This window comes from Copidosoma floridanum, unplaced genomic scaffold, assembly GCF_036245765.1.
Source record: "Copidosoma floridanum isolate Cflo_tuat_1 unplaced genomic scaffold, Cflo_Japanese_pri ptg000001l, whole genome shotgun sequence".
NCBI lineage: Eukaryota > Metazoa > Arthropoda > Insecta > Hymenoptera > Encyrtidae > Copidosoma > Copidosoma floridanum.
This window is the reverse complement of record NW_028321878.1, coordinates 14,848,063-14,992,241: the sequence shown is the minus strand read 5'-3', so window position 1 is coordinate 14,992,241 and position 144,179 is coordinate 14,848,063. Positions and strand designations below refer to the sequence as shown.

The 144,179-nt window shown below is 33.5% G+C and overlaps 10 protein-coding genes and 1 long non-coding RNA gene across 14 annotated transcripts in view; 4 read left to right on the top strand and 7 right to left on the bottom strand.

Annotated features, from left to right (window-relative positions):
- The window catches only part of LOC106642879 (succinate dehydrogenase assembly factor 4, mitochondrial), a 2,490-nt gene extending 458 nt beyond the window's left edge, over positions 1 to 2,032 (bottom strand). The window contains exons 1-4 of one of the 2 annotated variants that reach the window (XM_089591756.1): positions 1,939 to 2,032; positions 1,648 to 1,714; positions 1,456 to 1,557; positions 1,296 to 1,367 (exon numbers count right to left, since the gene is read on the bottom strand). In XM_089591756.1, the coding sequence (XP_089447882.1) occupies positions 1,296 to 1,367; positions 1,456 to 1,557; positions 1,648 to 1,684 (211 nt within the window). In that variant the 5' untranslated portion in view covers positions 1,685 to 1,714; positions 1,939 to 2,032. Of the gene's footprint in view, positions 1 to 1,295; positions 1,368 to 1,455; positions 1,558 to 1,641; positions 1,715 to 1,938 lie in introns of both variants that reach the window. The other variant, XM_014357789.3, reaches the window with a different exon arrangement.
- A 767-nt stretch (positions 2,033 to 2,799) lies between these two features.
- On the bottom strand, positions 2,800 to 15,594 carry polybromo (protein). Of its 2 annotated transcripts, none has more exons than XM_089594738.1 (25): positions 15,471 to 15,594; positions 15,034 to 15,279; positions 14,640 to 14,930; positions 14,117 to 14,558; positions 13,896 to 14,008; positions 13,726 to 13,824; positions 13,591 to 13,650; positions 13,369 to 13,512; positions 13,117 to 13,284; positions 12,885 to 13,045; positions 12,489 to 12,798; positions 9,060 to 9,265; positions 8,204 to 8,540; positions 7,564 to 8,136; positions 7,330 to 7,484; positions 7,090 to 7,262; positions 6,821 to 6,993; positions 6,657 to 6,725; positions 5,546 to 5,704; positions 4,952 to 5,074; positions 4,333 to 4,558; positions 4,105 to 4,255; positions 3,977 to 4,026; positions 3,782 to 3,899; positions 2,800 to 3,678 (listed from the first exon to the last, which is right to left on the bottom strand). In XM_089594738.1, exons 1-25 carry the CDS (start codon positions 15,579 to 15,581, stop codon positions 3,462 to 3,464), a joined length of 4,875 nt encoding a protein of 1,624 aa, XP_089450864.1. In that variant the 5' UTR covers positions 15,582 to 15,594; the 3' UTR covers positions 2,800 to 3,461. The 2 variants fall into 2 exon arrangements, with proteins under 2 accessions (XP_089450864.1, XP_089450860.1); XM_089594734.1 differs by having other exon boundaries at positions 12,489 to 12,783.
- A 3,356-nt stretch (positions 15,595 to 18,950) lies between these two features.
- On the top strand, positions 18,951 to 20,065 carry LOC111642744 (UPF0389 protein CG9231). The gene is made up of 3 exons (XM_023389946.2): positions 18,951 to 19,202; positions 19,275 to 19,365; positions 19,678 to 20,065. Exons 1-3 carry the CDS (start codon positions 19,058 to 19,060, stop codon positions 19,886 to 19,888), a joined length of 447 nt encoding a protein of 148 aa, XP_023245714.2. The 5' UTR covers positions 18,951 to 19,057; the 3' UTR covers positions 19,889 to 20,065.
- On the bottom strand, positions 20,038 to 21,147 carry Ccdc58 (Coiled-coil domain-containing 58). Its single transcript, XM_014357788.3, has 2 exons — positions 21,088 to 21,147; positions 20,038 to 20,775 (listed from the first exon to the last, which is right to left on the bottom strand). The coding sequence occupies exons 1-2, from the start codon at positions 21,133 to 21,135 to the stop codon at positions 20,392 to 20,394; spliced, it is 432 nt and encodes a 143-aa protein (XP_014213274.1). The 5' UTR covers positions 21,136 to 21,147; the 3' UTR covers positions 20,038 to 20,391.
- An 18,091-nt stretch (positions 21,148 to 39,238) lies between these two features.
- Positions 39,239 to 64,249, top strand: LOC106642881 (ATP-binding cassette sub-family G member 4). The gene is made up of 12 exons (XM_023389951.2): positions 39,239 to 39,325; positions 41,333 to 41,610; positions 51,798 to 51,915; positions 56,721 to 56,910; positions 57,537 to 57,682; positions 61,088 to 61,326; positions 61,590 to 61,880; positions 62,214 to 62,380; positions 62,461 to 62,629; positions 62,708 to 62,808; positions 62,890 to 63,231; positions 63,357 to 64,249. The coding sequence occupies exons 2-12, from the start codon at positions 41,418 to 41,420 to the stop codon at positions 63,513 to 63,515; spliced, it is 2,115 nt and encodes a 704-aa protein (XP_023245719.2). The 5' UTR covers positions 39,239 to 39,325; positions 41,333 to 41,417; the 3' UTR covers positions 63,516 to 64,249.
- Positions 64,250 to 69,923: 5,674 nt separating this feature from the next.
- On the bottom strand, positions 69,924 to 70,778 carry LOC149376056 (uncharacterized). The gene is made up of 2 exons (XM_089592278.1): positions 70,316 to 70,778; positions 69,924 to 70,159 (listed from the first exon to the last, which is right to left on the bottom strand). Exons 1-2 carry the CDS (start codon positions 70,748 to 70,750, stop codon positions 69,986 to 69,988), a joined length of 609 nt encoding a protein of 202 aa, XP_089448404.1. The 5' UTR covers positions 70,751 to 70,778; the 3' UTR covers positions 69,924 to 69,985.
- Positions 70,779 to 79,583: 8,805 nt separating this feature from the next.
- On the top strand, positions 79,584 to 123,565 carry LOC106642883 (ATP-binding cassette sub-family G member 1). The gene is made up of 12 exons (XM_089598576.1): positions 79,584 to 79,651; positions 86,292 to 86,690; positions 107,046 to 107,163; positions 110,937 to 111,126; positions 115,938 to 116,083; positions 116,266 to 116,504; positions 117,776 to 118,002; positions 118,289 to 118,457; positions 119,062 to 119,162; positions 121,400 to 121,555; positions 122,729 to 122,975; positions 123,044 to 123,565. Exons 2-12 carry the CDS (start codon positions 86,498 to 86,500, stop codon positions 123,205 to 123,207), a joined length of 1,950 nt encoding a protein of 649 aa, XP_089454702.1. The 5' UTR covers positions 79,584 to 79,651; positions 86,292 to 86,497; the 3' UTR covers positions 123,208 to 123,565.
- Positions 94,361 to 95,889, bottom strand: LOC149376055 (uncharacterized). The gene is made up of 3 exons (XR_016293070.1): positions 95,795 to 95,889; positions 95,135 to 95,237; positions 94,361 to 94,834 (listed from the first exon to the last, which is right to left on the bottom strand). It is a non-coding gene; the product is annotated as an uncharacterized LOC149376055 (long non-coding RNA).
- Positions 123,566 to 126,206: 2,641 nt separating the features above from the next.
- Positions 126,207 to 128,140, bottom strand: LOC106642867 (uncharacterized). Its single transcript, XM_014357770.2, has 5 exons — positions 127,633 to 128,140; positions 127,113 to 127,536; positions 126,858 to 127,028; positions 126,596 to 126,789; positions 126,207 to 126,533 (listed from the first exon to the last, which is right to left on the bottom strand). The coding sequence occupies exons 1-5, from the start codon at positions 127,706 to 127,708 to the stop codon at positions 126,208 to 126,210; spliced, it is 1,191 nt and encodes a 396-aa protein (XP_014213256.2). The 5' UTR covers positions 127,709 to 128,140; the 3' UTR covers position 126,207.
- A 1,040-nt stretch (positions 128,141 to 129,180) lies between these two features.
- LOC106642872 (ATPase family gene 2 protein homolog A) lies at positions 129,181 to 132,625 on the bottom strand. Of its 2 annotated transcripts, none has more exons than XM_014357780.2 (6): positions 132,523 to 132,625; positions 131,900 to 132,087; positions 131,649 to 131,834; positions 130,180 to 131,561; positions 129,838 to 130,104; positions 129,181 to 129,759 (listed from the first exon to the last, which is right to left on the bottom strand). In XM_014357780.2, the coding sequence occupies exons 2-6, from the start codon at positions 132,084 to 132,086 to the stop codon at positions 129,427 to 129,429; spliced, it is 2,355 nt and encodes a 784-aa protein (XP_014213266.2). In that variant the 5' UTR covers position 132,087; positions 132,523 to 132,625; the 3' UTR covers positions 129,181 to 129,426. The 2 variants fall into 2 exon arrangements, with proteins under 2 accessions (XP_014213266.2, XP_089454484.1); XM_089598358.1 differs by having other exon boundaries at positions 131,939 to 132,087.
- Positions 132,626 to 136,090: 3,465 nt separating this feature from the next.
- On the top strand, positions 136,091 to 143,540 carry LOC106642873 (uncharacterized). The gene is made up of 8 exons (XM_089591662.1): positions 136,091 to 136,205; positions 136,281 to 136,509; positions 136,768 to 136,881; positions 139,931 to 140,034; positions 141,761 to 141,971; positions 142,067 to 142,120; positions 142,281 to 142,423; positions 143,272 to 143,540. Exons 2-8 carry the CDS (start codon positions 136,356 to 136,358, stop codon positions 143,473 to 143,475), a joined length of 984 nt encoding a protein of 327 aa, XP_089447788.1. The 5' UTR covers positions 136,091 to 136,205; positions 136,281 to 136,355; the 3' UTR covers positions 143,476 to 143,540.
- Positions 143,541 to 144,179: the final 639 nt, after the last annotated feature.

Genomic DNA, 144,179 nt, shown 5'->3' with positions numbered 1-144,179 from the left:
AAGGCTCACAATACGATAAGGGATAATAACAGATAATAAGAATTGAAAATGTCCAATTTAAGACTGAAAATAAAATTTAACAATTGTTATCATGAGATATTATCAGCAGTTATTTTTTTTTGTCTTGAATAACATTTTTGAAAGTAAATAAAAAATTTAATAATAACAAAATTTTTTGATAACTAGTAATCATTTTAAAAAATTGTAAATGATTGTCAATAAAAATTATCAATTGATGTTATGACGGAATCAAACCATATTTTTCAATTGAGATAAGATTTCACAATTAAAAAAAAATATAACTAATGATAACTAAGTATTGATAAAATTAATAATAATTAAATGAATAAGATTATATGTGCTAAGAATGTTAGACATTATACCTAGGGGATCTCTAGTATTACTACAGTCATAAAAAATAACTCTGCTATGAAAAAATTATTGCATTTGAGTCTACCACATTTTTGTAACTACTTCTGGTTACACTTTAATTTAAGAGCTGAAATGCCGAAAAATATACTCTTACAGCTTTTTAGTACTAGTACCGAGGAAATCTGTGTAGAACCGAATCTTGATCTTAACTGTAAATAAATTTAAGGATGAAAGTATTATTTACTCAAAGAAACTGTCCTCAGGGCAAAAGATATTTAATAAAATATTATGAAAATTATAAGAGTTCATGTACAACCATAAATCTTTAAGACCTAATTTCTTGAAATCTATAAGAATAGGCTTTTTGAAATTTGAAATGTTATAAAATTTGTGTTTGTATTATTTAAATTAATATCTTGGGTACACAAAAAATATTTTCTACTGATAAAGAAGATTACACACTAAACTGTGTGAGGTTCAAAATATTTAATTGTATACGTGTATGTACATACCCTATAGAATAAAATCAAAGCTTGCTATAAAATACACAATTTTTAAAATTATCTCACCTCCAAAAATATTATTGTTTTTCAATTATTTGAGTAAAAAATGTAGAAAAAAGTTTATTATCAAATCATAAAATCGACTATGACCAAAAATAATATTATCAAGTTAGTATAAGTGCTATGTTGAGGTGTTCCTCAATACTATAATCTCACAGTAAAAATTTTATTTCTAACTATCTTGTTTCATATTTTTAACTGGGATTTCGACACAGTAGAACTGAAATTACTTGACCAAAACTTTGTCTCAAAATATGTACATTAACTACAATACATAAACAAATGGATGTTTTTGAAACTCTTTTTTGGGGAATAGAAAAATAAAACAAGGGTTAACTATGAAAATAAATGCTTTATTACCTAGTGGTGCTTTAGCTCTGAGCTTTTTTGGCTCCAGAGGTTCTACTTTCACAGCTTTTGGTATAGTGGCTCCTGAAATGTATTAAAGTATTGTACTTATTTAAAGTAAACTGTAAAGCTCTCTTAACAGGAAAATACATTATGATTAGTAATAAATTACCTATTGGAGGAGTTTCATGAAGTTTTTTCCTGAATTGCTTCAATCTTTCACTTTCCTTTGCCTCACTACCTTCCTCTGTTGTTGAAATACATCTGAACTTACCTAATGGTAAATTCGAGTATCAACAATAAACAAAAAATTGATTTAAATTAATTTTTAACAATGTTAATGAACGCCATTGTATACCTTTACCAGCATTTCTGCATACAGATAAAGTTGTTCTCAACATTCTCAGCAAAAAAGTTACGTTACAATTTATCTAAAAATAAAAATATGAGGTTATGTAATAAATGTCTACAAAATAACTACGATGTAAGCATTATTTTTTAAAATAAAGGAATTCTATCATTATTTATAGTGACAGCTATTATAACCAAATCTCACTAATTGACGCAATTCACCAAAAACTAAGTAAAACAAAAAGAAAACTTTCAATATCGTAGAACTTACCTAGCAATTTTTTAAAACAATAGCTATACGTACCTATTAATACTTCAAAGTAATACTTCAAGAAAGTTTATTCATTTACTTTTATTCATAGTTGATTAGTGAGTGTTTACATAAATGTCACCTGCAGCAACACATTGCAATATCGAAGCGCTGATTGCACTAGCGATCGATTTGTGAACTAAAAAGTCACTGAAAAGGTGACAATCTGATAATACGTAATATGGTGATATGTCATTGACAACAGTGATGATAACATCGTATGTATATGCTATTATAACATTGATATCTGATAACACACACGTGACACACACCGGTGACGTGTGATAGGTGAAGGTGATACCGTGAATCACGATCTGTGATACCATGATACGTAAAATATATACATTTAAGCATGTACAGTCAGTGGAACTGTGGAACTTTGTTATGTCCCGGACCCTACTATTGAACAGTGTACTTCACGCAATAGTTCCGAAATAGAGTCCGGGACAGATCAGAGTTCCACTGAGTGTACAAGCTGATTTTTCAACCTTATTTTGTTTAGATAATAGTTAAAATTTACCGTACTTATCAAAAAGGATTAGGGTATTATCTATTAATTCATGGTCTTCTAGGTTTATTTTCGCCCCCTCATAGTTTAAAAATTAATCGAATTTCTCAAAAAACTAAAGCGCTAAAATGTTTTCGGCCACACAACTTTAGCTACAAAATTAACAAACAAAAGACTATAGATACCATATGCAACTACCATGACACTGATTTGAATAGCAAGCTTGAACCAAATAGCGACAAAAATTAAATAAAATGAGGATATGGGAAGCCCAACAGACGGATTAGTGATTTTTAATATCTGATGAATATCTGATGGATAGAACACAAGAATAGAAAATACAGTAATTGTATCGAAAAATTTATTTTCAAAATGTTAGAGAATTATTTAGGTCACTATTAACAAAACATACCATTCATATTCACTTAAATGTACATGACTAAAAGTAGCACTTTTTCATCCTTTGCATGTTTCTTAAAGATTATGGAAATCTGGATTAAATCCAGATAATACAGCTGATTGGTTAACTATAAAATGCGCGTGTGATCAATTATCTAGTCGACTATCAACAATATTTCACGGTAATAAACCACATAAGAGCAGTACAACTTAAGAAGAATTTACAAAAAATATACCAATCATGCATATTTATATACGAACTTTGCTTCTTTATGTACTAAGTCACACTTTATCGCATCTCTTTATAAATATTCACAGGATTGAAAAGATGATAGCAGTTATTTGTACAAGTATACAATCTCCCAAATATACAATCCTCTTACTTTAAAATCGCAAACTTGACGTGTAAAACCACAACATTCAATAACGAATGAAAAACGAGATTTTTATTTGCTTATAATATCCCGATAAAAACTTGATTACATCAGTCTTTTTGAGTCACTTGAACTCAATAAGTTTGCGATGCGTTTTAATTACAATGATCTGAATTTGGTTACTTAAAAAAATACTTATATCGAAACATAAAAGTACTTATATAATTTACAAATCACTACAGAGTCTTATTGATGGCAAGGACGTCACGCATCATCATGTTTCTCAGAGTCCATAAGGCATTAACTACATTCCCGTGATTACCAACCCCATTACCCAGCCATTCGGCAGGTAATTTTGTGACGTCGGGAACTTGTGTGTTTTCGGGAGTAGCAATCAATTGTCTGTCCCAATTACTTATATACCTATTTTCAGTGTTTAACCCTTCAATATACCTGAAAAAAAATTAAAATTTTTAAACCATGTATTTAATGTATTTATAATTATAACATTTAAAATTCCATTCAAGTTTTTTTTAATATCTAAAATATTATTTACCTCAAGTACGCATCAGAGTGCAATACGCGACTTGGACGAGGTGGAACTGCAATAAACAACGGTTCTGCCTGTTTCACGGCTCCGACGTTATTTGTTTGCGTAGCAGCTGCTGAAGTTTCTAAAATGAGACACAAAACTCAATTTTTTTGAGACCATAGCAAAAAATTTATTTGGACGGAAATTTGAAAAACATACCTGTTTCCATAGGAGCCAGCGTTGTAGATCCTTTTGCAGGCACATAATTTCTGAGAAATTTATAAATGCGATTAGACAAAATCATTTTACACGAACATTTAAAATCAAGACAATAGAACAACACTAACTTGCTCCTATCACTGGGTGGGATTGCTCGTCCAGTTGACTTCAGTATGTGTACTTCCTTCACGTGTCTAGCCAGCCTTTGTACACTTGGGAATGGAGGCTGAGATTTTTTCATCCTACCGCAACCTCGCCATTGACATTTGTATTCGACATCTGAAACGACAGTAAATTACTATCTTACGTATCATTCGTCCACATTATTGAAAATTATTCATCAGTGAAGTAATCACCGTTGCTAGCGTTGGCGAAATAAGTTTGAACATGGCCAGTTGGTTCAACAACGCTGTGTTCTATACAATCGGCCATATCTTCGAATTGCCAATCGCACGTATCCCAACAGCACTCATAAACTAAATCCCGCATTGAAATGGCACCTCTCAATCCTTCGTTTTCTTCGTTCAGTTTGTTCGCGCGCTCCTCCCACACCGACTTTTCTGCTGGGGCTAATTTGCGCCACTGAAAATAAAATGATTCTTCTAACTCACTAGGATAGTGGGAAAATAGGGTTCAAATAACTTTAGACAATATATATTATGCTGTCGTACTTTAACTTGAAGTTCAAAGTTACATCTTCAAAATAATTAAAAGTAATCTTTAATATGCAAAAAAAAATAAATGTCTAATATACTATAAAACAAAAATTGACTTTCATATCATCACTGAACAAATTACAGTACATTTACTTTGATTCACACAAACTGATATCTAAATAATAAACAAAATCACGCATAATGCATGTCGATCTACGACAGAAAAAAATAAGACAAGTCGCTACGAAAGTGAAAATTTTAATAATAGGCAAGAAAAAAAAAGGAAAATTTAAAGAAAGGAGCTAAAGTAAATAAATACCTCGTTGCCGACCATTCTGCTAATGTCTCCAAAGGTTGAATCGGGATTGTTTTGCGTAACTGTCGTGCGCACTTTACTTGCATACAAAATATAGCCCGTAACTAATTTCTTACCCGGCGCTTTCTAAAATTAAACAAATATACGAGAGAAATAATAAACCAAAATTGCAATGCTACTGTCTGCTTTCGACGACAAAAGATCAGACATATAAGGAAGAAAAAGCAAAAGGACAGGAGAAGTGCTGAGAAAAAATAAAAAAAAAAAAATAAAAAAAAAAAAAAGCAATAACATAGAGTTGTAGGCACGTATCATTTGCAGCTGATAACTTGCATTGAACAATACATACACAACAAAAATTTGTGCTGGAAACAAAATGTATGCTGGCATATTTCAATGAACCACAATAAATAAGCTGTATGAAAAAAGCAAGTATAAAAATAAAAATGTTAAGCTGAGGACAATGATGGAATTGGAACGTGATATAGGATTATTATTGGATATTAGCTCAAGTTACATGAATAAAAAAAATTTTGAAAAGCATGAACTAAAAAAATAAAAAATTAACTGCGTGGTCACGATGAGTTAGGGGCCTACCTTTTTGGATGATACGGGTGTTTGATGGTTGGTGAGCACCGGTTGAGCTTCCACAGAGCCAACTGATGGTGGAGCATCCAAGCTGTCCTCACCACCTACTCCTACTCCCAATCCCACTCCCACGCCTAGCTCATCAGACTCCGGGTACGGCGATGTATCCTAATACCATTTTATACATTTGCTTTTGGTATGCGAACTTTTTTTTCTGTAAGCTGTTACGCCCAAATACAAGAGAATAAGAGAAATAATGACTCTTTATCTCTCGGCGCCTAGCTCATTTCCACAATTTTTAAGTGGCTCGTACAATTTTTTAAGAACTTACTTTTTACAGTTATGTATTTACTTTTATTTTTAAAGACAAAAATTGTTTGAACTCGTCCTTAATAAGTCAAAAATTTATGTTTTCAAGGGAAAAACGAAAATAAGGTAAGATAAGACAGTAATTTTTTTTTAAGGTTAATTTTAAGGCCGAATTCACGTTTTAATAGTTATTACTGTAGCATGTTCATTGAAAACAATATACTTTGATACTTCAAAAGAGTGAAATTATTCTCTATTTTTAGGGGGATTTTTTTATCAGGATTTGCTGGTAAATGTTAGCTACATTTTGAAGCATAAAAGTAAAATCGTATTATTTTCAACTGAATTTTCAACTTTCTGTTACGATAACTAGGGCGATGCTATCAGGCTTACAGATACTATTGCTTTCCTTAAAATTTTTTTCTAAGTATATCGAAAAAAAAAACCCAACAGGTGCTCTTAAACTTGTTACTCGTTTTTGTCCTTACAAACAGTAAATGGGATGTATGACAACTTGATATTGAAAAAAATAAATAAAAATAAGTTCAAGTTTTTTAACTGACAATGAAAAAAATAAAATAACAAAACGTGAATATGCCGGCATATAGTACGATTCATGCAAAATTGAAATTAATACAGCCGTACGTAAATGCGAGTTTTTTAATGAAAACTCCAATTTAACTTAAAAAATTCTTTAAGTACTCAGAAAAATACGACTCTATTAAAATCAACACCAAATGAATAAAAAGCATGCAATAGCAACGTGTTAGTCACATGTGATGATATAAAAGTAATTTGATTTTACAATTACCGTTTCATACTGGTTTGTTGACGATACAATAGATTTGACTGAATTTTGTATTTGCGTATCACTAGGCACCTATAACAAGCGTTTCATGCATTGAATTTGTATAAACTATACGCAAGCTTGAAAATAATAATGAGAAAAAGGCATTTAAATGGTTTCATATTTACCTTGGCAGGATTAATAGGTTTTCTGAAAAAATATATTTCATCTTCTGTCACTTCGCTAGAATGATTAAACTTTTTAAGACCATCTGCACCGAGTTTTTTTATAACGTTCTTATTTTCGTCGTACAAAGATTCACAAATGTAAACATCGTCTTCTGGAATTTCTGTAGGCCGACCTGAAAAATTTAAATTTAAATGATCGAACAATCTATTTAACAAGAGTTGTATATATAAGCTCATGTGTAGCCAAACTAGTGAAATTTTGAACATACTGCAAATGTATTCTGAATAATCGAGAACAGCACATTTCCCAACAATAGCAACTATAGGATGTGTAGCTTCAACAGTAGATAAAAACATTTCTTGCTTATAAAATAATTTAGTAGGCGCATGCGTAATTTCGGCTGGAGTCAACATCCATGGTCCTTTGAAATAACACTTTCCACTAAAAGCAGTATTGAAAATAGAATGAAGTGGAAACGAATAATGACACCATGAGAATTGATACTCACTCTTTAGTTGACCAAATAGAATCAATCTGTGCGAGTTGCTGTTTACCACCACTAGTTGCTACAATAACAAAGTCTCCCAATTTTACAGGCCCTACGCATGAATTGTATTGTTCATAATGGGTATTTTCATTATCTGCAGTAAAAAGTATCACATTCTGCAAAGAAAAAAAATTATTTTTAATAGCACGTACAAGGCTCGTAGATAAAATTTAAGAATATTCGCTACAAGCTTACTGGTTTTTCCTTCTCGGCTGGCTTCTCACTTTCTTCGAGCTCGGCTATCTCTTCCTTATGTTTCTCCAACCTCTCTTTATACACGGAAATTATTCTTTTGGGCTCAAGCAGCTTTTCTCTTGGTGTCAGCTTCAAATGATCAGGATCGAAGTTCCAGACTTTGATCTTTTTAAACGCACGCGCCCTTGTCGAATACCTCGATTCACACACATACACGTCTTTCTCGGGAAAGCCCTCAGGTACCATTCTGAAGTAATCCTTAACACTCAATACGCAACACCTACCCACCACCTTGGACAATGTGACAGCTACGTGGGCGTCGCTTTTAAACAGTTCCTTGTCTAGGAATTTTCGCGATGCTACGTGATACGTTTCGCTCGGGCGATAAAAGAGATTGCCGTAGAGCATCTGCTGACCCTCGGAGTTAGTCCATAATCGTTCGATCAGGACAACATTAGTTTCCATACCGCGCTCACTTGGTTCGACATACACGAAATCACCAGCTCTATAAGTTTCCTGGTTGAAACTCATGGAACTGCCGTTCTCACCACTACCAGCTGACCCGTCAACCATCTGCAACAGGATAAATAATTGTCAGAATTGTCGTATAATAGTACGACAATGAGGATAAAATGATTACTTTTTCATTGCCGTCACAACTCTCGTCTTCGTTCGACAAAAGTGCCTCTTGCTGCGATTTCTCTCTCTTCAATTCGGCAACCTGGTTACCCAGATCTACGAGAGAGTAGTTAAGGGCAGGCGAGTGCAACAGGTCACCGTTTTTCGTCACTTCGTCTCTAGTACGCAGAAAGAAGGCTTGCAGCTCAACGCTGTCTTCGAATACTTGCGAGTCCGTGCGAGACAATTTTCTTGCTCGCTCCAAACAATTGAACACGTCTTCTTGAAAACTATCGAGCCTTTTGTACACTTCCTTGTCCAGACGACGCTTGATCAGGTCGAGCGACAGACCTCTAATTCTGTTGAATGAATCAATCGATTATTCTAAAATAATTTAGGCTGTTTGATTCATAAATGAATTTGACATTCGTTGAAAAAAAAAACATGATAAAAAACTTTTTATTTTTCGAATCAACAGACAAGTTTCAAGTAAATTCTATCGTTTCAAGTTTAAGAATGAAACTACAAGCTAGTATGTAGTCATATTTATAGATGATATCAACTGTGTTATCCAACTGTATGACCTTGAGACATTGAAATGTTTTTTTTTTAAACTACAATCGTTGCACAAGCTTTGAAACACTATGTGCTTAAAAAGAATTTGAAGTATTCAAAATAAATAATACTACTTCTGTTAAGGGTGAGAAAAAATATTCAAACCATAGTATGGATCAATTGTAAAACGTAAAAGCATATAGATTACATAGCTAAGGTCAAAAAGTGATTGGTTAACTCGTAAAGAATTAAACAACAAAAAAAGCCATCAAGTATTATCCAACAAATTTTTGTCTAAACATATACGGAGAAAAAAAAATTACTTTTTCCCATCAACGATGTCATGTTCGGGCAGCTCAGACATGGAATCCGAGTAACAACGCCCTTCCTCATCTTGATGATTGTAAACTGCAGTAAATATAGTGGCCAGAATTTCCTGTACTGCAGCTGGAACATCGGGAACGCTCTCTTCGTTCTCGCTCAACTGCATCTTGGTCTGCATGACAAGCCTCTGCAGTATCATGGCATCCTGAAACACGGAATACAAAACACTTTTAATGACCAACCTTGCATCCTATTTAGTGGCGCACATTATAACCATAACCATCACTCAATCTAATCTCATGAACGAAGTAATTGGAAAAAGGAGAGAGGGAATGAATGCTAAAAATGGCTGCAACATTAGAGTCTTCATGTTTAGAGCACACGAATAACATAATGTGCGGCAATTTGGAAACATGGAAACATGTGATTGAAAAGAGAGAAGAAAGAACAAAAAAAAAAAAAAACCATGAAACTCTCGTGCCTCGCTTTTCTTGCACTTTTTCCTAATACGCTGATCGATGTCACGGTCCCTGGTGATTCTGATCGAACAGGCCTTCAGTGGCTCCTTCTTCACCAGGACGACGTTTTGATTCAACTGGGAACCGGTTGTTGTAACTACGTTACCAGTGACCGTCGTCATCGTCGACACCATGTTGTTATTCCTAGCGCCTGCAGCAACGGCGTTTGTAAAAGTCGACGCCGCGATCACGTTGGGGATCGCAGTGGTCGTCATTATGCCCCCAGTGCGATTTCCTACGACAACGACATTCGAACGATTGCGATAAAGCTGCTGCTGATTAAATACACCCACGGCTGCACGGCTGTTACTGGTGCCAGGTATTGTCACGTTGTTGTTGTTACTGATACAGTAGACGACATTGTTGTTGTTGCTGCTAGAAACTGTGCTAGTGATCGTGGTGGTGTTGCCGCCCCCGTCGTCGCACACCATTTCGGTGTCCGTGCTCGCGAACATCATCGCAACGAAGAACGAGACTTGGCATCAACACTTTACGTGAAAGTGCGTTACCACACACACACAGAGAGACTCTCACGTCCTTACGAGATCGTGCCCTCGAAGCAACTCCTTTCTTCTCGATTGTGTGTCCGTGACGAAGTATATGTCGTGGAGATATCTATTTTTTTTAATTTATACGTACAAACATCACCACCTTCCACAACAAATGGGTGAGGTATCTAATCGACTGGGGGCTATGTAGGTAGAAAGGTATGTGCTTCCACAAGTATCGGGACCTGCATGTGTATACACCTCTCTCTGGATCTTTTGATTACTGCGTTTTTGACGAATCGAGCAAATGAATGCTGATTGATATCAACACTTATTACAAACGAGAAATGCAGCAACACTTATTAAGAAGAGTCAAGCCGTTTTTATAGCAACACAAGCTACAAGTCGTCGTGTACAGGTCCAACTAACGAATGCACAATGCACATTGCACACAAAACTACACGAAAACACGACTAAGTATCACACACCACTACTCGAACGTCTCGAACTCGATCAAGTTACTCTCGTGCGTGTGCGCATCGAGCGTAAAAGTACACGATCTCGATGAAAATGAAACGCGAATGAAGTAAGTAACTTTTATCGTACTTAAGTACTCACAACAAGAGGAGTCCACAGAAATTGAGAGTAAGTACTTTCAAGGCACCTTGACTTGACTACTTTCCGATTGCAGTAGCGTGTTACCGTGGAAAGTTTTTGTAACAGATACAGGTACTTAGTACAGGTACGAAAAATTGTCACGGAGCAGTAGGTAAGTACCTATTTTCAAAAGGCCTGCCCTATGCCCTGCAGGATCCAGAGAGCACACCTACACCAAACACCAACTGCTGGGAGAGAGAGAGCGGGTCGAGTGTTGAGATGCGTGACACAAGTGGTGGCCAATGGGATGGCTGCCTTAGCCGATTCCCCCCTTATTGGTCAGAATGTAATTTTAGAGAATATCCCATATTCCCATGGGGCCACGGAAGAGAGGACAATATGGAGAGAAATTCAAGTTATACAAATTTTAGTTTTTCTCGGGCTGAGAAAGTGATGAGTAAGATATAACTACAAAATTTTTGGAGTGCCTGCAGTGTCAGCAAGACACGAGACACGAGACACGACGTTTTTGCGTGTGAGTGTGTGCGCACACATTTTTTACTTTACCCGCTAATATTCGAATGAACTGTGTGTGTCGTGTTGATCAATAATTATTAACTTTTGATGTTTTCATCACAAACTTGCACGAACTTGTGAGTTAATATACAGACTTTGGAGAGCCAACATTTGTCACATTAGATGCCCAGTTGAAAGGGAGTTTCTACTTTATAAACTAATTTATTTTGGCAAATTTCCATTATTTACCGTTTTAATGTGGAACAAACTGACATCTTAGGTAATTAATCGAGCCTAATTTACGGATAACCACATGAAAATCGAAAAAGAGATGAAAGTTTCACTGCAGATTTAAAAAAAAACCACTTGCAACTACACAAATACCAAGATCATAGAACAACTTTTGATCTCGCTTTGAAACAATATGTCTAATAGTCTGGAATTCACGATAGCTCCATGAAAATAAAAAATATATGTTCATTTTCTATCATTTTTAGGATGAAACTTAAGCTTTTAGTTGGTATTATATGCATGTATCCTAATTTTATAAAATTCATATACTATACACGTATAACTTAATCATTTTTGGTTGATTTCTGGGGCAAACTTACAAATAAAAAACGTATGTTTTTTCATAACAACTTCCAAATAAAAAACACATTTTTTATAGCAAACTCCTATGAAATTCATTCATTTTTTTAATACAAAGTGATTTCATGAGGCCTTGGTTATTATATACATTTACATGTAATTTACTAATGTAAATGCCTGTAGCATAAAATCTTGGCTAAAAATATGAGCAGAACAAAAGGAGGAATAAATTTTTTTTAATCTTGTGCTAGCCTTGGCGACATGAGCCACTAGGTACGAAAACTACCGCTATAGAAAGTCATCTGCCAAAAAAAAAGAAAATTATTTTTTATTTTAACAAATTTTTACCTATGCCATAAATGATAATTTAATGCATAACGCATAAAAAATGATAAAATAGAATCTTCTATAGGAGTCTATTATAATTTTTGCTCTGTTTAATAATACAGCAATAATATCTATAAACTCAGGTTTTTGTATGAATGAAACCACTTGTTTCAGTTTCAAAAAAATCATTTAACAGTTTTTTAGCTTTCTGTTACTTATACTTCTAAATTATACATACGTCAATCTTTGGAAGGTTTATTATCTTAGCTTCACTAAACCAAACTGTTAATTGAAGTGCTTTCTTGGTACTTACCTTACTAATTAAAATTTCTTTGTACATCATCATTTCTCATCTATTCTAATTAATTTAACATGTATAAAATGTACAAACCTTGTATATTTGTGAATCTGGCTCGTTGTACTTGCAGGCGTTATCAAACATAAGAAGTATATCAGAGACCAATTCTTCAAGAGATTCATAACCATTATTCTTTAAAATAGACGCAATTCTCTCCATATGTATAGGCTGCTTAATGACTTCATAGTAATCAGGATATTCCCTGACATTCGGCAACTTCATGAATACTGATGATAGTTGCCTACCTTTGGCATCCGTATAATCTTTGATTGTTTCATACATGGTACGCATTTTTTGTACATGCAAAGGCACCGGTTTTCTGGGTCTTCTGTAATTATATAGGTCAATAATATTGTATAATTTCAAAGCTAGGTAGAGACAATTTTGTTAAATAAACAAACTAAAGCTGTCTACGGTAGTATTTCTTACCCAACGTTTCTCGTAGGCGTAGAACCTGTAGACTTTGGCTTTTGTTCTGGAAGAGGTCCTAACTCTTGTACCTTATCTAATAAAACCTTTTCCAAGGTTGTAGCATCATCATGAATCGACGATCCATCTTCGTTGTATGTCCGACAATTCCGAAACATTAACTGTAAATAATTACTTTGATTGTAAAATTTTCTTTTCACTTGAAATAAGTATGAATTAACTGATATTGTACCTTAAAATCTTGAATAAGTTCATTTTCAGTACGATATTTTTCGGCTTTAATGTTGGCTTCAATCGTTAACATATCAATCGGTTCGGATATCACTTGATAATAGTCGGGATATGATTTTTTCGGAGGCTTTTCCATAAATTGCAAAATAGGTTGACGCCCATCATCAGTCTAGGTAAACATACAAATTTTAGTATAAATTGAAAATGAGACCTGATTTACTTTAATCGAGTTTAAAGAAATCACTCTACTCACGATATATTCTATTACACACTTAACAAGTTTGTGTAATCTTTTTTTCAATGGTATATTGTCTTTATATTTTCCACGCGTCAATATATTTGAAGCTCTTTTGATAAGCTTTGGATGCGCATCACTTTCATCTTCCGATTCGGATTCCTTACATAAAACAGAAGTATAATTAGTAAAAATTGTACTTCCTTCACTTGTATTTATTAAATACTTTATCAAGAATACCTGATCATAGTCCAATTCTGACACTTTTTCTTGCATGACTTTTTGCAGCTTTACTGCAAACTGAAATTAGAAATGTGAAATTATTTGTTGTTTTTTTTTTTAGTCTCATGTGAGTCAATATTTTGTCTAGTTTACCTTGTACAATCGTGTAGTGTGTACATTATACTTTTTGGCATTTTCAAATACAAGATTCATATCTGTAACAACTTCATGAATTGATCTATATTCTCCTCTCTTAAATGTCAAAAAATAAATTTGTTAAAACAAATTTGATATTTTTTAACAGAAAACTACAAAACAAATACCTTAATTTTTTTACGGATCTGTAGTAAAGATATAGGACGTTTGATCATTTTATAGTAATCAGCATACAACTGTCGAGAAGGAAGCGTCCAAAAAAATTCACTCATTCTTAAACCTAAGGCAGGTAAAAATCAGAAATTGTAGACCATAATTAACGACGTAAAAAAAAAAAAAAAAACCAACAAAAAAAAAAAAAAACATACAATGTAAAATAGTTCAATACCTGTGCTATTTGGTGCTGTTCTAATAGTTTGAAACAATTGCCACTGAGGATTATCACTTTCTTCGGTATCTAATGGATCTTCTTCCTCGTCATCAGACTCCTCATCCTCATCTTTCAACGATGCTGCTTGAGATAAAAGAGCATGTGCTGATTTATTTCCCCGTTTACTTCTAGTGGATAACGCAGCAGACATAGATTTCAGTACTGGACCGCTAACGTCTGCTGTATGTTTTTTGGCTGCTGCTGTGATTATTTTCTTTAGTAATTTGGCATCTTTGTAAATCCACGATCCTGGCTCATTGAAATTACATGCATTGCGACACATGAGCAACAAGTCCCGCTCCAAGTACGCAAGGTGAGTATATACATTTTCTTGAATTTTAATTGCTATCGTTTTGAGATCGATTGGTTGGTCAATGACTTCATAATATTCTGGATACAGCTAAAAGTAGGGAGAGAAATTAATATAATTTAAAATAATCTAGGTTAATAAAAATAAGTGCATATTATCTAAAAAATTTACTTTTTTTGAAGGTTTGAGAAGAAATGGTATGTGAAGAGCTCTCGTACTATCCATAGGATCGGTAGCTAACATAACTGCAGCAAAAAGGTCTTCGTAAGCTTGCGAATCTTCATCTGGATTAGTAGAACTTTCGGAAGTATCTTCAGCATCTTCTTGCCGAATTACAGTTCTTCTTGTGTTCAACCTTCTTCCTTTAACAGGTTCATCTTCCCAATCTTCCATTATCCTATTTTTTGTGCTATTGCAAAGATCCCAAAAATCAATAGCATCTTTATATTCCGAAGAATTACGCTGCAAGATAAAATAATGTTTTACATTCTCGCAAGTAGTAATCAATAATTTGCATCCATAAATATTATTTCATGTTCATGTGCATTAAATTTAGCTTAATTACCTTATAGAAGGCTTTAGCATTGTTGACTATCAACTGAATATCAGCAGCCAGTTCGTCCATGTCATGATATTCATCGGTTTTTAATTTTTGTTGGACCTTTAATAGATCCATTGGATTAGTAACTACTTCGTAATAAGTTGGCTCCTGTCTTCTCTTTGGAACACGTATAAAAGCATCACACAACAAGGTACCATCATCCTTCTTGTGATTTCGCAGTACATCATATAACTGATGGCACAAGTCACTCTGATGCAAAAAAAAAAAAAAAAATAATAATAATAATAAGTACTTCATTGATGTTTAAAAATATTTTGTAAAGTAAAAACTATGTGAAATTACTTTAAAGCCAAGCAAAATCGGAAAATGAGTGCAAATGCGCTAATGCAACTTATCACATAGTTTTCAAGAGAAAGACGATATTTTAGGGACAGACTTACTGGATCGAGTTTTTTCCTTCTTTTGGCTTCTCTGGGTTCCGGTGCTACGTCGTCCGGATCATCCTCTGTACCTCGACTGGCCACAGACGAGGTCCTCCGGCGTTTATGCATCTTATTCCTGAACCTATGCACAAAACACAGTGAGCCAAATGAGAAAATATAACATGTCCAAGCTACACGAGTTGAAATTTGCAAAAACCCTCTGCTGTATAGAGCAACAATAAACAAACAAACAGGCGACAGATAATAGAGTCAAATAGTAAACACTTGTGACTTGAAAATGTAACCACCAATCCCAATCAAGTGTGATTGAGCCGAAAAACCACCCACACGGAGGGTGAAGGCATGTGTGAAGTTAGGGAAGGGGATTGGTGGTGGTGGTCAATAAAAAAGAAGTCGAAGTCGTCGAAGAGAGTACAAGTATCAGCCAGAGAGGAGTATACACACTACGAAGCCGCTTTCTTGCACGCATAGAGGCAAAAGAGAGATTATTGTACGCGCCTTTGGTTATATATTATGAACTTATGAATGTCTTGTTAAGGTGATACTGTGATACTCGCCGCGGGAGCTGTAACAAAGCGCTCGAAGGCTTTCAAGTCACCGTAAAAAATATGCAACGCTTCACGACGAACGACAGCAACACGTCCCAGAAGCCTGGGCCATCAGCGAGCATTTACCTTCGAGCCGCCATCATAAAACTCCAGCAGCAGACTCTAGCAGAGATAGGTTTAGTACTACATATATTTATATATATATATATATAGTATACAACGCGAAACGCAGTAACGCAGTAACGCACTCGTAACTCGTACTCTCGTAGTGCACACACACGCACACACCACCACCACATTCTTTTTTTCTTTCTCTCCACGCAATCCACACTTCTTCCTTTTTCTTCTATATAATACAGTGCACAGTGCACACTACATATATATATATCGACTCCTTTTCTGTAGACCTAAGCATGTACTTATACAAGTATCATCAACGACTCCAGTCCTGATTTCGGCATCAGCAACAATTCTCATGGAGAATAAGAAACATCATCGGTTTTTGTATATCGTGCTGCTGCATTATTTTTCGACTTATAAGTACTTAGTAAATGTATCATCTATTCCAGTAAATAAGCAGGCATCATGCATGTGTGTTGTGTGATGCTTTGGGAATGTAAAATGTAACAAGTAACAATAACATATAACACATTCAATACGTGCATACGTAACACATATATGCATATATCTACATAAAACACCCACGCTATCCCTAGAGGATTTATAATTCTGATGTTCATGGGATATTGTATTAGTTTAAATATTGGTAACGAATTCGGCCTGCCACACATACGCATCTAGAATCAAACATTCTCGTGCCCGAAGCTAAACCATAGCTAAGAACTAAAAAAGTGTTAGATACAACTTTTTTTTCCCTGTTTCTGGTGGAGCGCAGAAGGGGCGATTTGGATTTGATTCCCGGACAAATTTCTACGGTTGTGACAAGTAATTAGTAATTATTCAATTAATATGCTCACAGGACTCCGAAAAATGCTTGGAGAACTAACCACATATTGAGGTTATTAAACAAAAGAGAGAGGCGGCAAGAGCCGCGAAAATTCAAATTAGCCGGGCTTCCACTAGTGTCAAGAGATAGTTGTCAACCGCGGCTTGAAAATAAAGTAAAAGATAGGGTACTTGGAGATGTTGTGCGGTACCTTGTTAACAATTTTTTTTATAACCTTTGCAACGGGAAAGAAAACACTGGCGCACACTATGTACGTAAGTGGTTACTTCCAGGTACCTACATCGACTATATCTCGTTTCATCAGCGGCACACGTAAACAATAAACATTATCGTGTCACAGAAGCATAACATTTATTTAATCCACTTGGTTCCCGCAGTTGAATTATACACGAATAAGGCTTACGAAATGCGAAATCGTGTCTCAATCACACGCGCGAACTGCAGCACACGGCAAGTTGTAGGTATGTATCGCAAATCGTTGTAGAAACACTTGGAATGACAGCTTTACCAATAACACTAAAAAATAAATTACGCCCCACGCAAAAGAGAGAAGGTAAACAAGAACGAATAGCTACATAAATGATAAAAGTAGCATGCACGACGTGCGTCGGCGGGTGTGTGTGTGTGTGTGTGTGTTCTATATATTATATATACTTTTACTTAGAGCCGTACACATAAGCAATGCAAGCGCCGCTGTTGTCTCGACTGTAGACTGCAGAGAGTGCAGTGGTATTCCCTACTCCTCACCTTCACGATGCTTTTTCGGGGTAAGTATATATTATGGGTATCGAGGACACGCTGGTGAGAAAAAAAACTCGGGCTGTTTTTTATAGCACCACCATCCCCTTTGATGCTGTGTGAGGCTGCAGCGCTGCACCTGCAGTAGTACTACTACCTCTAATAATTTGACTGCTGATGGTAGTGGTGGTATGAAGTTGAAGTAAAAAAAACTAGATGTAATAGTTCACGTCACTCCACGACCAAGACAACGAGATAACCGACAATGACGCTCCGTTTAGCCCGAAGGCCGTCCAATATAATCGTGGCATCAGCAAGGGACGACAACAATGACACACGCGCGTACACATACTGACGATGATGCGATTTCCCGGCCATGCTGCACCATTGCTTGCGAAAGCCGCCATACTGGATTTTTACGCCATGCAGTCCAATTTGATGTCACGAAGACTGTATTTGTGACGTTTTCGACGTCATTCATGTTGTGCATCGTGCAGCATTCGTTTTTTGGCCGAGAACTTTTCTATCTTACCGACTGAAAACTGTAAAGAAGTCGTCACTTACCTTCAATCGGTAATATCAAACTCTGCAAGTACCATCTCAGAAGGTAACAGTTTATTTTATTTACTATATATATATGTAATTATTTATAATTATAAAATATGATGGAAAAACTTGAATAAATAATGTTGTTGTAATGTTGTATAAGTGTATTAATTATATACTCAGTTACCCTACTGCTTCATTGGAACTGTCGATTTACACAATTTATATGTAATCCTTAAAAGATCTGAAAAAAAATACATATACACATTTTTTTATTACTGTTGCATAATAAAAAAGTGATAAAAAGAAAATGTATAAGATCCTTAAAAATTACACGATGTATGATTCTGTTTTTACTTAAGTACTTAAAATAAAACAAAGTGGCTGTAAGCTGCATCAATGAGCGATAAAAAACATTTTTTTAAAACACGCTGCAGACTGCTTACTTCGCATAGAGTTGCTCAGTTTCTCACCATACATACTTACTTTATTATATTTCTTTTCCAAATTAAACTTGTACTCAGTACTCGGTACTCATTAAGTAAAACTTTTTGTTTTTAATCGACGATCGTAAAAAACTTTATTTTTTCAATTACCTATATATTTACAAGTATACCTATCCGTAACCGTTAGAGGCGCTGTAGTATGTTCCATCCCAATTTGTCAATAAGATCATGACCTCACAAGTCAGTGAGTCAGTGTCATACGACCTTCTCATTAATGTTCCAAATATATGTGTTAATTTGATATTTTTTTGTTTTTTTTTTTATTTTTAACCAGCAAACATGTTGAGTAAAAAGTTGATTCAATATTTTGTGTCAGTGGGAAATCGCCGATTTATAAGTCAAAGTGTAAAAAATTTTGAGTCAAAAGCTACTGACTCCGCTACCAAAGCTAATGTCCAAACAGGTGCCTCTGAGGCAATGCCTGGTAAATATAAATAGTATTAACTAGATATTCATTTGTTGAATAATGTTTTACAATGTGCTGTTAAAAAAAAAGGAAGGTCAAAGTACAAAACCACTGGTTTTGACAAGTGGATACTCACTTGGGTGAAAAGATATCCCAAAGGACAAGTTCCAGAACTAATCTCGTGAGTTGCATTCATATCACATACTTTTTTTGTGCAAAAATGTAATTAACTTTACCAAAAGTTTGCTTATTGCGTTAAAATATTTTTTAATGCTGAGATGTTTTATGAAAAAAGTGCATTTTCTATCTTACGATTTTTTTTTAATTTTGGAAAAAATCACAGTAACAGTATAAAGTATTTGAGGACAAATCAAAGCAAACCATATTTTTCATATTTGAAGTATTTTGCCTTTTTTATAGTTTAAAAATGTTGATAAACAAGCTGTACAGTCAAAAGTGTCACTATGGTAATCATAATTTCTTTGAAATGTAGGGAAGACACTATATATCAAGCAAAGAGTAAAGCTAGAGTCAAGGCAGCAAACTACATGATGGCTGCAACAGTTTTAATGTGTCTCGGGACAGTTTTCTATGCCAAAGGTTTGGTAAAAAAAGGTGATTCAATCCAGAAAAGAAGAGAAGACTGGCATGGAAAAATCAAAGAGGAAGCCAGAATAGAAAGAGAGAATACTGCAAGCAAGTAAATTTTAACTGTTTGTTTAGAACAGTGAGTTGGTCGGTTTAGCAATATCACCTATGAATTTCGATATTATTGTAAATATATAATACTCATAAAAGCAAATGAAGAGGAATTATGTAAATACAAGTAAAGTTGACTTTCTTTTAAATGTTTTTTAATAAATCAAATCTATTTACAAGCATCAAAATTACCTTTCCTTGGAGGAAAAGTTTTCAATCTAGTTTGTTTATTCCTACACCCTTCAACACCATATTTACAAAACATTCCATATAAGAGACATTTGAGGTATATAAAATAAAGATAGTAGTAACTATCTTTTGAAAAAAATTCAAAATCAAACCATATAAATTAAAGTAAAGGCTGTAGCATTGAAAAAAAAAAAGTTAAAACTTTTAAACCAGATGATTAGTTTCATTCTTTAATGCTATATTTCTATATTTCACTGAGTAAACTTGGCAGATAATCCTTGTACACGTTATTAAACAACTCTTCAGTCACAGTCTTATTTCATGGGTTATTTTCGGGCTTGTAATATCCACGGCACCTTTCGTGGTAAACTTCTTTTGTTCTTTGTTTTATAACTTCCTCAACACCCAATTCCGATTCAAGAAGACGTAGTTTATTTTGTTCTTTCCTCAAAGTTTTCAAAAGATCGGGATCATTGCCATTAACATCTCTTTTCCCTTTCAAATCCTTCACTCTGTCTCTAACGAGGTTCAAGCACTTTTTAATGGTTATTTCACGTTGAGCATGGCCTGACTGAATTTGCTGAAACAGATCTTTGCACGTCACCGATGGATCAGTTTGACTCTTGAACGATTCCGTGGGCAGAGTGGTGTTGAGCATATAAATGATCTTGTCATCTATTTGTCTCATCTTCTGCAAAGTGTCCTGCAATGTTATGAAAAATATATGTATATATATATATTTAATGACATCAAAGATTTGAGAACCGACGTGGAAATATTGCCGTGACCGCACTGTTTTTGAAAATTAAAAGACAAACCGACGAATGCCATAATTTTGCAAATACCCGACACCGACAATAGTACAATTTTGAAAGGTTATGCCAGCCCTTTAAACGAGCTGTGAATTTACATTACGTAACATGGGGTGCATTACGTCCAACAGATGTTTGAAAAACAATGTTTTCAAGTTGATAAATTATACAGTTATGATAGCGTAGTTTTATTTTATTAGTACCTGAAACTCCAAAAAGTCTACACATTCCACGCTTGAGGTGGCCGCCATTTTTCATCCAGTTCATGGAGTCTGCTTACGAGCAGACAGTTCGATCCCCCCTCCCCTCCATGTAACCCTATATGTCTCTCTCACAGAGGGGTCTGCCAAAGATAAAATACAAAAAAAGGGACAGCTTAATTATCAAAATTTTTTAAATAATCAAACATGATTTGTTTTATAAGCGATGACTCCTCGCTTGTATCTGAAAAATCGATTTCAATTATTCAATGCAAAAATATAAGTATATGTATCGATGATAATAAAAAATAAACGATCGGGGAGCATATATAAATAATATTCAAAAACTTGAATTGAAGTTTGATTATCTGATATATCGCGAGATAATGACCTTTGCACCTTTGCGGGAATAAGCTTTTAATCGTTTGATGTGATGCATTACATGAAAGTCTCTGATGTATGTTAGAAAAACGCGTTACAAGAAGCACAGAAGGTTTTTTAACGGGAAATTCGAGTGCGCACGTGAAAGCTCGAAATATTGCGGCTTTTAACGGATAGTCCGAATTCAATTTCATGTCGTGCGGTGTAAAAAACATAAGCTGTTGTAAATGTAAAATTGTCGTATTAAAAACATATAATATGATGACCTACACAAAATTGTTGGACGTAGCGTGTATGTACTTGCAATAGTGTACTGTTGACTACACAGCAAAAAAATCAACACAGTAAATTAACAAAAAAAAATAGTAGTACATATTTGCTAAAGTGAGTAACGTATATGTATGAATTGTACAGCGAACGTTGTAAATTAAATTTATCAATTGCTATACGTAAAGCAATATTTAATACGACACTGCTAGTAAAATAGACTACATCTACAACCAAATTGTTTTGACAGAAATGCGATCCGTACATCCAATACAATGAAGTTACACGATTTGTAAGTATGTAGATTGTACTGATTTTTTCAAAGTATTACCAATAAGTAATTTGTACTTTTGCAATAACCCACATTGAAGAAAAAAGTTTGCGGCGTATCACGCTGTTTACCATGAAATTGATTGAAATTCCCGTGAAATGGAGAATTTTTTTCTTTTTCTTTCACTAAACATCACATCAAGTACACTCCTGTCACTTGTGTTGATCAATATAGACTTTATAAAGGGATGAAATGATGAATTGACATAAATTACAAATGCAACGAAACCTGAAGAATTTGTCATTCGTTTGTTATGAGATTCGCGTGTAATGTTTACCTTCGCAATTCAATTTGACAGCAAATTCCGCACTCGTGCGAAAATCAACTGTTTCGCGCACGCAATACACACGCGTACCATTTTGAGATGACCACGCCGTATTAATAACACACAAGCAGTTGATTAATCGACGCTGAAAGTTGGTAATAATACCGCCAATAAGTTAAGCGATTGGCAACTTACATTTTTATTGTTAGTTTATACTAAGACAGCGGTATGTTTGTGCATCGTCGGACGACGCAACTTTGCAAGCAGGTGAGTCAATACTATACGCTAATTAGCCATGTATGGGTCATTTTACAAAAACTGCGATATTTTTATGCCCTAGTTGGGATTTTTTTGAATTAAAAGTTTAGAATTTTTCAATTATTTTTTCCAAGTTATGTAAGGTCCAAACTAGTTGGAAACTTTTAGGCCCGACTCTACGATCATTTATTAAAAACCTACGTTAATTTAAATGCATTTTTTTTTTTTTTTTTCAATTTAAAAAGAGCGTTACGGTAATAATCGCTTATTTTACCGGAAAAAACGCTTTGTACCCGCGATGATACTACACTTAACCACATTAAAATTTGGTGCTGCAAAAAAATTGACAGTGTTCTCGTATACTCCGGAATACAAAACGATTAATTCCAAGTGTCTGAAAATCAATCACTTGGCCAAATTAAATCATTTGTGGTGCGCAATTCAAAAGTGGCAAAAGTAGGCTTCACAAATAAAACGTTCCGTGTTTGAAAATAAAATTTTGTTTTTTCCTTTCTAAACTATCAGACAAGGTGCTCAACACCTCAAATTTTTAGACACTACATCATAAAAAAAATCAAGAAATTTTTAAATGCTTCGCATTACGGTAATGCCCTTTTGGCCTGATTTTTCAACCGTACGGCCACGCAAAAATGATCTCAAAAATGCATCTAGGAAATATCGCATTTCCTATGAAATGTCCCATGTACGTAAAGTATAAATTATATTTTATAATTGTGCATTGTTTTTTTTCTGCTGTTCTGTTTTAAAAAATGAAGGATAAACTGTCAACTTTTGAAATTCAAATATTGCACACACAGAAGACAATTCGGTCTCATCCACCGGAACAAAAATTCTTTTTTTTTGTGAAATTTTTGCTACATGGCTCGAGAAATCTAAAAAAAAAAAAAAAACTAAAAAAATGCCGCGACAAAATCTTCATCGCTCGGATCGGAAAATATCAGCCTTAGCGTCCGCTGAACAGCACAGCTCGCTGCAGAGCCGACGCTTGCGCTACTTATGTACCCCACATGATTTTTTTTTTTTTTCTGCTTGTAGGAGAGAACGAGAGAGAACAAAAAAGTAAGGCTCTGCTCCGTTGACATTCGACCTCTCGTCAGCTGTCCCCGTATGGACCCACGCACTCTGAAAACGCGGGGCATTTACTCCGGTGATTTATATTTATTCACAAGATAAGCGACATCGCGGCTATATGATTGTTGTACGCCATATACAGCTACACCATATACACACACATAGTTGGTGTAAACCGAGCGAGAACGCGCTACAGTCGACGTCAGACATCAGTTTCAGTAGTTGAGGACAGTCCGTTGTACTTATTTTATCATACGTACCGCATCATCTACTATAAATTGATAATATACCACTTGTGTGTGGATGCAATACACGCGAGTATCGGTCAATAAACGTTAGCTGGGCTCGTGCGTGTAATGACAGCTTGGTTGTATACTTTGAGGTCTGCACAGCTACTCTGGTGTGACAAATATCTGATGCACGGGTCGTGCAGCAACGAGTGACACTTGTAACCCGTTGGATACATTTGCCAAGTAAGTAATATAGTTTGGCGACATTTAATTTTTCGCGACGCCCAAGCTTTGGTCGTGTGATTATAATAATGGTAACGATATAATATAAGCATAGCAGTGACGCTAGTAGTTTGACATTTCGGAGCGCAAAGTTGTATAAGCAGAGAGAACTTGCAATAATTGTACATAATGTATACCTATATACATTCAACGCGCGATGAGCATTTATATCATGTATCCTGTCAAAGTAATTGTACTTGATTTTTATCGTAATCAAAGGCCATTGTGTGCCTGCAGCGTGTGTACATCACTGCAGGAGTCTTGGTGGATTTCATTCCAGAAGTCAAGGGGGTGTGTCGTTTTGTAATGTTTTTTTTTTTTTTTTCCGTATACGAGTAAATAATAAATATCCAATCGGTTAAAAAAACTGCATAAACCACACTGCAATGAGATTCCCTATCTGATACGCATGTGTATATTTTTATAACCGCGGGTAAGCACATAGTATCGCGAACGCGATATTTTTTTATTTATTTACGTGCGTGTGTCAAGCATACCCCACCCCCTCTCTCGAGGCACTCGATCTAGAGGTATTAAAATTTACTTAATGACCGATGCGTTAATTGTCAAAATACAATTAATGCCCCGTTACACTGAGTGATTCCATTTATCGGACAATCGCGTGCAGACGCATTTAATTCGAGTTTTTTTTTTTTATCCACTTGTACGAGTACGTATACCCTACTTATCAATCAAGCGAGTATGGAAAAAACACGTGAAAGTCGATCTGCGCTTCGGTACTTGTCCAAAACTAATTTTTTACAACGTTATTTTCATTATTTAATTATACCTTTTTTTTTTTTTTTTTTTTTTTTACCTCCATAGCCCGGAATGGAGAGCATTAAAGGTTACCAAGTGCTCGGTAAAAGGAACCGACATGTAAGCAGGTACCTAAACAAAGACAAAAAACGGAGATCTGCAATGCACAGCGCCTAAATATACACTTGCAAACGCAACTCCAAAAACATGCGTACATAATCAAATGTACATGGGTCATTTCACGAAAAATGTATCACTTTCATGTAATTATATGTTAAATGAACAGTATTTACAATTATTTTCCAATATAATTAAAATTTTTTTTCTCTCAATTTTCATTGGACCTGTATTAATGTAAACGCACTTTTAAAAAAGCATTGCACTACTTCCACTACTAAAATCACGATTATAAAGCTCCAACTGACTATTTAGCAGCGCAGTTGAGTGTGACACAAAAAGTGCGTTAGTAGGTACATGAGATATTACAACATCTAATGCCGATTTGATTATTTGAGATGGACAATTATACTACAGTAAAAGTCTATTTTACTGAAATGAAAGCTGGACATTGGTATAGCAATGTGAGGGCGGAAAAATAGTACTCAGCCACTATAACAGAATGTAAATCGTTCCAATTTTAGGCTAAATATATTCTACACGTTTCAACTGTACACGGCCGAAATTTCATGTACAAAAAAATTCTACGCAATATTGTCAAACACAAAAATATATTATTGAACACAAAAAAATTGTCCACTACAACATTCTCCACAGTACTTTTTGCACATAAATACTCCACACACAGATAAATTAAACACACTTTCGCATATTTATTTTGTACACAAAATTTATGTGCGTAGTAATTTTGGGCACAAAAATATTCTCCACCAATATTTTCCACACTCGAGAATTCTCTGCACAATAATTCTCAGCACAAATAATACTCTGCACATCAGTTGAAAAGCCCTAATTTTCTACGCAATCATTCCCTACACAAATGTTACTTTACACGGCAAAACTCTACACGGACGAATTTCGTAACAATTAATCCACCGATATTTAATAACCAACAGATATTAATATATATATATATTATTCGTTCATGATGACAATGGTTTTATTAAGTTAAACAAAAGTAAAAACGTAAGTCAAACATTTGTGTTTTTGAAATTTTTTTGCGTGTTTCTTATCATGTATTATTTGATATTATGAGTCTCCATTAAAACTAGAACTGTATATTGTAATCGGATGTGCAAGTTCGGTGATATCAAAGAACAAAAAAATTTGATGTTTTTCATTTATTAATGCTTGATGTTTAATAATAACTTCCATATACACTGTTTATGATCTTTAGGAAATATTGTATTTAATCTGCTATTGCTGTATTATTTTTCGCATCTTTTTTTTTTTTAATCCTGAGGTTATTATTGAAAATAAAGCTTTTGAAACGTGCACGTCGCTAATAATTTTGTAAAATCATTGATTTCATTTAATTAAAACCAAACTGTTAACAGTGATAGCCATTTTCATTTTTTATCGTTTTTTTTTTCAAGTGGATAAATTTTTGCTTATTTTCAAGGCGTCCACTTCTTGATCCCTCAACTCGTTTCTCTCGTCGTATACTCATAATGTAAAATAGTCAAAATTAGTGGACATGTCGAGTACTAATTCGAAACGTTTTTTTAAAAATATTATTATTATTATTATTATTATTATTTATGAAATTTGTTGTGTTTTTTCTGTTAATAAAGTGAGCCTGATGAGGTTGGCGTTAAGACCAACGAAACGTTGCTCAAACTAACACCTGACTTTGGAGTTTTTATTCTCACTCCTAAATTAGCTCTTACTGATCGTGTGCTTATGCACAAAACCTCAAGAAATCATTATTATTATTATTACTATTATTTTTATTACTATTACTTTTATTATTATTATTATTATTATTATTATTATTATTATTATTACTATTATTATTGCTCTTGCAATTATAATTATACATTGCAATAATCTTCATGAAAAAAGGGTTACGCACTACATTAATAATAAATCATAGCTTGTTTAAAACAAAAACAAAAAAAATACACAGTTGGATGCGGAATATCTCAGTTTTTGTGAAATGACCCACATATGCGAGCATACACGAGACTGGAGATTTCCGATGTGAAACCGAATAAAATTCTCATGTGTGTGCATAATCGCGAGTACGGCTCTCCGCGGCTGCATGATGGAATCGCGGAATTCGCGTGTCCTAAATTCGAGCTGTTGACCAATTCATTCAAGGTTATAAGATTGTTTTTCCTCAAAAAGATTCTCTGATAACTGCACCGGTGCGCATGTATGAATTCCTCGAATCCTTTTGTACCTTAAATTATCTGTCCAGCGAGAGAGTAAAATTGAAAAATAATTAAACAAATTATTCCTTTTTTGCATAGGCTCACATTTTTGACACCTAATTTATACTCAATCCCACGAAAATTAATTCACAGTGCCTACATTTTTCCGCTTTTTTAGTACATTATATATGTTATATACACACTGCACTATACTGCAGGACACGTTTTTGCAATGTGTTGGTCCAACGAGTTCGTTTTCTGCAGTGCACATTTATATAGCCGCAGCACTTTCGTTGGATAAGTGCACGGTCAAGTTGAACAACTCTACGATGATGTAGAGGGGAAAGGATATTCTTTCGCCTTTCTCCCCTCTTCCTTCTTTTTTTTTTTTCTCCTCTCGAACATGTACATGTCCAACTCTTTGAAAAAAGTCTACGGCGTTAAAATGACCAGTTTTGTTGTTAAATATTCATGTCGTTTTGATAAAATTGGATTGTAAATTTTCTGACGTGTGACCCCAGATGTTACACGTGTGAGGATAACCATCGTTTTTCAAAGTCATTTAGTAACTAAGAATCACTTGTGGCGCGTTCATTTGCATGTTAATAGTGTACCAATTTTGTGTTACCGTATTTTTATCACAAAAAATTTCCTGTTTTTTTGGACGAGATTTTTACTGCAATTAAAAAAATTAAAGTTTTTTGAACATTAGGTAGCTGTTGAAATTATATTTAATAGGAGCTCTGGTAAAAACAAAAAAAATGTTAACCGAGTCAACCGATTTATACTTTGGTAATTTCATTGACTGAAACTTTTATGTATTTTCCAACTTACAAAAGAAGTTGATAAATCATCCAAAATATTTGATTTAATCCAAATTTCAAAACTTAAACTTAAGCTGGTGCATTAATGAATACGTTTTGAGTTAATAATATAGCTTTATTCTGAGTTGAGCTATATTAAAAAAAAAAAAAAAACTTACCACAGTGCGTACTATTCTCACCGTTTCTTTTTCCAAGGTTAAGATAAGTAAGGCAAAAATTTTTATTTACAGTTTTGGTCCAGGAATAATTTTTAATAGATTTTTACGTGTACTTTGTGTTTATTCTATAATGTATATGTATAACTACGAATACACAGAACATAGGCCTTAAACAAATCGAGTCTAAGATCTTGGGCATGTGTATATGTGGAGGAAAGTGTCGATTTTTCCTACTTCTAAGGATTGCGAAGGCTTCTTTTAGAACAACCTTTTTACGAGTTTAAAGGCCAATGTTTGCTTTATTGATTTGGTCGAGATTTGCTATTTGTGCTCAGAATTATCTTTTGACTGGGAACGAGAAATTTAAAAATATAAGATGCGAATCCTGATGCTGAATATTTGATAAATATTGAGGGAAACGCTCATTACTTATTTTTCTGGTATTAAAAAAATGTAATAATAAGCTATAACAATAAATTTTATGTATTAAATTAAAAAATACTGAATAATCAACAAAATTTGCGTTAATTTATTTCTATCACGTTTTAAACTGAACGTTTCAAATGTTTTACGAGTAAATAACTGTAGTTCTATTTTTTTTTATCATTAATTCCATGAAGCTGGCTGCATTATTTTCAAAGAGTTTTTAAAATATTCTGTTAAAAAACTGACATTATTCTAGAGCACATGTAAATCCGTAGATTTAAATCAGCTGCTTATCTCAATTCGTTGAAAAAAAAAAATGGTTGATTAAGATTTAATGAAATTTTATCAAGTCATTTTGACGTTGCTCTTAAATATTACACTGTTATTTTTTTTGGGCTTTGACAATATTTAAATTCATGATTTTAGTAATTGTTGCATGAGTCTTCATAAATTTTTTGTAGACTTACGTCAGACGACTTTTTCAGATCATCCAAAACACTGTTTTTAAAAAATTTTTCTAGCTATTTTAACTAATTATAAAATTTTGCAAAACTCATGATTATAAGCTTGCGTTAGTGCATAACATCGTTAATTCCAATCCCAACACTTTTTAATCCAGGGCTTTAATATTGATAAAAACGAGAATATAAGTATGTTGGTCGACGAAAAAAACTATTCATTTATGACGTTACAAACTTGTTTTTTTTTTTTTTTTTTTTTTTTCTTTTTTTTCCATTTTACGAGTACATCAAAGTATGGAAATGCGAGATTGCTTTTTAAATTGTATTAGACAACAAAGTATCTTTTTTTTTAACTTTTGTTAAAAACTATCAGCAATTAAGTTTCATTATTATTTCCTACCTATTCCAAATGAAAAACTCAAAATATTCTAAATAACTATACCAAATTAGAAGCTCATTTTTAAACTACCTATTCTAAAAACAAAATATCATAAAATTGACTAAGGCAGTTCAGATAAAAATCATCTGTACCATAAAATTTTTTCTTATTTAAGCCATTTTTACAGTGAAATAAATAATGTTTATGTTCTGATTCATGGTTCTGTCCATTGAAGTCTCTTTTTTTTTAATGTAAATTTTTTTAGCAGAAACAAGTATTTAAATATTTGATTTTAAATACTTTGTAAGAAACTGTAATATCCAAAATTTATTATCAGCTAGAAAAAAAAATTTTTCATCGTTGTATTCTGAACAGTGATAAATAAAAGTTTTTTTCAGGAAAAAATAAACTTTATTAGGAAAAAAAAATTTTTTTTTACTGAGTAAAAATCCCTAAAATAATTGTGCCCAAGCCTGACTTTTGCCATAACAAAAATGAATCAAATACTTTTGGTGTGAAATAAATTTTGGATAACGAATGAGTAATATCAATTGGTTCTACGTACGAATATCTGACAAACTGTTGTTTAAAATAAAACTGTTGAAAACGGTAGCCTACTTTTTTCTGTAAAGATTGTATCGATTATGCCTTACATCCACAAAAATTAGTTTTTTTTATGTATTTATGTCTGTATAACATTTATATCTTAAATATACATGTACAAACTATGAGATCATTCATACAAAATGTTTAATTTAATTTTTAATTGTTTTGTTTCAGCTTTGAAAGGTTCTAAATGAAAAAGTTTAATGTTGGTTGACTACGAAAAGAGAGTAGAAAAACCACCACAATGGTTCAAGAGAGCAGGTTACAAGCTGGCCAAGTAGCCTTGATAGGGAATGAGTAAGTTTATTTTTTAATTGTCATACTTTACGGTAAAAATAAAAAATACTTATTACAAGCTGTAGCTGAAAATTATATGCAATCTTTTGAATGAGTTTAAAAATAAAAATTACTTAAATGTAGTTTGTATGAAAAAACTTTATTGTGGGCGTATTTCTTTCTAATTTTATGTTAAATAAATTTTTGAATTCATACATAATTAAATTATTTAATTACTCTGGTAAAAAAACTATTTTTGTACTGTCAAGTGATTTTTAGTAATTATTACTACTTTTAACACACTTTGTTATAAATAACTGAGGATTGCATAAAATTTTTAAGATAAAAATCTCAGTTTGTAAAATAAAAGTAAACTAAGAAAGTTCAAGCTTCATCGCTGAAAAAAAAATTCCTCGATTGTCTCTCTGATCTTAAATCTATTTATAAGTACTATTCAGTACAATCATACTTTTATCTTAAACAAAAGCGGTCAACGACAACTGACGGACGAATCATGATTACAATAATCTCACGAAAAAAAGACCGAGGAAAAAAGCCTTTTTCTTCTTAAGCTAATGATTATTGTTGCGTTTTCGACTTTGTAAATTATTAATATTGAAATTATTTCACGAAACTAATTGAAAATTTTTGTAAAGGAAAAATCTTGGATGTAAAGTTAATTTTTATAAACTGACTTAAAATTTTCTGGTTCACTCACGTCTACTGAACTATATTTTTTCAAATAACTTCAACCTTTAAAATTAAACATTTTTCCGCTTATTTAGCAGATTACCAGTACTTTATTCTTCTTTAGGAACTAATCTTAAATATTTATGTATTTATTTGTTTTCATGTTTATTTATTATTTGTTAATCTATTCATTTTTCGTGTGGAAACTGAACTTTGCTTTGATTTGCTCATAATATTCGATAAGATAGAAAAGATTGGGACTTGCATACCGGGCCACTTGATTAAGAGTCTATTTATCTTTCGCCCAACCCACATGTAATAACACGAGTTAGAGAATTGAGTGTAAAAATAAATAGTAAAAAATGATGAATGGAGGATAAAACTTTTATACCAGTCTTAATTGATTTTTTTTTTAATTATATAAAAACGTACTTTCCAGTATCACAAACTTCCTAATCATAAAATGTCACAGTAATTTTTATTACTTTAGCACTAGTTTTTTATATGCTGCTATCTCTTGAGCAAATTAGTATTCATAACAGTAATTTTTTTTCTGAGTTTGCTATTTTATTTATCAATCGTTGTAAGCATTCAATTGAAAAAATTTGTAAAAAAAAAAATTAGTTTATTCAAGTACCCTTAAATGCGGAAACTAGCAGGTTTAATGCATGCGTGAGACAAGAAGGAAAAAAAACAGTAAGATTTATTGAAATCGTTTGCAATTATGCAAGTTTTTTTCAAACGCGAAGAGTACGCATTTACTAGAGGACTTCAGGATATACTCACTTATTTGATAAGAATCATGAATAGGGCAAGGACGTGACACTTCAGCAGACCAGAAACAGTAAATAAAGAACCATTGATTGCCATTAAACTTTTTATTAAATTAAAAATTTTTTAAATCAAAATCATTAAAACCTGTACTGCTTAGAAAAAATGTGCTAATAAATTATCAATGCCTAAAATAAACGATCTTACTGATTTTACAAAATTACGTTCTGATACACTCTTACTTAGCAAAAAACTCGTAACACAAATGATGCTTTAAAAACTGCCTAAGATTTTACTCAAAATATATGAAAAAATGATACTTTGCTACTCGTCATATGTAAAGAGAATATAAGTGGGAAACGTGACAAAGGGTAGACGAACGATGGCAGACCGACTTGACGTCATTGCATGTATGTGCATCAACGCAGGACTTGAAATTACGTATACATTATTGTATTCATCACATAATAATGGCCTATTGTCTTTTTTCACGAAACGCAATAGGACTGATAGTAATGCATGATCGGATAATCGACACAGATAAATTTTATACTGTACCAAATTAAAAGGAGCAGTCGGTGTTTTTGTGATACAATGTATGTGCCTGTAATTGTTCAACTCATTTGCTATATCATAAAATTTTTTAATTACTTAAAATGTAAACTAAAAAACTTCCTATTATTTTTGGAGTTCGATGATTCGTGTGAATAAATTTATGTATTTTTAAGGATAACCTCGCTTTTCTAAATCAAGATTATCAAAAAATATGCTACGCGATGTCACTGCTTTTCGATTCACACAACACTTAATGTAAATTCTTGAACAAAAATTTTATAAATACCACTTGTTTGTAAAACACCTAAATAAAGTAACAAAATATTTTTTTGTTTTATTCAATTGTTTGTTTTAAGTAAACCAAATACAAATACATTAAAATACTCAAATATATTTATTTGTTTTTTAAATATCATCTATAATTAAAACTCATGTACATGAGTACATTTATGTATGATGTACCAAAAAGATACTGTTTACGTATTTGAAGAAAGTTATCACATTTTTTTGGTGAGACTAGCTGTACATAAATATAATAAGATAAGTGATATCAAAAATAAATTAATAACATATAGCTTTATATATTCATATATTTTAAGAACAAGACAATTTTTTTCAACAGTGTGTAATACTATATTATAGAAGTCTTAATTTTAATGTAACTTTTAAAAAGTTATTTTTTTTAAAGTAAAATTATATCGACTATCAGAAAATTAAACGATCTTTCCGATATTAAAAATTTTCAAGGGGCTTTGCCCGCGAGAGGTGGCCTGTCTAGCAGTAAGCAATTTTCACCTTTTAAATATAAAAATATTCCTCAATGAGATTAACCTCTATTTTCGATTGCTCATGATTTTAAGATTTACGTTGTTCATAGGATAAAACGTACCAATGTTCTCGATAACTGACCAAAATATTTAAAAATGAACTTTTTAAAGTTAAGAAGAAAGTTTTTAATTGGTAAAAAAATAAATTTTGCCGCTAGTAATTTTCAAGCAAAGCAGTCCATAGCTGTAATTTTGGAAATTTTGTTCTCAAAAATTGAACGTACGATTGATTTTATGTTTACAAAAACTGTGTACTTATACGTAATCTATCTATAAAAAAATTTTCAAGAAAATCTGTAAAAGTTGATTTTTAGAACATTTACTCGATTCGAGCATATTTATAATGATAAGCAGTGTCACGAGAAAGTAATCTTAGTGGTTGCAGTAATGATCAGTCCACCGATGCGAGTTACAATTTTTTCACTCCAGTTTTTACTTTCTCAGTACTTATTATGGTCTGACATATTTTTAATTTCTCAGATTTTTTTCTGTATCTCTAATCGCAGGCCAGGGGCGCAATTATTTTATGGGTTTCCGAACAGGTTCAAAAAACATTTTCTTCTGTAATAAATTAGATTATTTTGCTAAATACTTTTTTTTTAATTAATTTTTATTTACTATAAAATACTGAGAAAAAAGTTATACTCTACGTCAGATAAGTGCAGTATATTTTAAATATTAAAGTTTATTGTAAAGTTATTGAAATCAAATATTTAATAACATAATATTGAAAACATATACAACGTTTTAAATTATAACAAATTAAGTATCTTTGCTGGAAAAAATTTTGTTTTGTTTTCTTAGCACAAATAATACATTTCAATTTTAAGCAAAAAATAGAAAAAGCATCCGTGCCCAAGCCGTGCGACCCAAGATTATATTAAACAAACATTGTATTTACTTCAATAATGATATCAATGAAACTCGGATTCTAATATTCATACAAGGCGGATTATCTTGCGTTATTAACCGAAATTGCAATATTTCGTTGCCGTATTTACAAATACCTAAAGTGCGTTTCGAAAAAATAAGTGCCCAAGCGATGGCGCGCGATATGGGTATATAGCCAACTTTTCCTTGCACAATTCAATTTGCTCGTAACCGCGTTAGAATTTCTGGTAGGTACACACACGCGCGCTTGTGTCGAGCATCGAGGTAACGAATGTTCGAGAAACATTGGAAAAATACTTTCACTGAAAATAAGCACCCGATTGCAATTCTACGATTATATGGCTGGTATGCCAACTTTGCCTCGTGAGATCTACCGTATGGAGTTCCTTTTATCTAATATTTCAATGTCCTTTCCTTAATTTAAGCATTTTGCCGGTGTAACACGAAATTGTGAAAACATCATCAAATGGACGGTCACATTAAATTTTACCAATGATTTCATAGTTCCTCGGAAAGTTACTACAGTGATACGATGAACTTTTAAAATTTACGAGGAAAGGATTTATTCATTAATTCTCTTCATTTCTCCATCACCTATTGCAAACTCAATGATTTCCCGAACAATCGTTAACCACATCACTTGATGAGTTTTTACGGACCCTCTCCACCTCTTGGGAGGATATTGATCCCAATCCCGCATCCCTTTTTATCCATTTTCAATTTTTCCTTCCCTTTCTGAGATGATCCTCTTTGAGTGACAACCTCATACCGAGAGAATCCGCTAGTGGTCTTGTTAAAATCTCATAGTGATTTTTTCCGCTACCCCTTGAATCTTTCACATTAAAAATTATGGCAGGCTAACCACCGAGCCATCAAAGTTTTTCGCGTGCATACCTACCTGTACCCACAAAAACAAATCTCAAAGGAGTCGACGATTTTGGGCGTGTGTCAGTAAAATTTGTTATGCGTAAACAACACACAGCTGCGGGTGTGTGCACATGCAAGCCTCGAAGCACTCGAGAGCAGGTTTTCCGGTCGCGTCGAAGGTACTCGAAGCCGCGGCAAGTTCGGCATTTTCATCCGGACAACCTCACTCGATGATTTTTTTAAGCCATATACATACACAAAAACGCATAAAAATGCACGCATGGGTACTGTAATTTGGTGATTATTTTATATGCACCAAGTGTTGCTTTCATTTCATTCCAAGATGCTTTGTATTACGTACGTGTGGGTTGAGCCGTCCTAAAATCCCGGCTGCACACGTACTTTTTACGCTTTCCAACGAAATATAAATTAGTGTATACGCACGACGCGTGGCATACGAAACGCCATGAGTTTAGCGCATCTTGGGACCTGTTTACGCGTTGCGATGCGTTTGTTCATTTTTTTCTTGTTTGCATCGTTTGGATGCCGCGTGTCGTTACGACGTGCTGGATATTCTGATTTTTTTTTTTAATTTTTCCACGCCAAAGCTGGTCTCGGCTCGTTGACAGAAAATACGAGAAGTATCCAAATTCTTTTTTCGGTCGCTGGCAGTTGTGGAGAAGAATAGTCGTGTGGTGGAAAACCAAAAATGTACACATGCAGGAAGATAACGTGGCTTGGAAATTTTATCTATTGGAAACTCTTGTGCTGTTTCCTTTTTTTCTGGTCCGACTCGAGAGGCAGGGTATAGCCGTGAAACTCGTTGAAAACTTGTAAATCTCTTACAACTGTGTTGTATCACATGTACCTTGATTTCTTCTGGTTCACGTAATATTCATGCTTGTTGGATCGCCAACTTTTTTCAAATCTATTTTATCTGTGAACTTTATCTACAAACTAATACTTTTTTTTTTTTTTTAACATTGAGATACGCCGTTGAATAAAAATCCATATAATTCCCATTTGTGTCCACTAAAATATTTACCTTATCACGGAGGCCTTGTACACTATCATAGAATTCGGGGCTATTTTACAGATGTATAGTTTAATCGTGAAAATACACCGCGAAGAGAAATTAAAAGTAATGAGTTTTGGGAAAACGATAAGATAACGTAATTAAATAAGTTTACGAATATTTTATCAATGAAATCGATACCCGCTAAACATTTTTGAGATTAGATAATTTGTTAGATGATCCAAGGATATAAGAATGAAAAAATACTTTATTAAAGATATGTTTGGAATCGCGTAAAACTTTAGTGCTACCGTAATTTAAAAATTTTTCGGGAATATGCCCTAAACTCGAATAAGTTTGGCCACGAATAATTTTTCCGTTTTTTTTCTTCAATTTCATTTTTTTGATGCATCGTATATGTTAAAAATACTTTTGTATTTACCACTTTTATTAAAGTGCTTACCTAAATTATTTCCAGTAATAATAATGCATTACAAATTTACAGGAAAAACGATTAAAGAAAAAATTATTTCAAAATGTATTTCTGTATTTTATTTCAAATATTAACTTCAATATCCCACTTAACCCAAGTACTTATTTCACTCATCAGCTAGAAAAAATGTAATTATAGTATCGTATTCTTAATAGTGATGTGAAAAAAGTTCATTTCAAAAATAAGAATACACTTTATGTATGAAAAAATAAAAGATGCTGTTCAAAAGTTCTTACAATAATTTTGACCAAGTTAGGGGAGTAGGTAAGCACAAGTGCACGTTTGTCTGCCTACATGTATAGAAATTACTGCTTATCTTTTGATTAGGATATCGGTATCAACTAGCAGCTCATTAGTTTCCTAACGGAGATAAGTAAATTGGTTTTATACGGTAATTTACGATGAATGGCTATGCATTAGTTGTTCCGTGTGTATAAGGTAACGAGGTATTTTTTTCATCCCAGACGGACCGACCCGAAACTTTGCGCAAAGAACGAAAAACTAACAAACGGTGACGTAAGTAAGCGATTCTCTGCTCTGCATCGTTCCTTTGATCTTGGAGCATCACTTAAAGAGGGATTTCGTCGTAAGGCGGGCAGCACTGCGTAAAAACAACCGAACGAAATACGAACAAATTGCAGAATTATAACTTTCTCGAATACTTATTTCATTTTATTTGCAAACACACAGAGAAAATAAACCGTCGCTATCTAGCGCTATCCGGCAACTCGACTCTTTAACCTTCTCTCGTTTGTCTCCACCGACGAGTCCCCTTTGTACCCGTTCGTTCGTCTCGTCGCCTCGTGACCTCGGACTTACGACGAAGCTGTCAAATGGCTCGGTTGGTGAACTGCAGAGCTGGTCGTGGGTGATGATGACCTGGTGCTGTTACATGGAAAATGATAACTATTATAATAAACAATGATAACGCAACAATAATACAATTAGTTTAAAGAGAAATGACATATACCATTAAATGCAACATGTAGTGGTTATTGCGAAAATCGGTCGGTGCGTGATAGGTGTGTACACGTATAAAAGCCGAGATTGGCAGTGCATATTTTTTTTAGAAATTTGAAATTCTCTTCATTGAAGTCAGTATTATTTGTCTAATTCAATAAAATATTTTGATTTTGATCACAGTTAGAAAAAAACATCAAATAAACTAAATTAACAAACATTGAATACTGCCCATTCTAACTTTTTAATTTTAAATTACAATATTACAATTTTTTGTTTTGAATACGATATTTTTGATAAAAATAGTAATTACTAAAGAAATCTGAGTACAGTTGCAATTATTCAACATATTTTAACTAAATCGTTTATTTTATTTTGAATCAGATAAAATACAATTGTATTTACAACGTTTTGGTCATTTAAATATTTTGACTTTAAATATTTAACTTCACACATAAATCAAATAAATTTATTTAATCTTGCAGAACACAATATTAAAAGGAATATATTTTCGACATTAATACTAATAATAACAATTACACTTTAATCTCAAATATTTTTAATTCTTACCGTGAAAAGTTTTAATTTTTTTAAAAATACAATTGATTTAATGTATGTAAAATACTAACTTATATTCAAATATTGTATTAAGTATTTGTACTAATCTTAATAGTAATACGTTTAGTTTCATAATTTCAAGTAAAATATTTTAAATACTGTGTTTCTTAAATAATATATAAACAAACATTCGTGTAGACAATTTTTAATGTTTGAAATGTTTTATTTCAAACGATGTAATTGTTTAAGTATTTTTTTTAATAACTATTCCAACCAAAAAAATAAATACAGTATTTCATTTAAAGAAAAATTTTTAAATGTCCAAACAACTTTAATTAAAAATAAAAGAAAGTACTTCATAGCATTTCAAGTCTGTCAACTATTGCCCGTCTCTCGGGATACAAAAAAATGAGTAAAAAAATTTTTTTTTTCATTTGAGTTAAACTAGATATCATTCCAGTGATCAAGGCTTACGAGAAAAAAAGTGACTAAGTAGGCCTCAGTACGTCAGCTTCATAGTGGAAAGGAGTTTGTTAGTTTTGAAATAAAAAAAGCGCACTGGTTGTACAAATTTGCCCTGACCGCAGAAATGTTATCCGTTAATAACAGTGCAAACAAACGTTTGTGAATAAGATAGATTGAGCAACAATTTCAATTTTTTCAACATTAATTCATGCTCACGAGACCAGTTGCTCTCCAAAATCTTGAAACAAAAAAAAGGCGTATTTTATGTTACAAGCGATCAGACAGATGTACAGACGGACGCGGTGAGCAATAAAACGAGCGGAAAAGAGGGAGATGAGTCCCGGAGGTGGGTGGGAAAATAGGGTATAAGCATACATCCGCACACCAACACACACACACACACCTATAGAGGTATACGCTACACGGAGTACAGAGACAATGGGCGCGCGCTCGCCTCCACCAGTTACTTTATACACGCACCAAGTGTACGTGGTAAAAAAGCTTCTCCGCTCCGTCCTCGTCGTCGTCGGCAACGCTTCTCGCGGATGCATTGTCACGTTACTTGGTCGTGTTTGTATGTTAGAGTAAATATATATATATATATATATATATATATACGCTCGCGTGCGCATAAATGGGGGGAATGGGGGGGCGAAGGAGTTTCGTTTCTTCACACAAACACACAGCCGTTCGCGCGGAAAGAGAAAGAGATCGAGTTAGCCGCGAGCCGCGAGTGGCCGTCCAGTTCATCGCCGTTCGCCGTCGCGCGTTGACACATTTCGTCGTCAGCGTTGCAAGGCTGCAGTAACTTTAATACATACGTAGGTATACTTACAATCGTTTCGCGCGGCCCGTCGAATCGGTTGAAACGAGCGCGCGAGTGTGCTGTGTCTTTACATGATTTTTTTTTTTTTTTTTTTCTTTTTTTTTCTTAAAATTTACTTTTTTAATCGAGGAGAGGCTTTTACGCGAGAAAGCTCGGCAGGATTAGGTATGGTACGCCTCGTCGCATGTGTTGTGTGAACAGGGTCAGTTATCCCTGTGGTCCGAATTTTACGGGGGTACGAGATTATCGTAGAAATTTTTTTTTTTTTTTTTCAAAATTTTACTCTGTATATGGTGTAAGTAAACTCGTGCACGAGTGGTTTTTTTCTTTACCGATTGAAGTTGTACCCCAGTTGGACACCAGCGTATAATATATTATAGTATAGTACTTCCTAAGCGTTACGCATGTAAGTAACGATACACGGACGCGCACGGAAAGCTTTTTCAGTGGCGCATTTCGTTGACTTTTAAATTCGCGAGGAGTATGTACCCGGTCGAAATGAATTAATCGATTGTTGTAAGCCACGTTGCTGATATCCCGCTCTTCGTTTTACAGTATAACGTATATACCCATGCCGATTGAGATAGGGTATCGGTTGATATTGTTCATCGTTGGTATCTATTTTTCATCTGATCGTGAATTGCCCGTGTAATCAAAATGCCTCGAGATCAGATAAATTCGAAAATTGCGAGTAAGGCGAATTCGTAAATGCGACAAATTTGATCTACTCTTTTAAGTTGAATCGGTGAGATCCCGCGGATTCGCATTGAATATTATTCGATGATCAAAAAAAAGGTGAAATTAGGTCACTGTGAATCAGTAAATAAGTATATAGTCAATGAAGGGAAGATTAATTTTAAAAAAGTGAATTAATTTATTTCCACTGATTTTGCAATAAAAATAGCTTTGGAGTTGAAGAGCATAGTTGTAATGTGTGTAAATTTAACTTTTGTTTTAACAGTGAAAGCTCGATCAATCGGAATTACTTGTATATTTTCGTTGTAATAAAATAAAAGGATGAGATTATATGGAATTTTCCTATTTCTATCATTTGGAAATCGAGTATAATACATAAACAAATAATTCACGAGACCCGGAGCATGTGTCAGCATCTGAAATCCGCAGATACGAGACTCTAGCTGCGCGTGTTTTGAGAGATTGCAAAAAGTTCTTGCGCAATATCATCGTTTTGCTCATCCACGTAAAAACGCGACTGCTTTTTTAGAACAAGCATATATATGTAGGGGGGAAAAAAAAAGTTGGAAATTTTAATGGGACCGGAGTCGTCTCGGCGCTGCGCTGATGTTTTCGCCTGTGCGATTATCAATCCGATCGGCGCGCCAGTGACCTTCGATGGAGCAATTATATACATCGTTGCCCCTTTTATATGCAATTGAGATTTTTCAAAAAACTGGATTTTTTTGAAATTCACTTTTTTGATATTCACGTGTACATGTACGTTTTACAACTTTTGCACTCTGAAAATTAACTTGTTGACCAGTGCAAAACTGCAATGACCGATTTTTTTTTTGTTCAAACCATTTTTTGACATTTTACTTACGCTGAGGAACTAAAAAAAATCGTACGACGATCCATTAGTTGACAGACCTAGGCTTGAAGAGGAAAATAAAAAATTATCATTAAGAGCTAAGGATTTTTTGCTCTCGAAGCGACGACTATGTGTACTCGGAGAAGAGGCAAATATTTATAAAGATATTGTACAAAGAGCACTTTGTCAACGTCGCGTGCGACGTATCTTGCGTGTGTATGTATTGTGTACTTTGCAATTGTATCGCCACAAACAGTGTTTATCAGTCATTCACACGTATGTTAAACAAACGCGAAAAAAGCTCTCCTTTCGATTGAAACTCAAACAAAATACGGTCACAAATCAACTCCGCAAACGCGCAATGTTTATTTAAATTGAAAAAAATAATCATCGACAAACAAACAAACAACCATGATATATAATGTCCAAAACGCACGTAATGTGTTGTTGCAGAAAGAAAAAGGCTTCGGGTGACGCGGTTCGCGGGCTAATAGTGTAGAAAGCAAAATCGAAAGGGAAAAAATCGAGGGATCCCACGATGAAGCTCGAAGACACGAGTGCGGCCGAGGATGACGGGAACGGGATATTGTTGGAATCCAGGAAGAACTCGGTGGTGCGCTTGCAGATTGTGCCGGTCAAAACCAAGACCATCACCCACCTGCGCAAGAGACCGCCCGTCGACGTCGCCTTCGCCGATCTCACTTACAAGGTCCGCGAGGGACGCAAAAGCAGTGAGTATACCTTTTATTTTTGTCTCTTATCTCAAAAATGCTTTTTACGCTCTGATCTTTTTTTTTTTTTTTCACTATTTTTATTATTCTTGCCAACATTTCACGATGATACTATGCAGTTGTGAAAAAAAAAGAATTTAGAAAAACCACAAATTTTTTTTTTTTTCATTACTTTTTTACAAAAAAAGCTTACAAGTACTCGTATTTACGCTGAGCCGTGAATATTTCCAAAGCACCGTAATCGTCACGCTCTACTTTCGGGGCGTGTATAACTTTCCACGCTCTTGTGAAAACAATGAGCGATGAAAACAAACTTGGCTCTCGTATGCCCAAAGTTTTTTTTGCTTTCTATCTATGCACGCACGAGTTATCGTTACGAAAAAAATTATCCGAGCCCGAGTCCCGAGCACGTCACCGCCTACTCGATGATATTCGTGTCGGAAAAAAAAAAAAAATTAATAAAAGAAAAAAAACTGGAAGTTGTGCCCAAAGCATGGAAGACGTCAGTTGGCTCACGCGGGCATTAATTGCGTCAAGAATCGCGATGCAAGGCTGCAGACTTTTTTTTATCATCCTCTGCACTGAGGTAAGGGGATTTTTCGATGCGGCGAACGGAAAGTATAAAAAATCGAAAATTACGTCGTTTGTATGAGCAGCGCGCGGGTTTGGGAAATAAAAAAATGTCTACTGTTTACTCTTCGAATATAACTAGCTGATAAATCCTGGTGAAACAAAGGCTGTATTTTTGTTGATTTAAATAAATAAACAAAGCAATAAATCAGTCAATGAACAAATCAGTTTGTTTTTTACATTATGTCCTTTTTTTCTTTTTCTTTTTTTTTTTTTTTTCAATTTCAGTTCCGACGTCGCAGCGTACTTTTTGCTACACTCGACCGAAATGTGTATACGTTTTTTAATTCATTAGCTCAACTAACAATATAAATTATTATTTTTTATCATAAAATATTGATGAATACATTATACCGAAGCCTTTTCTATTTTTTTTATTATATTATTTATGTGATTGGTTAAGTCTAGTCGCATGGTTTGTTTAGTGGGGTTTTTAAAAAGTCAAATGTATTAAATTGTTGTGGTATGGAACTTTATTTGTTTATCCTCGTAAAGTAAATAACTAGACGAAAATATGTATTTGTTTCAAGTGAATATTAAATTTAATTACACCTGAAATATTGTAGTTGATATTTTATATTGTGCCTAATATTCAAAGTATACATGTTATTTAAAAAATTTTTTAAATTATTATTCGTGTATCTACATAAAAAAAAGCTGCAGTGCAGTCGTGTGCAAAAAAGGAGGAAACGAGGAAAACAACATTTTTTATTTTCTTTAGTAGTGTGGTATATGTTTACTTCTAATAATAAAATATGGAAATATTTATAGATTATTGTAAAAGTAATGGCAATAACGTGGACCGCGTGCCTAACGTAACTAATAATAAAAAAACACAAAAAAATATTTTCAAAAGATGTGCCGGCTGCACACAGCTCTGCGTCGAGTGATTCAGGCAATGTAGGTTGAATTTCAATCCCCACGTGTTGTAAGTACACGCACAGAGAAAAAGAAAAAAAAAAAAAGACAGCCACGTTCTTTGCCATGACATGCTTCTTGTTTCGTACAATGTTAATCCAAGTTCTATTTTTTTTTTTTTTTGTCAAGCCTCCGTAAAATTATAATCTTGTGCATCTGTAGTACCGTACACGTATATTCATACCACTCATCTTCTCGTTGCAATGGTAATTATTGCGACACGGATAACCGTTTATTTATTTGTTTTTTAGTGCATGACAGATAAAAAATTTCTTCACTCTTCCTCCTTGAGTCAAGATTTACAGGGTAGTATGTAAATTATGTGAAACGCTCGATCAATTCGAATTCGCAGAAATATGCATTAAAATTATCGATTTTTTTTTCGAACAAGATTATTAGTTTTAACTTAAAAATTAAGCTACAGACACAGAGATTCAGTTGAGTTTACTTGTGATTCCTTAGCCATGAAAATTTTCTTACTCACGGGTATTAAATTTTTCTATCGCACGCTACAATCGTTCTCACAGATTGGACAGTATATGTGCACTGTTGTCTATCGTCAGAGACATCTTTGTTCTTCGTAGAAAATTTTAAATGAGACTTTTATGGTTGTGCAATTAATTACGAGTAATTATTGGATTCGAATTATTTTCTTACCGGATGAATCAGAAAAATTTTACAGCCTAATTAATGCACGCTTTAATCTATGTATTTTACCTGAATTGGTGCTTATAAATAAAATATAAAATAATTCAATTCTACGAAAATTAAAAAGGAAAAAATTAGTTGCCAGTTTTTTATTCCATAAGTTTTATACACGGCTTGGTGTAGCAGAAAAAAAAATTAGAACTTGAAACAGTCTCAATAAATAAGAAATCAAAGTGACAGTTTTAACTTGAAAATTAGTTTTAGTGAAAATTTTTTTTCAGTTAGGTTATTGGTTACAAAGCATACACACCTTTTTATTTTAAAAATATATTTTTGTATTGATGTATTATGATATTTTCAGACAATAAAGAAATAAAAAGTACAGTGTACTTTAAAGTATACTCTATTAGCAATGTATTCGAACTTTTAATTACCATATCTTTAAAATGACACCGATTAATCTTTTGAAAATTTAAAATAAAATTTATAATCTGGACTGTGTCTCTATTTTTTTAAAGAATTTTTTATTTAATTTTTTAAGTAATGAAACTGTACCTGTCACATCTCTATACATAATAAACTTGTTGAAAGTAGTGCTTTTTACTCAGAAGTTTCTTCACGAATTTCTCAAGCAGACACCAAGCAAGATTTTTTCATAAACCTTCTTAAAAACCTTCTATAAGCAAAAAACATCGCTGCTTATAAATATTTACATTTCGTCTTTTACCTGCAAAAACACTTTTTGCGAATTATAAAACTGTACAATTACACACACGCTTTCTGAATGTGTACTTCGAATTGATATTTTTCTTCATCAGAAGTGACCTATTATTTGCTCGAAAACATATCACTTAAAAATCATTCAACATAATGATAGAAGCTTCTTCAATTTCCGTGTAATATTTTCAAACGAGGAAAATCTATAGCTGCAAAAAGTATAGAAAAAACTCATTGGTAATATATTCGATACGATAGCAAGATTATAATTTTTTTGTTTATCAGTCTGTCATTTTTTTGTATATTGAATGGGTACAGGAATAGATTCCTCATTAAATATACTTATTCGGTATACGGCCTGAATTTGATAGCAGACGAATGTAGATAAACTACATGCTACGGATCAATTTTCAAGGTTTAGCAAAAATATTTATATTTTAAAAATTTTTTTATAAAATATTGAATTTATGGAATCACAAATTCAGATCTTAAATAAACGTTGCCACAATGATATAATACTTTTACGTTTTTTTAACACACTTTTTTTTCGTTTGAAGTAAGCTTTATTCAACAATGAAACGTTACTCATGTACAGTTATAATTAAAAATAAAAATTAAAATCCATTAAATTAACTTAGTAAAGTTCACAACCAACCAAGATTCAATACGAAACAACGCCTCCTTCCTATGTCTTATGCTATCCTCTATCATTTATAAAACTACCATCCAAACCTAAAAACTCATTTCTTCATTTCAATGGACACGACCGACCGTCAATTCATTGCATAACTAAGTATATTATATATATGTACGTGCAGCGCGCGTGCAGGGCAACAAAGAAAAATACATACCGGCTCATAAGAGTTTATCGCTTTACGGAACATCGTGTGTTGGTAACGGAAATCCCGTATAATAATGAATAGAAGACACACTTCTCTTGCGAAGCTTGTGATGCTTGTTGAAAGTCTAACTCTTATGCCTGACTATGCCGGTGTAATGGAAATTCATGATGGCAATAATCGGAAGTACACAAGAACTATATTAGGAGTGTGCCTCTACTCACACTTTTCAATATTCGGCTGGTACTGTCAGTTTTATATTGGGAATATAATGGCAACGTAATCATTTTTATGAAAATTTTGATATGTTTAAATTATATATTATTTATTTCTATTTCGTAACAAAATTGGATTTTTTGCCTTTATTATCTCTGACGTGTCTAACTTTTTTCATCAGAAAATAATTTTTAATAAACTAATTTAATGTTTAAATATGATGAAATTTTTTTTTAAATACATATCGTTAGAAACAGATATCAGAAGTCAGTGATTTGTTGGATATGGAAAACAATTTTTGAATATTTATAGAGCTATTTTATCTATCTCTGATTCGAGTTATTAGTATAAAAAAAAAAAATATTCTCGAAACAACATAATACTAACAATAGCCATTATAATTGCACCAAATTTCTCTAATATTGCATGGAAAGACAATTTTTTGAAATCTTGAAAATATTCACTACAGAAGAGTTTCACGTAAATAATCTTTTAAAATAATATTAAGTTTTATTCTTTGTGCACTTTATTCTTTGGACTGTTGATTGATGACTTATATTTTCTTTTGTCACCATGAAAATTATTAATTTTTTATTCAGAGTAGGTACCTCGAATGTTGCATTAAAAAAAAAAAGGTTGCAGCTGATATTCACAGTTTCACGCTACAAGATTAATCTTTACAAAAGCTTATGGACGAAAACACGAAATGACAAATTATAACGTTATGACATTATCGAAACGAAAAAAATAACTTTACTTCTAACAATGTCAATCATATACAATTATAGAACCTGCATAAAAACTTTCACAACAACTCCATCGATCAAAAATAAAACATCACCATAATCGTTCATATTTGAAGTAAAAAATTTTTTGTACCTATATTCTACTTAAGATGGCTCGGCAAAAGACATAAATGTCTGCGTTTGAAATATTCACGTTAAAGTATAAAGGATTATCGTTGTAACACATAATCGATGGTTATTTAATCTGTGCATATAATCTGGATCTACTCCGAAACAATTGTAGGATTATTACTAATTACCAATCGTTTGACATAATCTCCGTTTAATTTTCCAAGAGAAAAAAAAAAGCAAATGTGAAGTTACGTGTTGATTGACACTGTATACGTGTGCTCTATTCCCCATCCCCTGATCGATTGACCGATTGTACCAGCATTGCTTTTCTTTCAAATTTTCTCATTTATTTCCCTATTTTCGCGCGAAATTTATCTCGAGAGATTGTTACGCACGAGCCGTGTACAGGCCACACGTAGCAGCGGTTGCGTGCCTGGCACGTGAATCGCTCGCGATTTCCTGCGAAATGATGAGGCGCTCGTTTCGCAATGTTATTATAGTCAATAATTTTGCTCTCCTCCGACGCGTGTCATTTTTTTTTTTTTTTTTTTTTTTTTTTTGCCTTTTTCACTCGCCCTCGCCTCCCGTTCGCGGTTCCCGCTCTCGACAATTTGATTATAACCGGTGTGCGAGTGTACTTACCTGTGGTGACGATCCCTGTTACGTGACCTGTTGCTAAAAAAAAGTCGCGGTCCGAAAAAGCGCTGCGTCGTTTTCATTGACTTTTTTACTGGCTTTTTTATTATTTATTCCTGTCTCTTCGATTCTACTCTATAATTTTTTCTGTGAGTTTTTAAATCGTTTTTATCCGAATTCGGGTAGTTTTTTTAGCGAGAATTCGTACGTATATTTTTAAAGGTGCGACAAGTCTTGGTGGACGATATTTTCACACCAGTAGAGTCACCCTGCGTATAATTGTATGCAAATAATTGATAGAAATCGATGCGAAAAAACAACAGTGCGCTACGCGTACGCGATGGGTATTTACCAGAGAGCAAATTTCAGCGCTAGAGGCCCGGAGTATTTATGTAGCGAGGAAATCCATACTCATTTGATTAAACTTGAAAACTTGCACGGAAAACTTTCAAGTCCAATTACAAGAAAATTTTTTTTTTTCGAGCTTCAGATCGAATAACAATGATAACACTTAATATGATAGACAATTCGAACATGCGTCACTGGGAGACTTGGATCACGTACGTAAATAGTGAGTTGCATATTAATGAACTATTATAGATGCTCAACACACGCGTTTTACTTACAGATTTGGAGTTCTTTTTTTTCTTTTTTCTTTTTCTAACTTTTTTTTCGTGCAGTTGTACAACAAAATCTCTATGTATAAATGGAGGGCAGTGCAAATCTTTTTAACTATCACCTGCTGAATGCATGATAATAATGGTTAATGTGCATTATTCTTCTTTCCTTATTAAACAGTAACTTTTTCGCAACAATATTCGCAACGTATGATATTTTGGAGAAATAAATGTGCTTCTACTTCAATAAAGTAGAAAGTTGTTTCATACTTACTGAATAAATGTACCATCGATAAAAATTCACAGATATAAGAGATGGATTAATTCATCCGAAAAACTAAACTTTATCATGTAAGGCAACCGCAGTTGTATGGTGAATGTACAAATGGCACTCGTGTTGAGCAGTCATTTCTTACAAATAAATAAACAGGCATCTAAATTGATGAATAAAATATTTTTAATTATCACTCCGAAAATTGGCATCACCAAAGTGTGTGTAACGTTGAAACACCTGAGGCTCCAAATAATACAAATCTTTTGTTATTGTAATAATAGTATCTCGTCAATTTCATCAATTAATTAGCTATGTCTATCATTCGTATGAACGTATGAACGTGTAAATGTACAGGGTGTTCCAAAAATCATGATCCAGGAAAACTGTATATACTACAAGATTAAGTTTGTCAAAACTAGCAAAACAGTTTTTTACTAAATTTAAATTCAATCAATACTTTTTAAAATATTGTTAATTTTGGGAATCAATCGTTGAGAAGCTTTTTAAAACACTGTTCTAGCGCGCTTTGTCCTGAATAATGAGTTCAATGATTTTCAATAGATAAAAACTTGGAAAGTACGCGTTGGATAAAAATTCGATAAAAAGCTTTTTGTTTTTATCGATGAGCTTTATCTAATAGTATAATTTTTTTTAAACATTTTTGGAGTAACGTTAACAACCCTGATAGCTAGTAAAGCTTCGAATGATTTTATTCAAGTTTAATTTTGGTCAAAAATAAAGGTCTTCTAGAAACGTCTGAAAAATATATTTTACGTTGTAAAAGTTTGGAATTTTTCTTTTTGTGTGTACATGTATCTATCTCTTAAGCTTCCGTCAACTGGTTTGGATGATCCGGAGCTACAAATAGAATAGATAAAAGCTAAAATGGATAAAACCTACTATCAACCTTTCTCTTCACTTTAATTTAAATTAATTCTGTTTTTAATAGACGATTTTTTAATTTTTGGGGTAAAATTTTGTAACTATCTTCATAAACATACTTTATTAAGATGTATAGATACTTCGGAAAAACCTGAACCATATTTATAATTAAAAAATTTTATCGCTATAGTCAGACGATAACTGTATTGACAAAGTTTTTCATACGCTTGTTAACTATATAAAATTATCGAAATTTAATCAATAATGATTTGATCTCAATCCTATATAATTAATGATACACAATACGCAGATATACAATTCTGATGAAATTAACGGGGACTAATCTGAGTAATAAGAATTTGAGTTGTGATGTATGAATCATGCAAAAAGCCACAAACGTTACGCGGAAGCTGAGATTTTTTTAAATCATAAAGTATTTTTAAAAAAATCAAAAAGTCCAGCCGTGCTAGTCAAAACAAAAAATAAAAATCACATCGCGATAATAAGGTCAAAAGAAATGCCTGCAATAATCGATGTTTGGACAGAACTTTGTGCAGCAACTCGACGTGACATTGCTTTGCATCGATGAACCCGAAGATATTTGCGATTCTTACAAAAAAAGACTTCAACCGACACGACCTAATCGAACCGTTGACGCAGTAACGATAATTTTTTTAATTATTTTTCTCGCCAGTACAGCGGATAACGAGACTCTGCGAATAAGCGTCTCTAATTATTCTTACGCAATATCTTGACAACGCATTATCCCGTTAATTTTTCTCATCGACGAATATCTTTTGTAAAAAAAAATAATTGACAACAACAAGTTTACCACGTTGCCTTATAATATGCACACTGTAAGACAAACGATTTTTATTCCGACACTTGATGGATGCCGCGTTAAACATCTACACCCTAGTACAATTTTTCAATATACGTACAGGCACAGCTACCCATCAGCTGATAAACATTTACTCGTATATCAACCCACTTGATGCTAAACCCGATATACACGCTGTACGTACATCCATACTTGCGTATCTGATCGTATAAATAAGATATCGGTTATATTTGTATGTTGTTTTTCGATTCTCGGACTTGGACTATCAGATTTCGAGCTTTTCGAGATAATGAGAGATTACCGCTTAAATCCTACATTACACGTGTGTATACTATGGCTGCACCCACGCGTACATAAAAATATTGGCTTGAGTATTGTACTTGTATGCTATGTATACCGCAACGTCTATTTGAGTTACTCATCCACACGCACGATATACATGTACCAAAGCAAATTCGTCATCGGACGTTGATCACTCGTACACAATATGCTCTTTGTTAGACTGTATAGAGAGGGAAGAAGGAGATCGGTCTAATCAGCAGTGATTGCTGGTCCGCTGGCTCTATTCGTGGGGATTCTTCTGTACTACGGGAAAATCAGAGTTGCGAAACTTCAACGTTGGGAGATATAACGTTATCCGCCAGTGTTTTTTGTTGGGAGATCGATTGTACTCTTAGTTCGTAGTATTGTTTGACGATCCAATCAACGCAATCGGTCAGAGCGACGGGCTTGAACCCTGGAAATGTTTTTCATGTGTCTCGATGCCGACTTTGTTTCGGATTCGTGTACGATGATGGACGAGTTAAAAAAAAGACGATGATTACGCGAAAAAAAAGTGTACCACAGATACTTCAAGTAACTCATAATTTATGCTAAAAATAATGTTTTTTATTACTACTTATATCATATTGCTTTCAAAAATTTTTCCAGCAAATTAATGCATTGTGAGTTAAAAAGAAAACAATTGAGAGAAAACAAAAATTAGCAAGGATTTTTCAATATTTGATTTCAAATACTTTGTAATGGACTTCAATATTTAAAATGTTTCGTACTTATCTGCTACGAAAAAATTGTTTTCCCTGAGTATTGCATTGTTAATGGTGAAAAATAAAGAATGCACTTTATTTAGAAAAAAAAAATATTTTTTTTAAGTACTAAAAATTCCATAAAATAATTGTACCTAAGTTAGGTAACGTTCGACCATTTTTTTTTTGTTTTCTCTCTTTCGTTCAAATTTTTCAAATCTTATTTACTTGGATTTTTACAAATAACTCTCAATTATTCATTTGATCTCGAATTTATGGTTGCGAGCTAAATAATAATTTTAAAAAATTATAAGTGTTTGAACGAGAAAGACATATTGACGAGTTCATATACATATTTTTACTGATTGTCCCAATGCGCACATAAATGTATAACATAATTACAGCGAACTATTTTAATTTTAGCAAAATCACTTGAAAAAAAAGAAGATTTTATCAATAATCCTCTGTGCAACATCGCACGTGCAAGAATCAATCGCGTAGTCTGGAAATTTCCTCTTTCTGATAGTCAAAGACAAAATTTTGTAAAAAATCTTGCTCAAATTAATATTTATGTACCAAACACAGTGTGATGGAAAAAAAATGCTCAAACCTGTTCTCTTCTTTGTAACTTTTTAAACGTTGGTGATTTACGTATTCAATGTATTAGTTACGTTGACGCGCTTTACCTGATGTAATTATAGCTTACAACTATATATTTATAAAATCTTATGCATGTTTTCATAATTTAGATTTTGTACTTGTTAATTTAGAAGATGTACAAATTTTGATTACACTTTTTTTCTCGTTGAATCTTTGCAAACGAGCAAAACCTTGGAAATCTTCTTTAACTTTAATTTAAATGCTAATAATATTAATGAATATACATTACTAAAATAAAAACCGCTTCAACAACAGCATACATTAAGTACACCATTTAATTTGTGTTTACCAATCAATCGACCAATAAAAAGGCTCCTGTTACGCACAAGGCAATCTTAATTCAAGATATAATTGTACTTTGACCTAAGCTGTATTGACGCCTCTTTAACTAAAATAAAAACAATATGAATAAATTTTATTGTTACAGATGCCAAGACTATCCTCAAGTCCGTCAGCGGGAGGCTGAGGTCCGGCGAATTGACCGCCATCATGGGACCGTCTGGTGCTGGGAAATCAACCCTCTTGAACATTTTAACGGGATACAAGTAAGTTGCTCGAATGGAACCTATTTTTTATGATTTTATGTCCACGTATTCAAATGGAAAGACATTAAAATTTTCAAATATTGTTTCTGATATTTTTGCGAATCTTGCGGTGCTTACCAGCACCCATTTCACACGCATACATTTACGTCGATTGTTCCAACTTCCCGGCATTATCTAACGGTGTCACTGTGATAATTTTGAAATATCGACCCTATTGATACGAGTAAGCGAGTATTGCACATAATAAACGCGTTGATTAAAATTATTGTAAAAATGTATTCAGTGGAGTAAGCTTTATTTCCATCATTGTGTAGATAAATAATCAGTTATTTTAATTTGGTTGTCCTATTTTAAAATTTTCTACCCTTTAAACATATTAATAATCATGTTTTCGTCTACTTTATTTTTTCTAATTTTTAAATATGTATTTCTTCGTGTGAGGATTCCTCTACAGTTACAATCTTTAGTTCTCGTTTTTTGATATGATAGCTTTGCAAAATAAAAATAGTACTAAAATTGAAAATGATCAGCAGCGAATCAGGACTCTAAATTACTATTCATAGAGGAGCTATTGGAGTTGACGCATTGATCAAATTTAAAATGGATTAGATCAAAAATAAAGTTGGAATAACTTATTGTAGAAAAAAAGTAATAAAGTAATCGATAGTATATCAGTGAATACACTGTGTGACTTACCAAAAAGCAGGGATAGTTTTAAAGTGATGCCAAAACACGTACAGAAAAAGATGAAACCTAAGTAAAAGAATAAGAATAATGTTTTTCACAAGAATTTCTATCGTTATAATTTTCTAATTTCACCTAATCCAATCAAACGAAAAATTTTCGATTATTTCTTAGTCCATTTCTAAAATGAATGTTATCATTCGAGTGACATTGATTATTGACTTTGTCTTTCATCACTGTAGATGATTTTTTTTAACCTAGTTTGTTGATATCCAAAGTGTTACGTACGATACAAAATTAACGTAACAAAAGCTTTTACTGATCATTATTACGGTCATAAAGATGTTTATGGTTACGTTTACGTTTGATTTTTTTTTTTTTCTTTTTTTTTTTTTCTCAAAGAAATCAACCGAGTTTGAAGAAAAAACGTTTCGTTTAAAACCACTTGACACCCACCCCTGCATAAGAGCCCATGTAAAATCGTAAAACTTTGCAATTCCTTGACAAGTATTAAACTGAACTTTCTGAAATGTGAAAATGTAATTTCTGTACGAAACAAAATATCCCTGTAACCCCTTTAACAGACTTATCTCCATATAATCAGTTCCGTGCAACTCCCAATCTCTCTCATGGTCATAAAAACAGTGCATTTAACAAGTAATACTTAATCGTACGCACAATCACAAAAGTACAATTGTACAATTGTTCTCTAAAAGAAAAAATAGATTTTCTTAAAAAAATAAATGATTCACATATTTAAACTCAGCCAATGACTCATGTACTAAGTATTCAGACGTAACCATCGGTAATATTGTAATCCATTTTACTGCAGTGCAAATAAAAATTCAAAACTCGCTTACGGCATACGAAACGATTTCGCGCACAAAACTTGCGCGCAATAACTCACTCGAATCATATATAATTTATAAAAATACACGCGTCCGAACCCACTGGTATACAATAGTCATGGAAGATGCGATGGCTACGTATACACGAGTACCAAAGAAGCAGAAGCTGCTTTGCAATCAAACACATATATTAACGTGTACGCGACATTAAGCGAAGGGAACGAAAAAAACTCGAAGTAATGGGAAGACGAGAATTTTTTTTTTCCTCCCGAACGCGAGCGCGTGCGACTCTGCGTTTTATATACGCTTTACCCTGACGGGGTCGTTAAATCGAAGGTAGAGTTGAGTGACTCGGCTCGACGTGTCTCTTTTAAGGTCACCGACGCACGTACACTCACTTCGAGAGATGCATCCATCTGTACACATACACCTCCATGATTATTCGTGCCGAGTACCGTCAAGGATCAATATTCGGAGTTTATGGCTGTTTATCTCTGGGACGATTAAAATGTTAAAACGCGTATTTAAGTGCATAAAGTGCGAATTACCATTCGCTGAATAGAAAGTCAAATTTACGATCACGCTTTTTCTCCATCGAAGGTGAAGAGTATAACGTATATATTTTTCGAACTCATCGTCATTGAAGTTATTTATAAAACAATCTCCAGAGTGACAACAAAAAAAACGCTATTTTTTCCACCGACAGCTAAGTAAACGTCCAAATGTTAAAAAAAAAAAAAAAAAATGCTCGAGGTAGGAAAAAAGGAGCACTCGTTTCTCGAATCGGAGATTGTCATTTTACTTTAGAAAGTGCGAGTGCTAAAAACAACAAGACCAGCGTAACACACTTGTACCGTGTAGAGAGACCTATTAACTTTCATCCGGAAGTTTATGTACGTAGGTATATACGGGAGTGACGGGTTACCCGTGTGTGAGTGTAATCTCGAGAGTATCGGCGAAATCTTTCCGTGCAGCGGCAGTTGTCGAGTTATGGTTACTTATTCAGTTATATGTCGAAATCTCTGAAAAATTTGATATTTTTGGTGACCTTTATCCTAGTGGTAATAAGTCATTTGACGGTATCATTATCGCAAGAATAAATGACATCTACTTATTAGCAGAAATGGCAAGTAGCCTTATTTTTTGCCCTAGAAGGAGTTACGTTCAAGACTGAAGGCGTTACATTTACTGTAGATGAAGTAACTCATTATTTAACATCTTGAATTTTTTTCCTTACAATAATTTCGAGATACAAGTCTGTTTGAATTTGCATCGATATTTTATTGTGTAATATTTATGACTTTGACTACAATGATGATATTTTGTTTTACATGACTTCTGAAGCATTAAGCCATCGTTAGAATACGTACATGAGAGAAATTGGTGTTTTAAATGTACGAACCACCTGAATATAGTGATGTAAAGATAAAAGGCAAAGACAAAGAGAACCAGCCCTTGTTCAGCATATTACATGCGAATGACTGATAAAATTAGCATAAAACTTTTATTCGAAAAATGTTCACCGAAAGTGTCACCTTTTTTCGAGATTAAATTTATAGTAGATGGATGTGTTTGCAATGGCATATTTTTTACACCAAAAATGATAATTTATAAAGTCCGAATAAAAATATTCATTTAAAAAGACTCAAAGACTCATTAACCATAGGAATGCAGCAAAGTTGTCAAGTGTCACCGATTCTTCTAAATCGGAGATCTAGGTGCACAAATGTTTCCATGTATGAGCGAGGAATCGACATTAGGACTGTTCGCGCCAAGAGTTAAGACGTCGACTGTAGGTCAAGGCGTTCTTGCATGCTTTTTTTACTCTACAGCGTTGCATTTGAGTATCGTTAAAATATATTACAGCAACCGATGCAGCAATACACTAAGACCCGAATTAATAGCCGATGCTTGGGTACCAGTTGCCATTCATTAAATTTGTTGGATCAATACAAAGGTTCTTTTACTATAGGTAAACACATATTCTTACATGTATGTATCACCTGTGTTCGCCCAACATTTTCTAGTGGACTAATCATTGGTTTTCAAGATCGCTAGGGTCCCTAGTCTTCAGTTGGTGACCAACTATATATAATATTTTACGTTTTATTTAGGGGAGTTTTGTTAAAGAATCATGAAAAAACTATCAAAAAAGATTTTCATATCATAATGATAAAAAACAAAACAATCTAGATAATTATACAGATTAGGAGAGCCTCCAGAGGTCTTGAAAACTGAGCATAACTTGATACTTGAGTATCGACTGTGAATTTGTAGTTGAAAATGCTATGTCACTCGCGTAAAAAAATGGTGCGGAAAATTCTGCAGTTTTTTAATACAACAACAATGATAATTCTAAATAATAACGTTGAAATAAGAATTATATTAATGCGACAGTAATTTATGCATAAAAAAAGGAAAAAACATACTCGAAGACACAGTAATGGAACCTGATAAATTGTTCCGCAATTTTTTTTGCTGAAATTTTTCACATGGGCAACATTTTCCCACTTAGCAGTGCTTTCACCGTTTTGTTGCTTGTATTTTCATAAAACGACTGGTGGCGATGACTTCTCCGAAAGCAAGAGAAAATCATGCAAAAATCAGCTCTCGGACCAACAGCGTCTTTCGTCCTCTTTCGCGTGCGATGCAAAACCATACGCATGCATTCCGCCAAAACCGGTTTTCAATTTCCAGCACACTCGTAACTTCGCATCAAGAGGATGAAAAGCACGCGGGTGTCTCTGGTGGAGGAGAAAAAAGAGGTGTCAATTTTTTTGTTTTTTTGTTTTTTTGTTTTTTCGTGAACTTTTGACATTGAAACGTGTGCACTCTCGCGATATACTCGTGTACACAGGCATGCGAAAGTTTTTCCCTCGGCGAGTTTTCTCTCCATAGTAGGTACATTTATTAGATAGATGCACTCGAGGAACAAGCGACGGGCTGTTATATATAAAATTTTCCTCGATAGTGCTGACGGTGGAATATTGATGATTAGAGTATCAACGTAATTTAATGATTTTTTTGCTGTTACGTCAAATCAACTTGATGAAACGTTTCACGTACAGCTGACAGTCACTTGTACGTCGGAGGAATCATAAAAAAAATTATTTAAAATAAAAACAGACCTACTATTTGTCACAAATAATTTGGATAGTACAGTAAAAAAAAAAAAAAAAGAAAAATTACACCCAAAAAGGCTCTTACAAGAACAACAAGCAAAACACTGATATTCCCTAATGATAATTATCATACTTAAAATTTGTTTTGCAGAACGACCGGGACGGAGGGCAGCATAACCATGAACGGCCACGAGAGGAATTTGAGTGCCTTCAGAAAGCTATCCTGCTACATAATGCAGGACAACCAGCTGCACGGAAATTTGACCGTGCAAGAAGCGATGCAAGTCGCCGCGAATCTTAAGCTGGGCAGGCACGTCGAAAAAACGGAGAAGGAGGAAGTGGTAAGTGTGTTGCTGTTGCGCGAACGAGTTTTCGCTTCTTTTTTTTTTTTTTTTTTTTTTTGTTTTTTTTTGTTTTTTGTTTTTGCTTGTGTACAAATGAGCCAAAGTGGACGACTGCGCTGTTTTTTTGTCCGACGACCTTCGAGCGACGCTGTTTATCGATATAATATTTTTGTACGCAGGAAAAAGGAGTGCGGTACTTTTTGTTTTTTTAGGGTAATTCGGGAAAATCGCTTCTGTCGGCAAATTTTCCGATTCTCGGCGAATCTTCGCGATCGCAAACTTAAGGAAATCGGTAAATGCGGGAAAGTTCCAGATTTTTTTTCTGCGCGGATGAATCGGAGAATTTACGAGGAACAAAAAATGCATTTTTTTCCGTACCAAAACAATTCAGACCCAAGGTGAGAGCGAACTCATTCTGTCAGCTCTCTTTTGATTGTAATATCCGCGAGTGAACGAAAAAGACTTTGTATACATATCTTTCGAGTCAAAGTTGCGACGTCGCAAAAAAAAAAAAAAAAAAAAAAAACACGCGCCCGCGCGTCGTCGCGAGTGATAATGTACTTCGTGGTATTGAATTAACGCTTGTCATTTTGCATGTGATATGTGTATGTTACGATGTTTAGATCCAAGAGATCCTCGAGACGCTTGGCCTCGCCGAGCATCGAAAAACCATGACCTCGAACCTCAGCGGTGGACAGAAGAAGCGGCTGTCCATAGCCCTCGAGCTCGTCAACAATCCGCCCATCATGTTCTTCGACGAGCCCACGAGGTAATTGCTCCTTATATTTTTAATTTCCATGATGCTTTATTTCCATTAAAATTTCAAGAAATAAGTTTGGATATGGTAATGGTGCCATTTTTTGGTCCAAGCACGGTAAATCCAAGAGTGCTTTGGAACAAAATGCTTTGAGCACGCAATCATTGAGTAGCTGATATCTGTGAGGAGGTTTTCAAATAAATGAGATGGAATCTAATAAGTAAACGGTCCCCCAATTTTTTTTGAAAGCTAAATAAAAACCCTTACTCAGAGAAAAGAGTCACAAGAGTTTTCACTAAAACAACATACAGTAAAGTTCAGATGCTGAGCAACTTAATAACTATAAAAGGTTATTTTGAAACTAAAGTAATATATTGCCGACTTTGTGTACCTAAACATTATTGTACAAAAACTGTTTTTTATTGGGAAAAAATTCCTAAAAATTTCTGCTATTGGAGCAACGATCTGAAAATTTTTGTAGTTAACATTCTGTTACTTTTATAATAATAAAATAAGACGTCCAATATAGTAATACTTTTATAATGAATTCTGAACAGTCATGAATAAATAAACAATAAAATTGAAACAAAAATATGTATACTAATGGCCAATTAGAATTTAATCTCTGTTAAAAATTTCATGGATAAAAACTCTGTGTTTTATATCTATGCCTAAACAAACTTGGGCACGGATGCTTTTTCAATTTTTTCAAATTACAATTTTTTTTTTTAATTTAATGCATTATTTAGTGGTAAGAATATTTTTTTTATGACTTATAACATGGCACTTCTCAAAAATTTTTTCGAAAAAATAATCCTGTACAATTTAAACAGAAAAATAATTTAGACAAAAAAAATAGTCGAAGTAACAGAAAAATTAATTAATTAATCTTTATAATGATTTCAAACGTATTGCACTTGTCTGACATAAAAAAAAATTTTCTCAATATTTTATTACAAATAGTAATGAATAAAAAAAAATATTTTTCAGCAAAAACAATTTATTTTACTTTGAAGAAAAATTTTGTATTGAAACTGATTAGAAATCAGTAAAATAATCATGCAGCGTAATAAATTCATCCTTCGTGTGCGTCCATCGTAAAAGAGAAAAAAAAAATTTCAAAAAGGAGAAAATGAAGAAAGGAATATTTCAGCTGCAGGAAAACTCACGTAAATATCAACCAATGTACACATACAACACACACTTATTACCAGAGTGATGAATTCCTCCTTCGTCGTGCTGTATGCACGCGTATATGTATATTATGTACAGACATGCGAAAAAAAAAGAGTCAAAGTCATCAGCGTCTGACGTCGAATTTGTAATTTAGGCTGAGGCGTGCAATGACTAAGTGTATATGACTTAATATACTTCATACACCTATACTTACAGTACATACATCCATTCGACACTCGGAGGATGATGGTCTTGTCAAATAAAACTCATCGTATTTTTTCATACCACCCACAAGTAATTTTTTTCTTTTATTTTAAAAAATTATCGTAGTAGAAACGCGTTTGTCGATACGTTAAGTTACATCTTTTTTAATGATTGTTCCGTAAATTATTGGGGAAAAGGTAAAAAAAAGCAACCATTTGTAGTATCCTTTACCCATGCAAACCGTTTTTACCCCATCGAACCGAATTCTTCGTATACCTCGCATGATTTTATACTCAATGAAAAATTGTCACAGCACATATATATGCACATGACTATGTGCTTACATGCAAAGTTGTCGGTCGCGGTGTATCGTTTACAAGGAACGAAAACAGGAAGCAGGTGTACTCGCAATTATTACGTGAAAGGACAGTGAGACTCGGGCGTAAGGCTCCATGAAAATAATAGGTGCTCATTTTCTCGAACGTAACATAATATTATTAGCTAATTTCCTGTGCATTCAATATTACGATTGCGTTTGGGAATAAGGTGGAATATTTCGTAGTTTTTGCAAACATCCTTTGGTAAATAATATACTTTTATTGAGTGGCACAATGTATGATTTTCGCAAGTTGTTTGCGGAAACAGAAAACAGTAACCCAAACATATTTTAGTTTAATAAATAAACTGGATTCTCGATGAGCTTTCCGGCGTCATTGAGATTTTAACTCTGATAATCAAAGGAGCCAAAAATAAAATACCACACCTATTACGACGAAAACAGGAGAAAATCGTGGTATCTCCAGAAATTGACTAAAGTTTATAAAAATATGAGGCTTCTACATCTTGTTTTCATAATAAAAAATAGGGTAAATTAGAATTTTTTTTTTTTACACTTTCACGTAGGGTTATTTTTAGGCTCTGATTCACGAACCGATTTAGATCGAATGAGAGTCACAAAATGGTATACATAACTTCATCAGTGTTTCAAGCCAATTTCGATGAGCCCATAAATAAAAGTATATTCTCTATTTCTGTCAAGATGCGTGCAATTAAAGCTCGCGTTTACAGCCCATAAAAATTTATCAAAACCGGCTGACCTGCACCACGGCCGTTCCTCTTGTATGATGTGCATTCCGCGATCTTGGAACGCTTACTTTCGACGGGGACTGGTTTTTGTTGTATCCGGTAACTCGCTCCATCGCAAAAAAGCGAGTATCTTTGTGTATCCTCGACAGCGAGTACATTACCTGACTTTGTTTAATTCGTGACCCTCGGAATATATTGAATCTATGCCTATGTGAAAGAAGTTCAATTATGCTATCCAGCCAGTGATAAATTACTGAAGATTTGTTTACGTGGGTTTTAAATTTTTCACAAATTTCCATCCGTATACGTGTTTTATCGTCTTGACTGAGTTTTTTTTCATTTTTCGAATCGTGAATTACGCGAAGCCAAGAGTATCTAGGGCAATTAGCTACAAGCTTAGTAACTTACAATTTATCACCCGAATAAAGTAAAAAAAAAAAAGAGTTGATGCGTATTGGTCCTTACGGAAAAAAAATTATCTGATGGTTTGCTCTTCGATTTCGCTGTACATCCTTGGTGATCTCACTTCTCCGGTAGTACTTGAAAGATTTTTAATTTTTATATAAGTTAAGTAGGGGTATTCTAAACAAATATCATCTCATTGGCCAGATACAGAGCTGCAATATCTAAGATTACGATTCAATATGTGTCCGTCCAGAGCGGCTGTACCCAATTTTTTTTTTTTTTTTTCATATATAATACACAATAAAATCATCAATTACTTTTGTTGTTTTCATAGTTGAAATGTTTTAAAACATTATAAATTATTCTTTATTCTTCATGAAAAAAAATCTCAAGAACTTATAACTTATATTATGAACTGTTTCGAGTGGGGGGAGGGGTTCCAATGGGGTACTTTTACCTTATTTTAGTAAGAATATGCCCAACGAATGAAAAAAAACAAAAAAAAAAAAAAAAAACTAACCACATTGTAATGTTGTCATTTTTCAGTGGTCTGGACTCGTCGTCTTGCTTCCAGTGCATCTCGCTGCTAAAGACCCTGGCGCGGGGCGGCCGTACCATCATCTGCACGATTCACCAGCCGAGCGCGCGTCTGTTTGAAATGTTCGATGCCCTGTACACCCTAGCCGAGGGCCAGTGCGTCTACCAAGGCTCCACCTCCCAGCTGGTACCGTTCCTCTGCTCACTCGGTCTCAACTGCCCCAGCTATCACAACCCTGCCTCCTTCAGTAAGTCGTACCTTTAGTTTTATAGTCCATCATATTTTTGTCTTTATCAAAAAAAAAAACTGATGTATATATCTTTTGTTACGCCATTTTATTGGATTCGAGTGACCACGTGATTGTTTTAAGGGCATACAATAATCTCCAAAATGTATACACGCGTGAAAAAAATACAACAATAAATGAACTAGAGCTAAACGAATCCATTGAAAAAATAAGTTTACCCCGTACATGATCTTTGAATAACCGATCCCCTGCACCAACCACAGTAATCGAGGTGTCGTGCGGCGAGTACGGCGACAACATAAAGAATTTGGTGGACGCCATCAGGAACGGCAAGCAGGACGTGCGCGAGGGCTATCCCTTTCCCGAGAAGGAGTCGCTGAACAACACGCCAAACAAGGACACCGAGCCGTCGGATCCGGCGCCACCGGCCGGCGCCGCCAAGGACAAAAACGACGCCATCAACATCGAGGAAAAGTTCTGCGAGGCCAAGGTCAACGACAAGAGCAATCGTGCTCTCATTCCCACCTTCACTACCAACGACATCTCCAAGCAGAGTGAGTTTTTTTTTTCCGATACTTGCGACGATGATACTTTTGCGTCGACCTTTATTTTTCCTTCGAGGCGTCTAAATAGCAGCTCTTTTTTGTGTACCTTGATGATGAATCATCTGCTGACTTTGCTAATGTTTCGGGGATTTTCCTCGTTCGTCCACTTCGCGTTGATTGGGATTGGCAGTCCCATGGTTCTCGTAAGGATTACCATAGGGAACACAACTTTTTGGTTTCGCCGCTGCAAGTTATCACGGTTGGCGCACTTGAGCCAATCTCAATAGTAGTCAAGAGATGTACTTGACATTTCGCACAACTGTATTTTTTTTTATCCCGCAGACGAAGTCGCGGTCACATTGGAGACCGACAAGAAGGACAACATCAACGTCACGACGTCCCTTCTCGACGACTCGCTCGAGGCTACCCCAGAAAGATACCCGACGTCCGAGTTCAAGCAGTTCTGGATTGTCCTCAAACGTACACTGCTCTTCAGCAGAAGGGATTGGGTGAGTGTACACACTCCATTGGTTAACCGAACGAATCGTATAGTAGCCATCGAATTCACGTCGAAATCAATTGTCCTTAGACTCTGATGTACCTTCGACTGTTTGCCCACATTTTGGTCGGACTTTTGATTGGCGCGCTGTACTACGACATCGGCAACGATGCCTCGAAGGTCCTCAGCAATCTTGGCTTCTTGTTCTTCAACATGCTGTTTCTCATGTACACCTCCATGACGATCACGATTTTATCTTGTAAGTCGTGTGGTCATTGTATAACCACCTAAAAATGGCACATTTCTATGACTAATCCTTGTGGATTCTCGATTTCAGTCCCCTTGGAAATGCCGGTACTGCTGAAGGAAAACTTCAACCGGTGGTACTCTTTGAAGTCGTACTACCTGGCCATCACGGTATCGGACATACCGTTTCAGGTGAGCCAATTTTCGTTTAACCTACGTCGCTGTTGATGAAAGGCCAAAAAAAATTAATTTGCAACCAAATGACGGCCCCAGGCAATATTCTGCGTGCTCTACGTGACGATCGTCTACTTCCTGACGAGCCAGCCGCCCGAGACGTTCCGCTTCAGCATGTTCCTGGGCACGTGCCTGCTGATCTCGTTCGTCGCCCAATCGGTTGGTCTGGTCGTCGGGGCAGCCATGAACGTGCAAAACGGGGTTTTCCTGGCACCCGTGATGTCGGTGCCATTCCTACTGTTCTCCGGCTTCTTCGTCAGCTTCGACGCCATACCCGTCTACCTCAGATGGATCACCTACCTGAGCTACATCCGCTACGGCTTTGAGGGCACTGCCCTGGCCACCTACTCCTTCGGCCGCAGAAAACTCAAGTGCTTCGAGGTAGGTGGACGACCCTTTGTTTGACGAGTTTTTTCCCGCTCGCGCGTCGTTGGTCAGTGTGAAAATACTCGTCTCATCTCGGTAATCATAATGAGAGGTTTTTTTTTGTTTCCGATCGATCTTAGGAATACTGCCATTTCAAAAAGCCCGAAGTCACCCTCGAGGAACTGGACATGGAAAACGCTGACTTCACGCTCGACGTGCTGGCACTGCTGCTGATATTCGTGGTGCTGCGAATCGCCGCTTACTTATTTCTGCGCTGGAAGCTCAAGTCATCGCGATAAATGCACCTCCCCCGAGATCTCTGTGAAGCGGCCACGCGCGGCTTGTCACATTTTGCCTATTTTTTTTTTGTTTTTTTGTTTTTCCGCAAAGAAAAAGGAAAAACGAGATACTCTGCAAATCGTTGGTATGAAAAACACTTTTATTTTTCTCTCCAAACGTTGCGCGCACGTTTAGATGCGCAAGTGCGTGTACATGCGTCAAAGCGAGGATGACATTTTCATCGTAGACGGGGTATTAGTGCAACTGATGACTCTTTGTGCGTTGGATGGTGATTTTTAGGGATTATCGAGCCCTCGACTTCGGCCGAGAGGTTTTTATCTATTGTTTTGAGAAATAGCTCGGCTAGTGTAAGTTATTTAATGTAAACGACTATAATTTTTAATGAACTTGTTCAGGGTACTCTATTTTTCGCTCCTGTTTTTGTCTCGCGTCGTGCACGCAATACTGTTTTATACATAATAATATACGTGTGCGATGAAATTTATGTTTTTATATTACAATGTGAAAGAAAATTGCGTAGCAATTGAAAATTACGATCGTTGTTGCTGTACGAAGGAAAACAAAAAAGGCTTTTTCGATACATTGTACTTTGATTCGCAGCAACGAGCGACGAGTCTCGATCGACGTTACGTGTGGTTTTTTTGCCTCCCAAATGGCTGTGAGCATCTGGAAAAAAAAAATCGAAGCAAACGGATGGAAAAACGCAATGGTGGATTGCGATTTTTTTTTTTTTTTTTTTCTAATGTCCATCGACGGTAATTTACTAAAAAGACGGAGAAGCAGTAGCGGTATTCTCACCACAGCACGAAACTTTCTTGCCAGCTCTAATTTATCGTGGACAACATCGAAATACCAAATATTTTACTAACATTAGCTTTAACCGAGAAGGAGGGATGCAGTGCAGGGCCGACGACGCGTCATTGTCCATATGTACGAAGGAACGATGAGCTTGTGTGGATGTCGATGAGCAAAAATAATCACGTCATCATTGTAAAAAGTATACACTATCTTTAGCGCAAGTAATTGCAACGAAGGGCGTTGAAAGTTTAACTAAATGACATGTAAATGATTTTTTGTTTGTTTGTGAAAACAGCGTCGAAGGAAAAAAGGGTTTTTTCTTCGGTGCAGTTGGAACACTCGCTGGTATAAATACATATATGCCGTGAGTCTAAATAAAAAATAAAAAAAATCAATCAAACAATTTTTCATGAATAAAATACACACACAAAGTCTCGAATGAAGAAACGGAGGCCTTTGCTGTTTTGTCTTATCTGTTTTGTATAAGTGCATTGTTTTACGCCGACGAAATATACTTTACTGTATTTTGTAATAAATTTATAAAGATATATTTGTTATACGAATAAAGTATACGATTTTCGTAAATTCTATATTGATTTCTCAATATTATCTCCAAAAATCTTGCCCCCAAAAACATGCATCATTCGTGAAAAAAAAGTTACAAATCACACATGCCCACCATACTGATATAATATGAGTCGCCGATTGTTTCGAGATCCTTTCTAAAAACCAACAAAGCGTAGAACTCGTAATATCAGGAAACAAACCAGTTAATTCCTAATTTTATCTATTTAGATATACGTACAGAAAAATCGCAAAAAAGTAAACTCAAAAAATTATCGAAGTATTAGACAAATAAAGCTCACCTATCATTATCGACGTTTCGCCAAGTCACTTGCTCGTTTGCAAGTAGTAAATATTTATTCGGCACCAGAAAACTTCAAAACAAATATTTTTTGTCCTATCCCATACGCATGAATAATTCGAGCATCGCAGACACGACGTAAAGCGAAATAATAAAGCACTAATTCTAATGTTGTTTACATTACCTCTATAAAGACTTTGATCTCGCATGCATGACTGTCTTGTACTTTGCATCTCCTTTTTTTGCGTATACTAAGCGAATTTAAAAATTTCATCATACTTTCAAATAAGGGAATACCCGTAGCGCAGTGACTGAGTACACTGCTAAAAAAGGTTGTCTACGCTTACGGTCTTCCTGTCTGCCTTTCTGCATCTCATCTGTTTCTACTTGCAAACACATGAGCAATAAAATCAGAGAATTTACCCACAAAAGCAATGAAGGAAGCAATTTTTCAAAGTAAAAAACTGCGTGATGTTTAGAAAAATATATCGTCTATGTGTAACTGCTTTGGAGTGAAGCTTTTTCAAATGGGATAGAAGAGGTTTTTTTTTTTTTTTTTGAAGAAAGTCCATCAGGATTTTGTAATAAATTATATACGTTAAAATTGTCTGTTTTGCTGAAAAATAAATATTTTGTGAGTGAAAACCTTAATCATTAATTCCCATTAATTTATCTGAGAAGCTCAAAACGAAGAATTTCACATTACTAACCATGCATGCGCTGAAAAATTACATTTATTTACCTAATCTGTACAAGTAAATTGTGAGAATTAGGAAAAAAAATTCTCTAATCCAATCGAAATCGGTAACTTCATTGTAGCAATTTATATCAATTGAGTCGGACCAGTGGTGCAAGAACTTGAGGGCTACGTAAAATACCTACCAGAGGATTTATTCCAGTATCAGTTTTGTATGAGTATAAACGTTGCCAACTCTAAATGACAAGACCTATCAAGCTAAAATACACAAATTAAAAATAAAAATGCACGAGTTCATTATACAGATTTTGATGTATCTGAAGACCTCGAGCTCTGACTTATAGATAGACTGACACTGCTGAGAAACGCGCCAGCCTCAGCCAGCCGATAGCGCACGAACGTAGGAGTGAGGAGCGCAAAAGTCTATGGTTAATAAGTGTTTTAATGAGTTTTAATGTTTAACAACTTGTAGCTGAACTAGCAACTACGTGCAGAAAATAATCACGCTGTTTTAAAAAGGGAACTTTTATTCTTTAAAGAAAAAAGGGTTATGCAATGTTGTTCACAGAAAGTCTCTTTAGAGAATAACGTTTTCTCTCTCCTTCGTTTCGAACTACAAAACAAGCTGCCATGGCAACAAACTACTAAAAAATAGAACAATAACGCTATGTTCGAATGTCTCGTGATGACCGTCTACGAGAGGGAAAGGAACCTCCTCTCCACCCTTACCCCTCTCGTCCCGTAATTTCACCGATAGAATGCGTCTGTAGTGACAAATCGGCCCTGAACGACACCACTTCTTCTATCCTCAGGCACGCAAACATCGTATCAACGACCGCTATGCGTGAGACATTCGAACGAAGCACCTCCTTTCACAAAAGAAACTTAACGCTTTTTTACTAAAGAGAAGGAGAGGAAAAAATTATAATTCGTTGTTTCTAATTAGCCGACTCTGTCGGGAACACAACTAATACAAAAAATAAAAAAATAAAAATAGTCATACATTTTATGAATAATTATCTTTAAAAACAAAAGGATAGAATTTTCATTACAATTTTTGACACTCAAGATCAGCAGCGTTCAACTCAATACTTCAATCTTCTGGAGAAGACAATGTCATGTACTTTAAGTATCTTAAAAATTGAGCTCTTCTCATGCTTGCAATAAAAAATTTTTTATCCAGAAGCAAAACACTCTCACTTCAAGGTTTGGGAGAAAAGTTCAAAATGTAGAATCGTGCCAAAAAAAGTGTATGTTATATTTGAGCATGTCAAAAGTGCACATAAATTTCTTCAGATTTTACTCCAGAGAAATTAAAAAAAAAAAAAATAAAAAAAAAAAAATAAATATTTACAATTTTTCTTTATGAGGGAACAAAATTATGTGTCATTTAAATTGAAATTAGGGAATTTTATAAATTTGCTGAAAAAAAAGAAAAGAAGATGCTCGGCAAAAAAATCAAGCCTTATTGCTAGGCATTATTGAAAAATATAATCAATTACACTCGTACACTTTCAATTTCGATTGTATTTAATAAAACCAATTAATGAAGCAGTATTGCACGATATTAAAAGACTAGTCGACAACAGACAATAAGTACACCCTGCATATTTAGTTAGGTAGAGGAACCATCAGTAAAATAATATTCCTAATGTGAAATGGCCATTTCATTTTTCCTAATACGTAATAATCTCTGTGAATTCCTCCCTCAGTCTTATGACAAAGTTATTAGCTATTATTTTTCCTATAAATTATATAGCTGTATTTATCCCTATAATCAGCTACAGTAATATTTATAATTAACTACAAAGTAGCTATAATTATTTACAAATACTAAGTATTACAAGTAGCTGTTTATAGCTATAAATTTGACGCGAATTTTAAACAACATAATTTATTTAATAACATTTTTTTCTAAGGTATATCAGACATAATGTGTGCTATTATCCGTATAATAACAAAAAACTGGGGGAGTTCAAGTATTTTTTAACAAAAAAAATAAAAAAAACGAAAAAGTTTTACTGTTCAAATTATTTTTGGTTATTATTCAAAAATACTTTGACCCCCCAGTTTTAATGTTATTATACGTATAATAGCGTCTATTAAGACTGATATGCCTTACAAAAAAAAAAGATTATTAAATAAATTTTGTTGTTTAGAATTCACGTGAAATTTATAGCCGTAAGTAGCTACTTTTTATAGTTCTTAAATGTAAATGATTATAGCTACTTTGTAGTCAATTATAGCTATTATTGTAGCTGATTACAGCTGTAAATACAGCTATTATTTATAGTTAAAATAATAGCTAACGATTTTTGACTGAGGGAGAAGAATGTATATTGATTCACAGAGATTAAATCAGAAATTAACACAGACCTTACGGGGGAAAATCTATTTTTAATTTTTTTTTAGGCCTACAACGATTGTAATAGTGTAAAAGCTAGTAAATAAGTAACGCGTTTTCGACAAAATAACGGTATTGCAACTAATTTTTCTCCAAACTCAACCGTTACATAAAGCTTAAAATCTTAATTCGAAAGTGTGAAACGCACGTTTGAGGTTCCAGCGTCGTAGTGTCGCCATATTAGACATATGTCATTAATATTTTAGATTACACTAAATCTAAGTGTACCCTTTTTATTGTGTTTATAATTGATGGAGTCGTCGTATTTCCATAGGTTAGCCAATGTTTTTTTTGCGGCAGTGGTGCTAACTATCAAAGTTTTTTAAGCCAATTAGGGCTGCAAGATGCGGGTTGGTTACTCGTTGGAACCTCCTTAACTTGTACAAACCCCTCCCACCATGTATAGGTGTATAAACAGGACTTTTGTACAGGTTAAATGTGCGTTTTATACTTTCAAATTAAGATTTTAAGCTTCATGTGACGATTAAGTTGAAAAAAAATTAGTTGCCACACCATTATTCCCTCGAAAACATGTTATTTGCCAGTTTTTGTAGTATTACAATCGTTGTAGGCATAACAAAAATAATAAATACAGATTTGTCCCCATAGGCCTGTGTTAATTTCCCCCAACTTGGCTATATATATTGCGAAAGTCACCTAACGTTTTGGGATCCTAATATGGTAACATAACTTCAAACAGTTGACGTACAAGTTAATGAAATGCTTCGAGCGCATTAAAATTGTATTGCATATTTCATCATAAGCAGTTTTCATTACAAGAATAAACATTATTATAATTTTTTATTGAACTGTTGAGCAAAAAGTTGATGAAAAGCAATTTTTACTCGACTCTTTACTTTATACGTAAATGAGACGTAAAAGAGGGTGACGTTGCTGTGACTTAACGATAACGACATCTTTCTCGTGTAAAAGTATACTTATGTATATTATATGTACACAAGTAGTCTATACGAAGAATAATTAAAATTTTTTACATAAAATAGTTAATATTTTTTATCTTACTATCTTGTGATAATGTCCAACAACCTATATGGGTGTCAATATGCTAATCTGTTCAGATGGTATTTTTTTGTGTCTTTGTGGTGAAGTTATTCGTCTTCATCTCATTAGCTACATCAAAAAATCACTGCTCTTTAAGTAAAAACTGAGCTAAAGTGGATTTTGAACAACTTTTTCGTGTGATTTAATTAAAAAATTGTATCCATAATTTTAGGCGATCGTGCGATTTAATATAAAAGCTTATCAAACAACATTCTGGACTTTTAATTTGGTACCAAACTACCTTAATTGCATGATAACACGTTTAATTTATCTTTGATTCATTATAACTTACAAAATACATTTGTTAAGGAACGTATGAAAACAAAAGAGTCGGTTCAAACGAAAATTAACGAACATGCGATAGTACAAAATTACTTTGTCGGATAAACAATACCCTAACATTAAGGTCTAATAATATTTTGGCTTTGATATTAGTATCCTTGTGTCATTACAGTGGTATAATCGACTAAATATTGTACGGTTTATGTAACAAAAAAAAGTTAACGAGTCTCTTGTGAAATGCTTATTTAATTATTTATTTACTCTTATTCATACATCAAAATGAATGTTCCTGTATTCGTAGATATTTGTTTGTTGAATCAACATATTTTTATTTTTCTATAGAAAAATTATCATTTTACTCTTAGTTGTGATTCTTCTTACATGTGCATTTTTTGATTTTGATCGGGTAAGACAGGACTTCGGAAGTAAAATCGTAATTATAGAAAACCAATGTATAATTGTTGTACGCCACCGGAACACAGCAAGGCTTCAAGTTGCAATTTTCTGCCGACTCCAGATTGTTATAGGAATAATGCTAAAAAAGAAAAAAAATAACCATTGCAATAAACTATAAGCGCTAAAGTATCTACGTACTATCCATCAAAACCTTAATTAGATAAACTGCCTAAATATTTGAGCGTAGGGTTTCGATAAAATGTCAAGAATTCGGTATCACTCAGGCAATACTCACTTGCATATTGGTAGGTGATCCGCAGTACCCTCGACATTCACCTATGTTAACTTCCAAGGGCCCGGTGATGTTTATGTTCAATTCACCGATATTGACAATCTTATCATATCTCTGGCACGGCGTGGTTGGGGGTACATAATGGCCTCCTCCACTGGTACTTTTAGGCGGGAGTATTGCTGACGTCATCTTCGCAAGTACCTCCATTGTAGACGTTGTAGTTTGCATTTCCCTCGGCTTCGCTGTTGTTGCTTCCGTCTGCGTGGATTTTTCTATTTCCTCTAGTAAAGGCTTCCCATCCTTACCTGCATTTAGGATCGATCGCCTCTTTGGCATAGCTGGTTTCAAGGATGGTTTATCCTCACGGTTAACGCTCACGGCGTAAGAAATGCTAGTTACGGCCAACACCGTCAAGATGAATATCGTTATCGAAGACATCACGAGTCCTTTCCTATTCTTTACTGTCGTAAGCTGAAATTAAGTTCAAGGATAATCTTGGTGAAAAATGTACAAGTGTTAAATAAAGCTATACAAAATTCGCTATAGTTTACCAGTGAGGAAAAGACTAGTAAGAACAATGAAGTGAATCCTCGACTATGTGGCCTGACCTCGTGTGGATCCAACTCGCAAATATGACTATATATAATCACGTACCGATGGACAATTTAACACTCAAACAAATACGTTAGCAAATACGTAACCTAAATGTATTTCTTCAAACATGAAGGCCATCGTGTGGTACAACTGTGCTGACCAACGCTACTTTTATACTCTGCCACGCTAATCGACTAGCCCCCCTCCGAGCACTACTAATACCCATTTAAACATGTATCAAAGTGTGAATTCTAATTTGTAAAAAGTAATAAGCTTAAAAGAAATCAAGGTATATTTTGAAAAGTATTTCCACGTATATCATTACGGTGTTTGTTGAACGTGCCGTTCTGCTCCCAATTGTTTCCATGATTTCTTGAGGTTTTGTGCATAAGCACACGATCAGTAAGAGCTAATTTAGGAGTGAGAATAAAAACTCCAAAGTCAGGTGTTAGTTTGAGTTAGTTACATTAATGTAGATATTTGTAAACATTGGCCCTGCAATGTAATTAATGAAATTTGTTGTGTTTTTTATGTTAATAAAGTGATCCTGATGAGGTTGGCGTTAAGACCAACGAAACGTTGCTCAAACTAACACCTGACTTTGGAGTTTTTATTCTCACTCCTAAATTAGCTCTTACTGATCGTGTGCTTATGCACAAAACCTCAAGAAATCATTTCCACGTATATTTTCCTAACAGCGCATAATGTTGGGAAACCATTGTTTTTTATACTTTACAACGAAATACAACAAATTGTGATAACGTAATAAAAACGTTATAAATGTCTGCTTTTTTGGGACTAAAAACTACTTTCGAGCCCTTTTTGCATGAAAATGACTATGACACCTACGTGCACGTAGTTAGTAGCCGGATCAGCTGTTAACATCTAGATGACGACACATGAAGTATAGGAATTCAAGATATATTTTGATCGTTTAAGGCAACAATCTTATTACATTTTATGTGAGTTAATCCACGAAGAATATATCGTGTTTTTGTCACTTGTTTTAAAATAAAATTTTTTTTGAGGTACACCTTCATGTTAGAGCTTATTTGACTCGCAATGCCATGTGCTATGAGAGAAAAATCGCGAACATGAGTTTCCATCGAGGTAACATCCTTTTTTGATTTTTAATTCAATTCTTATACCTATATCTCTCACACACACACACATTTGAGGAACCCATAATTGTTTTTCAGTCATAAAAAGTAAAGGACATTTTCAACGTTTCAACAATATTTTTAAAACGTTGTCACAACCTTTTGTCACCATACTCTAAAGTTGCCAGAGCAAAGCTTTTTCTACGCTTTTAAAAAGTTGCTATTAGGAATGGGCTGTTGTTATCAATCTGCGGTTTGTTATCTATAAGTGATTGCATTTGCCCCACGGTTACTTTGTTTCATATGCTGAAAAAATTAAGAATAAAATGATTTGTATTTTCAAGAACAACATAATTGGAAGGAATTAGAACGGAAATCGTACAATATACACAAATCTTTTTAAAGCTAATGGTATACTTATTAATAATTTACCGTCCCATGGATAAAAAGCGTATGTGCCATAAGAATAACGTATTGCACTTACTCTTTTTTTCCCTGGACAACAGAGTTCTGGGCTAATAAAAGTTTTTCCCCAATTTTCCTTATATTTTTCTACCACCACTCTTTTCACGTGTATTTTTTCCAGGGTGAGATTAAAAGGTAGTTCAAAAGGCATTTTTTGAAGTGGATCAAACTGAATATAATGTCTACCCGCATAACAGTAAGTTGTGCTAAAGATGGTTGAAAGTGACTACATTACTTTCAGAATTAGGGCTTCCTCTGGCTCATGATTATTTGGTAATGCCAATATGTGCGCACAAGTTAGTTATAACCCCCCCCCCCCAAAAAAAAAAAACCACATTGTAAAGTAATAAAGCCTAAGCTCTATTATCTACTTCAATAATCGAACATTTAAATAGCAATGAACAGAGTTTTTATCGAGCTCTAAAATTCTGTGATACTCTCATACTTTTTACGCAGTAGGATTATGATGGATATACTCTTGCGAATAAAAAAACCCTTGTGTTCAACTTAATGTCTATATATTCTACATACTGAATTTCCATCAGATACTTCTTTTATTAGGTACTACTAATATGTAATAAATAATTTTGTTTTTGCATCCAAGAAACCAATTAAAATTACAATTAAGTACCTCTGAAATACATTTCTACATCTTTCACACAAAAACTTGTACACTGTAGGGATAAGGCTGGTAAGGTACAAAAATTCGTAGAGTTACATTTTGATATTTAAAACATACGCTCATAACCCTAGAAAAAAAATTTAGTTATCATGTTTAATGTTAAGAAGCCTGGGATTACATGAGTTATCGATACCAGGTTGGCGCAGATATTCAATTTTTCTATGACTATATTACCTATGTGACTATTTGAGATAGTTCTTTGCATCTCCAGGTTTTAACATATGTTGAAGTACGATTCGTAAAAATTTCTAGTTTTTCGAATTTCTATACATTAAAAGTTACTGAAAAAATCCATACACAACTAGACCCAATCCGATTTGTTCACTACTAATAACGTGGTATTTTAATTGATCGTGTGTCTGTGCAAATATGTAAAAAGTTATTGTACCAAATAAACACATTTATTAGTTTATACCACATTGAGTGAAAAAATTGATATCGCGGCGTAACACAACCATATCTTTATTTGTGAGCTCATCGTGCCTTCAAGCCATTGCATACTTTCCAAAGAAATCAGAAAATTATAAAGTAACGTTAATCTTAACGATGCAGAACCAATGAAATTAGAAATACTTTGTGTCAACTTAGATTATTGCTTAAAATAAGATTCAGTTTAGATTGTTATTTAAAAAATTGTTATACAGTAAGTAAGCAATAAAACAACTCTAACTTAGAAAGTAATGTTTTTTGAAATTTTGTATTGACAACACAGTATATAAAATTCTGTGCTCGATCCTAAGGAGTACAGAAATAAAAAGATTTTATACTCATTTAGCATGTGAATAAAAACCCAGAGCTATTATTGCAAACTGTTGGAGTAAAAAATATCCTTCAATTTAGACCGAATAAGGTTCCTTTGCAAATCAAAACCAAAATTTTAACCTTTTTGTTCATAATCGTCGAAGTATACCAAAAAAATAAGCATCACTTTCGAATCACTTACTTAATCAGTATCCTCCTCGAAATGTATTAACAATGGATGATAAAACATAACAGTGAAGCTAAATACTTAATTAGTGAAGCTATCGTAATAAAGCATATAAGCTACATATACAATAAAGGGAGAAAGTAACAAGGCCTGAATAGTATTTCAACCGACATAAAACTTTGAATAGTGTATGTTGTAACACTGCACTTATTAGCAATAAAATCATAACGCATAGTAAAGAAAGGAACTTGAGCTTTTTAAACATACTCCCCATTGATCCTGTTTTTTATTTAATCATTATTATTATTATACCTAACAAGTTCATCATAACTTCACTTTTTGTATGGCTGACTTTTCTGACACCTTCGTATACTCGATTGTGTTGACATGGTGGTTCTAATGACATCTATAATGCTCAGGAGCGATGATTCCACTATATGGATGGTGTCAGTCAATTCATACCACAGTAACTGGATAGTATAAAATCCCGTGCTTTAGAAACCTTATGAAAATCCTAATTTTATCACAAATTCGTAATGCAGTAATTTATTTACAAACAAATTATTTATATGAACAAATAATGATTTGGTACGAGTAGTGTGATTTACAGTACACAAATGTCACAAACTTGTGGTTATTCATATAACAGTTCGTGAACTCCCTACTACTTCTTTTTCATACCATAAAAAATTAAGTTACTTCACCCCGTAACGACTTTCAGTAGATATTGGGTTTGGGCATAATATGCTATAGGTGAGTTTTAGGTTCGACTGATAAGGAATATGTAAGCAGGAGCGTATAATGGATTTGTTAGAGCAAAAAATGTGACAGCACATAAAATTATGTGGACCGTAAAACAAAAGTTGGCCCTAAAACAAGTGGTCCAGAAAATGGACTCGGTACAGTTGTCATTGTTATATCAGCATACATAAATTTCCATAAAAGTATTCTCTTTTTTTTTAAACCTAATAGCTTTTTTACGCATTGCATAATGTTTCGCTGAGTATTGCAGGTACTAGGATGGGATGTAATTTCAGGATACTTGATGCACAAAAACGGCATTGTTCCAAACAATAGTTCTTGTATACATACAAAAATCGTACTAACTGATAATGATACACAATACATATAAATAATGCCTTGAGTAATTAATGCTTGATCTGCCCACCTCAACTAATTTGACAGCATCTGTTTTATTAGATATTCCTAAAATTTCCTCACACTTGTTTGAAAATAAAAATACGCAATTTATAATAAGAAATTCAAAAATACGTCGCATCACATCTTGGAATATCCTAATTTAAAAATAATTGATAGTCGCTTCTCAGTATGAGATATGACGTTATTTTCAGCTTTTGATATTTTGTTGAAATTTCCTTATGTTTTTTGTCATTTCCCTGATGTAAATCTTGCTGGGCATGTTTTTGATTGTCTTTTTGACAACTGAAAACAAAAAATTGAATAATCAACTGTCGAGTTAAAAAAAGTTGTAAACTACTGAAAATGCTGAACTATTATTCGAGCCAGCTCCGAAGAGTCGTAAAATGCATAAGCACGTGTAATAGCTTTGGTATGTCTTTAAAATTTATGAAAGCACTATTAATTATAATTTATATCCGTATCTACGAAACAGACGTTTTATAGATGTGGATTCACCGACCACTACTATTTCTTGAATAGTAATTTCTGACTAATTGTAAATGACATAAAAATTTCCAAGACATTTCAGGTAGTATTTTTTTTATCGACACCGGCTTGGGTCATATCGAAGCAATTATCTCACGTTCCTAAATAGAACATAGTATGTGAACATGTATTTTCACTAACTTAAAAGTTTAAATTTAATTATAGTCTCTAGTTACCAGATAACAGAAGGCCAAACAAATTTATTTTTGATATATTACATTTAAATGATTTTTCGATGATTGAAAAACATTTTTTTTAATTACATAAACTAGTTAGCTCGCTGTAATTTTTTATTGAAGTCCTAGACATTTGGCCATTAAAAGGAATTTGTGGATCTCAAAAAAAAAATTGTTATCAAACTCAATATCAAGTAAAACACTTTGTATTAACTTTTGAGGAATCAAAATGTATTTTAAAAACTTAGTAATATAGCAGTTTATTTATAAAAATTCTTTTTTACCAAAGACAATAGTATCAATCAAGCTTTGTACGCCTATAGCTTCTTTTTGCACGAATAAAGCTGTTTTTACGATTATGCCTTAAAAAGGTGATGACGAATGCATTTCATAGTAATATACAAAGTTGTAATTTTTGAAAAGTATTATTCCGAACAAGTTTTAATAAACAATATTTAAAAAATTAGCTTCCTCGATTCAACCCCTTTTTATTCAATTTTCAATTAAGAAACTGTATGTGGTCTACAATACATATTTTGATCTAAACAAGTCATTCCAGAGTACAATGCATTACGTGTAGAATATCAATTTTTGTACGTGCAAAGTAATCAAGTTTCCAATCAAGTCATGAAAATCCGATTGACATAATTTTCTCACTACAACATGTTAAAAGACATTCAAAGAGCTTTCAATGAAGGGAAAAAAAAGATTCTAGCGTCGTTTGCATTCGAGCTCTGATATATAATAAAAACAGACGGTAAGTTAGTATGGTAGCGATGAACTTTTTCACTGGCCTGTCCACCCTTCACCGCTAAAAATAAGTAGTCTTTATGCACGCTCCATTTAGATGACGCTTAAGCATCACTACATAAATATATTATACATTCACGATGACCAAAGCTTTTCGCGATTGCGTTTTGGTCGCTTCAGCAACTATACATCTACTTACACGTTGCTGCATTATCGTACCAGACAACAGAGACTTCAGGCTTGTACAATATTACAACGCACACATGCGACTGGAGGGTGGATAAGTTCTTTTTTCAATCATGTAATTTATTATTACATAAAAATTTCATGTTGCTTAAAAGTGTCTTTTTAAACATTTTCTTTGGAAATAATTTTAGAGACTAATACAGATACAATTAAATTTATCGGGCTATTGACATATTACTTGAGAGAAATGTTTCTATATAATATCATGTTTTTGGAAAAAACATATACGTTTTATATATCATTGTATTCGTTGAATTTTTACTAAAAACATATTGCACGGTTCATGCTATTTACTACTTACATCACATTGCTTAATAAAATTTTTTTCCAGAAAAACAATACATTACAATTTGAATGAATAAACAATTTGGGAAAAAAATAGTCAATGTATTTGAGAAGGTATTTTAACCTTCTTTACAATAATCTTTAATATCTAAAACGTATTGTACTTATTTGGTACGAATCATTTTCTCAGTTTTGCGAATAATGATAGGTAAATAAAAAAATTAAAAAAAAAAACTTTTTATTCAGAAAAAGAAAATTTGTTTTTTAGATGATTAAGAATCTTAAAATAATCCTGCACAAGTATGGGGGCTTGTATGCAAAGTAAATGTTTCGTCAAGAAATTACGTCGAACTGCGAGGCAGAATCTTAAATTACTCGGTAACACTTTAGCACAATAACAATAACAACGATTAAAGATTGGAACATAAAATTTAATGTTGATTAAATAAAGTGACTTGCGATTTACGTGACATGCTCATAGAAAAGTGCGTTTTAAACATTTTAGTGACTATAGATGGTCTTGGTTGTCAAAACTAAGAAAGAAAAAAAAAAGATAAGAAAGGAGTCAAAGTAATCACAAGTGTCGTTAAACTTGCAAGACGTTGGATCAAACAAGTATTTGATGAGAAAATCCAAACCAAAATTTATGCACTAATTTTTTCCTAACATAGCTAACAAGTTTTTTCAATCTCATGATATGATAATTTTACGATTACATTTCAAGGATAAATTTAAAAAAATTGCTCGCCTATTTTTTCACCCGAGTTTCCACATTTTGTTGGATTTCTTCAAGAGACCAATTTTTATACTCAGTTTATTAGACGGCGATCAAAAAAATTTGTTGAATATTTCAACGGAGTAATCACTGAATACTGATCAAATTGTTACTTGTACCATACAATTAAAAATTTTAATCCAGCAAAAAATTTCATGTATACCTATAATAATTGGGTCTCAAAATAATAGCCTCAAAACTATCATGCTTCATAGAAAAAAAAAAAAAAAAAAAAAAAAAACCAACAATCCTAGTAATAAACACCTCGTGCCACTACTGTCATTAAGGCAGGCGAAACTTCTATTTTTCATTAATCACAAATTGCACATAATATAACACACCTTCCACATGACACACGTTGCAGAACGGAGCCGTTAAACTGGGCTAGATTGTAAATTAGCCGGTTTGATAAAAAACTTTTCCTCAAATTCCCGCAGCCGAGAAATCCCGAATCATTTTTAAGCGCACGCGTGACAGCTATCACGCAGAAACAGAGCCAAAAAAAAAAGACGAAGCAGCGAATATTCCTCGGTAACGTCAAATAACGAGATATAACACTAATCAGAGGGTCTCGCAAAAAATCTGTTGCACGACGTGATGCGTCGTAACACTTCTTTTTGCTACCCTCTTGCAGTAATTATACTCGCGAGGATCCCCTCGAGACACAAAAATTTAATGAGCTACCGCTGGTGTCGAGAGTGGCCCTTTGACGATTTTTCACCCACACGGTGGCAAGAGAGAGTTACCGATTTTTTTTACCTTTCGATCTTTAAAACGTCACATCCCGGATACGAATAGAAATCGGTGACCCAACTACTATATCAATTACCAATTACCGATTACCGATTTCTTTGGCGATCACAAGAAAATCGGTACCCCATATCTTCCGAACCTCCCCACGTGTACACATGCTCGGAGCCTCTAATGTTTCCTATCACCAGGGAATGGAGAAACAGCAAAACCGAGCCCTCCATCACACTCCGCCCACCCTATTCCCTTCTCCTCTTACGGTATCGGTGATCGATAGCTATCTCGCACAACATAAGAATATATACCTACGCGGATATGCTCGGTATCGGTTCGCAGTTTATTCACGCGCTGGACGCATCCGTGGCATATCGATATAAAGACGCGAGCAAAAGGGTTAGCGACTCCTCTCTCTCTCTCTCTCTCTCTAGTACCCCCACACAGTGTATAAATATATGTATACAGCGCGTAGAGGGGCTCCTAGGAGTTCTGCACACGTTACATGGTATACCTATGGTCCGCGCAAAAAGTGGCGACAAGTCGGAGACTCTGGCAGAGGGAGCTTCTAGAGCGAACGAGAAACACATAGAGAGAGAGAAAATACGAGTTGTGTATTCTATTCCGAGCCCAAGCTCATCAGCCGCGGACGGCTTTCAGTTTGCCGCAAGTGTTCGCCGGATGCGCGCTACGCGGGCGCGTGTATGTATGTACGCGTGTGTCATATCGGGGGCTCCTTTTTTTTTTTTTTTTTTTTTTTTCTCTTGCTCGACATACGGGATTATGCTTGCTTGTGCGGAAATTTCATTCTTATCGACGCGTGAATCAGTTCGCTATGACGATGTTGTTGACGTGATAGACTTACCTCCGCGCTGGAGAGGCTTCTTATAGGCACCAAGATCCGAAACGTAAGTACCGAAAACTCGTGTGTTTAGAGAGTATCATATATAATTTTTTTTCTTTTTTCTACCAAAAGCGCTTATCAGAGTTTATACGTTTGTATAGAAATTAATTTTATGTGCGGGTTATCGAGTTTATACGTTTATACGGGATTCGGGGGAAAGAGCTTTCATTTAGCTGGCGTGGAATTACTATTTTTTTTTTTTCTTACAAAAAATAATTGTCACAAAAGTGTACGTTGAAATTTAAAGTTGGTGCTTTTCGGTATACTGTTTGCGCCCGATTGACGCAAGCTCGATCCTTTGTGATTTCCGGTGTTGCGATCGTATGTGAAAGCTTTGCCGGTGCGTTGTTTTTGTAACTCAATGAGGTACTTTGGCTGCGGATTTGGATTTTAAATGGTAGTCTAATGCAAATGTATTTACAGAATACTATCTTTTTTTTTAAACTCAATGGAATTTTTACTTGCATTTCGATAGTGAGCGTCGAATGATATTTTTCGAGCTTTAGGAGCTTTACGGCTGACTATCGATTTCCCTTGAACTCTAACTATTTATAGATGGCTACTTGTAGCGATTGTTCGAGTTCAAAAAAATATTACGTTTGTTTTCACATAAAAAAAGCGTAATTTCATAGTTGTGTTTATATTTATTCATTTTTTTATTTTTTACTTCGAGTTATTTGAATATTTTATCATTGAGGTGTATCTTATTAATATCTCAATTGATCGCAGTAAAAAATTTTTCTTTAGTGTACAAAAACAATTTAAGAGAATAAGTTTTAGCCTATAGTTTTTTTTATGCTTCTCCTCTGGTGAAGGACATTTAAATTGATTGGTCCAAATTTTTTTGTGTAGAGATTAAAAACTGGTCTGCTGCGAGTCAAAGACTTTTTTATTTGATCGACACTTTTTTTTTCCTTCAAAATTTTACACTGGTGTTCTTGGCAAAAGTTGTGTACTAAAATAAAAATAAATTTAAAAAACAAGCTAGCAAACGGCATTTTAGGCCACGAACCGAAATAAAATTTCCACTTGCTATGCGTGCGCGTACCGTGCGATCTTTTAAATTGTTCGTATGCGTTCTATTGTGTGTAAATATAACAGTAACATTTGCATACGTTCAGTAAAATTTTTTGAGGCATGAAAAACAAGCTCGTAGTCGGCAGACAGTGTCTTTGAGACTTATCGCGTTATGGAAAGTACAAACACGTAACGAAATAAATTGGTGAATGATTCAAAGATTAACACAAACGGCTTCTGTCGTGGAGTTACTCTGGTAAAAAAAAAAGATTACTTGTGTCATATATAAGTTATTTATTTACAAATGTTTTTGATCATGGTTTAAGAGTAACGAATATTTATTTACGTCACATGAATATTAATGAATCGTTACTGAATTATTTTTTAAGGTTATTTCTGTTAAATTTTATGAAATTTTTACTTTTATTTGATGATGGCATTCTTACTAATTGTTAAAAAAAACTTGAGATATTCTTACAAAAACTCTATAAATAAAATACCATGAGTACAATGAAATAACAGACATGAGTAGAATGTGTTAAGTAGGCCTCAATTGGTGCTCCAAGAAAATAACACGTTCGTACTTGATTCGGCGCTTCTTTTTCCGTTGTATTAATTTTTTTGCTCCATATATCCCCACCGAAAATTATTTATAACACGTTATTTTTATGTTGAAGAATAATCATAAAAACATTTTTGTACAAGGGATAAAATTGAAGTTTCATAAAATGACTAAAAAAAATTTTTTTACAACCAAAATTTGAATTAGCAATAAAATTATTTGTACCTTATTCTGCATTTTTTTATTACTGTTCAATATTACAGACTTGTACATGAATACTGTTTTAATTTTTTTGAAGTATAATTATTTTCTAAAAGTTTTTTGCTTTATTTATGCAAAAAAAATACTTTTTTAAATCACTACTTAAAATATAATATAACACACAGTGCTCAGCATCAATTTTTTAAACAAAAGTTATGTATAAAAATTTAAATAGAAAAAAAAATTTATATTACAAGAGGTCAAAGTATTCGAAAAACTATTGAAATAATTGATTTCAAATAGTTTACAGTACAATGTAATGTATAAAATGCAATTCACTTGTGTGCTGGAAAAAAACATTTGTTGAGTATTGTATTGGAAACAGTGATTTCAAAAAATGTTTCAGAAAAAATTTTTTCTTCAATTGGTTAAACATCCATAAAATAATTGTGCCCAAGTTCTGCCAATGCCCCAAATATTGTGTTTAACAATTTTTTTACAGCTAAACCACCAAAAATAATTTTTTTTTTTTTAACGCAACAAGTTGAGAACATTCATCACCACGCAGATGTATTGAAAGTTCATCCGTGAATTATTTTAAAATTAGAATGTTGAGGCATATGATAAAAATGTGACATTGTTTCTTACTATATATATAATTATAAAAGAGATTTTCTTAGCCGTTGCCGAAAACAAATATTTATCTGAGATGTGTTACAGCATGCAAATTCAAAATTGAATATCTCGATAGCGTTACGTGGGTTTCTTCAATACTTTAACATTTCTGGGAGTTACTTTTGATACGAACTATATTGTAGTAATTGATAAATCTATCGTACTTTTAATTCACATCTGTTAACAATTAATAAGCGAATCAAAGTATGCGTGTATTTTTCCTGTTCACTCGTTTGTACGAATAACATTTTTTATTCAGCAAAAACAAGTAATTTTAAGATCACGTAGGAAATTAATACAACGACGAGCTTCAGATATATATTATCCTCCGAAGAAAGTTACAATCACCAAAAATTTGTGAGGACAAGCGTCGATGAGCTCTCTCACGTCTCTCTTTTATCCAAATCCAACCGACAGAGTCGCATTTATGGCCTTTTTTTCAGTCGCTGATAAAACCAATGGCCTTTTCGATTACGCAAAAATAATATCGCGTAAACAGAAGCCAATGAAAAAACGGCTAGAGTCGAAGAAAAAAAAAGCCATCGGATACTTGGTCGTCGTTTCTGAATAGGCACACAAATCACCGTGCGTCATCGCGAGCACAAAAGGCCGCTTCTGTATCATCGCAACGATGGACGATAAACGCAGAGCTCGTACACGCGGCAGTCGCAATAACGAGGGAGATGGAGGCGTCAAGCTGTCGCGGTATAAGCGCTCCCTTTTTTTTCTCTCTCTCTCTCTCTCTCCCTCTCTCTTTCTCTCGTTTCCGACTTCAATTAAAATAGATAGATACAGCGCGTAGTAGAACAAAGCCGCGTCCGCGTTTATAGTTGATATGCAACAGTTGTTCACTCGAAAAGCCTGAAGTTTTTCTAATGTCCGGGTACAGTGTGTCTTTACTTACACTATAAAGTTCCTTAGAAAAGGAGACAAGGATGTGATTCTTTTTTCCGAAAGAGTGTTTTCTCTTGCTTTCGTTTTGTACTCCTTATTAGAGCTTATATATTATGCCAAGTCTCGTCGTGCGAGAACATTTGTGCAGTGGGCTGTGTTTGTAAGTCACAAGGCATATATGCGTCCACAATGAAAATGGACCAAGATGTACCGTTTTCAATGCGTATTGTTTGTCGTGCACGTTGGAGTCTCTGAAATATCATTCAGAGTTAAAAATTTGTTCAAGTACATCCAAAAAAATTGTTTTTTGAGATTGAACGGGGTTGCACACAATTACTTTATTAATTTCATGTTAACTTAAAACGCCATTTAGGGGCTTTTTACTTTGGCTAACCTAATTTTTACCATATTCTGAGCAGTAATTTCTATAGTACAAACAGTAAAAATCACTGTACTTGCAACTAAAATTACTGTTCTAAATGTTAAAAACTACAAATAGTAAAAAGTCTCTAGATCACCAAACAGTACCAGATTACCATTCTAGCACAGTAATTTTTTTTTCTCTTAGTGTACCAGCAACTTTTCAGCTCAACGAGTGCTTAATCGGAACGTGTTCGATTCATGAAAGTAAAAAATTATGACTTTTATGTACAAACTTTTCTCCAGAATGAAAACAAGGAAAAAAAGGTGCGGTGCAAAAATCTTTGTTTTCAACTTTGGTTATCTCTAAATGTGGTGATTTTTTGAAAATTGCTTTATTACGCACCTGTACTTGATTTTCAAAGCTAATCACGTGCAAAAAGCACATTGTGAACCCACAGCACTTGGGTACGTACGTCGAACTTGCTGGGAATGACGGGCAGCGAACTCTTTTTCTGCATACTCACATCTCTGTAACGCAACGCGTGATTCATATTTTTTGTCGTCACATTTGTTATATATCCACAAAAAAAGAATATGGTTTCGTCCCCTATTTGACTTGAATGCAAAAAATGCAAGTAATAAGATTCAAATGTCAATCAAAGTACCGACACGCGGATTGCACGCGACGCAGTGCTCATAGATTAAAAAATTATGCTCGAAAGATCTACCATCGTGACTTTTCAACTACTCTCGAGAACGAATTCGTGTTTTTACATTGCTCGTAACTACAAATTTTATAGGCAAGATTTTTTTTCCCACAATCGTCAATATATGAGCTAAATAACGTGTGATTATACCTACAATGGGAGTGTTTCTTTCATCAGGCGACAAGATGATTCGAGCCAAAGTGGCGATTAAGTGATGCAGGAACAGGCTAAAAAATTATAATTTTCTTTTCAATCCCTTAATAAATGTTTTATCGCGTAAACCAAGTACTTCTTGAAAAAGTCTAGCGCAAGTGTCCGACTTTCAAAAGTTGATTACTCAATGAAATACATCCTTGAACTATAAATTACGTAACATAGGTGATTGCGGATCGCAGAAGCTGACTAATATATATTATTTTCCGTCTGCGTGATCGAACAAAGTCATCGCACGTGGTGATCCTTAACATTCAGCGGACGGCGCACATTGACTTTGACACACATTAAACGAAAGTGACTTGAGAGAAAGATTTAATTTAAACGCCAGATAGGACACGTGTAAACAAATTTATTTTGTAAATACAATCCTATATTTGTGAATGAATGAATGAACAAATAAATCATGATCAAAGGAAACATTTTAATCTTTAGAGACAACAAATACGATCACAGGCTTGTGAGTGTAATGTTATATCCCAAAAGAAAAGAAATACACTGTTTTTTTTTTTAATTTACTTTGAAAAAATTTAAAAGTCATGTCTATGATTTGTTGTTCTAGAATAGTGATACAGAAATACTTACTATTTTTACTTACTGCTTGTTGACCTGTAAAAAGTCAATTTTGAACTCCATGATATTATCTAAGCTAGGTATTTAATGTTTTATGGGGAAAATTTTGAGGACTGATAATTGTTTCCATAAATGAACTTTTAAGCATTATAGTATTTTTACCTTATTATGAGAAAAACCGAGTTGTTGTATAGAGTGGTTTGTATTATTTCATGAACAATGTACCTGGAAAATTTCAAAAAGATAATTATTACTACAATTTTTACCAACATGTATAACTATAACCACAACCTAAACCCACCTTAACCATCTTAATGAATGTTGCAATGCTTGGAACTCAATGGCACTTATCTGAGCGAGACATGGCCATATACGATAATGAATTTAATAAAGAATAATCCAAGTTCACTGCCACAATGGAATTTTTGTTTGTCTTAATCATCTTTATTATCTCAAGTCACGAAAAACCATGACATGTCAGATTTTTTGATAAGCCATCGTAGATAAATAAGAACTACCGAAAAAGATAACAACAGTAGTCCAGCGCTGACGGTATCTGAGAAGTCATAACAACAAACATAGACGTTCATTGAGAATTTCTCGATTTCACAACCATTAATCTTCATTAGGCTTTCAACGTTGCATGAATTTGTAAACATGCACTGATAGGTTTCAAAGTGGGTGAGCTAAAAAAATTTACATTGATGAAAAATTGATTATTGTAATGATCAAGATACTCAACTACTAGAATGGTAATTAAATTTAAAACAACTTACGAATGAGTAATTGGAATGTGTTGAACATGAAAATCATTTGAGCATCTGCGCGTGGTACTTGTAGATACATATTTTTGTGTGGAGTGCTTCGTAAGGCATACGTGAGTGGATATTCTAGTTTTTTTTTTTTTTTTTTCTCTTAAGTACATAACTTGTCGATATTCTTGTTCAGTAAAGTAGGGGACCAAGTGATGGTGTCTAAAAAATTCAATACTACTACACAATCACAATAACTGTTCTTGCAATATGACACCTGACTGGAGCATGCAATTTTTTCGGCAACCCTTGGCAGATAATCTAACATCACGTTTAAAAAAAAAACAGTTGATTGACATCACAAAAATTCAATTTCTGGGTCACACTTGAAATTTTCTTCAACCAAATAATACTGTTTCCAACAATTCTTGATTGACGATCCCTAGATCGTGCAAAAATATCTCGAAAAGCAAAAAACTTAAAAAATGAGCCTCTACTGTATGCATAATAGTTGCTAGAGTTTTTCGTATTTATCATACGTGACCCAGAAATTTTTATCGTTGTGTAAAAATGAGGTAGCTATTTTTTTTATCCATCGAGCGATTCCATTGATAATATACAAGCCTAAAATAATTCATGTGCCATTCAAAGCTTTTACTGATAAACGATCTTTTTTTACGTTTCCAGTCAAATTTCCACCAAAAGAAATTCAAAGAGACAAATCAAAAACCAGCTCAGAGCTTGTGTAGCCCTACAAAACAATTAAACCTTGAAAAAAGACACTGCATCAGTGGACCAGGCGATGCGAGCTGTAAGTCGCTCGACTACGAAGCATCAACCTTTCATCAGCACGTGAAGAGCGAAAAAAAGTCAAAGAGATCTCGTGTTAGAAAATGGACCACCAAGTAAAGACCCATTGTCCTTTGATCGTCGAGGATAGTAACAGCAATCTAATGACTAATGGTCACCGGGTGCAGCAACAGCTCGCCGTAGCGCCAACTAGCGCACTGGCGCACGTCAGCAAGTTGTCACCCGTTAACATAGAATTCAACGATCTGACGTACACTGTACCAACGGGGCGTAGAGGTAAGGAGCTTCTTCGTTTTGTTTTTTTATATCTTTTTTCTTTTCTTCTTTTTTTTTGCTATTCTATAGTTCACGTTATTGATTTATCCTCGAAATCTCAGTATCATTTGTTTTGGAAACAATCCAAGCTAAATGATCTCGTTCATTTAATTATTATTAATTATTTATTTTAAAAATTAACAAACAAAAGTAATAATAATAATAATAGTAATAATAATAATAATAATAATAATAATAATAATAATAATAATAATAATAATAATAGTAAAAACTCACAAAACTCAAGGTTTTGACTGTAACAGCAATAATGATAACAATAATAATAATAATAATAATAATATTTAGCATTTATCTATACTGTTATTTTGTTACATTACTGAGAGATTGCATTAATAGATTCCGATTAAAATAGGATCATTTATTTTCGTGGATAAAAACTTATGAATGCCTACTAATAAAATTCAATTGAATTGGCAATTTTTTTACATTTTAATTTTATCGATTTTAAAACGTCGTTTTTAATTGATTTAAGACATTTTATGATAGAAACTCTTAGATATCTTAAATTTTTTTGATAAAGGTTCCAAAAGAGTCGAAAATCTGCATCGCTTTGTCCGAAGATGTAACAGGTTTAACGTGCCCTTAATATTATTATGATTTGCAGCATATTAATAAACTCCATCTCCACGTTTAAAAGATTATTCAAAACCCTGTTTTTAACACGCACATCATTGTGATTATTAAAGAGCATAGATGAATCTCAATAATAATTTTGATAGTTAATAGGATGAGTAATCGCATGATTCATCAATTATAGCTTGCAAATAAGATTAGAATCACCGAGTTTTGCTTTACAGTATAACCCACGCACGCCCCCATCACTGCACACATAGGATTATCTCAAGTGCAGCCTCGTAATTTATAGTTGCCATTCAGGTGTACAGCCGGAACCCCTTGGAAAGAGATCCTCGTAATTGCATTGCACTGCAAATACATGTTAGCTCTTTTTTACTTCCATCCACGCATGCATAATAGATGTCGGAACTATGAAGCGCATTATTCAGACGTAAGTGTATACCGACACGGGTAAGCTTTATCGCTTACGATCAATTAATTCTCTTTGGGCCTTCGAGTTTTTGGGGGACTATGTGCAGTGAATGCGGTAAATGTACACATTTTCATCCTATAGAAATTATTTTACACAAAATATCGTTCACAAATTGGTGAACGTTACGAATACTAAATATTTTATACACATACCTTTTGTGCACAACAATTATTCGCCCTCTACTCTTGATGTTGGGTACGAGGTACGATGTATGATCTATTTTCGTGACAGTTTGTTTATATGATTAAAAAAATAATATTAGATTTTGAAGACTTCCATGAATTTTTACCTTTATTTAGATTTAGAGATTTAGAAACCTTTATAGAGATTGTAAAATTTTCGTTACGCGTTTGCGCAGTAACAATTACGATGTGATTTCTTTTTTCAGCTATTAAAATATGTATACATGTAAAGATTAAATCAAACGTAACAATAAAGATATAAATTACTTATTTCTTCAACATGATAAGCATAGGATATATTCATTCATCTAACAATCTTGTATCAAATGTGATTGATGTTTTGTTATTTTTCAAATATTCATAACATAATAGTAGTCGTAGCTTACATTGATGCAGAGCATACGTATGTGACTTCCAGTATGTCGAAATAAAAGTTTTTATAAAAATTACCGGTAATTTGATGATACGATTCACAAATATATTTTTTGCAACGTTTTTTCAATCTTTGCTGTATACAAGTTGGAAACAAAGATGGCAATTTGATATACAAATGTATCACAGATAACTACTTCATATAGATAATTTTTGAGGAAGGTGGGCGAGGCCAAATTCTTTCTCTCAAGCTACTAGGCTCCACTGTCTTTATTTGTTTAAAAATTTCTCTGAAATTGAACAGCACGTGGCATTTATTGGTGTCTCCGTTGCATTTTAGTCTTTTACTTGAGCAACAGTCATCATCGGATGTGCACTAAAATTAAAGAGAATATCAGAGTAATAACTTGGATTTATTATAAGATTAATTATTCGTACTATAATTGAGTGAATTCTATAGTGTACCATTGGCATCAACAGAAATATATCATCATATAATTTAATTTTTTGAGCATGTATCTAAGTACTAATTAATTAAAAAAAAAATCTTATTCTTTGAACACTTAAGTCTTAATTAACTTCACATCAAGGATTACTTAACCTAGACATAGTCTTGTATTATAATATCTTGATTATAAAATCGTAGAAAAATCAACGGTTAATCAACTAAAGTGGCTTATAAAAACAAGTTGTTTTCAGAATGTAAATTGTGTAGACTTTTAATTTATAATAGTTGAAATAAATTTAATTCTTAAATAAAAAGTAAAATGAATAGTCAAACAATAAATTATATATTACAATTATAAATAAATAAAAAAAATAATGATTGATAAGTATTAACTGATTAGTCAGTTTATTTAATTTACTATTTTTTTTTTATATTGTTTTTTACAATATGGTAGATCCTCATTATAAGTAGTAATACATTTTTTTTACACACTATCAGCTACTGCCTATACTATTTTTTTAGGTTTATCAGGATACAAAATTCAACAAGTGCTAAATTAAATCATTTACTTACATGGTCGTTAAGTCGTCCACAATTTTTACCATCCTTATATATATCCTAAAATTGTAGCCATAGTCAAAAAAGCTACAAGTGTGAATAAAGTTATCCTTAACATCCTGGCCATCGTACTTATTCTGCAATAGAGCATAACGAAAAACTATTATTCACCAGTGATGTCTAAAATCTCTAATGTTTCTTTCCTTATAAATAATAGTCATTCGCAAAATAAAATCTAATTTTGTAAGGAGCTGTTTTTATGTGACATCAACAGCAAGTGATTATGTGTACGGTAGTTAAAGCAGTTATCGTCAGAGTATACTGTCATTTTGAATCTTGTGAGATAAATAAAAACCAATGAAAATTGATGGAACTAAACTTACGTAGTGCATATCATATTAAGACGTTGTAAACATTAGTGCATTTAATATTAAGAAGCATTGAGAATAGTAACAAAGAATAATATACCGTGACAAAACTTCCGAATTAATTGACGTATAATTACATATATTACTGTATGTATACATAAAATGAAATAAAACAATATTAATCTGAATTAATTTTGGTGAGTATTGATATTAACTACTAAATATGTAAATTTACGGAGGAAATAAAGTGCGAGTTGAAGGCCAAAAACTTGATTAAATCAGAGTAAAAGTATAGAAAATATAGAAAATTAAGCTATAAAATATGTTATAAAGTAAAATACCTGAACTCAACTATACTTGAAGAAATACTGTAACTACTCACTATTCTTTACGTAAGACACAAATGTCGTTTGATCTATATTACTCAAGGCTCAAACAAACTGTTCTTCGGTTAGAATAAAAGTGAGTTTTATTTTGCAGGAGTTACGTTTTTATATGACATCTTTTTAAGCTTCGAATTTCACGCTTAGTTGCTTATCTCAAAAATGTGAATGATCGATTTCCTTTTTCTTATAGCATAAATTCATTTCATATTTCGAAGCTTAGAATTATCATGCAAGGTTTTAAAAAATATTTTTCCGCCCTCGGGTGGTTTTGGGAGGCTGGTACTTCCTTGGGCGAAAAAGCAGTTTTCCGGAACTCGTTCGAAAAGTCTCCTTTACGAACCTCGTTACGGACCTCGCCTTCGGCTCGGGCCGCAAACCTCTCGGTTCGCAAACAAAGACTTTTCAAACTCGTAGGAAAACTACCATTGAAGAAAACGTCCACTTTTGATATCTTTAAAAACCTCATTATGGCAAGATCGCATATCTGGACAGCTGGATGTGATTAATTAAAAAATTTAGTTTTACATTGGATTGAAAGTCCCAAAATAATTTTTTCATCTTATAAACACGTAAAATTTTCATATTATATAATTATTTGTATGAGTATGAACAGTTAAAAACTTTGGATCCGACCTATTTTGACTCTTTATGAAAAATGCTTTGTATTTAACGAGAAATGAATATACATCCAGATAAAATATTGTAAATAAACAGTATACACGAGTGAAAATTTCAATAAAATATTGCAGTAATGTCTATCGATGGCAATGTGGATGCAATCCCATACTATCACTTAGATCTCTAAATTTTCTCGAAAAGTTCTCATCAAATCAGGCTTTTTTTAGATTCTATTTGTTGTAAAAAGTGTAAAGTTTTATTTAAATTATCAGAATTTCATTTGTATTTTCTCGATTTTATACAACACACTCAACAACCGTCCTCCACCTTTTTTTCAAAATTCACGAATTTACAATTGATAACGTCATCCAAAAATTTCAAGATATCAGCCAATAGTTTTGATCAAACAGAGTTTTTGCTTTCTTAGAAAGACAACGTTGTACCCATCAAAGTATAAAGTTTTTATAAAAAAGCTTAAAGTTTAGTGTACAAAAAATCGAAGTAATTTGTTTACGAAGGATACATTCGTTTGTGTAATAAAAATTCCTAGCTAAAGATTCTCTTGGAACTATTTATGCTATTATAAGGTTGTTAACCGTTTTCGTATATCTCTTATCTTATAAATATTTTTTAGTTTATCTCGGTGTTATCACGAAATATATTTAAGTATTTATGTGGATCTTTTTTATCTAAATAGCGTAAACTATTTTTTTCCAAAATTTACACAAATAGTTAAAACGATTTTCATTTAACGATGACCTTTAGAGAGTGCACAGTCTATTAAAAAAAAAAAAAAAAAAAAAAACATGTTTTTCTACTGTCTTACACTTGGACTAATATTGATAATAATGACGATAATGATGATGGTGATGATAAATGGAATGTACAGAGATAATAGTTGGCGTTAACCTATGCTCGAATAATTTGGTTCGACGTTGAATTACGAGTTGGTACAAATGATCAATGTGATTAACGAAAATGAAATGTGCCAAAAATTATAAGCATTCAAAAAAATATATGAAAATGAAAATTATTAAAAAATCCTACAATTTTTGTAAAATAATGCATCATTTTGGTGCACTGAAAATTTCGAAATATTGAGATATCTTAACTAAATCAGTTTTTTTTTTTCTTAAAGAAAATCGAAGTGTACAAAGATTAATTAACCCAATGAGTTTGATGCTGTCGATTTACAATAAACAAGGAGATCATCGATTTCCTTGTTTAATAATTCTAATAATTCTTTATTCATCATTATTTTTAAGAACGTATTCATTCACAATAATTATTTGCTCAAAATATTAATATTATCAGAGAAATCGTTTGCAAAACTCGAGTAAACTATGTCAAAAGTAACTTTTAAAACCACGTTTTAGTTTTGCAAAGATGTGTGAAAATTAATTTTTGTAGAATCTCATCTTAATTTGATACAAAAGATGAGAATTACCGTCACAGTTTATATGCTGTCAAAGCTATTTTTCACTTTATTTATTAATTCAAAATTAACTAACTGTGCCTTGAATATATTGATGCTGTATTATATAGGCCAGACATAACGATATATGACGCGTCTTTGTCTTTCCGACGGTAACTGATGTAAAAAAAAAACAAAAAAAAACATGGTCTGAATCATTCAGTGGAAAACTACAAAAATTATTGGTCAATCTAACGCTTGGGTGCAAATTTTTTTTTTTAATACAGCTTGATGGACTATATTATTCCATTTATCGGCTGGACATCATTTTTATTGCAATACCAAGAGAGAGGATAATCATACTTCATATGGCTCGAAAACTTGATAAGTAGGTGGTATCGATAAGATTTATGATTCATTTGCTTTAATGACACGCTATTAGAGGAAAATGTAATTTAAGCTGATAACACTCATTATTTTGCCCTTCTAAGAGATTTTTGGCTGTTTCTTAATTTTAATTTCAAATAATGGGTAAACTGTATGTGAATATTTAAGTAAAAAAAATTATTTGCATAAGGTTCACAGTAATAAACACATTTATTGATTGATTTTTTCCCAAAGAAAATTTAGAGTTTACAAAAAGAAATTCGGGTGAACACGAAGTCCTATTTACTTGATTCATAAATAAACAATAAAAAAAGACTTTTTATTAGAAATAATTCCTTAATTTTTATAAATTGTAATTTTTCTTAATCATTCTTTTAAGTTACTTCAGTCCGCTTAGTTGTCTTAATTATTTTATTTCATTTTAACTAACAATAATTACAATAGTTCTTACGCTACTATTGTTATTAATACAGTGCAGTACTTATAAAATTATAACCATGCAAGACATGAATTTCTAGAAGATACTCAATATCAGCTAAATAAAAAATATGTAATTTCAATCCACATTAGTTAAACGGTTATACTAAAAAAAAACATTGTTTAGTAATTTTTTTGAAGCATCTAAATTTTTTTAACTAGTGGTCTTTCAAAATACTTTGAATATTATAAACTCCTGTAAGTGAGCGGCGATGATACATCATGAAAAAAATTTAACAGAGACTCTGCCTCATTTTTGTATTCTATTTGCATATCTGACATAATTCAATTACACAAACTGATCTGCAGTCAATGCTCAGCATAAAAGGGACTATTTAACGATATTTTGTTTTTTTTTATAGTTAGATATTAGGATAAGAACCTTTGACGTGATGCCATAAGTAGATAGGGTTACCACAAGATAAAAAGTTAAATGTCAAGTAAAGAATTTATAAACAAATCGATGTTAAAAAAAAAAGAATATAAGAAAAGTAAGGATACTTTGATCAACTGAAAAGAAAATTTGTGAGAATGCCAGGCATTATACATAGTATAATAAGCATGTAAAAATATGAGTGTTAAGGAGGTTCGGGAGTAATAATAAAATGCAGAGATCACAATGTTTGATTGTCACAATTGATAGTCTGGAATACGTAAAATTTATATGAATTTTTTAAATATTTGTTATAGGTCTTTTTTAAAGGAATTATACAAACGAAAACCATGTGATTAACATAGGCTCTTGCGGAAAGTAACCTCTTTGTCTCACTTATATGGACAAAAATTTTTGAAAAATGCAAAGGTATTGAAAAAAATCTATCTACGAGTTAATTATTGTTTAATTATTCGGTGAGCAAAATTTAGAGGCTTGTTATAGTGTATTTTAAACAATGCAAATGTTAAACGTAAGGATAATATTTAGTTTGTGGGGTGCAAGAGGGGGTGCGCGGGCAGAGGGGACTCTCCCTTCCTCGTCCCTTCGAATGACACTCCCGAACCTCCTTAAGGTGTAATAATATGAGATACATAGCTTAAAACATGCTTGAAATTCCAGGGTTGTGTGATACTAGTATCTAGTTATTATGTTACTATTACGTTTATCAATGCATATTTAAGAAAATTTTATTTTTGTGTATTTTGTATGTATAGCCTTGTATGGATACAACCAAGCCCATTTTCTGGGATTGCATAGGCTGGAAATTAAATAAATTCTAATGCCATAAGAACCGTCGAGATAATTTTTTGAAAAATCTTACCTTGGTTCCCCAATACTGACGGGTAGATTTAAGCAATCGTGATATCGCAGAGCTTATACTGCACAAATTTAATAAAAACAACATTTTTGCAAAAAGTATTATAAAGAATCTGTATATTATTCTCAATACAACAAAACTACTACATTAATAAACATTTTTTTTATCTCCATTATGACTTATACAAAGGTTACAATAAAAGAAAAAATATGTTACAGTGGCTTACTTGTAATATACGCTGCTATTTCTATTACTTTGTATCATTTGATTTTTATAAATTTGTATAAGACTACATTGTTATAAGTTTATGTTTCTATGTATTAATGTATAAATTGTGTTATTCATATATTTTTGTATTGACAGAAATCATTGGTTTATGTATTTATTCTTTTGATTAGGAACAACGTGCTTAAGATTTTTCTTGTTATTCAGGAGTACATTAGGTTGGTGGGATTTCAATTTAATTTTCTGAGCCACAGTTGGAACTTCATTTTTTATCGAAGGTAGACATATCCGAGATTCTATAACTGGAATGCAGACTAGACTTGGACAGCAGTTGGAATTATCTTTACACTGAAAATTAGAAGCAACTTAATAAAAAAATCTTGACAACTAAATATCTTTGTTATCTAACTAATTAATAACTTCATCATCAAATAGTTGTAGTATTCGTGTCTTCAAATAAAACAAAATGAAATTATATTTTTATTTTAAAAACAAAAGAAATTATTTTATTAAAAGCATTTACTTATGTTCTTGAATAATGATAGTAACGACTTCTAACTACTAACGTAGCTATTATTACTACTTTCATGAAAAAATATTTGTAGAGATAAGACAATTCTTAAATCAATAATTAAATAGTTGACTTACTTTATTGTAAAGTTTGCCGCACCCTTCAGTGAGACTCTTTCCTGAGATCAGTGTCATAGCGATAACGGCTACCAGTGAGAAAAGTATAGTCTTTGACATTTCTCTGTAAAAAAAAATTCAATTAAAAACTTACATTTCTTGAACACTATGTTACTGTTTTTTAACAATTTATATACCGAAGAAAATGAGACTTCTTTAATATTAAGTCAAAAAAGTCTCATTTGCAAAATTTAAAAAGGAACAAAAAGGATTTTATACATTGTAATTGTTACGTTTTTTTTTTAAAGCGTTCTTCAACTTTTCCAAAGAATTATTTTTTTTATCTTGTTCTTTTAAGTTAATTTCTTGCACCTAGTTGTCTAAATTATCTTATTTAATTTTCACTAACAATAATTACAATAGTTTTTACACAATTATTGTTATTAATACAGTGCAGTGCTAATCAAATTATAACCATGCAAGACATGAATTTCCAGAAGATATTTAATATCAGCTAAGTAAATTAAAATTTGTCAAAGGCAAATATATGTAATATCAGTCCACTTTAGTTGCACGGTAATAAACAAAACAAGAAAAAAAAGAAAAAAATTGAAGTAACAATGATTTGAATCAGAAATAAAGAATTTCATAAACTGTATAAAATATAATATGAATACTCACAACTGATCGTCTAACAACGCAAATTTCTCGTCAACAAGTTAAAAATTCAAGTACTAAGTTGCTCCTCTGTATTAGAAATATGACTGAGTAAAATATTTCGAGTGCCTCCTTTTATATATTAAGGGCTTGAGTCACGAACTTCACTTAACTTATCTTATATGTGAAAGTAGCTTGTATAGATGTTTGTGTTGTTGGGCCATTATTTCATGTATCACGTTAAAAATAAGAATTCAAAGAATTTACTTGATTACGAATTTACTGTTTAGAAGTGAGTAAGAAAAAGAAATCTTGAAAACAACATTTCATTAAGTATTCATATCTTGAGCATTTTCTTTAACCCTTGGATGTGCTTTTGCTTACTGGATTACATTTACACAAAGTAGATTTGAACTTAGTTTTAATGAAAAACAGTCAATTAAAAAAAGGTAATATAACTACGTTTCTACAAAAATTTACTTATTTTTTATTTTTTTCATACACCATTGGTTTTTTTTATTTAGCATCAGTTATAAGCTGATAAAAAAATGAGTTACTTACTTATTTGAGGCGAATTTCATCGGTGCAAGTGTAAAAGCACTATCTCAAATATATGTTTGGAAAACATTTCATCTCAAAATAACATTCAAGGACGTTTCACCTCACAATAAAAAAACTTCTTATCGCAAGATATATTAAATTATGCATTATGAATATTAAATAACGTTAAATTTCATAATAACATTGAAGTTCAATTCATCTCAAAATGAAAAAACAGCTCATATGAAACTAGATATTGTAAATTAAAAAATGTTTTTCAGTCAATATTTTTTTTCAAATTTAAATATTTCTTTGTTTTTTAACTTCATAATAAGTAAAAATTTATAATGATTGAGTAATATTTATATTAAAATTACATCTATAATAAACAGAAATAATAATGTCACAGAGTATCAACAAGTCTTTTTTTATTACATAGTATATGCCTCGTGAAATGTAAGAGTTGTAACAAAACAATGAGATCAAGATCTTGATCTTGATTCTCACATTTTTCATCTCACTCTTATAGTCATAATATATAAAAAAACTTTTGTATTATAATTTTTTGCTATTTCAGATTATTGCAAATATAATCATTTTTTTCTGTATGCAGCACATTTCTTTCTAGAAATTGTTATCTGAAAGTTAACCAAAAACTCTCTCTGATTGATTTCGTTACCTTATACATCTGTTTTTTCAGCTTTCCTCATTACATCACACCGCTGTTCTTACTGTAAACGCTTTGATTATTTGCAGCTCTTTCAATAATTACACACTTTAAAGTAAAATACGCACAATAAACTATTTTATGATTAAATTAATTTCAATCTACTACTCATACACATAGCCCCTATAAATTAAAAATAAAAATTATTTCGAAAGCTTCTTCACAATGTTTTGATAGAGTATCTTGCATTTGAGTGGTATTTCAACGCCAGCCTTAAATCTTAAGTCAGACCAGCTACCAACAGAGCCATTATGTGATAATATACATTTTAACTTTGTTTTTTTACCATATCTATATTTTGGTTTGTAAAAAGCTTTGTTTCGACTTAAATCATGACTTACTCAAACGAAGTTAAAAAAAGGAAAATAAAAAAATGATCCAAATAAGAACTTATTTACTGACGTATATTTTGGGAACTATCGTTTTCTAATTATTTTATCTTGAAATGTTAGGTTCTATACTCTTATGCCAAGATGCGATGTTTTTTTAAATACATATTTGAGATAGGACATTTTTTAAGATTTAAAGATCAGACACAGTTGTAGGGTGTCAATTACTCATTACTTAAACAGAATAATTACGAAGATATTTTATATCCAAAACAAATGTAACTGATGCGTTACTAGTTTGTCAACATATTTATAATATAAAAGCACTTGTAGCTCAAGTTTACTTTATGTCTGCTTGAATTATACGGCTGCTTTACATACATGTAGAGGGGCATGGGTATTTCGAATTCAAGCTCAGATCAATTTTGGAATCAGAGAATTTTTCATAGCTGCTCGTTGGCTAAATTTTTTCTCAATCTTCGTGACTAGTTCTGCAGCACAGAGCAACCCGAGGTTAGGCTCCACTGGCGCTTTGGGTAGGTGTATTACTATTTAAGGATGGTAGGGCAGTATTGGTCAAAGGTGGAATGAAAATGAAGGATAAAAGGGATTAGTTTTAGAAAAGGTGGGGCTAGAGATCATGGATTCATAGTGGGGTAATGGAAGGTGGGGTAAAGGGTTATTCGTTAAGGTGCGGATCAAAACCCTTCACATAAATGTAGGAGGGTGTGTCCGTACAAATCACCTTAATACTTACTCTACGAGTACGAAAAATTTGAATAAAAAAAAAAAAATTTAATAATTAAAATAATAACAACACTTTTCTAATATTTTCCTTTAGCCAATTTTTTTCTACGTCCCTGAAAACACAAAACGTGTGTACATAAAATCTAGTTTATCAAACTAGGTTTATCTGAGCTGTATCTGGCATAGGTGAACTTCGAGAAAGGTCCTTTTTTTCTCTGAATGTTCCAAAATCCTCCGTCGATTCATCTACTAAAAGTTCTTTGGTATCAAGTAACACACTGCATTTATTGGTGACACTGTTGCATTTTACTATTTCACGTGAGCGACAGTCATCATTGGGTGTGCACTGAAATTTAAAAGGAATATTAGAAAAATAACCATAGATTTATTAATAAATAAAAAAAATAATGACTTATTTGAGTATTTACTCCTTAGTCAGTTTATGTAATTTACTATTTTTTTATATTATTTTTTACAATATGGTAGATCCTCATTATAAGTAGTAATACATTTTTTACATGCTATACTGTAGCAATATGTATATAATTGTAGCAATGGCCAAAAAAGCTGCAAGTGTAAATAAAGTTATCCTCAACATCCTGACTATTGTACTTTATCTGCAATAGAGCATAACGAAAAACGGTTATTCACCAGTGATGTCCAAATAATATTTCTTTCCTTATAAATAATTGTTATTTATAAAAAAAAAAAATTCAATTTTTTTAGAAGCTACTTATACTACGTACGGAAACCACGTAAGAAGAAAAAATATTTGTAGGCATCTTTCTTATGTTCGAACTTGCAACCACCAAGATTTTAAAAGTTGAAATTTTCCAAATGTTCAATTCATTTTTCAAAGATATGTGAAAATTAATTTTTGTAGAATCTCAACTTAATTTGATACAAAAGATGAGAATTACCATCACAGTTTGTATGCTGTCAAAGCTATTTTTCACTCTAAATTCTACTAATTCAAAATTAACTAACTGTGCCTTGAATATATTGATGCTGTATTATAGGCCAGACATAATGAGCTATGACGCGTCTTTGTCTTTCCGACGGTAACTGATGTCAAAAAAAAAAAAAAAAGGTCTGAATCATTCAGTGGAAAACTACAAACATCAGTGGTCAATCTAACGCTTGGGTGCAAATTTTTTTTTTTTAATACAGCTTGATGGACTACATTATTCCATTTATCGGCTGGACATCATTTTTATTGCAATACCAAGAGAGAGGATAATCATACTTCATATGGCTCGAAAACTTGATAGGTGGTATCGATAAGATTATGATTCATTCGCTTTAATGACACGCTATTAGAGAAAAATGTAATTTAAGCTGATAACACTCATTATTTTGTCCTTCTAAGAGATTTTCAGCTATTTCTTAGTTTTATTTTAAAATAATGGGTAAACTGTATTTAAATAGTAGTATGCATATTTGTTATTGTTTCCCATAAGAAATTGAAGTGTTTCAAAAAATAGATTTGGGTAAACACAATGTTTTTTTTAGTATATACAATTTTCTATACAAAGACATGAGTTGTCACCATATGAGAGAAAAAGTCATTATTTTAATTTAATTTATAAAACTAAATAAAAACATTCGCTATGATGTATAAAAAATTATACTTAAAAAAAAAAAGTATTTTCTCATAAGTATTGGATTTAATACTTTGTCCAAAAAACATTAAATAAAAAAGTCGTATGTAATTTTCAGTGTTTATAACACTTTTATTCGTGATCATGTATTTTTCCCCCTTAATAAAACGTCCATACAGTTAAAGAAATTAATTATTATGAGAAAAGGGAGCTATTTACTGACGTAATATCTCTTTTCACAAATATTACAAAGTTTCGTTTGTTCATTAACTAGTAGGCTTTTTATTTTGTTACGTTTGTTGCTTTCCCAAAAATGGAAGGTGCAAACGAGCCTATAAATATCGTAATCAGAAATTTTTTTTAAACAGCACAGCTTACTAAAGGGCGAGATAAAAAAGATTTTTCAATAACTGTTCTTTAAATAAATCATCCAAAACAGAAAATTTCTTATAAGGAAAAAAAAAAAACGAATATTTCTCGAAAACAAGTATTGGCTTCATGGAGACTCGATAAATCAAAGTATCCATCGGTCAGACACATATATATTGTATAGAAAAATCCGACCTCTGAATAAACGGGCATGCAGACATATATATATTTGCAAGCACCAATCGTGAAAGGTCGTGCTTCGTAAGTATGGCGAAAGGTCAAGTTTGTTTGGCACGCGATTTTTTGGTGCCGATTTGATCATCGGACTGGCTGGATAGAGCAACGGCCTTGATGAGGAAAGAAACGTTAAGCGTAAAAAATGGTCGATGCATTGATCGATACCCAAATAGTATAGAATACATGGACGAGGACTGTTTAACCGAAACAACATCGTGTTTATCTCATTTTTTCCTACTGCGATCTCAGTTGCGTAGACTAATGGGTAAATACGGCATGTATGGTGTCATCAAGATTTTTGTATATTTTCCAAGCAATTTAAAAATATTTGTTCGTCTGTCGCATTTTTTGTGGGTGGTTGAAAAAATTGTCTGGAATTTTTATCGAGTTGTAATAATTTCAACAAAAACCTGTGGAAGCGTCACTATAGTCAACCAAACTTTGTGTGCATATAAAAAAAAAAGGATACGAGATTTTGATATACGTACAACTGATGATTTCCGTAGGTGATTGGTCGACGACACCAATAAAGAAGTAACAAAGTGTGTACATGTCATTATGATCAACGAAAGAGGGGTCTGTAATGCGTATGAGACTGGGCAGCAGGCAGAATTGATGATAAATCGCGTGCAGTTTATTAACCGCAGTTGTGAAAGGAAAGTAACTTTTTTGTTTCATGCATCTGCATTTCCAAAAAAAAAAAACCACAAATAAAGTGATCGGTTGGTTAAGAGGCTAAACAAATGAATAATTTAAAATATTTTATGTAATTTTTTGTTTTTTTAACTATTTTTTATTAATAAGAAAATCTATATGAATGTACAAATTTTTTCAGCAGACTGATAACAAGGAAAAAAAATCAGAACATACTGTTGTTAAGGTCAAATTAAAAAAAAATATATATATATTATGTTACCTTATAAGTATCATTAAACACTGAGTATTTCGTATTCCTTGGAATAGAACCAATACGTTTTAAAACATATGACTGAATAAAGAAACAACGAATTGAGTTTCATTGCAGCAGTTAGGAAAAATTTCTTAATTAAAAAAAAAAAAACCACCCTAGCAGCACACAACGTTTTAAAAACGCATAAAAAACGTTTCTCAACCTTAAAACGTTGCAAAAATGTTGAAAATTTTCGCTGACTTTCCAATAATTAAAAACTTTTTAACACGTTTACATTAATTTTCTTACGAATGGTAGCATTGATAGGTGTTACTATCTAAATGATAAAATCCAATCGGTAAGGTTGGGAAATTTTTATATAAATTTCCATAATATGCACATAAATAAAATACAATTTAAATGTTACTGAAAAATTATGATAAATTAGCTCCACCCTATACTTTAAGTGCTGTCCTCCAGATGATAAAATCTACGATTAGTTAGAAACATTACCTGACATTTTAAAAGTTTTCACAATTAATTTAAAACTCTATTTTACTACATTTGAATGTTGTAAAAACAATGTTTTTCCCGTTGTGTATTTTTAAGGTCAGTATATTATAGTTCTCAACACCATACGTCGCAATGCAAAAATTCCATGCAATTAATAAGCGTATAGCAAAACAGGCGCTATGAGCAAAATACTGTAAAAATCATGCACTCTATCCGGAAAAAAAAATTTTTTAAAAAATACCATCCTGATGGATGTATTACTCATCCAACGCCATTAACGGAAAGTGCGTACACAACGTCATCGATACACCACGGCAGCTCGTCGTTCCGCATAACCCGCATTCTCCCGTAAATCTTCGGCCCCGCATATATAATGAGCAACAGATCAGCGACTCTCTTGTAGTCGCGTAATTTTTTTAGAACAATCCAAACAAAATGCGATGATACATCGGCAATTCAACGAAAAAGCATCCTACGTTTGGTCCGAAAACTTATTGGGATATTTGTACGCCATTGGAACTAGTCTTGTGTCGATGGTAATATTATGTAAGTGAAAGATTTTCCTACCGAGGACTAAACGCTCGAGGTAGGAAAAAAGATTTTTCTAAAACCTTATTCAAAATTTGGTAAAATTATGCCATATGGGATCTGCTTTACAATTTAGTGTATACCCCGTGCAACTTGTACGAGTATCAAGTAAACAAGGACGTTGCGCAAAAAAATGAGTTTGAGAAGCATAGAATTTGATGAACTAGAAAAAATATTATATTGCATGAATTGCAATCGGACTTGTTTACGTAAATTATTTTTCTGACCCTCCCCAACTTTTGGACAAAAATTATTTTTTTACAAACTGAAAACTAAAATTCAAATTCGCATTTTTAATTTTCTTGATAAACCAACTGTTTTTTAATTTTTCTAGATTAAAAGGTGTAAATTACCACTTTTAATAGTATTTCAATCGATAAAGTCGGTTACATGCCTGTTTTTGGAATGGTAGGTTTCGGCTCACGCTGTTTCCAAAGGTAGAATAGACTTTAATCAGAGGAGTTCATCGATTTTACAAATAAAATAAAAAATCGTTTAAGTACTCTAAACAGTTTTTTTTGACCACTTATGAAAATTGTTGATATAACTTTATCTATTTTTGTTTATTTATTGATGAAAAAAGAAAAACTTTATGTTTCATTTCTGAATCGACTGGATTATTATGAATAGCTGATAATTATTTTCTTTTAAGCTATATTCAAATTACTGTTTCATAAATTTACATCTCGAAGAAGGGAAACAATTTTGGTTTCTAAATTTTTTACGCCCACTATGATTTATGATCTCTTAATGTAGGGCTGTTCCATAAAAATGTTTCCATTGAGACATTGATGACGAATCAATAAAAATTGTTAAACAATCGTGCGATAATAAAGGCACAGTGTAGAAACTTTCTCAACACGATGACGAGGGACACAATTTTCTGTAGTTATCCTCAGTCACTTATTGTTACAGAACTCAGCGATACAACTCGCTCGATAAGGTCATTGTTTTTCATCAGCCTGTTTACAGGGTACAATTACGAGTTTCACTGAAACATACATTGGTCATTGTTTTTGTTTTGAAAGTTCTGGTCACTGCACAGTAATTTTTTCAGTAAAACTGATACATACGCTGGATAACACTATCACTGATAGAAATAATTGTTTATGTCAAATGAATGATTCATTAACAAACATAATTATCATTGAAGACCTTGGGACACATCAGTTTCCATTCACATTGAATACGCTTTGGAGGAACAGTTTATGAGTGGCTGCTTTGCTGTAACTTGTGGACATTGACATTTTGAATAACTCAAAATTCGCAGTATCAGATGTTTCTACAACAATTTGATAAAAATTCTTCTGTTGAATCACGATTTTTTCCTATTTTCTCCCAGTTTGTCATGATTTTATTGCACTCAGATAAAATGGCACCTTATATCTCTCAAGCGACGAGATAAAATCGGAGCACCTTGAATCGTCGTTTACAATTTACGACCCTGCGTTCTTCCTGGCACTCGACGATTTAGGAAAACAAGTCAGGAGATTATTGTGTCGATTGTTAGCAATTCTTGGGTCAATAGCTGCTTCCCCCTACCCCAAAAACAAACGTATCTTTGATTAACAAATCGAGTATATTGTAACGTAACCATCACGATAATCTGATGATGGTTAAACTACCTACTCATTAAAGTTTTGCTTACAAAGCCCTTTGTCGTCGTCACTTTATGCGTCACTTTTAAGACATTTCTGTGTAGATATACGTAAAGTGCCTCTTGTGTGTACATTGATGATGTGCCTATGCTCTTTACAGACATGAATTTGTACAGATTCACTATCTGCGTCGAATTTACTGCTTATCTGGGCAAGGGCGTAAAAAAAAGGAAAAAAAAAAAAAAAATCAAGTGCAGCGAAGCACGACCCGCCACACTTGATGAAAGCCTCGCTCGAACGAAATCGAGGTTTTGTCTTTCTGTTTCATTTGCTTTCGTCTTCAACACTTGCGGCCAGTAAGCGCATGGCCTTATTTCCCTGGGTTACAGATGCGGTGGCGGTGGTCGGCGTAATAATTCCACGTACACAACGTAATAGCCACACGCCCATACTATAGACATACTCGTGAGTCTATTACGAGTTAAATTCTTCAGTAATCCAAAGATATTGTAAGGCGTTTCGTTCGTGACGTATAATATTCAAGTGTTATACTTTGTCGGTACTCTAAAATAAAAAATTGTCGTCAGTCCAAACGAACGTTTGTTTGAAAACAAATAAGATGTATTTAAATAAAAAAAAATATTTATTCAGATCAAATATTATTCATTTGTATCAGATAAACGATTTATTTATAATTTTGTACTTAATAAAGTTAACTAAACTTTTACTTTATTAAAATAAATATTTTTTGTTCCTATTCGCAATTAAATATTTATTTCTATTGAAAACAATTTTTTTTTCCAGTGTGATAAAGCCACACATTGGCATACTGGAACCTACAAGCACTGCTCGGTGATCTCGTTTTTTGAAATTTTATGTAAACAAATCGAAGCTCGTGTCTTTATTTTTCATAGATCAGCTTGTCTTCTGGCAAATTGCATTGACACGCAAATCGTACATTAGCATCCACCGCGACGACTCGGCTCCGCATAATTACACATTAAAATAAAAAAGAAAAGCTTTGACAAAAAAAAGCAACCGATTGAATGTCAAAGTGATCGAAATAAGCAAGTGCGTAGCGTAAAAACTCCACTCGACGATTAATTAACCGACGAAATAATCCCAAGACTCCTACGTACACATGATATATACATGTCATGTTTTTCCCCAGTACGCAAATCACATGTATATGCATTACAATCACGCGCGAGCCTCAATTTTTTGTTTTTCTCTTATGTTTTTTTTTGTCATCCACAGTTCTGCACCGCACACCATCCTGGAATACAAAAATTTCCTCGACACAAAGAAAACCGAGTTTCACGCATTTTTTTTCTCAGCGCCGAGTTAGTGTCCCCCCTCGCTTTGTTTATGTCTCTGAAAAGAGGCGCATGAGAACGGCGCGGGTGACTGATATCGCGTATGATTGTCACGTATGTAGATGCGCCATTGTTGCACACTATTCTCGGGAACCCGAAGAACAGCCGCGTAACTTTCCCCACGCGATAAGTACATGGGTTTTATCGGTGATGAAACATCGCCATAGCGCACTTTTGTTGTCCACTCCCGAGTACTAGTTCCGTTAGCTTCGAGGGCCGGATGAAAAAAATAGCGTGTATTATTACCATCTCATGGCTCGCAGTTGCATATCGACTCAGTTGGAGAATTTTTTTTTTGCTGAATTCAAAAATTTCTTTTCAACCAATGATAATTCACTCCAAGATTTGTCATCTCATCATAAAGTATATCTGAGTTTTAGTAATAGTCACGTGTCTACAAAATACTCGAAAGGAGTCTATTTTGTGTGCTGTACGTTGTTACAAAAACAGTTTTTTTTACCCATCGTATATAAGTACTTACGATTTTTTGCGCTCATCGTTGCAAGCTGAATGAATGTGATTTTTTGAGCAAATGCCCAAGACTTGAAACAAATTTTTTGCTTCTGGTCTGTATCGAAAGTCGAGAATCAGTTGTAATAGAAAAAATAAAGAATATGACAAATAAACTATTGATCAATATGAGTTTGGAAATTGAATTACCAAAATATACGGCACTCATATCAATCAATCGTGCCTAAAAAGTATTTAATGAAAAAATGATTTATCATTCAGAGTTAATTAAATTGCATTAGGAAAGTAACGAGTATTATTCCCCAATTATATACGTATTTAATTAATATTATTAAAATAAATTATAAACTATTTTCATTTTTAATACAAACAATAAATACAAATAAATCATCAATCACTTTTATAATTAACTGAAAAAATAGAAATTAATTATTAAATAATTTGGTATTTAATCAAAGCAATTGAAATAAAGTATCAATTAACTTTATGTTTGGTTGAAGTTGTTGAGATAAGTTATTAATTTCTTTATTTTTGATCAAAATTATAAAAATAAATTATCGATTACTTTTGTAATTCATCAAAGTATTCAAGTGAACTAAATTATAAAGTACTTAATTAAAATACAAATGTGTTTAATAGTATAATTCAAATAATTAACTGCATTAAATTGAAATTTTTTATTTCGAATGTTGTAGATGAGTTATTGTTGACTGAAATTTTTAATTTAAAACAAAATGTACAAAATATTAAATAAAAAAAAATTTTGAGTTACTTCATGAAAAAAATTTTTTTGTTTTGAATTTATCATACATTTTATTTACTGTATTGTTTCAATAACAATAATAATTAGAATATTTTATTCCACTGATGTATTTAAGTAACTTAATTAAATGGCCAAATTATTTAATTATCATACATAGGCCAAAGTGTTTGAGAAAGTTCTCAAGTACTATACCCATCTATGACAAAAAAAGCAATGCACATAACCGTTGTACTGATCATATTTCTTTCACACGAGTAACGAGCATTTGACGATCCCGAAAGCACATCCGTGTGATAATTACAATCAAACAAACACCATCCAGAACCAAAGGCGAGTCACGACTGTAATTATCATTCGTCACTCGCGAAGTCGCCTCCAGTGCCCCTCAGAGCACACGTATATATGGAACTTGTTTCTGTTGTTATCTTGCACCTATATCCCGTTATTCAACGTTATTTGATACAACTGCAAACTGCACTTGATCAGAAAAATCAACCCCTTCATCTCACAGGACTTTTTTGTTACAGGCTCGAAAATGATCCTGAGGGGTGTGAGCGGGCAATTCAGGGCTGGAGAGCTCACTGCCATACTCGGGCCCTCCGGAGCTGGCAAATCGACTCTGCTCAACGTTCTGGCTGGATACAAGTGAGTTGATCACCACCTGCGTGTATTTACATTAAATATACGGTAGGAATCGAGAACCTTAGTACATTTTTAAAATGGCACTTTTGTTTGATCGTACAATAACTCCTGCATATCTAGAAAAAGGAGGGCTCCTCATAAGCTTTTTTATATATTTTTCAAAAGAAGCAATAATTTGCCACGTTTTACGTACTTCGAGGCAGCATTTTGGTATTGATTTTTATACGAAATCACGCGATATTAGCTTAAACGTTTTCAATTGATCATATACGTGCGAGGAGTATATGTTATTCAAAGATTGAAATGCATTTTTTATAAATAAACTTCATATTCAAGTGTTTGGTTTTTGTCTTGGATGTAAAACCTTTCGAATAATATAATCATCGAATATTTAAAACAAGATGTTTTTAAAAGTATGAATTGCAAAAAAACTTTGACTGATGACTCCATTATATATAACATGCAGCTTCTGAATATAAATATGTATTCGAAGCAGTTGCCTTGAAGACAAAATAAAGATTGCTCGAGAGAAGCATGACGGTGAATCGACGGTTAGTCCTGATTTTTTGTGCCTTTAACTGGCCGATGACGTACCGGGGTCATCTAACCTGTTTCGATATCACTTTTGGTTTACAAAATAATTTAAAAAGTTGCTCTCAAGTCCGTGACTTTTGGGACTAATAAAAAAATTTTGGAATTGATTTGAATCAGCTCTGACTGCTAGGAAACCTAGAGTAAGGTTTTAAAGCCCATGGGAAAACCCAAAATCGCTCGTTTTATTTTCTTGGAAGTTACTAAAACTTATTATCGTAGTTTCTGTACCATATGATACTTGGAGCTGTTTTATTTTTTATTGTTTAAACTAGTAAACGAATGGAAGTCGGATTATCGTAGTGAAAAATAATTCTTTTATTCTCATAGGCAATGGTTGAAGTGAGTTATTAAAAAAAATCAAAAAACCATTTAAATAAGTTATTCTTTTACTACAGGACATCTTACAAAAGAAAACAGTTCAAATGTACAGATGCTCCATTTTTCTAAAATTAGCTCTTGGAAAGTTGCAATAAATTATTAGGGAAACAATCGAGCACAAGACCCACGTCAGAGAGGATCGATACGCCGCTTTCTCCCATCCCTCCGAACATGGCATACATCTATGTCCATACATATACCGTGTGCATTCCTACTCATTGTTTTTAAAAATACTCACAATACGTGTAGGTATAAAAATAAAACTCGTGCGTGAACAGATAAGCTTTATCGGTTATATCACGAGTTACGTATACCGATGCCACATGATAATTGTACGCGTTGTTATTTTCTCATACGTACATGCATACGCGTACACGTTACATCCTATCAATCACGTTACGTATAGTTACACAGTTACGAGTTGAAAGACGAGCGTAAAAACGAAGATCGATACATATTAGGTCACTCATATTGACCGGGAAAGCAATCTGTATATTACGCACTGAGTTATTCATGCACATAATACGTACTTACGTTTTCGTTGGTATAAGTGTACTTCATACGTCTACGGGACGCGTGTACATGCTCAACCTCTTTATTATGTACTATGAGTATTAAAATACTCATACGTTATTTGATTTTATTTTCTTTGCTGTAGTATAAGTGTGTAATAATACCTTGAACTTTACTATGGCTTCGCTGCGCACATTGTGACCTTCTCGGGTATCTTTAAGAAAAAAAGAAAAAAAAAAAAAAATTATGATGCCAATGACCGATTATTTGAATTTTTTTTATGTAAACGAAGCTCCATGGAGATTTTCGTGAAGAGTGCAAAACTTGCTATCAGTTTTTATATCAGATTTATAGCATTACAAAATGGGGTGTTGTTTCGTTCGTAATTTTCATAAAAGATTTCATTCTCAAGTTTTAAATGCAAATCATCACCAAATTCCAATTATACTTCACGTTATTTTTACTCTTCCATGAAGTACTACAGATTGAGCACACTTATTCCATAACTAACGGACATATCACCGTCTCGAAAGTCCATATATATATATATATATATATATATATATATATATATATATATATATATAATACAAATTTCGACTCGGGGACAAATATGTTATAAATTTTTCAGCAATTGAAAAGAAAATGTTGTTTTGAACGATGAAAAAAAATTGAAAAAGCGTCCGCGCCCAGGTCTGTACAAGCCGGTACAAACTAGAGTGACACGCTGAATTCTCACGGCTATGTAACTATGTACTTGTACAGCGGTTTGCGGAATCGATCAAAGTCCATCATATTAGTTGTTACGTCTAGAATATACACGCCTATGACGCAACTAAAGGAATAAATGCCGTAATCGCACCCGCGCAGTCATGATACGCAGAAGTGGCAAATTATCGATTTTGCAAAAAAAAACAAACAAAGAATTTGACTAGTCACGATGGTACTGCTCTTTCTCATCGCTGGCTCACTCTGGTGCCTTCTTTCTTTCGTACGGTATACCAACTCGTTGATTAGCAGAATGACCTCGACAAATGACTATGTATACATGCCCCGGAACACCCTTTTGCGCGCACTCTGTATTGAGGATTTTTTTGGTATTAACGAATGCACGTGTATTTTCATGGTGTGCGCATTAGAAAATATTTAAATAACTGTACGCTTCAGATGTTCGTACTACTTCAAGTCACAAGAATGCGAGCATGTGTCAATCACTGAGTGCGTAGTTGAAAAATCATGCTTTTTCTAATTAGTGTTTTAATGCATATGCTTTTGCTTTAGAACTACACCTATATATCGGTTTTTTGTCCATCATACAATGTTTTGACTCGAGGATCATAATTTGATGATTATATTCGGTTTTTCTCATCAATCATTTTTTCTGTAGAAAATCGATTATTAACTATAAGTAATTAATCAGCTAATACATAGATGGTGGAACGATTCGAGTACCAATAGATTAAAAAATATCTACACTATTTTTGTGATTTGAATAAATGAATAAAATATTTTCTTGTAAGTTAAAAGTTGTTTTTTCGATTTTTATAATGAGAATACAATACATACTATAAGGTAAAAATTTATAAATTCAAGAAGACGGTGAAAAATTAATAGGTCTTTCAATTATTTTTTTATTTTTTTTTTTTTCTATTAACCTTTTCTACAACCAGGCGTGAGCAAAATTTATTATTTCGTTGATTTTTAAGCACTTTAGATAAAAATTTTTTTTCATTTTGAATAAGTGCATTATTTGTTGCAGAAAACTTTTTCCTTCATCAATATTTTGCAGTATTATACCAAGAAGTAATTTTGCTCTGGCAGATACGTAAAACAAATTTTAAATACCAAAAGTTGTAGTAAAGTCCATTTGAATGCAAATATTTAAATAATTGAAAACTTTTTTTTTCTAAATTCTTTTCCTTTTAAATTGTTATGCATTACATTTGCTAAAAACAATTTGACTAAGTACTGTGTTATAAGTAGTCATTAAAAAATTATTTCTTTGTACCAATGATGCCCTACGCTAACAAATAATTGCATTTCTTAAAAAACTGAAATAATTCTTGTGCACAAGGATGTCTACATCTATAAGTTATAAAGAAAAAAGGGACTCAAAGAATACATGTACAAACTTCACTTCAACTGCATAGCGTAAATATTTCAATACATGAGAATTTCGGCAATTCTTGTCCATTTTTTGTTCCAAAAAACATAGTTCCAAAAAAAAAAAAAAAAAAAAAAAGTCCAAGTGATGTGCATCAAATTAAAATTATTAATCAACACACTTGCAGATACGAGGGAGCCGCGGGCATAATAACAGTGAACGGCCAGCCCCGCGATCTCCGGGACTTCCGCCGCAAGTCCTGCTACATCATGCAAGAGGACCTCGTCCAGCCGAAGCTCACGGTTCTCGAGGCCATGCGTTTCGCGGCTGATCTCAAGCTCGGCAACAAAGTCGCGCCCGCCGCCAGACTGGAAGTTGTAAGTCTTGGCTCACAGTCGCCCTTAATACCCTCCCTCTCTCTTACTCTTTGTCGCTTCCTTTCTTTTTTTTTTTTTTTTTTTTTTTTTTCAACACGCAATACATACTCTCTTTACATTGCGTGAGGGAAGGTAATATTGATTCTATCAAGTGGACGGTTCTAGAAAAAACATCGATTTAAACTAGAAGTGGCCTTTGGGGTACGTGCCTTGAAAAAGTGTAGCCAAATATTTGAGTCCCCTGAGTACTCCGTGTGCCCGAAAAATCTCTGTCTTTTCGGTTGTTTTAGAGCATGAAAAGAAAAAAAAAAATATATATATATTTACAAAACTTCAGTCGCTTGAGAAGAAGGGAGGGAAGCGGCGATGGCTTATATCAAACAAGGAACTAATGTAGCGTGGATGGAGCTGCTCCTCGGCAAACACATTTAAAGAGTCACTTAAAATTACGATTAACTTTTTTTCCACAGCCTATAAAACGTATTCGTGGCCAAGTTGATTTTTTTTACTAGCCGATCGTGCTATACATTAGCATTTACGAGACTCGTGCTGGGATATAAGTATACACGATCGTGGAACTCGAGTGGCACGTGTGCGTTTTTTTCCGCACGATTGCGTGGATTCATTTTCTTTCGTCTATTTAGCAACTGAAGCTATTAAAGAACTTTCATTTTTTCTTTCTTGTGTACTATAGCATTTCGTAGCATGGGTTTCCGTCTTCAAGTATTTTTTTTTGTTCCAGTAAATTTTTATTTTTCGTCAACAGGATTACAATTTTATAACGTTTTTCATAATTTTATTGGTGTTTACTGTCACCAATGAATACTAATTTTAATCATTTTTGTACTTTGGATGTTGCTTACAAATGATTGGATTATTATTACAACAAACAAACTATAACTTTTGTGAATACGAGAAACTCATTTTGCGTGTGCAGTGCGATAATGTTTGGGGCAAAATTTAGAGATTCGTATTGTGTTACAGAAATATGTAGAATATTCATCAATAATTTATTCAAAGTGTACTGTATATCCGATCACAGATATTGATTTTTATACTGTCATTAGATGTTGGTAAAATGAGCAGTAGGGCGGGATAATACGGAGAGTCGAAGGAAAAATTACTCGGATTTTTGCAAATAAAATATAAGATAAAACAAAAAAGTTAAATAACGAAAACAAAAACATAGTAAGAATAAAATAAATAAATGAGTATGAGTTTACATCCAACTTGATTGTTTATTTGATAATTTGTAGGTATTAAAGGTTTTATAATTTATTATCACAAAAGGTTAATTATTATGAATTAGCTCAGAAAATTATAAAATAAATTAAAAAAAAAAAAAAAAAAATGGTAAAAGAAAAAGTATATGATACAAATAAAAATATCTATAAAAAATGATTGAATAAATAAATTCATAGATAACATCTGACATGAGTCTCCATTAAAATTATTTATTTATTTTACAATTTTAATTAAATCAACAATAGCAATAAAACCAAAATCATACCAAGGTAAAAATAAAATCAACCAATAGCAATAATAAAATGCAATTACTACCTACTTAAACGATGCTGTCAGTTTTTCCCTAAGAAAGCAAAAATGAGGAACGCAGGGATTAACTGAGGCTGATTATCGAGGATCAATGTCTCCTGAGACAGCCAATTTTCAAAAACACATTTGTCTTCCTAACGAGCAATTCATGATATCTACGTTATAGCTAGTGGATATTTAACAATTCATCATAATGTGGGTAATTTATGGGTGCAAGTTGCAATTCTAAACATGAAATTCAGACAAAAAGTCAGAATTATTTTCAATTTAAAAAATTATCCAAAATCATTTATGAACGAAAAAACTTTTATTTTGTAGAACAACTACCTTTTACTATGAGTTCCCGTAGGTACTATACTGTCATGTACACTAAATTAAGCCCCATGTTACATGAATAATCTAGAAAAAATTACTCACATGATGTTTGATTTCTCCATGTGCTTGGTGTATACTCAACTCAACTTTTCGTTCAAAATAATTCACATTTACTGTGTTTGTATAGGAAAAAACAAAAAAAAAATCATAAAAGCTACTGAGCCAAAGGCTTTTTATCTACTGTGGAATTTTTACTGTTCTTACGATAATTTTATCTTCAGTACAGTGATTTTAATTGTTTCTCAAGTACATTTGTTGATATCAGCTAACCCAGCACATAGTCGAATGTCAACCTGAAAGACGTCTTTGGTACTTTTGCCATTAAAAATGTTTGTCAGGTAGACATTCACCGCCTATAGAAGACATCTACAAGAAATCTTTGGACAAAATATTTGTTTGTAAAAATACAAACAGCTGTAAATTGATCAGACACACGCATTTTGCAATTATTACGCTCTCATATATTATTTAAAAAAAAACAGCCACACAATATTTTTGTGTGGATATGAAACGTAGTAATTTGTGTAACTTGGCAGCTTTTCACTCATTTAGGTGGAAATTATTCCGTAGACAACATGATACTACCACCGTCATTTTTGTAGTTTTTTTTTGTTTTATTTTAATTATTATTTTTTTTAGCAAACAGTTGCACTCTGTTGCTCATCTTCCCGATGAACCAAAGGCGACCCGACCGCGTTATTCTCCAACCGACGCTTTCTCCCGATCGATCAGCTCTCTGAATCCACCGAAGAGACAGAAAAATCCTTGCTCAATTTTCTATCTTACTCACGATTGACTATAGATAATGATAATAATAATAATTGCAGTGCCGATTAGTCGCGTCGGCGAGCAATAATCGACGCAATCCAAACGACATTGGCAAACAACTCGACGGTCCTTGACTTTATCGGCAAGAGCCTGAACTTGACCTTGGCGCTTGCATTGAAAACGTCATTCACTCTATTAGCTACGAAACTCTGTTTTCATCGAATTCTCGCGTATACTTAATTGGACGGAGGACAGCTCATATTTCAAGTACATAACTAGGTGGTAGTATATTTCAGAGACGCAAGAAATCTTTGTCCTTTTTTGTTTTATGATCGTGCATTCACCGAATCCCTAAACAAAAAAACATTGCACGATCGCGTGCACCTAAATATCATTAAATGCGGCGATGGATTTTGCTTTTGAAAAGCGAGTCGGGTGTATCATCTTTCTATTGCACAATACACGTACACTTATATGTGTTTGTGCGATGCGATAATTAAAATTCCTGGCGAGTTATAGTTGTGGGCGTATACAAGTGCCGCGGGGAGGAGAATAGCCGCGTGTATTACGACAACTGTATACGGCCACTGTGTTTAGAGAGGAATTACGTAGGGATGCGGCTTGTAATTTTATTGGGACGAGCAACGTAGCAGTGCCATGGGAGTAGGTATTGCATACTTTTTGTACGATGTTTTGCAACTACGTTTTCGTGATTGCGCTGTCCTGTTGGGGAGATGGTGAGATCGAGAAGATGATGCGTTTTTGGCCCTTTGGTTACAAACGGACACTTATTAATTTGCATTTTTTTTTTTTTTTAGGTTACTTTTTATTTGACTTTTTTTGCATATTTTATTAACATTAAATGTCTTTGGATCACTTTTGTTTTATAGAAAAAGGTCAAAAAAATTTTCCTAAACCATCCTGTGATTAAGTAATCAAATTGAAAATTATAATCGTTGGAAAATAGACTGATCCTTAAGTGATATCATTACAATAATATTTCAATTAAATGCTACTGATTGAATCAAATCTCAAGTACTTCAAGTTATTATTTTCTTATACAAATAATTTTTTTGGAAAATTGAAATTAAATTGAATTTGTTATTTTTAATCGTGGCTGAAATTTAATTTTTATTATTCAGCCAAACATGATCGTAGTTTGAAGTTATTTTAATTCGAAAAAAAATTTTTTAAGTAGATTTAATTTTAATTACAGTAAAGTGCATTTTAGTATTTATTTTTGTATTAAAATAGGATAGTAAAAAGTTGTTAATTTCTTGCTCTAGCAACTTGTTGAAATTTTACAATGTTTCCTCAACTATAGCTATAATGTGACAAAAGTTATTATCTTAAATCTAGTGTATAAGTACTCTTTTTTGCTCGTTTTGTTGACAGTAAAAATCTTGAACGAAAATTTTACGTACATATTAAGCTTCCCATAAAATAATTATAACCGTAGAAAGTGTATTTATATATTTGAGTTCGAGTCAACGTTCAACGATATTCTTATATCGATAAAAATCTGTTTTTTTTGAAATTTTATTTTACAAAACTTTATCTCTATATTTTTGTTGACAATTTTATTTATATGGCCCTATTTTCATGTATGCTTTTAAGTTCCTTTGTTGTTTAAAATGATGCATTTAAGTTACCTGGTTATACATTTTTAATTGTTGCAAAAAAACAGCAAATAACATAATCACTTACATTTAAACTGAATAATTACATCTTCAATTACTTGTACTTCAAAAATTATTACTTACTTTTCCACTACCACATTAATTCATGAGAAGTACTTCAATTACAAGTAATAATTTTCATTCTAATGTAAATTAGGTGTGCCATTTATTTATTTATTTTTTTAATTGCATACTACGTAATCATGATGGTATAATAATACATATTATTATTCATAATTCAAATTATGAGTTACGTAAAAAAAATAAATGAAGATGCATTTATAACACTTATTGAAAAAAAACGAATTATATTTCATTGTACGTCTACCGCTGCTTCTCGCAATCCGATGCAATTTTTACCATTTCAAACTCCAATAATTATGAATATGAAAAGTGAGGAAAAAAACATAACGTTGCAAAACAAAAATTTCCCAGATAAGCGAAATCCTGGAAACATTGAGGCTAAACAACGCGAGGGACACGACCACAGAGCGATTATCCGGTGGCGAAAGAAAGAGGCTCTCCATAGCTCTGGAACTCGTCAACAACCCTCCGGCGATATTCCTCGACGAGCCGACGACGTAAGTACACACGGCCCACGAATTTTCGTGAACCGCAAAATTGCCAAATACGTAGCACCATCACGCGTGAGGCAACGAAAAATCTCCGTGCCTCGTGTACCACCCGCGTAAAGAGATAAAACGCGAAAGGGGATTTAAATCACGTAAAATAGGTATACAAGGGATGTAAAAATCTGTTTCAGCGGCCTTGACGAGATGTCGTCGGTGCAGTGCATCGACCTGCTGCAACGGGTGGCGCTCAACGGCCGCACGGTCATCTGCTCGATTCACACGCCGAGCGCCAGTATATTCGCCAAATTCCACAACGTCTACGTAGTGGCGGCGGGCCAGTGCGCTTACCGTGGCCCCGTGGCCGACGTCGTGCCTTTCCTCCGGCATTTGGGCATCGAGTGTCCCAAGCACTACAACCCCGCGGACTTTAGTGAGTATACATTTTTTACTGTTTTTTTTTTTTTTTTAGTGATGGCCAAGGCTTTTCTGAAGCTGAATGTCGATGGGGTTGGGTTATTGAGAAAAGTCGTTTTCCTTGTGCGAATTAACTTTGATTGTCGTATTGTCGAACTTTCTCTGCTAAATTTTTTTTTTCATTCATCTGGTGTAACTGTATATGACTTTCCAGCAAAGTTATTGGGGCTCTGAAAAAAACAGATCCCACGTATATAGTAGCTTGAATAGGTATTATTTTATTTAACACAAAAAGTTTTTAGCAATACACGGTTTCGAAAAAGTGTTATAAAAGCAGATTTTTTGCAAATTTTAATAAAATTACTTCAAGATTCTTTATTACTTTGCTTGTGAATGTGTGCTAATTTCAATATTATACCACTCGAAGGATCAAACCTAAGATGAGGGGCTGATGAAAAAAGGGTGGTAACTTTTACTGTGAAATGAACACGTGAATTTGATAATGATTGCTTACGTGATTATTATAACTCTATTTTACAACATTCATTATCATCATTGAAAACTATAATAAAAAATTATGATGTGTTGCGTAAGATTCACTCATATTTTCTCTATCGTTAGAGCATAAAATTATACTACGTAAAAATGTATCGCACGAAGTAATAATTCTTAAAAATCGAAAAGTTTTATTTTATTGCCTTAGAATGTCAACATAAAAGATTAGCTGTCGAACGATTTTTTTTATTTCTTACTTAAAATGATTTTTATGGAAGAAAACTCGTGTTGTGCAAAAAATTCAATTCTAAAGAAAAATTTATGTACTCTAAATCTACATCTACAATATTATTTTTTTTTCTTAATAATTTGTCTTAAGATTAATAATAAAAGAGTTAGGTGCTTACGAACAATTTTTTATCAAATTATATACGACTTACGTCATTTAAAACGTCAATATGACTTCATGCAAAAAAAAATCAAAGAACAAAAAGAACTCATTTTTGTAGAAATACATAACACTTCAGTCCCATTTTTTTCCTTAATAAATTTTATTTTATAAAATAAATGGGAAAAATATTTTTTTAAGTATATTTCTAAATTTGAAATAAAATATTTGAAAACTTTTTCAACAACTTTGACTTTTTTGGTATAAAGTACCCTTACATTATAGGATCGAAAAGACATTTTCACATCTTTTCTTGCACCTTGTCATATAATACAGCACAACGTACCTGAAAAAAAAAAAAAGCTAATGAACGATTTCTTCTTCCTGCGGCCGCACCACTCAAGTCCTGGAGTTATCGGCAGGCGAGTACGGACATGAACTCGTCGACAAGATGGTCCAGAAAACGGACGCGCGCTTACCACTCCTACCGATCACCAACGGCCACCAGCAACAAAAGCCAAGGCACCATCCGCCGAGGACGACAACAGCCAAAGAGGTCATCAAGATCGCCTGGTGGGAACAATTCATGGCTCTCTATCGCAGGAAAATGCTCCAGTTCTACCGTGATAGGGTAAGCCTCCGCGTGTACATCATTCGCTATGGACCTCGTTTCAAAACAACCGTGGACACTTGTATTGTTGTTGCAACGGCCGACGATTCGCGATACCGATCGATGTGTGTTACAACTCCGGCCGGCACCTATTATTTTTCGTATCGTTTTACAGATCGACTCGCGTGCGGACGAAATCGCCGCGCGCGACTAACGGTGCTCCCTCTTGTTACCGATCCCGAAATAAATACGCGGTTACCGTGTGTGTAACAACTTTACAAAGGATTGTGTGTTGTATCGTTTTCAGAATTACATGTACCTGAAAATCTCGCTCCACATATTCCTGGGCATAATCATCGGTGGGCTGTTTTTTGATATCGGTAACGATGGCTCCAAGACGCTCTTCAACTTTGGCTTCTGCTTCACTTGCCTCATCGTCTTTCTCTACATACCGATGCTGCCCGTTTTGTTACACTGTGAGTTTTTTTTTTTTTTTGCATATAATACACCTATATAGGTTTATCAAAATACTATATTCGTGCCATCCATGAATTCACAGTATATGGTTTTCGAGGAAATCGGCAGAGTTTAATTGAAGTGTACCACGTACTGGAGTGTATGCTTAGTTTTTTGAATTCATAAAACAAGCACCGAGTTAATGGCTCAAAATATACGTTTCTTTTTTTTTTTATTCGTGTAAAATGAGACTCGCATAAAGTTGTAAAGTAAAACCTATTGTTTATTATTTACTTTTTATTTCTGCATAGAAAAAATTAATATTTTGGGTTGAAATAATTTTATAAGTTGGTTTAAAAAGTTTAATTAATGGCACAAAATCAAAGCAAGTTAATTTTAAATCAAAATTGTCATCAAAAATAACGTATTAATTTCAAAAACTGCCTTTCACTGTTACCGATGAATAAAAACTTTAGTTTTATTTTATATATAACTGTTTAACATTTGTCCTGGTAATGCCTTATTAGGTATTGATACGATTTCGACTAGTAAAAATTCTTTGTATCACTGGATCACTACGCACTTGGACGTTCCTTGCACATTATTTATACCGATTTATTACAGATCCCCAGGAGGTTCAGCTAGTCAAGCGCGAGTACTTCAATCGCTGGTACGACTTGAGTCCGTATTTCTGTGCCCTCACAGTTTCCAGCATTCCGGCGCAGGTTGGTCTAACTAGCAGTTATCGCTAATTTTTTTTTTTTTTTTTTTTTTATTCAAAACTTAAGGAAGGCAATAAAATATACGGATTAGAACAAGAATTTACTCTTACACTTTAGCTGTTCTACATAAACAAATTGTCTTACATGATCAAAAAATTTATAAATCATTACATGTTAATTTTGCTAAAAATGAGTATAAAACACACTGAAAAAAGTACTTTTAATTATGTTAAAAAAAAAAATTAAAATGAATAAAAATATCTCAATCAAATTAAAAGTGCGAATATAGAAATAGATACTTCCATAGCATGCACAAAATTCCTGAATGTTGTAAAATAACCAAAAAGTTGTACCCAAAACCATGGCTTGCTTCTGTAATCGCTGCCTGCTTCAGTGCTCACACTATATTTTTAACTCTAATATATACTGGATGTACCTATAAGTGTAGAGTTCAGATATAACTGTGAGTTTTCAAACTCATCATCCGTACGTGCTGTCGCCGATGTTAGATTACCACCACTGACTACACTTGGCAACGGTCCGGAAAATCCTGTGGCCGGCACTGTCGACTCCTTCTTGCGTACCAACAATCCAACGGCGCCCTTCGTCAAAAATTCTTCTAGCTTTTCGTCATACCCTGACGATCCGTCTATTGCCGATAATTTTTTAACATCTTCTTCAACCGATGACACGACGCCAGCTAGGTTCTTCATGAAATTGTCGGTTGCTTTAATTGCAACTAAGGTTTTTAAAAGCATCCCTATCTCCTCCGGTCTCATCAGTGATGACGGCCCCACGGGGTTACCGTATCCTGTTCTAGAGATCAAAAATAGCGCTAATCCCAGTGCAATTGTTAATTTGAAAATCATGGTAGCACTACTTTGTTACTAGCTTTTTCGACTTTTAATATTTCCTGGTGACTGACAGATTTTTGGCCGAGTGCGTTCTTATATAGATGGAAAAATTAATATCATTAATGAAGTGTGTTTGCATACCTTATAGTTGACGTACTTTTAAAAAAATGTACTTACTTCTTTAATATCGCACGTACAATGATCATAAGAATTTTGAATGAGTAAAGTTTTTAGCGAAAGATATCGATGGTATTTATAAATATTATAGGAACGAGTCACTAGCAGGTTATGCCGGGACGATTATTTTGTTAGAAAGACTATCTCACCTGACTCCCCCCTCCCCCACTCCAATGTTATGACGGTATTGGACTCTGATAATGTGGCAAAATCGAGCTATGGGTATGCACTTTAATGTGATGTATCTTAAAAATTTTAATGAATCATGAAAACTATTCATTGAAACGTAAGCTCCCTTCAAAGGTATGTGTATACACATCCTCTATGTGTATTTTGTTGCGCTTGAAATTATTTTTATAATATCTAAAACTACTACGACAATGATCAATTGGATCAAAATTGTAAGCCTCTGTAAAACTCGTTTATCTTAATTTCATATATAATTGATACTTTTTACGCTGATTTGAACTCTTCGTGAACTAGATCAGTATAAGTGTAGTATTGCAGAGACTCTCGACTTTCGTAACGTCACCATATTTAAAAAAAAATTTTTTTAATTTGTATTACGTATGAGATTATGCAAAACCTAAGTATAAATTACTAATAAAATCTAAAGTGAGAATTTGCAAATCATCTAATATAATTTAGGTAAAAATACACAAAAATTGTTCTTGTTAATTTTCTTTAAGTCTGAAAGATCTCCAGAAAAGAGTTTCTAAATACGAAAAAAGAAAAAATTTATTTTCGAAGAATCGTACTTTGACATTTTTATTAACAAGTAAATCGAAAAGAGAGAATAATTTTCCATCCAAATGAAACTGAGGTCCTATAAAACGTATAGATTCTCGGTCATCCATACAGACACACATTTACTACAGTTGCACCTTATCTGCTGACATTTACGAATGAATGACGCAAAATAATTCTAAAATTTTTTCGTCATTCAAATATTATTATCAACTAAAATTTTATATCTGTATTTAACACGATCAATACTAATACATACCAAAAATCTATTCAAAGATTTCAACAAAAATGTATCTACCAAACACGCTATTGACTTGGGAGTCACTTATACGGGCCATTTGTTTTTTTTTTTAATTAAAAAAATATAAGACAGACAATCTATCATCTACAGACAACCACACATAATGCGATCTGCAAAAAAATGTACCATCATCAAAATGATTGTCGCAATTCATTTTCCAGCTGCTCCTGTGCTTCCTCTACTTGTCGATGGTCTACCCGATCACCAATCAACCGATGGAGCTCTACAGGTGCATAATGTTCATAAGCACGTGCATGGTTTGCTCTCTGATTGCTGAAAGTATGGGCTTGGCCATCGCTAGCACGCTCAGCATCGTGGTGCGTATACGCTCACTTTTTTTTCTAATCATATACCCCTGTAATTTTTTTTTTTTTGTGTAGTCATCGATGCTTTTTTTCAAGTATCGAAGCAATTTACATCGATTTTTATTATATTTTTCTCCGATTAACACACAATGTTTCAAACCAAATTTTCGTTGGTTCAATCAAATTCAACCAAATTTTTTTTCCGTGTGGATAACGTAATACCGGAAATAAGGGCTTAAGTTATTTTATTTTCGTTTTTATCGATGATAAGATACTTTTTTAATTCAAATAATATTCATAAATCCATATAAAATAGCTTTGGGTCCTCGCTTCAAATGTCGTCCAAAGGATACGAAATTTTACTCGGAAAGTAACGCATTAAGGATCATGTGATTGTTGACAAAATAGAAAAAAATAACCGATATATTCAACTTTTTTAAAACGTTTATTCCAAACTTCTTTTATTTAGAAACGAAAAACTTTTTGAGCTTTGTTCTCAACGTTTTTTTAAAGGTCACGTAACACTGGAAATTTTTCCTAATTAACGCCTATAAAACACATTTTAAATTTGATGTTTTTTTTTGTCAAACTAGAATTAAACGTTTAATCCATTGACGTTATCTTCAAACACATCATCGTAAACAATTTTTTTTTTTTTTGAAACAACACCTTTACTAAACAACAATGACCACACTAAAAGAAAAAAATAATGAATATTATAGAGAAATGCCAGCAAAAATTACCATTCTGCATAGTAAATCCGATGAGAAATAAATTTTTTATTTTTAATAGTAAAGGTTATTGTTTTATCAGTAAAAGTTATGGCTTAAATAGTAAAAATTATGGTTAAAACAGTAAAAATTTCTATGCAAGAAAGTACAATTAATTTACCGATACTTTTAAGGTTTACTTTTCAAACCATAATTTTCATTGTTAAGCAATAATATTCACTATTAAAAATAAAAATTTATTTTTCATCGGATTTACTATGCAGAATGGTAATTTTTGCTGGAATTTTCCTACAATTTTCATTATTTTTTTCTCTCTCTGCGCAACGTAGGTATATGTACCCATAACTTAATTTACAAAATCGCCGCGCCACAAACAGCACGACTACAGCTAATGGTATAATTTCCGTTTCGCAAAAAAAAAAAAAAAAAAAAAAAAAAATCCTTTTGATTCCAGAACGGCATGTTCGTGGGGCCGGCGATGACGGTGCCGCTGATGCTGTTCGCGGTGCAGGGAATTGGCGACGAGACGCCGTTACCGATCTACCGTCAAATAATCATGTACGCGAGCTACATCCGCTACGGGCTCGAGGGCCTGATAGTCTCGACCTACGGCTACAACCGCAACAAGCTACCCTGTCCTGAAGGAGAGGACTTGTTCTATTGCCACTACAGCGTGCCGCGCCAGCTGCTCAGAGCTATGGGTAGGACCACGTCCGCGGGACTTTTTACCCTTTCACCAAAAAAAAAAATGAACAATTTTCCTCCTCAGGTATGACTCACGCCGTCTTTTGGGTCGATTTCCTGGCGCTGCTCGCGATCCTGCTGCTGCTCCGGGCCCTGACCTACTACCTGCTGCGCCAACGCCTCAGGCCGAACAAGACCTTCCGGGCGCTACACCTGATCGGCCGGCTCGTCAAGAGCCACTTTGTTTAGGATTTTAGGCAATTATATTTGCAGGCCGATTTTCCACCGTCACTATACTATTACTACATCGATGTGTATTATTATTATTATTATTATTATTATTATTATTAATATTGTTACTACTACTGATTTTCATATCTGACAAGGCGATAATGCGCGATTGTCTCTCGAAAAGTGATATCGAGTAGGATAATCATACAGTATGTACATATAAGAAAAACGTGTATTATATATTATTTAATTATAGGTGTATGAATATCCTTTACGCGTAACATATACATATAGGGAGGTGACGAGTAGCTTGTAATTAATTATATACATTATGTCGTTGAGAAAGAGAAAAAAAGATGAATTATATATATATATATATATATATTTATATATATATACACGTGTGTCTATACTGTTGTTGTTGTTAATGTTGTTATAGTTGTTCTTGTTAACTTTTCTACGAATTTCACAGCATTTGGATTGTGACGGACGAGTGTCGCGCGAAATATACCAAAAAAAAATAAAATAAGGAAAAAAAAAAAAAAACACGATGCTGAGAGAAGAAAAAAAAAAAAACTAGTCTTTCTTGTAACATGTTCCCGTTGAAAAACGAAAAGTCCTTTTTTCCCCGTCCTCGTAAAAATCGGCATTCCGCGAGTGAGAGTGCAGATATGAATCGCTCGATTTTTTTTTTTTTTTTTTTTTTCTTTCGGACTCGCGCATCCCTGGTATATAATGTGCCCGGGATGCGTCTCTCTCTCCTCACACCTCTTGGTTGCAGGAAGATAGAGAAACCGGTCCTGCGTCCTAGCAAACGCTGCGGTCTATGATTAAGGGAAAAAAACTAGTAGGACTGTACACAGCTCGAGAGACTAGTACTGCGGGTGTATAGGTATACAATATATACCTGCATTTTTTGTTTTTCCCTATACACAGAGAAACGAGTTTCTCGAAATAGCTTTTGAGCCACTCGAGAGGGAAAAAGGGGATGAACTGGCGTATATAAACTGGCTGGCGTTCGTTTCTGTCTTTGGGGATTATTCATACTCGCTCGTTATGATTATTAGTACTTGTTGGTGTGTGTCTGGAAGGGACATTAATTTTTGGTCGAATTCAAGAGGTATTGTTTCAAGTGCATTGCGAAGAGCTATGAAATAATTTTTTGGTTTATTTCAAACGCGATGTGCCAAATGAAATTGTTTTATTTGGTCTAGAATCAAGTAATCTAACCGAGTTTGATTAACTTTCTCTAGAATTATAGATAAAGTTGTATTTGAATTATTTCGAATGAACCATCAAATAAATTTTTTATTGGATGAAAGTAAATGAAACATACACTTAATCAATGTTTTTTATTGACGACAGTAATTGAAGTAAATTATCAAGCACAGCTGAGTTTGATAAACTATTTCAATGAATAATAGAGACTGTAATTTTAAATTGGTTTTCACTACTTGAATCAATTATTAAAGAATTTGATGATTTGTTTCAAAAAAGTTCGATAAAATACAATTTAATTACAGCCTTATAGCAACTAAATTTTTTTATTTTAAAGTATTGCTTTCGACTAAGTACAATCAAAACATATTGTATGTAAAACGGAACATTTCAAGTACAAAACTCCAAATGTTTACAAAAATTTATTAAATTGTTTCGTATGAATTTCACTTCAAACGCAATAATAATACTTCATTTAATCATCGTATTTGAATTAAATAATCAAATTAATCCATGAGCTGAATAAAAATGTAATATAATTATAAAAACTATTGGAGATTTCATAAATACTGCTATTTCTATGTTTTTATACTCGTGTAGTAATCATTTTTCAGGATTTTTTAAATAAATAATGAAATCGATATCGTTACATCATACATCTGTGCTGTGCTTGGTAATTTATGTAATGATAGTAGTGGTAAAAACTTATACCAAGTAATTATTTTCAAAACATTTTTCTGAAAATCGCATAAAAACAAAAATTTTGTTTTTACGAAATACTTCCATAACTATTTTTAGTACGCGACATTTTAAGAGTTTTTTTTTTTAATCATCAATAATTATTATTTTCTTGACGTTATAAAAAAAATTATCTAATGTTGAAGTACTACAATTTTGAAGGCATACAAAATAAATACCACTCGAATTAAAAAAAAAAATTTCTGTGCACATAATTTCAAAAGGAATAATGGGTTGTTTAATAAATAATGGAGGAAGCTAATTTTTTCTAATGAGTTAAATGTTATGAAAATCCACGGTTAAGTCGCCTTGAGAAAAGAAAAAGAAAAATTTTGTTGCAAATTATTTTCAACGCTGAGTCGTAATGTCTCAAATTTAGTAGATGCATTCGCTGTTAAATTATACAAACTTAATGATACATACGTATTCGTTTATTAAAACACATGCGTTGTCGTGGTAAATTTAAATCCTCGTGGTGCGTAAAATTATTCTCGACGTGTATTAATTACGCCTCTTTCGTTAATTAACCAAAAAATTATGAAAGCACAACAATTTTTTACAAAAAGCTGAGACGAGTGGATCTAGAAATACGAATAATTCACCGTGAGATCTAAATTACAATCGCGTGATTTTACATTGACGCTTATTAAAAAACTTGCGAGTCTTAGTAGCAATAATTTCATCTGCAAATTGGCCAATTATTTTTTATTGTCTCTCTTATCTTTACTTTTCACATACTTATTAAGTTTCTTTATTTATTTACCTTAATTATAAAAAAAAAAACAAAGAGAAAATATATATTAGCGTACTAATGAAATTTTTAACACGTAGAGTCTAATTTTTAAAAAATTTCTAAATATCTCATTTTTATTCAAGTCTTGCGGTCCAGTCTCGTGATGAAAGTAGATGAAGAGGGCAGCACACGCTTGGAAGTGATTGAGATTTTGAGATGTGGTGTGAATTTCAAATCACTGAGTTATTTTTAATCACTGCCACATAATGAAAAACATCAATAATTTACGATCAAACAATTTTTTTTTTATTTACAGTATATGTACAGTGTCAGTGAGAACTTATCCAGTTTTCAATGCGTCTTGCTACTTTTTTACATAATTTTTTATCCACCTCTTGGGTATTGTTGTTTGTCAACTTGAGAAGCAGCTTTTTTATTTGCTTCTTCAATATATTCCATTTTAATTTATCTAGCCCAGGAAAACTGTCGGCTGTCAGTAAACTAACTAAATCTTTTTCAGATTTCAAGTCAAGAAGGGCTGGCTTTTTTTCATTTTTAGTATTGTTGTCAGTTTTGGTTTTCTTTTTCTCTCCTCGCCTCCCGTTGACAGTGGATTTTTGCTGAATTTCCTCAAAGCTTTTGCGAGATATCGACTCTGAAAAGCAGTTGATACATTTAAAAAATGAATAAGGCCTTAATGATAATGAGTCGACTTACGTCCTAAATCTTTTATTTTAGTTTTTTCTGCAGAAGTCAAACTGCTTTTTAGTATCACAGATTCTTTCAATTCGTCCTTCATAGCTTTGTCAATTGCACCATCGATGGAATTCACCTCAGTGGGTTCAGTCTCAGTATTTACTTGGATTAAATTGAAAATTGAGTCACTCCAGTTTTCTTCGTGTAAAGGCATGCTAAAACGAAAGTAAATTTTTTATACGTAACGATACAAATAAAGATTGAAATAAAACAAGCGACCTACGTGTCAAAGTTTTCACTCAACCAGGGTATATTCAACCATTTTGAGAGCTTTTTTGGTAGTACATGTTTATCTGGTAGCCATGATATTCCAACAATTTTGAAACTTTTGGCAAACTTGTAAATGCCGTCGTACCAGGTACATGACTTTCTTACCATGTGTCTTGATAAAATCCTTTAATCATAAAACAGTAATATTTTGATCATGGACAATTGCTTAAAATTATTATTTTGCAAGAAATGAAGGATGGTAAAATACCATATCCTGCTAATAACTGCAAAAGCAATCATAGCAACGGTCCAAGACTGGCCGATGTACAGCCTAGACTGAAGGATACTTGCTGCAGTCACTGCCATTGATTCCACGCGACACATGAGCTTGGCAAAACCTTGCGTCCTAACTAACACATACTCCAGAGTCTGTCTCGATGGCAAACTGACGATCCCATTGTTGATTTCTGTGTATTTTTGCAATATCTCGTAATCCTTGTGCAGCGACATGTTCAAGTAATTCAACAGAGCTCTGTTGACCTTTTCCATGTGCTTCAGTCCCTTGTCGCTTCTGAATTTACTTTTCATGCGATAAATCAATCTGCCGAGGAGTGCAGCTTCCGCATGGAGTGCACTGAACGTCTTGAAGTCGCACAAAACACGGTTTATCGTGTCAAGGAAACCCTTTGGATCTAAACAACGAAAAGTTGTAAATCAAATTGCTTGAACAAACTACCAAATACCCTGTGATTTGAAAGTAGGTTATGAGCACACGATAAAACACTGACCAAACTCGGTGATCGAAACGTCCCAGGGCCTGTAGGGCGGCGCTTGCAAGTTGACTTGATTCCACAAGGCTTCCATTTTTTACGCTTTTCTCTCTTTTTATACCGCAACCACGAGACATATCAAAAACAAACCACCACAGAACCGAATGTAAACAAACGTGCTGCACAGCACACGACAGACGCGAACACGTGGGCTGATCTCCCCCTCCTGCCCTCTTGTGAAAGCTGATTGGTCCAGTTACCGAGGCGCGCGAAAATTTTTCAAAATACAAATTTGTGGAAAAATAAAACGACGCTTATCTCTCTCTAGTGAAAAAGTCGAAAGTTTATTGAAGTGACATCGTGTTTGGGGAAGTGATTGGCTCTAAATTAATCCGGACAATAGTAGCAGCAGGCGGGAGGGGGACAGCAGGGGCTGCAGGGCACGCTGGCGGTCCCCTGCCAGATGACACCACCCTGGACCACGGCGCAGCGCACCAGAGCCGTCGTCGGACACGGCGGGCAGCAAGGCGTGCAACTCCTGCGGGTGATACACGCGTACATCGTCAATTCGTCTTGAAATGTACGTGGGGAGAAAAAAATGAATCCATTACTCACGCTTGGGGGCACGGAGAGCACAGGGCTGCGGGGGATGGACACGGGGGCCAGCAGTTGGATCTGCACCAAAAGGAGAGCGATTGTCTTGGACGCTTTGATTGTTTAGATATATGGTAGTTCAAGGCTTTTTGGTTACCTGTTGATCACGACCTTGCACTCGGGATTGGGTTTTTTCACGCACTTCACCGTCACCGACATGGTTTTTACTATTTTTCTCTCCAACTGTTAATTGGGGTCGATTTTCTTGCTTCTTTTCTTACTTCTGATGAGTATGGGCACTGAAAATTTGGAAGCTCAAAGAGGTTCGGGTCAAACTGTGGACGAATCTTTCTCGGTCGGTCTATTTATATGCATTGGAGGAAAAAACAATCGAGCATCGGCTCGAGGACAATTTGTTTCAGCATGATTCTTTTCTGGTGCCGTTCCCGCAGCGATTGGAGTGGACGAAGCAGATCCTCGTATTCGTGGGGGTGTTGGAGAATTCGTCTCTCGGTCTCGATGGCAGTCTGAATGGTGTGATGCTTCGGCAACAGCTGGGGCAGGAAAAATACACCGTGGGACAATGATTCGTCACCGTCTCGCAACTGCGGAAGACGAATATGCGATTGAGATTTCGAGAATTTGGTTTGATGGTTGGCAAATCGGGAGGGAGGACGCTTCGTACTTGTAGTTTTTTTGTTGCAGGCAGCAAGTTCTTTCCACGCGGGCGGGGTCTTTCACCAACGCGGACATTTTTTTAGGGACAACTCTGAAATTTACTTGTGTAAGACGAGAAAACGCAATGAATACCGCGTTTAGGATGTATGTACAGAAATTTTATTGACTTTTGTTTCATAAGGCACGTCTGCAACAAACTTCAGGGAAAATGTACACATTCACCGAGCCTTAAACAATTGAAGTAGCACTCTTATGTTTATATCACTTACTGTAAATTATAACAAGCCCTGCGTGTGAATAGCACCTAATTTTTATTAATAGTATTTTGCACAAAAGTAAAAATCGCATTAAACCTATTTGAATGAAAATCTCAGTTTGGACCCTTTATCCTAGCCTACATCAAAGTTTCCTCTGTAAATACTACAGGGTATTTGTGGCGTCTCTGTCAATGATGTATTACCATGTTTTGATAAAGCCCTTCAGTTTCACCATGCAGGACGTTCCACGAAATTCCTGCTGGATTTACTGCAGAATTGCTAGCTAAGAATTTTTATTTCTCTCAAAGCACTCGTAAATCCTGAGTAAATCTGGGTGTGTTCTAGGGTTCACCAGAGTCAGAGCTGCGGCAAAGTGCTCTTTGGTGATTTCCTTGGCGTTGACATTATCCTCGAGAGCCTTCATGCCGGCCTCGTTGCAAATCGCTTGTATTTCTGCGCCAGAGTAACCATCCGTCAGATAGACCAAATCGTTAACGTCCACCTCTTTGCTAACAGCCATTTTTCGGAAGTACACCTCGAATATTTTCTGGCGCGTGAACGAGTCCGGCAGAGGAACGTAAATCAGCCTGTCGAAACGCCCGGGTCGAAGCAGAGCCTATTCATAACGATCAAGTTAACATCACTACCTTTACGAGTATATTCCATTTTTACTATGAAAAAAAAAAAAAAATACCTTGTCTATTCTGTCCGGTCGATTTGTAGCGGCCACCAAGGTGACGTTTCCTCGGGACGTCACGCCATCGAGTTCCGTCAGCAGTTGCGTCAAAACTCTCTCCTGCACGCTGTTACCTCCACTTTTGGAGGAGGTACTTCTTTCCCCGCCCAAGGCGTCGATCTCGTCGATGAATATAATCGACGGAGCCACTTGCCGCGCCTTTTTGAAAAGGTCCCTCACAGCCTTCTCCGAGTCGCCCACCCACTTGGAAAACAGCTCTGGTCCCTGAAAAGTAACAAAAAAATTCATGAACAAACGCTCATCTCCATCGGTAACTTGGTTCCATGAAACGACACTTACCTTGATGTTCAAAAAGTTTAATTTGCTCTCTGTAGCCAGGGCCTTGGCGATCATCGTCTTGGAGCATCCGGGAGGCCCGTACAGCAAAACGCCCCTTGGTGGCGCGATGCCGATGGTCTTGAAGCTATCGGCGTGTTTTAAGGGCCACTCGACCGACTGCTTGAGTTTAAGCTTGAGGTTTTCCATGCCTCCGATGTCGGACCACTTGACGTTGGGGACGTCGATCAGGACCTCCTTGATCGCTGACGGACCGACGACGGTGAGCGCGTAGTCAAAGTCGTCCCTGCTGACCATTACCTCGGCGTCAGTCTCCGGCGAGTGGATTTTCCTTTTGATGGCCTTCATCGCTGCCTGGGAAGCCAGCCCGTGCAAGTCTGCCCCCACGAAACCGTGGGTGTCGTAGGCGATGTCGTCCACGTCGCCTGGGCTGAGGCTGTGGGGCATTTTCTCGATAATCTTCAGAATGATCTCCCTGCGTATTTGGCTCGTGGGTACCGGCATCTCGAACTCCTTGTCTATGCGACCGGGTCGCCTCAGAGATGCGTCAAGCAAGTCCGGTTTCGAGGTCACCGCCAGAACCACGACGTTCTCGTGATTTTGCAGGCTATCGAAGAGCCATGACAGAGCTACCAGCACTCGTCTCTCGCTGTCAGTCGCTGAGGTGTTTTTCTTGGGGCACAAGTTGTCAATGTCTTCAATAAAGATGATGGACGGCTCGTTTTCAAAGGCTTCGTTGAACTTTGAGGTAAGCACGGCTTCCGCGTCTTTGGAGCTTTTGCTGTGAACGTCGGAAGAGCTGAGGCTGACGACAAAGGCTCCGAGCTCTGCCAAGAGAGCCTCGGAGAGCATAGATTTGCCCACACCTGGGGGACCGCACAGCAGAACGCCCCGGCTTATGTGGAAATCCTGCAGGTTGCCGTGTTTGCCGAGTCCGATGCTGAGAACGTCGATCAAGTCTTTTATCAGGCTCTTGTAGCCACCAACGCACTCCAGCCTGTGTTTGTTTTGCTTTAGTGTCTTCCTTTCCTTCTCACTTGTGTCAATGGTCCACCTGGTTGAGTATCGAGCGATGAACACATTCTTGTGTGGACTGTGGCCTTGGGTGATATTCATCCTCGAAAGCTGATCCGACAATCCTTCGTCGGTCTTGACGTTTGTTATTTTGTAAATCAACTTCTTCCCGTAGTATGGAATGCTTATTCTGTTACCAATGGCCAGTATTTTGTCGTGGTTGTAATTTTTTATCATTACATTAAGTTCCGTCGTCATGCTTTCTATACAGTTCTTTCCAATGGGTTCGATGAATATTTCGTTGGCCACAAAGGGACTTGATTTGAGCCTTTCCAGTTTTGCTGGTCCTTCAATTTTGTCGAGCTCCATGGCTGAAACATTGATTTAATCATAAAATCTATATAAAATTTATGTATTTTTTAGCTAAAGAGCTTTGGAGTGGTAAAAAAAAAGGTCACCATTTTTCGTCAAACAGACTGTGGTCAAGGTTTTGTCATTCAAAGGCCACGCTGCTTTGACAACTACGTTATCTTTATTGGTAACGAGCACTGGATTGCCAATGGGAATTTCACACAATTGCATTGCAGACTCGGACAAGAACACCATGTAGTTCGTATCCCTTTGGCTGACGTGTTTTGGAAATTCTGAAAATTCACAGTTCAAATATTTTTGACAAAGACTAGAGAAAAAAAAATTTTACCACTTCAACCTGTGGATTTATATGCTTCTATATTGCTGTGCAAGACACCATTTTTGATGAATTCATGGTCAAATGGCTCCGTGGGTGGACAATTTTTTTCGTGGACTGCAGTGTCCCTTTGTGATAAAATAGCTTGGCATCTGTCACACGTCATCCAAAGACTTGTTATACTTTTTCTTGCTTTTGGGGGTGACATTCTGAAAATAAAAATTTTATCATTATGTCATTGTTTAACTAAGACATCCTTTAAACTGTTATTTATATTTACTCCACAGGAATATTATCAAAAAACATTTTTGTTCTGCACTGTAGCGTTGATCACTGTATTATCCAAATTATTAACTGTTCATGTTGCAAGTGAAATTCGAGGCAATAATTACGATTAGATAGCAGATAATACTATCACTAGATACACCAGCAAATCATTAATCGCTTTCGATTGTGTAAATAGTTAAGTAGTTCATTTATGTAAAAATTTTCAAAAAATGATAAAAAGCATGTTTAAATTGTTGAAAAAAATTTTTGATATTTAAATTTTTTATAATTAATTTTTAAATTTATTGAATAGTTTTTATCGGTAAAATCCAATTATTTACATGAAATTTAGAAAAACAGTGGGTTATTATACTTACGTTGCATTTAAAAACCATAAGATAAACTGCCTGTCGATGGTTTTTTAATTACGCTGCAGAAAAGATAAAAAAACACACAAGACGCTGAACAAATACCTTGTTGACAAACTTTCGAACGCACGTGTGTGACACCACGCGTAGGAGGAGCAGAACGTCATCGCTATTTTTGGAAATCTAGAGCTCGGGCGATGAGAGCTTGGGGCCATATTGTATTGTGGTCCATGACGTCGATTGGCGCGCAATTTTTGGTTTTTAATTTTTTTTTGGCACGTTGTCTGTTTCGATGAAGACTGTTTTTACAGTTTTTTACAAAGTGTAAGTTGGATAAAATTGGATCTTAAAACTGGAGGGACTTATTTGAAGTAATAATGATTATTTGGTTCCATTTTTTTAATTACATCATGACATTGGCAATCATATAATTTCATAGGCAGTACTTTTTCACTTTGCGATTTTCATTCCATACTTCTTTAATAAGTGTGAGAATTTCTTTTTTTTTTTTTTTTTTCAAGAATTTAACACTAAAACTTGGGTCAGGTTGATATTTGATCTTTGAAATATACAAATAATTGGTGTGCTTTGCAATCAGATCTTTTAATTTAAGATTTATTTGAAAAGCACGCCTCTTTACACGTTATATTAGATTTGAAATCTAAAAAAAAAAAAATCTCTGCCCACAAGTATATAATATACTTATTTATGTAGAGATCAAGAAAAAAAAATTATACCTCATCTTATAGATGAAATCAGTAATTAATTCATTTTAAGACTATATACGTATAAATAAATGCATTTATGTATATTAAAAGTTATTGCTAATTTGTGTATCGTGCTCTCGATATTTATTATTTCTTGGATTATCTCAACAACAAAAAATAATCTTAATTCAAGAAACACGAGAAAGCAATGCTGTTTTTACAAATTTTTGATATTAGGTATCGAACAAAACGAGTATTGAGGGAACTAAATTGGCGAAAAAATTACTTATTTCACGATAAATGCAATGAACATTGTCCCAAGTAAAAAAATTCCAACAAAAATTTGTCTTTTCTCAGAAAAAAATAGAAAAAATTTAATGATATTATGACTTTTATTTTTCAAGAAAATCTGAAAATCTTATTATTGAAATTTGATGATGTAAAAGAAACAAAATAATGTAACAGGATGAAAAAAAAACTTTATTAATTTATTATACGATAAACCGGTGTATTAAATCGGATTGAAACTTTTTTACCTATAAAAGCAAAAAAAAAAATTTTTTTAATCGTAATAGTAAATTTTTAATAAGTTATAAAACTTACATTTTTCATCCAAGCCACTACACAGTAAAGAAAACAAAATGTTTAGGTCCCGCATAATTAAGATTGGTCGACGAGTTTCCAAGGCGTTACTGACTACACGCAAATAGGTAAGCATACGAAATTAATTCAAAGATTATGTACACGTTTCGAAAAAAACGACTGCTCAAATTTCAGTAACACTAATGAATCGATTTGTTTTTTTTGTTACTTATTTTCAAGCTGCTTTAATAATAATTAACTATGTAGCTCACTTCTACCAATCTTCGTTGCTCAAACGTGTTAGAAACACATTAGGGTAATAACAGAAACAAAATTGCAGTTGTAATTAAATTCCTTCAAAAAATAGACAGAAAAAGAAACCTAAATTCTATTTTTACAGACTTTTAAGGATTTTTCTGGGAACATTTATATAAATTAAAAATATGTAAATTTTTCAGAGAAATGAGACTTAATACATACTGTATCACCAACTGGACTTTTCAGCATGTCGGGTTGGAGAACTTTGTATGGACATAATTGATACGTTTAGGAAAATAGTAACGTGTATAATAAAATGGAAAATAATAAATTAAAAAAGTATGTCACGTACGGTATCAATGTGCGTAATACTTTTATGAAATAATTTTTTTTACGTAAAAATGTTTTTAGATTATATCGATTGTGCTGGGCTACTGATCTTTTGTGACTTCAATTTTGGATCGCGCACCACAAAATACTTCGAACGAAGCAAAACAGTATTTAAACTTGTGCAAAAAAGTTTTTGTTATCTCAGCAAATATTAATGGAACAAATTGTTTGTTTTTTTTTTGGTTAATTTAGGTACATTTTTTATACTCTTACCTACGATAAACAAGATTACAATATAGAATTTTTTTAGAAGCTGTGATAAAATCATTCGCGTGAACTTGAAAAGTCAAAACTTATTTTAATTTGAATAAATCAATATTTTTTGGTCTTTTTTTATACATATTTACAAATATCAAACATTAATTTTGGTAAAAATATACTATATCATAAACAATAAATATTGAACTAAAAATAGTTACTTTTCGTTTATAAATATCCGTAGTAATAAATTACATGCTAACAATATTTGAAACTCAATTCAATCGTAACATCTATTATTTATTAAAACTTAAAGTTTTGTAGCACTAGAAACCTTGTGTGTTTAAATTAAATAAGTAAGCACGTAATTACTCACCACCTTGTATAATGTGTAAAAATTTTCATTAGTAGTGAGTTCTTACATTTTTTATCTGCCTATCAAATTTTCTATGTAAATAAGTTTTTTTTTTTTTTTTTTTTAATGAATATAAGCATTAAAAGTTTTTATTAATTTTTCTTTACGTGTATAAATATATTAAGTAATGATTAATTGTATGCCATAACATATAAGCCACATAACTATAGTTTTTGATTAAGTGAAAAATATTCAAATGAAAAAACATATAAAAACATTCATATTTAATTTTAGATACATGATGAGTACTTCAACCTTATAAATAGGCCTTAGTTTTCTTCCTCATACTTTTAAATAATAGGCAAATATTCATGACGTATTTAAATATATTAAATTTAAATATACATTTTCTATATTTGTAAAAGATAATCTAGCAAATTAAATGATTTTTAGAAAAAACTTTTTATTCGCTAGCTAGCTATATAGCTTTTTTTATAATACTAAAATTGTTTGAAAAATCCAGGCAATGGATTGTTTGGTTCAAGAAACAGGACCAATATTTTTTTTCTTTCAGCCAAGATGTTTAATTATTTTAAAATTTCATGTAAAAGTACGTATGCTATTACTTCGAAAGAGCATAATTTTTTCATTCAAATGGATAATTTGATCAGTCAAAGCGCAATGCTTTAGAAACCACGTTTATTGACCACGACAGCCTGTGGACGCAGTGCTCCCTTTTCGTATAGATTTGCCCGTACATACAAGAGAGTAGGGCAGTTTGTCACGTGTACATGCCTCACCGCGAGCGGCAAGTGAAAAAGCAACGATTAATCGTTGTTACACATATGTAGGGTATGAAAAGAGAGTGATGTGCATATTATATGCTTGTAAACGGGGAACGAGCGCTGCCGAGGGACAGAGAAAGATAGACTATACGCCTGATGTCTGTCAATGAAAGCCGCTCCGAATCGTCCCCCAAATGAGATCGAAGCTCGACGTCCCCCCAGTGTCTTTTTGCGTTGGGCTCCAGGCCGTACTTGCACCGATTTTCACCGCGCCGATTCGTTCGCATAGTTGGCCCTTTATTTATTTTTTCTTTTTTTTTTTCACCCTTTATCACTGCAGCTCGCTTTTTTTATACAATCATCTCATTAAAAGCTCGGAGGCTTAACGGCACGTCGGTGAAATTTCACCGGCAAAAAGTATGTTCGCCGCATGAACCGCCACTACCGATATGTCGATGATGTCCGTGTCCAAGAGTGTCTTTGATTTTTAAGGATTTTAATCGCGAAAATAAAATATGCGCCAAGACGTTGATTTCGACAGCAAAGTAATGAGAGTCAGAGGAGCGGATGAGCGCGACCCGAAGCTGCCTCATTGACTGGGTACCTTTGCGTTGCTTGGAAAATTGTGTCAGTGTTCATATCATTGTAATGGCGCGATTTGCCTCGCTCGACTGCTGGATCGGTTTCATCGGTCTTGTGATGGTCATACTCGGCATTTCAGGTAACTCCTTAATTTACATTATCTACAACTGACGCGAATCTAGTTTTCCGGTTAATCGTAGTTAACAGATTTTTTGTCGATCATTTGGTACGATGAGAAAAAAAAAAGATTATTAGTTTTATCGGGTGCAATGCATGGAAAAAAATAAAAAAACGCGATAAAATAAATAATCGTTGGAGCGAAAAAAGTGGGAAAACGATTATAAAATGCACGCGACCTCTAGCATGTTAACGTATATACATATGTGTATGTACACAGTTAGCGTTGGTGATAAGAGCGCGGCAAAACAAGAGACAGCATCAGCATCAGCGCCAGACGTCAGGAGGCATATCTGCTGCGCCAGACACCAAAAAATCGTCGACGTGGGTCATGGTGAGCTGAGAAATTCTTCTTTTTTTTTTTTTTTTTTTTTTTTGTTGCTGCTGTACTTTGACGGATGTATTTATTTATTTATTTGTTTTTTTCTTTGCACTATCTGTCATCAAAGTTCGAAAATATGCAAAAAAAAAAAAAAAAAATATTTGCATGAAAGTTTGCATACATAAAGCGTGTATGCGACAACCTTGGGATGACTTATGCTATTACGATCTTTCCTGATGGGATTTCAGGAGTCAGTCAATCGACAATGTCAACCTGTCGATATTATACGTGCAATGTTCACATTATAAGCATAATATGTATGGGGGTAGGGAGGGTTGTTGCTACATATACACTGTTGCGTACTTGTGCCTTATGATGAGCGCAAAACTGCCGTGACCCTAAAATATGTGTTGTACAATATCACATGTATATCCAGCGCGCGTATCGTTTCAATGAGATGATTGATGTATACTATATTGCAGGCGCGTATCGTAAATGTATATATATGTAACGAGAGAGTTTGCAAAGTTTTTTTTTTTGTATAATCATTCCCAGAATCAAGTGTCAAGAAGTTGAAGGTTCTTTCAAGTCTAGCCTGATTTACAAAAATACCCGATTTATATTAAAAAGATATGTCCACGATTGACTGAAAAATGGTTAAAATTGGTACGGTATTGCATAAATACTCCTATTAATATAGGTTGTTAAGTAGTTAAAAACTACATTTTTGCGTGTACGTACACAAGACTCGACTGCTGCATTAATTGCCAAAATAACAAGTTTTTACAATAACTTTTATAATATCTCATAAAAAGTATACGTAATGTTAAATAATTTTTACACATTTTACATTATTTCATTGATTCATGTAAAATTTAATATAATCTACTGAAAAATCATAGCTTTGATTTAATTTTTCTACAGAAAATTTTCATTTTTACTACGATAAGATGAATAACATAAATTTTTTTTTTTCATTTGAACTTTAGGTATAGGTAAACACCAATAAATCCGTGATTGAGGCCTGGTAACAAATTTCTACGACAATTACATTTTTTAAAAGTAAATTTTAAAAAATTATCAATCTTCATGGTGTTGTCTTATTGTTTTTTAAAATTGTTGACTAGTCTATTTTTCGTCTGATAATTTACATTTTTGTCTTATTAAGTGCTATCACATTCACTGAAAAAAATTTTTATCAATTTAAACAAACGTTTATTTAAGTCCAAAAAAAATTATCATAATAGAATAAAAACTTAGATAAATTTATTAAATTTAACGTTATCAATAAATTATTTATTTAATTCGAATAAATATTATTTGCTTCCAATAAATACTTTTTATTTGTGTTTAAATAATAATTTATTTGGATTCACGAATATTTTTTTTGAGTGTAGTTTTTTTTTCATTTGACGTGAAATACCCGATTTCGGTATTTCTATTAAAATTCTTTTCTCAAATACCTAGACTAATTTCATTCAGAACAGCAATATACAGCTTCTATAACTTTTTTCTAAAGTATCACTTGCTAAAAAAAAAAATTATCTGATTTCACACCGATACGGATTATTACTGCTTTGCTCATGCATATACTATTAATCTATATTTTAATAAACTATGTTTAAAATTAGATTTTGTCATCGATGAAGGGTGTTTACATAATTACAAGTACATCATAAACTATAGTTAATAATTAATTTAAAGTAAAAAATTAAAAAATCTAATGTTAGTTGCAGCTGGTATAACTAATTCAAACTGTAGATTCTTTTTTAATTTGAAACGAAAAATAATGAGTCAAATTAAAAACGCTTAAGCCAATTTTTAAAAGAATTTATTGCACAGAAAACTTAATTTTACGTTATCTGAATAAAAATTGACGGTGTGTTACTAAAAAATCATCCATCATTAATTACTTAAAACCCTCTTCACCGTACACTTACGTGAAGTAACATAAAGTAAGTACAATAATAAAATACAATAGCTTAATAACAGGTTCATCGCATAATATACCTATTTACCCTTTCTAGGTCAAATGAAATTAAATCAAATGATGGCGATTTATTAATAGTGTAGTTGAACGCGTTATAATATGCTTACGTGTGATTGGAAAATTTTAAATGTCACAAGATAATTTCTTTGTGAAAGTGGTTGGGTGGAAAAATGAAAATTCCCTCTTATACATGCGTAATGAAAACTGTATAGTTTCTAAAAATCCAACATCATCATCTATAAAATTTCTGAACAATAATGGGGGGGGGGTAAGGTAGCATTGTACACAAATTATCTAATATTCTTCCCCCATTAAATGTAAAAACATACAGTGAAAAACCAATCATTTCATTGTACCTAAACATGAAAGACAAACGACTGGTGTTAAAATTTTATTTGCCCATCACCACATCCACGCTGACAGTTTAATAGGATCATTTGAGTATGTTTCTCTTTTCCCCCTTAGCTCGAACAAATCGAGTTCACATATCCATGACCACGCGCGTCTCCAAATATATACGTAAACATGTGTCGTGATTTTCTTTTCTGTCGGAAATACTTGTATCTATAGGACATTATTGTCGCCTGGACGAGGGCGCATTCCTTTTCGCACACCCACGATTGGCGCCTCCCAAGATAGATGACTAAAAATACTGTACGAGCGCCGGCGCGCTGTATCACGGTTCTTTATTTATTTATTTTCTTTTATTGTTACGACTTTTTTTTTTTTTAATCTTTATCCCGCCTGATTCATCGGGCCAACTTTCACTGCGAATATACACGTGTATGCATAAAAGCTGATTAAGGAGGCTTATTGCACTGGACATAGCTTGGTGGATTGATTAATGGATTTTTCTTTTGTGCTAAAAAAAAAAAACACATAGATCGATTAGCTTTATATTTACTCGTGTGCTCCTGTACACGTGACAAATAATTAGTAGGTACGTCACAGAAAATGTCAAATACTTGGGTACATAATAGTTAGTTGTACAAGTTTTGAAGTTAGTAGTACAAAAAAGTAAGTGTATTCGATACGCGAAAAATTACTTTAATGATTGATTATTGGTTTAAGGGATATCCGGGGAGGTGATACAAGTCGACGCGGGATACTGCAAGAGCTTCTGTCCGCGGCACTTTGTCGACGATCCTGGCGATCCAAGTCGACCTGCTGTACAGGTAAACGACGATTCAATGTGTAAGTAATCTATTACATTAACTCAAATGTGGCAAAAGGTGTCGATGGGATTATCGAAAACCACAAAATCCTTACCGATCGCGTTTAACAATTTTTATGCGCAAGCAACGCACTCGTTTTCAGCATCATTAAGTTTTTCTTACACGTGACCAGACGAAACTATCTATAGACACGATTGGAATCGCGTGGGTGAAGTCATGTGTTTATTATTGAAATTCTTCGACTCTTGGGTATCGTCGTGCTTTTTTTACATACGTGTGTCTCAACACTGATATCAGATATTTCCAGGAAGTGTGGAATTCAGTATTTTTTTTTTTTTTTTTTTTTTTTGCATTTAATATATTAGAATACCCTATTTATAATTAGGTGTATAAAAAAAAAAAAAAAAAAAAAAAAATACCTTTGATTCCTCGACATTCGTGTCTTCATTTTGAATCTAAATTTTTTAAGAAAATTATAAGATAATCCGTCGTTTAATAAAATCTTTAATACCAGTTTTGGAATACTAAGCACAACTTTCCATTTGTGTATACTTATTTATATTGTTATTTAAATTCCTAGATTCCTCATAAAATATTATACCTATGGGTGTTTCATAATTTATAGATTTGAATCGATAGCACTATTTTTTTTTTTTTTATAAATCATTTTTTACCATCTGTCTATGCACTATTTGATAGTTTACAGTATTGTTTCTGTTGTGTGAAGCGATTCTCCCACCTAAGACACTAAATTTTTCAAAGTAAGTAAATTTCCGGATACTACCGAAGCTAAGATGGCCAACCTCACACTATGGGAAAGTATCCACTTGCATCGTCTTAATAACATTGAACATGTTGGCTGCTTTTTATGGATAATTGTTAGCAACAATATTTTATTTTATTTCAATCGTGTAAGCGATAGTGCGACTATTATAAAATAGTTTTCCCTGTAAGGTTTAATGGAATATTTTTTAATAATATTCAAAGCTTTGAAATTTTAGTGAACTTTTTTACATGAGCTCGGTGTACTTATTCATATATACGCTTTTTATACACAAAAATATATGATGCTAGTCAGGTTGTTTAATTACAAGATAAGGAAATCATACTTATTAATTTCCGATCCCTTGCATATTTTTTTTACCAAGAAGCAAAACATTTGACATTGCCGCAATATCAACCTAAACATGTATTTTTTCGGGTAGTAAGTTATATCCCTTCCAATTATTTGGATCCTTCAAACGCATATTTTCACGTATGAATAATTTTTTATCATCGTCATTTTTATTTTTAGGCGCCTCTCGATTTAAATCTTAGGTACGCGCGAATGTGTTAGCGACACTTATTTTTAACCCTCTGGTAGATTTATTCACCCACGCGTCTTTTTTGCGGTTATTTATACCCCGCAATTCGGTGGTTTATAAGGTAAAAGCTCAGACGCATGCCTATACACCCACTCAAGAGAGAGAGAGAGAAAAATCGCGCTCGAGGTGACAAAAGCATATTTTTACGCTGCCATCCAACCAACGGCTTAAACGATCCCCGTATCTCTACAGCGTACGAATAAAACGAAATTTTTGATTAATCGCCATCCCGTTACACATCAGCTGGAGAACGTGTTTGTATTTTTAGAACCAAAAGAGAAAAAAAAAAAAAAAAAAGAAAATGCACGAGCGTATAAAGAGGAAAGGAAAAAAAAACAATACATCTCCCATTTCGTCCGTAGAAGTGCATGCCAAACATGCACTGCAGACCGAGAACTGCGCGACTGGAGCGAATATCGACGATCGAGGGGGTGCGGGGTATCGAGGTCGTGGACACGTGCGACTGCTCGACCGGGCATCCCTGCAAGCGCGACGCCTACCTGCAGACCCTCCACGTTGGCACGCCCTATCAGTTCGAGCTCGATGTGGGCGCCTGCGTTGGTTTTTGCAAAAGTGAGATCCTTTGTTTTTTTTTTTTTTTTTTTTTTTTTTTTTTTTCTACTGTGAAAGTACTTTGAGCTTGAGATTTTTTTTTTTTTTTCTTTCAGAGTACAGCTGCAGGCCATCGAGAAACTCAACTGTCAGCGTACGCGGACCGAATGGTACTTCAGTTGTTTTATTTTGTTTATGTCTTTTGCAGATATTTATTCCGTTGTACTTCTCTCTCCCCTCAATCTGTATCTGTACACAAGTTGACATTTTTTTTTTTTTTTTTTACATTTTTGTTACTTTCAGTAATCTCTGTTTGTGCTTGTGTTTGAGGTGACGAGGTTTATCAAGTGATAAATAAGTGCAGCTGCGCCGGTAGCTGCCACAGGATGGATCACTACGAGACTATACTGGACTTTAGCGGCGTGGAAATAAAGGGGAGCACCAACATCGCCGACGCCGTACCAAATGTTAGGGTAAGCATTTATACCTTTATTTATTTATTTATTTTTTTTTTTTAAGGGAATTCGGATGGTAATTAACAAGAATCATTCTTTTTCACCAAATGTTTGAAGTTCATTTTCTGATGTTCGTACAGAGTGTGTGTGGTTCGCAATTTTGGCACTGGTGTGAAGTAGTATTGTTTTATCTATTGCTCGTGTTAAAATATCAATGCTGTGTTTGCAATGTTTGTTTTTTTGTTACTTAATTATGATAAAAATGATATATTCAAACTGACACGTGATAAGTACGGAAAAGCTGATAGCATGCACATTGTATGTAATCTTTACGTTTTGGTAATATTATATACATTGTGATAACACATTTCAATCACCTCGTTTTTGTCGTAAATTTTCTTTTCATCTAATTTACTTTACTTTTGATGATTAATCGAGAAATACGTACATCATATGAGAATTGGATAACTGAAGAATCTCGGGTATTCTCAAGAAATAAAAATTCTTAAAATAGCTTTGCTTTAAAATTAACTAAAAAATAATATACTTAAAAAATCATCAATCACAGAGTCAAATCTTACTTGGTTGTTTAACCACTTTGAACAAAAATCCATTTCATTAAATTTCAATTGAAAATTTTTTAACTTAAAAAATAAATTATTGTTTGAAATAGTTTACAAGTTAAATCGAAAACTTAAAAAAAGTACAACAGTACAACCAATCATTTCGAATATTAATATAGATCACAATGCATTGTTTAAATTTCTACTCTATGCAAGAAAATTGAAGTCATAATTATTTAAAAAAGTAATGATTTATTGCAAAATACAAAGCGTACATTTACGCATATTTTTTTCGTTTTAAAGAACATAAACGTCGGCAAATGCGTCGGGAGCTGTTCCAGTAACTCCACGGAAACGTGCCTTCTCCGAGACAAAACGAACCCCATTAAATGTTTGGCCGGCTTGTACACGGGCGAGCAAAGCTGTACCTCGGCAAAGTTCAAGGTTCAAGAGTACAGGCAAGTCAATACTACGATAAAAGCATCGAAAAATACACTGTTGTGGTGACAACTTTATTTTCCAGGACACGACGAGGACAGAAACGAGAGATCATCCAGATTACCCAGTGCGCGTGTGTTTAAGCGAGTTATTTTTAGTTATTTTTTTCATGTATAAAGTATATCGACAGTATAGTGTTAGGATTTAGTTACCTTTGGATCGGTGCGTGAATTGTATATGCAGACATTGTAAAACAATCTAAGTAGAAAATTCAATGAAGCGGGCGATCACGATGATGTACATTTTACTCGTACATGTTTATAAAAAAAAAAAAAAAAAAAAACAGTGTGAAGTATAGATGTAACGAAATGTGTAAAAATAAATGTTATTTGAAAAAAAAAAAAAAAAACTAATGTTAATAAATTTTTTTTTAAATTCCCGTTTATTAGTTGATGTGTACGCAGGTATAGCTTTGCGGCTTGGAAGGCTAATGTTAAAGTTAATTGGCGATTCGTTGCTTGGGAGAAAAAAAGTTCCGATTCGTTGGAGCGTTACTAAAGATGACGACAAAAAGGACAGTTTTAGTTTGAACAGGCCAATGGAATTGTAATTATTTCCAGAGTTACGATAAACATTTTATTGGCTGGTAGTCAATGAGTAATATCGCAAGGGTCGGTTCCACGTGTTTACTTACATGTACCTTTCATAGATCCTCACATTGTTTCACTGTCTCTTGCGGCATTGGTGCGAATCTTTTTGCACTCGTGCTACTT

Coding starts and splice junctions, on each gene's coding strand:
- Ccdc58 (XM_014357788.3), bottom strand. CDS start 21,135: ATGGCGGCCACCTCAAGCGTGGAATGTGTAGACTTTTTGGAGTTTCAG. Junction 20,776..21,087: donor TAGACTTTTTGGAGTTTCAG/GTACTAATAAAA, acceptor ATAACATTGCAG/GACACTTTGCAGAAGATGAG.
- LOC106642883 (XM_089598576.1), top strand. CDS start 86,498: ATGGACCACCAAGTAAAGACCCATTGTCCTTTGATCGTCGAGGATAGT. Junction 116,505..117,775: donor CTACAACCCCGCGGACTTTA/GTGAGTATACAT, acceptor GCACCACTCAAG/TCCTGGAGTTATCGGCAGGC. Junction 118,003..118,288: donor TCCAGTTCTACCGTGATAGG/GTAAGCCTCCGC, acceptor TATCGTTTTCAG/AATTACATGTACCTGAAAAT.
- polybromo (XM_089594738.1), bottom strand. CDS start 15,581: ATGCATAAACGCCGGAGGACCTCGTCTGTGGCCAGTCGAGGTACAGAG. Junction 13,513..13,590: donor CAGAATTGGACTATGATCAG/GTATTCTTGATA, acceptor GTTTTATGTAAG/GAATCCGAATCGGAAGATGA. Junction 12,799..12,884: donor ACGCCTACGAGAAACGTTGG/GTAAGAAATACT, acceptor CAATATTATTGA/CCTATATAATTACAGAAGAC.
- LOC111642744 (XM_023389946.2), top strand. CDS start 19,058: ATGTTGAGTAAAAAGTTGATTCAATATTTTGTGTCAGTGGGAAATCGC. Junction 19,203..19,274: donor TGCCTCTGAGGCAATGCCTG/GTAAATATAAAT, acceptor TTAAAAAAAAAG/GAAGGTCAAAGTACAAAACC. Junction 19,366..19,677: donor CAAGTTCCAGAACTAATCTC/GTGAGTTGCATT, acceptor TTTGAAATGTAG/GGAAGACACTATATATCAAG.
- LOC106642881 (XM_023389951.2), top strand. CDS start 41,418: ATGAAGCTCGAAGACACGAGTGCGGCCGAGGATGACGGGAACGGGATA. Junction 51,916..56,720: donor AACATTTTAACGGGATACAA/GTAAGTTGCTCG, acceptor TTTGTTTTGCAG/AACGACCGGGACGGAGGGCA. Junction 57,683..61,087: donor TTCTTCGACGAGCCCACGAG/GTAATTGCTCCT, acceptor GTCATTTTTCAG/TGGTCTGGACTCGTCGTCTT.
- LOC106642872 (XM_014357780.2), bottom strand. CDS start 132,086: ATGTCACCCCCAAAAGCAAGAAAAAGTATAACAAGTCTTTGGATGACG. Junction 131,835..131,899: donor AGAAGCATATAAATCCACAG/GTTGAAGTGGTA, acceptor GTGAATTTTCAG/AATTTCCAAAACACGTCAGC. Junction 129,760..129,837: donor GACCGGACAGAATAGACAAG/GTATTTTTTTTT, acceptor CGTTATGAATAG/GCTCTGCTTCGACCCGGGCG.
- LOC149376056 (XM_089592278.1), bottom strand. CDS start 70,750: ATGTCTTCGATAACGATATTCATCTTGACGGTGTTGGCCGTAACTAGC. Junction 70,160..70,315: donor GATCACCTACCAATATGCAA/GTGAGTATTGCC, acceptor TTTCTTTTTTAG/CATTATTCCTATAACAATCT.
- LOC106642873 (XM_089591662.1), top strand. CDS start 136,356: ATGAGCGCGACCCGAAGCTGCCTCATTGACTGGGTACCTTTGCGTTGC. Junction 136,510..136,767: donor GGTCATACTCGGCATTTCAG/GTAACTCCTTAA, acceptor GTATGTACACAG/TTAGCGTTGGTGATAAGAGC. Junction 136,882..139,930: donor AATCGTCGACGTGGGTCATG/GTGAGCTGAGAA, acceptor TATTGGTTTAAG/GGATATCCGGGGAGGTGATA.
- LOC106642867 (XM_014357770.2), bottom strand. CDS start 127,708: ATGGAAGCCTTGTGGAATCAAGTCAACTTGCAAGCGCCGCCCTACAGG. Junction 127,537..127,632: donor CGTTTCGATCACCGAGTTTG/GTCAGTGTTTTA, acceptor TTCGTTGTTTAG/ATCCAAAGGGTTTCCTTGAC. Junction 126,534..126,595: donor TAAAATAAAAGATTTAGGAC/GTAAGTCGACTC, acceptor ACTGCTTTTCAG/AGTCGATATCTCGCAAAAGC.